This window comes from Elephas maximus, chromosome 10 (assembly GCF_024166365.1).
Source record: "Elephas maximus indicus isolate mEleMax1 chromosome 10, mEleMax1 primary haplotype, whole genome shotgun sequence".
In the NCBI taxonomy this organism is placed as follows: domain Eukaryota; kingdom Metazoa; phylum Chordata; class Mammalia; order Proboscidea; family Elephantidae; genus Elephas; species Elephas maximus.
In genome coordinates, this window is record NC_064828.1 from 7,517,384 (window position 1) to 7,661,562 (window position 144,179).

General features: G+C 40.7%; 2 protein-coding genes across 2 annotated transcripts; one reads left to right on the forward strand and one right to left on the reverse strand.

Annotated features, from left to right (window-relative positions):
* The first annotated feature begins 14,190 nt into the window (after positions 1-14,190).
* MYEF2 (myelin expression factor 2) lies at positions 14,191-62,471 on the forward strand. The gene is made up of 17 exons (XM_049897763.1): positions 14,191-14,446; positions 20,997-21,205; positions 22,443-22,495; positions 23,714-23,721; positions 23,829-23,922; positions 27,794-27,985; positions 28,647-28,800; positions 29,312-29,361; positions 29,467-29,530; positions 46,564-46,665; positions 48,084-48,194; positions 49,015-49,083; positions 49,382-49,480; positions 49,784-49,855; positions 51,564-51,772; positions 51,853-51,904; positions 58,101-62,471. Exons 1-17 carry the CDS (start codon positions 14,289-14,291, stop codon positions 58,262-58,264), a joined length of 1,860 nt encoding a protein of 619 aa, XP_049753720.1. The 5' UTR covers positions 14,191-14,288; the 3' UTR covers positions 58,265-62,471.
* On the reverse strand, positions 58,802-82,660 carry SLC24A5 (solute carrier family 24 member 5). The gene is made up of 9 exons (XM_049897761.1): positions 82,540-82,660; positions 81,489-81,668; positions 67,229-67,312; positions 67,037-67,140; positions 66,585-66,685; positions 64,357-64,640; positions 61,726-61,932; positions 59,656-59,757; positions 58,802-59,166 (listed from the first exon to the last, which is right to left on the reverse strand). Exons 1-9 carry the CDS (start codon positions 82,658-82,660, stop codon positions 58,844-58,846), a joined length of 1,506 nt encoding a protein of 501 aa, XP_049753718.1. The 3' UTR covers positions 58,802-58,843.
* Between the last annotated feature and the right edge of the window lie 61,519 nt (positions 82,661-144,179).

Here is a 144,179-nt window from a genome sequence, read left to right on the forward strand (position 1 = left end):
AAAAAGATGGAATAAACAGTGTAGTCATGAACTTCCATATGGAGAAGAAGTTAAGGCGATATCAAGAAATAATAGATTGGTTTAAACTTAGAAAAATAAAGGCAAATTTCAAGGTAATCACAAGGGAAACTAACAAACCTACCCATCTAAATAAAAAAGAAGAAAAACATACACAGCAAACACAAAATCAATAATACTGAAAACATGAAAAGAAAATACATAAACAAAAAGAACTCAGCACATCCTGAGGTTCACCCCTCAGCCAAAGATTAGACAGGCCCATAAAACAAAATGAGACTAAATGGGCACACCAGCCCAGGGGCAAGGATGAGAAGGCAGGAGAGGACATGACAGTTGATAATGGGGAACCCAAGGTCAAGAAGAGAAGAGTGTTGACATGTCATGGGGTTGGCAACCAATGTCACAAAACAATATGTGTATTAATTGTTTAATGAGAAACTAGTTTGGTCTGTAAACCTTCATCTAAAGTACAATAAAAAAAATTTAGAAAAAGAACTCAGCACAGAAAAATAAGCAGAACAAAAAAATTGTCAACACACACATACAAAATCAAAATGACAGCAGTAAACTCATACTGATCAATAATTACACTGAGTGTAAATGACCTAAATGCGCAGAGAGTGGCAGAATGGATTAAAAAAACACAATCGATCTATATGCTGTCTACAAGAGACCCACCTTAGACACAAAGACGTAAACAAACTAAAACTCAAAGGATGAAAAAAAAATCAGGCAAAGAACAAACAAATAGAACAGGAGTGGCAATATTAATATCTGACAAAACAGACTTGAAAGTAAAATCCACCAAAAAAGATAAGAAAGGACGCTATATAATGATTAAAGGGTCAATACACCAGGAGGACATAGCCATAATAAATATACATGCACCCAGTGACAGGGCTCCCAAATACGTAAACAAACTAACAACGTTGGAAAGAGAAATAACTTCACAATAATAGTAGGAGACTTCAACATACCACTTTAGGTGAAGGACGGAATATCTATAAAGAAACTCAAAAAAGATACAGAAGAGCAATCAACTTGACCTCATAGACATATACAGAACACTCCACCCAACAGCAGTCAAGTATACATTCTTTTCCAATGCACATAGAACATTCTCCAGAATAGACCACATTTTAGGCCACAAAGCAAACTTAACAGAATCCAAGGCATCGAAATAATACAAACCATCTTTTCTGATCATAATGCCATAAAAGTAGAAATTAATAACAGAAATAGCAAGGAAAAAAACTGCAAGGAAACTGAACAACGCCTTGCTTAAAAACCACTGGGTTATAGAAGAAATCAAGAATGGGATAAAGAAATTCATAGAATCAAATGAGAATGAAAACACATCTTACCAAAACCTTTGGGACACAGCAAAAGCAGTGCTTAGAGGTCAATTTATAGCAATAAACACACACATCAAAAAAGAAGCAAGGGCCAAAATCAAAGAATTAACCCTACAACTTGAACAAATAGAGAGCAGCAAAAGAATCTCTCAGGCACTACTAGAAAGGAAATAATAAACGTTAGAGCAGAAATAAATGAAATAGAGTTGGTTCTTTGAAAAGATCAACAAAATCAACAAACCACTGGGCAAAGTGACAAAAGAAAAACAGAACAGGAAGCAAATAACCTGAATAAAAAATAAAATGGGTGATATCACAACAGACCGAACTGAAATAAAAAGGATCATAACAGAATACGATGAAAAATTGTATTCCAACAAATTTGAAAACCTAGATGACAAATTTCTAGAAACACACTACCTATCTAAACTAATACACACACACACACACACTCAACCAAGCCCCTTGCCATCAAGTCAATTCCAACTCATTGCCACCCTATAGGACAGAGTAGAACTGCCCCCATAGGATTTCCAAGGCATGGCTGGTAAATTTGAACTGCCGACCTTTTGGTTAGCAGCCAAACTTTTAACCACTGTGCCATCAATGTGGGAAGACTAAATAAACATATCAAAATAAGAGATTGAGGAAATCATGCAAAAAACTCCCAACAACAACAACAAAAAGCTCTGACCTGATGACTTCACTGGAGAATTCTACCAAACTTTCAGAAAAGAGTTAACACCAGTACTACTAAATCTATTTGAGAGCATAGAAAAAGAAGGAATATTCCTGAACTCATTCTATGAAGCCAGCATAACCCTGACACCAAAGGTAGGTAAAGACATCACAAAAAAGGAATATTACAGACCAATATCCCTCATGAACATAGACATGAAAACCCTCAACAAAATTCTAGCCAGTAGAGAAAACACCAAAAAAAAAAAAAATTATGACCAAGTGGGATTCATACCAGGAATGCAAGATGGTTCAACATTAGAAAATCAATTAACGTAATACACCACATAAATAAAACAAAAGAAAAGAATTGCATGATCTTATCAATTGACACAGAAAAGACACTTGGCAAAGCCCAACACCCATTCCTGATAAAACTCGCAGCAAAATAGGAACAGAAGGGAAATTCCTTGACATAATAAAGTCCATTTACACAAAGCTAACATCATTCTAAACTTCTAAAAGGAGAGAGAATGAAAGCATTGCCCTTGAGAACGGGTACCAAGTGAGGATGCCCTTTATCACCACTCTTATTCAACATCATGCTGGAGGTCCTAGCCAAAGCAATAATGCAAGAAAAAGAAATAAAGGGCACCCAAATTGGTAAGGAAGAGGTAAAACTATCTGTATTTGCAGATGATATGGTCTTATATGCAGAAAATCTCAAAGAATCCACAAGAAAGCTACTGGAACTTATAGAAGATTTCAGGAAAGTGGCAGGAAACAAGATTAACATACAAAAATCGGTAGGCTTCCTCTACACCTGCAAAGAGAACTTCAAAAAGGAAGTCACCAAATCAATACCATTTACAATAGCCTCCAAGAAGATAAAGTACTGTCTTAGTTATCTAGTGCTGCTATGATAGAAGTCCCACCAGTGGATGGCTTTAACAAAGAGAAATGTATTCTCTCACAGTCTAGGAGGCTAGAAGTCTGAATTCAGGGCACCAGCTCCAGGGGACGGCTTTCCCTTTCTGTTGGCTCTGGAGAAAGGTCCTTGTCATCAATCTTCCCTGGTCAAGGAGCTTCTCAGCACAGGGACCCTGGGTCCAAAGCACTTGCTGCTTCTTTCTTGGTGGTATGAGGTCCGCATATCTATCCACTTGGTTCTCTCTTTTATATCTTAAAAGTGATTGGCTTAAGACAAAATTTAGTGCTGTAAAATTGAGCACTAAATTAACATTAACTCATTAACATAACTGCCACTAATCCCACCTCATTCACATCACAGAGGTAGGATTTACAACACATAGGAAAATCACATCAGAAAACAAAACAGTAGACAATCACACAATACTGAGAATCATGACCTAGGCAAATTGATACACATCTGAGGGGACACAGTTCAATTCATAACAAGTACTTAGGAATAAATCTGACCAGGGACATAAAAGACCTATACAAAGAAAACTGCAAAACACTCCTGCAAGAAACCAAAAGAGACCTGCATAAGTGGAAAAACATACCATGCTCATAGATAGGAAGATTCAACATTGTGAAAATGTTGATTCTACCCAAAGCGATCTACAGATACGATGCAGCCCCAATCCAAATTCCAACAGCATTTTTTAACACGATGGAGGAACAAATGGCCAACTTTATATGAGCAGAGAAGAGACTTCGGGTAAGTAAAGTAATACTGAAGAAGAAGAAGAGCAAAGTGGGAGGCCTCACACTACCTAATTTTAGAACCTGTTATACTGCCATAGTAGTCAAAATAGCCTGGTATTAGCACAACAGCAGACACTTAGACCAGTGGTATATAATTGAGAACCCAGGCGTAAATCTATCTAGCTATGGGCAGCTGATATTGAACAAAGGCCAAGGGTCTATTAAATGGGGAAAGGGTAGTCTCTTTATCAAATGGTGTTGGCATAACTGGATATCCATCTGTAAAAAATGGGACAGGACCCACAACTCACACCATACACAAAAACTAACTCAAAATGTATCAAAGACCTAAATATAGAATCTAAAATGATAAAGATCATGGAAGAAAAAATAGGGACAATGCTAGGGGCCCTAAAACACGGATCCACGGCGTAAATAGCATACAAACCATACATAACAATGCACAAACACCAGAAGAGAAACTAGATAACTGGGAGTTCCTAAAAATCAAACACTTGTGCTCATCAAAAGACTTCACCAAAAGAGTAAAAAGAGAACCCACGGACTGGGAAAAAATTTTTGGCTATGACATATCTGCTAAGGGTCTAACCTCTTAAATCCACAAGATACAGCAACACCTCAAAAACAAAAATACAAACGATCCAATTTAAAAAATAGGCAAAGGATATGAACAGACACTTCACTAAAGATGACATTCGGGCTGCTAATAAACACATGAGGAAATGTTAACAGTAATTAGCTATTAAAACCAAAACCAAACCCAGTGCCGTCGAACCGATTCTGACTCATAGCTAACCTATAGGACAGAGTAGAACTGCCCCATAGAGTTGCCAAGGAGTGCTTGGTGGATTTGAACTGCCGACCCTTTGGTTAGCAGCCATAGCACTTAACCACTATGCCACCAGCGTTTCCCATTAGCCATTAGAGAAGTGCAAATCAAAGCTACAATTAGATACCATCTTACCCCAACAATATTGGCACTAATGCAAAAAACAAAATAACAAATATTGGAGAGGTTGTGGGGAGATTGGAACTCTTATGCACTGCTGGTGGGAAAGTAAAATGGTACAACCAATTTGGAAAAGGATATGGCACTTCCTTAAAAATCTACAAATAGAAATACCATATACCCTAGAGAAAAAGGCCATCACATGAATAGACATATGCACACCCATGTTCATTGCAGCACTATTCACAAAAGCGAAAAGATAGAAGCAACCTAAATGTCTATCAACAGATGAATGGATAAACAAATTATGGTACATACACACAATGGAATATGCAATGATAAAGAACGATGATAAATCCTCAGAACATCTTACGACATGGACTAATCTGGAGGGCATTATGCTAAGTGAAATAAGTCAAACACAAAAGGACATTGGATGAGTTCACTATTATAAGAATTCAAGAAAAGATTTATACAGAGAAAAAAGCGTTCTTTGATGGTTATGAAGGTGGGGGGGGTGTTGTTGTTGTTGTCCGTTGAGTTGGTTCCGACTCATAGCGACCCTATGCACAACAGAACGAAACACTGCCCGGTCCTGCGCCATCCTTACAATTGTTGTTATACTTGAGCTCATTGTTGCAGCCACTGTGTCAATCCACCTCATTGAGGGTCTTCCTCTTTTCCGCTGACCCTGTACTCTGCCAAGCATGATGTCCTTCTCTAGGGACTGATCCCTCCTGACAACATGTCCAAAGTATGTAAGACGCAGTCTTGCTATCCTTGCCTCTAAGGAGCACTCTGGCCACCCTTCTTCTGAGACAGATTGTTCATTCTTTTGGCAGTCCATGGTATATTCAATATTCTTCGCCAACACCACAGTTCAAAGGCATCAACTCTTCTTCGGTCTTCCTTATTCATTGTCCAGCTTTCACATGCATATGATGTGATTGAAAATACCATGGCTTGGGTCAGGTGCACCTTAGTCTTCAGGGTGACATCTTTGCTCTTCAACACTTTGAAGAGGTCCTTTGCAGCAGATTTGCCCAATGCAACGCGTCTTTTGATTTCTTGACTGCTGCTTCCATGGCTGTTGATTGTGGATCCAAGTAAAATGAAATCCTTGACAACTTCAATCTTTTCTCCGTTTATCATGATGTTGCTCATTGGTCTAGTTGTGAGGATTTTTGTTTTCTTTATGTTGAGGTGCAATCCATACTGAAGGCTGTGGTTTTTGATCTTCTTTAGCAAGTGCTCCAAGTCCTCTTCACTTTGAGGAAGCAAGGTTGTGTCATCTGCATAACACAGGTTGTTAATGAGTCTTCCTCCAATCCTGATGCCCCGTTCTTCTTCATATAGTCCAGCTTCTCATATTATTTGTTCAGCATACAGATTAAATACGTGTGATGGAAGAATACAACTCTGATGCACACCTTTCCTGACTTTAAGCCAATCAGTATCCCCTTGTTCTGTCCGAACAACTGCCTCTTGATCTATGTAAAGGTTCCTCATGAGCACAATTAGTTGTTCTGGAATTTCCATTCTTCGCAGTGTTATCCATAGTTTGTTAGGTGGGGAGGAGGGAAGGGGAAATCACTAACTAGATAGTAGACAAGTATCAACTTTGGTGAAGGGAAGGACAACACACAATACAGGGGGAGGCAGCACAATGGGACCAAAGAAAAAGCATTGAAGTTTGCTAGACACATTCAAAAGCTTAGAGGGACCGAGTAGCTGGGGCTGGGGCCTGAGGACCATAATCTCTAGGGACATCTAGGTCAATTGGCATAACATAGTTTATAAAGAAAATGTTTTACATCCCACTTTGATGAGTAGCACCTGGGGCCTTAAAAGCGCATGAGCAGCCATCTAAGCTACGTCCTGCCTGGAGCAAAGAATGAAGAAAACCAAAGATACAAGGAAAATACTAGCCCAAAGGACTAAAAGATCACATGAACTAAAGATTGTACCAGCCTGAGACCAGAAGAACTAGTGTCCAGCTACCACCAATGACCACCCTGACAGGAAACACAACAGAAAGCCCCAGACAGAGTAAGAGAAAAATGCAGAACAGAATTCAAATTCACAGACTTAATGGTTAGACAGAGACTAGAGGAACCCCCGAAACTATGGTTCCCGGATGCTCAGCTAACCCAGAACTGAAACCATTCCCAAAGTCCATTTTTCAGACAAAGATTAAACAGGTGCATCTTGGTTCGATCAGGTATGGTAGACCCCCAAAGGCAGGGTGAGAAGGCAGGAAGGGACAGGAACTGGAGGAATGGACACAGGGAAACCAAGGTAGAAAGGGGGAATGTGCTGTCATATTTGGGGATTGCAGCCAATGTCACCAAACATTGTGTGTATGACCTTTTGAATGAGAGGTTAACTGAAGCTGTGAACTTTCACCTAAAGCACACACACACAAAAGTTATGCTGCAGCTGAGGGGAGAAAAACCACATCTGGAGTGGCTGGCAGCAAGTGCCAGGCTAGTTAAAGGGATGATGGATAGGGGCCAGCGTCTACTAGTTCTACCCAGCCAGAGACCGGTGGCCATATGCATAGGAATGGGAAGGTAGTCAAGGGGTGAAGAAGATAAAACTGCAATAATTCTAAAAAGGGTTATGTGTTTAGCTGAATATACTATGGATTTTGAATGTTTCTCCTACCTAGTGCTGTAAAGCAGACCTACACGTATGATAGAAATGAATATTGGATATTATAAATTACAGAGAGCATGGCACAATGTCATCAGCCAATACTTGATTGGCTATGCTGAAAAGAGAACTAGGATTTGGCCTGAAAAAACACAGGCCTTTTATTTCAAGCCAGTAGCCCCTTGTATATAGTGGGGGCTTAGGTAGAAAATCTGAGCCCCACCCACCCAGAATTGCTGGGAGAGGAAAAGGTCTGCATCTGAAGGGAGGACCTGCAGAAAAAAAAAAGAAAAAGATTGTTTTGCTTTTTGAATTTCCAGCAAGTGGTTTGCTTTTGGGTGCCTTGAGGCAGGAAAAGTCAGTGCCCATCAGAATACCCTTCCAGGAGAGGGAGTTAAAGGGAGCCAGTAAGTAGACATCTTGGTCTGCTCACTTATGGTGACCACTTGGGTCCATTCATGAGTGGAAGTGGGGCAAGTGCAGCAATAAAGACATGGGCTGAGTTAGGACACGTTCCATTGATATCCATTGACCTTGCCCACCGAGGCTAGGAATGAGAGAGAGAGAAAAGGAGACAGAGAGGAAGGGCTGGCTGGTCTGAAGTGCTGGGAGGGGTGTGTGGACTCCTAAGCCTACAGCTGATACTCACTGTGACCTAGCTTGGATAGGTAGGGACGAATGGACCAAAACCTGACCAAATAAAGTGAAAGATGTTTGACATTGTGAACTGGTGTAGATTGCTGCAATATGATGGCTTGCTCTGGACTGGACTTTGCTTATGGATGCAGATGCTCAAAGTTCCAACCAGAAAAGGAGATTCTTCAAGACCAAAGAATATGCTTGTCTCCTCAGGGTACTGGCTTGACAGGGATGGGCAATTTAAAACACTGGCTATCTAAAACAAGGGGAGATAAAGGCATGAAGTTGCTGGCTTACATGATTTTGTGGGTGTGTTATGCTCAAAATGAAGGGGACAAGGGAGATCCCCCACTGAACATATTCCTCTTTTCCTGATAGGCCTGGGGAATAGAGGGTGGGGAAAGATGGTGATAGGATTATATGAGTCATCTGTGAGTAATGATTGTTAACAGGGTTAATTGTGATAGTAAAAACTGTAATTGTAGAAGCTGTAAGCATAAAAGAGTGGATTTAGGGGGAGGCACTGCTGGAGCGGAGTACAGTGACCAAACTTAAAGTCCCTTAAAGGTTCTGACCTCAAAAGTGTCACAGCAAGGGAACAGTCTTCTCTCAGTTAAATTTTATCAGAGACCAGAAAGGGTAAAGAAGAGATAACTTTCGGAGAACTTGACTAGAGCAGATGGACACCTGCAGCAGACCTGAATGGCTGGTACCAGAGTAACCTCACCCTTAAGACTCTTTTGCCCTACTGAAGGACTAATTGTTACAACTGCTTTGGACTGGTAAAACTATTTGTAGGGGGAAGTTAATCCTCCAAGTATGAAAGGGCCAATGGCTAGAAGAGCCGGGGGTGGCCTTCGGTGCAGTGAATTATTTAATACGGCCCTTCTAGTCATAGACTCACACACAATGGTTGAGTGGGACTATGCAAAGAAGGCATATGGAACCTTAACGAAGGAATTGGACAGTTTTGCCATTCCACTGGGTTTAAACTGAGCCATTGAAGAGGTTGGAAAAGAGGATCTCACCACCACTAGGGAAGAAGAAACAGGAGTGGAGCGGATCTTTTGGACCTGGGATCCCTGTGCTAAGAAGCTCCTGGAACCAGGTCATGGAGAGACAGAGAGACAGAGAGAGCTGTAACACTGAAGACTGTGAGAAGCAATGGCAGAGAAACTGCAGCAGCGAACTTGGAGACCAGCAGGAGACGGCTCAGCAAACGGAATGAAAGAGCTGAGTGCTTGCAGGCAGGATGCTTGTTGCTGGAGTAGGGTGGCTCTGGGTACTTGGTGGAGCTAGGTTGCTGACCCATGGAGCTAGAGCTGAGTGCCTTCTGGCCCAGGCTGACTGGCAGAGAGGGGTGCCTCAGGACACTTATCAATAGATCTAAAAGAACTTTATAACAATTGCCTGAGCAGGGCAGAAGCCGAGGGCCAGAGAAAGGTGTGCCTGCAGGCACAGCTCAGAAGAGGCTACCCTAAGTGTTCCTGTATCCTGAGTGTTCCTGAACCTGAACTGTAACCTGTTATTTCCCTAATAAACCCCATAATCATGAGTATTGTCTGTGAGTTCTACGTGCCCACTGCAATGAACTATTGAACTTAGCAGGAAAGTAGAGAGCGCTGTGGTGGGGATGGCTGGTGTCAGAATTGGTAAAGATGACGGAGAGAAGAGGCATGTCTGACCTCTCCCTTATAGGAATCAGCCTTAGTCTGCTGATCTTGATTCTCCTTCCTCCTTGTGAAGTTAGAGGAGGTCAGACAACGCCTCCACCATGCCATCTTTACAGATACCAAATTGAGGATAGTTAAAAGTATTACCATATGGTACCTGTCATGAATTGAATTATATTCCCCCAAAACCGTGTGTATCAATTTGGCTAGGCCATGATTCCCCAATATCGTGTGGTTCGCCTTCATTTTGTGACTGTGGGTTTATGTTAAAGAGGATTAGGATGGGATTGTAACACCCTTACTAAGGTCACATCCCTGATCCAATGTAAAGGGAGTTTCCCTGGGGTGTGGCCTTCACCACCTTTTATCTCTCAACGGATAAAAAGGAAAGGGAACCAAGCAGAGAGTTGGGGACCACATACCACCAAGAAAACAGTGCCAGGAGCAGAGTGCATCCTTTGGACCTGGGATCCCTGTGTGGAGAAGTTCCTAATCTGGGGGAAGACTGATGAGAAGGCCGACAGAGGCGTCTTCCCCTAGAGCTGATGACTTGAATTTGGAACCTTCTAGCCTACTCTAAAAAAAAAAAAAAAAAAAAAATTTTAGCCTACTCTACTGTGAAGAAATACATCTTTCTTTGTTAAAGCATCTGCTTGTGGTATTTCTGCTGTAGCAGCACTAGATGACTAAGACAGTGCCTTTGACCTTAGACAGAGTTGGCCCAATTCATGGAGCTTGTTATAGACCGGGAGGAATAGCTATGCCTATAGGAAGGGCAGAAATCTAGGAAATCTGTTTTTCTGATCAGCCTTTTAATGCAATTACTGGGGTGAGATTGAAGAAAAAGAAAGGTGATTTATGTTAAGAAATTAGAATGTGGATAGAAAATTGAGACTGAAATAAAAATTTGGGAATTATAGAAGTTTTTTTTATATTAAACTAGTTTCTCATCAGTTAGTATGCACATTGTTCTATGGCATTGGTTAGAAACCCCATGACATGTCAACCCTTCTCAACCCTGGGTACCCTATTGCCAGCTTTCCTCATCCCTCCTGCCTTCCAGTCCCTACCCCAGGGCCGGTGTGTCCCTTTAGTCTTTTTTTTGTTCCATGGGCCTGTTCAATCTTTGGGCGAATGGTGAACCTCAGGATTGACCTCGTTACTGAGCTGAGAGGGTGTCCAGCGGCTGTACTGTCAGGATTTTTTTAGTCTCTGTCAGGCCAGCAAGGCTGGTCTTTCTTTTTGAGTTAGAATTTTGTTGTACATTTTTCTCCAGCTTTGACCGGGACCCTGTATTGTGATCTCTGTCTGAGCAGTCAGTGGTGGTAGCCAGGCAGAAGTCTTTATTTTACAAAGGAAAAAAAATTCTGTCCTGAAGATGGCTTACAAAAAAAAAAAAATCTGTTATTGGGCAAAAACATTTTTAAGGTTGAAAGATGAAACAATTATGTAAGGAATTCAAGCAAAACCCATGGTATTATCTGAATTATTTGAACAATTGAGGTGAAAGTGGTGTTTTTGCCTGAAATTTTCAGATAATTGCATTAATTCTAAACTTCGTTTTGCTGGTGGAGATCTTTCTACAGGATGTATTTTTGGAAAGCTAAAAAAATGGACTCCTGAATTGAGCAGAGCAATAGGAAAGGGTGAGGGAAAGAGAGAGAGAGACATGGAGAGACAGACAGAAAGGAAGACTGAAAATACTAAGTGCTTGGCATTAGTTGATTGTCGGAATAAGATTATACTTTTCTTTCTAGTGACAATAACCAACATCCATTTTTTCATCATAGAATGAATTTCTCAGGAAAAAAAGAGAAAAATACATATGGATTTCAAATATAACCTATGGTATTTTTAAAAGTTTGAAACTCATTTTTAAGCCTCAACTATCAAAAGTTTGGAAAGTTGGTGTCACCAAAGCTAGGTGTTTAATTTAAATAAAGTTAAACAAATTGAAAAAAATCAAACTATACTTTTTATTTCATAGTGTTGGCCTTCGCCTTTTAATTCTTAAAGATGAAGCAAAAGGATGATCACATCCTAGTTGCCACTCAACATCCATTCTCTTCTTATCAGATGACAGAACCCTTTTGATGCATCCAGCTGAAAAACTATTTGCCAATCTCCCCTACAGCTGGGTGTGTCATGTGACTCAGTTCAGGCCCATGAGTGGAATTGTTTCATGAGACTTCTGGGTAAGATCCTCTTTTCTTACTTCTTCTGGCCTATGATGGAGACACGATGGCTAGATCTCCAGCAGCCAAACTGGGCCATAGCTTGACCTTGAGGATGGCAGCTCACATTAAGATGCCAAAAGATCGACAGGAGGAATCTGAATCCATGCTGACTGTGGAGGTACTACACCTGAATCCACGGTGACTGTGGAAGTACTACACCTGCTCTGGGCTCCCTCTCTCCCCACATCAGGGCTAGAACAGGGTAAGAGGAGAGAGGCATTGGTCTCAGGCATAAAATTGAAAGGAGTGCCAAAATCTCAGCAACCAAGATAAGTAATATTTTAATGCAAGATTAAAAAAAATTAAATCGGCACACTATGGTATGTGGGCCCATCTCCTGTTTTTATAAATATGGTTTTAATTATACTTGGCTTTTATCTCTGTTATAGCACTCAATAGTGCTTTTTATAAAAAGCCCTGTCCCATCAGGACCGTACTCCTTTTTGTATTCCTCATGCACTTGTTTTAAGCATAAAGGCCTCTTACAAAATATTGATCTGTTGAAGGATTTTGCAAAGTATAATGTACTACGGGCTGTGGGTTAAGTTTTCATCGTTAAATTCAAGTATAGTAGAAGAATAACAGAGCGATGAATGTTTTTAAAGTACTTATAATTCAGTACTATGGGCAGATCACCTTCCTTCTCTTTGACTAAAACGCTGCCCAGCTTGGACAGCTAGGGAATTGTAATATTATTTTACATTCCTGTAGCACTTTGCCCTACATAAAGTGCTTTCATTTAATCCTCACCTTAATGCTTCGCAGTGATTAAGAGCAATGGCTGTTACTCAAAAAGTTGGCAGTTTGAATCCACCAGCAGCTCCTTGGAAACCCTATGAGGCAGTTCTGCTCTGTCTAAAGGTTCACTAGGAATTGGAATCAAATCCATGGCAACAGGTTCCGTTTGGTATTTGGTTTTAATCCTTCAAAGTAGGTATTGTTACCTTTATTTATTGTGGAGGAATGAGAAGTTAAGTGACCTCTCAGAGGAGTTACAGGCAGAAAGTGACATAGCTGGGGTTCTAATGGAGGTTTTCAGTTTCAAAATCAAATAACCTTTGTTACTCCCAGGACTGAATGAGGTGGAACGATTCATGCAGCAACTACGAAAACATCTGTTGTATCTATGACGGAATGTAGGCAGCATTCTAACAGCAGCATTTTACCGTACAGTCTCTTCATGACTGAAATTGCGCTGCTGTGTGTTTGATGGCTGCTTTATGTATTTTATGGTAGAGAGCAGGAGTCTGTACAAAATGCCGAAGATCAGGGGGAAATTGAGGAAATGGTGTATTTATTACTTGAGTATTCGTTTCTAACTAAAATTTTGCCACTGATGTGTGCGATACTCAGCAAAGCACATAAACCATGCATGTGTGCTTCCTTGTGAAAGGAAACATTTGAGGTCTTTGAACTCTAGCTGAAAAAGGTTATTTCGGTGTGAGATATTATTACAGTACTCAAGAGTTAGGAGTTGATTAATGGGTTTCTTTCTCATACTTAGGGTAAAAATCTATGGCTATTATTTTAAAACTCCGTAATTAGAGATCCTTTAACTGTTTCTAATATAATTTCCGCCAGCATCTAATAAACACGTAATCAAAACCCAAAACGTCCGTTATTAGCCAAACTAGAAGATTTCTTATGAAAATTATAGATTTCCGCCATTGATGGCTGCCCAGAGAATTAAAAAACTTCACTCTTCTTACAGCTAAGTTCTGACAGCAAAGTTCAATGGAAAGCTTCACCCTTGTGAACAACCTGGTCTCAAAGAAATTGAAAGCCATTCACTGGTAAATCCGACCAGTCACCAATATCTATTTATTGAATGTCTACAGGGTGCCTACGCGTTTGAATCAGAAGTAGCGAGTGATTTATTTGCACAATTGTCTGGATTTCAAAGGGAAGTCTGAAGATTTGCAGACGTCCTAAAGAGGCAGAGCGGTGCACTTCCCGAACTTCACTGCCCCTGCCTGGAATGCGTTGAACGGTCTGGGTTTCGGAGCTCCGAAGGCTCTAACCCTAGAACAGACATCTGCAGGCGAAGGCCCCCTCGGATGCCCAGCGGCAGGCAGTCCGGCTGGTGGTCGGACGCGGCCCCACGGGGGATCCCGCGCAGGACAACCCCCCGGGATTAGAGCCGCGCGGCGCGCACCAACGGCGGCCCTCACCGGCAGCCCTCCCCGCCCCTCCCCCACGCCTCTTCCCGCCCTCGCACCGCTCGCCCCATCTGCCGGTCGCCCAGGCCTGACTGGTTCTCGCGAGATCCGGGCGCCTGAGCGCTCGGGGCCTTTTCAAATCGGGATCCGTTACCGCTTCCCTGGCCGCCGCCATTGTCGCGCTCGGAGCCTTCAGCGCAGGCGGTGGAGGCGGACGCGGCGGCGGTGGGATGGCGGACGCCGACAAGGCCGAGGTGCCAGGGGCTGCTGGCGACGACAGCCCGCAGCAGCAGGCCGCGGAGACGGCGGGCGAGGCGCGGCGAGAACTGCACCCGCCGGAGCCGGAGAAACAGCAGCCCCACAGCAGCAGCTCCAATGGCGTTAAAATGTACTGTCCTTTTCCCGGGGGACCGGGCGGGGGCGGCGGGGAGTCGGCCCAGGGGCCCGGGGCCGGGCTGGGCCTGGAGGGGGGACTCGCGCCTGGGTCCCTGCGGGCGGCGGGCGGCGGGCTGCGGGCGGCGGGCGGCGGGCCCGGGCGGAGCAGGTGCAGCCGGCCGCTCCCAGGCCGTTCCCCGCGCCCCGGCCCGGCTGCGGGCGGCCTGCGCTCGGCGGGCCGGCCTCCCGGATTTCCCGCCCGGGGCCGCGGCTCGCCCTCTTCCCCTCAGCCGCGGAACCTTTGCGCACAGCCCGGCGGCGGTCGCTGTTTGCAGGCAGGCGGCCCCCTTTAAGGCCAGGAGCTGGTGTTCATCACCAGGGAGTGTCCGGGGTGACCTCATCGCACGTTCCCTCTTACCGCCGGGAAGATCCCCGTCTCCCCGGCCGCCTTCTGGCTTTATAAGTTCAGTGTTTTGTTGTCGTCTCTAAGATCTCTTTTCATCGCGGAGTCGGCATATATGAAAGGAAGTTTAATAATGCGCTGTTACATTGAATCCGTTGAGTTACCCTTGAGTTGGCTAAAGGTGTTTTTAAAAGGAAAATGTGCATTGTGAGTTGTTCTGTCGTCCCCACCTGCCTGTAATGTTTGCCAGCTGTGCAGGCTGTTTTCAGAAGCTCAGCGTGTGACGGTGTGTTCTTAATCTTGGTATAATGGTAAAATAAAATCCCTTTTCAGATTGGGAAAAAAAAAAAAAACTACTTTTAAGGTTGCAGCTGTCATCAGTACCTATAAAGAATTTAGTTGACTCGAATCCATAGTAATTTCTTGTTAGAAGGAAGTGTTATGAAAATTGCTTTCCTTTGTTCTTGTCATGTGGAGGAATATGGAGTCAAGCATTTATTTTCATATACGGAGCCCTTTTAACCCAAAGTTGAGGGTACACTAGTAATTTAGTGGAACCTTTTTTTTTTTCTCTCAGTTATGTCTCAGAGTAGAAAGAGTAAACTTAAACGCTCACACTTAAAATAGAGAAGGAAAGTGGTGTTCTAACTTGTTTGAAATACTGTCGTAATACCTGTACCAGGGTAGTTGATCACAGATGAGGTGGTAGCTGTAAGGGTAGTTGATCACAGATGAGGTGGTAGTTGTAAGGGTAGTTGATCACAGATGAGGTGGTAGTTGTAAGGGTAGTTGATCACAGATGAGGTGGTAGTTGTAAGGGTAGTTGGTCACAGATGAGGTGGTAGTTGTAAGGGTAGTTGATCATAGATGGGGTGGTAGTTGTAAGGGTAGTTGATCACAGATGGGGTGGTAGTTGTAAAGGTAGTTGGTCACAGATGAGGTGTTAGCTGTAAGGGTAGTCGATCACAGATGGGTTGGTAGTTGATCACAGATGAGGTGGTGGTTGATCACAGATGAGGTGGTAGCTGTAAGGGTAGTTGATCACAGATGAGGTGGTAGTTGATCACAGATGAGGTGGTAGTTGATCACAGATGAGGTGGTAGCAGTAAGGGTAGTTGGTCACAGATGAGGTGGTAGTTGTAAGGGTAGTTGGTCACAGATGAGGTGGTAGCAGTAAGGGTAGTTGGTCACAGATGAGGTGGTAGCAGTAAGGGTAGTTGGTCACAGATGAGGTGGTAGCAGTAAGGGTAGTTGGTCACAGATGAGGTGGTAGTTGTTAGGGTAGTTGGTCACAGATGAGGTGGTAGCAGTAAGGGTAGTTGGTCACATGAGGCGGTAGTTGTTAGGGTAGTCGGTCACAGATGAGGTGGTAGCAGTAAGGGTAGTTGGTCACAGATGAGGTGGTAGTTAGGGTAGTTGGTCACAGATGAGGTGGTAGTTGTAAGGGTAGTTGGTCACAGATGAGGTGGTAGCAGTAAGGGTAGTTGATCACAGATGAGGTGGTAGTTGTTAGAGTAGTTGGTCACAGATGAGGTGGTAGTTGTTAGGGTAGTTGATCACAGATGAGGTGGTAGGTGTAGGGGTGGTTGGTTACAGATGAGGCGGTTATGACCCTCTTACTCTCAAGTGAGTTTTTATAGGACAGGCAGCATTTAGTCAGAATGGTGGTACAGGTATGAGAGATAGGATCTCAGTGGAGTTTGTTCCAAAACGAAAGGTAGCGCACCTCATCAACTGCGGAAATGGAAAGTGAGTGAAGTGCTTTCTACCATGCCTGCCAAAGGATTTCAGGGATTTTGCCTCATGAATAGGAATGAAAATGGTGGAACAATAGACTTTAAAATATGTGCTTTTAGTTTGTATCTAAACATAAGCATGTCACCCCCTTCCTCCTGATAAAACATTAGCTACTTGTAGTAGATCAAACTGTACCTGGATATGATTAGTGTAATAGTATCAGTACAGGTGAAACTAGTATCTAACTCTCTATCGGATCTAAAGTCTATCAGTCCCTTTCGAAGACCCACGTGGTATAGTAAGATGGGAGAGGGGGGAGAGAGGGGAAAAGAACCATCTTCACTTCTAGTTGAGGAAGAGGAAACTATAAAGTGAAGAAAACAAGAAATGTTATGAATAAATACTAATGCAGATTCTTTCCGTATTTGCTTATAATGCATTTCTCTTCCATCCTCCTTCCCCGCAAGCTGAATAAACAGACCTGTTTACCGTTAAAGGTTCCTTGTACCGTCTATTCCGTAAAACACTAGTGACATTACGTATGTTATCCTAAACAACCTTTTTTTTGGACTGTGACTAAATAGGAATAGTTACAACCTAGCACATAAACCTTAGGTTGATTACCATATGTTTTTAATGATAAAAATTTGTAGTTGATAATAAAAATAACCAGAGTTTGTCTTAATATATATATTGCTTGCAAGGGAACAGAATGCTGCTTGTCATCAAGATTGAAATGACTTCTGTTGACTTATTCCGTAGTCATTGAGGATAGAGACCATTATGTCTTATTTATCTTTGTACTGCAAGGTCTGACACAAACACCTCGTAAGTATGTATTGAAGAAATGCGGAAGTGAACTTTTACGGTCTTCAAACTCATATACGGAGGATTTAGTTGTCATGTTCACATTTTTAGATAAATTAAAGGTCTGTTTTCTTAGGCCTAGTCTTTTCCTTTATGCCAAAAAAACTATACTGGCTCTCTTTTTCTTAGGAATGAATAGGAGAAAAAGCAGAATTGTTATATGTCTTCATTATTCATGTGTAATTAAGCAACATCTTGGAGTATATGGAGATTGAGAATTACACTGAGTACTTGTGTAAAATATTAAGCGTTGGAGAAGGTGAAGTGTTCACTAGCAGAGGGATAATTTTATCATATTAGGAGTAAAGGAATGAAATGATTTAATTTTGGATCTCATATTTTATTTTTTAAATCACACATTAAAACTGTTTCTTCACTTGATGTTGAATTTTGATTTCTTTTACCAGAAATTTGTTATACTTTTGATAGGCATAATTCAGCCTTAAATGTAGATAAAATTTTTGTGACTATTATAGAGTATTTAACATTGTAGGGGGGAAATTTCCCTAATGAATGGTTGGAGAATTCGGGGTATGAGGCTGTGTTTTGGAATTATGCAACATCATTTCCCCAAGGGTTTTCACATATTTTAAAAAATTCTCTTTCATAGTGTAGTTGTGAAATAGATTCAGAAATTGAGTAGTTAGAGCTTAGTTTCTTTATAATCAGACCAAAACTCTAGCCACTGAACTGTTGTGCTTTCCACAGGTAATCTGAATTTATGCCCTGAAGGCGAACAGTATTTTTAAGATGGCTCCAATTGGGGAAAACGTGAAGAAGTTGCTGTCCTCTCATCCTTTCAGTAAATATTTTAAAGAGGGTACCCTGCGTAATATATTGCTGGTTTTAATGGAATTGTCAGACTGTTGGACGCAAATGCTTACAACTTCCTTGTGACACCCACCCAGATCGAGAGTAAAAGAACATTGCTAGTATCAGAACTTTGTGTAATTTTCACAATTGTTTTCTTCCAGGAAGAAAATAGGCAGGGAAGAGGTGTTTAGCTAGAGACTGTATAGGTGTCTGTCAACCTGAATAGAGGTTTAATTATTTTGTTCAGTAGGCCGAATTCGTGGAATGTTTGTTAAGTAACAGAAAAAATTGTTTTTTTTACAAACATCCAGCCTACTTTAAGAGATTGAAAAGAAGGGTTTGTGCTTGTAGATGTTGTATCCGAAGCCCAGAGGAAAGGCCTCGGGACAGTTTGGCCACTTGCTGCCATTTTCAGGAAGTGCCGCTCTGGTCACACAGTTGGATGGTGGGAAGATCTCTTCCAGGCGTTGTCGTTTCTGCTGACGGAATGTGTTTGGCAATGAAAAACAGTTGCAAAGCAAGTTTGACCCTAATGTCTTCTCTTTGATTTTAGCAGTGTTTCTGGCAGACAGCAGTACCATCTGTGCTGAGATGACTATAAGTTCCTAATTGACTGTTAGGTTTCTTAAAAAAATTAATATCGAACTCATTCTGTGGGCCATCACCATGCTAGGTATTGCTGATACCAAAACAGATGAGTATTTGTTCTCTCAGCTGTGCTGTTTCCTGCTCGGAAGAGTAGTATCTAGGAAGTTCAGTCTGTAACAGGTGGCTGCAATAGAAGATCCGTGTGGAACACTGAAATGTGTAGAGTCCCAGAATGCTTGGCTTGGAAGATAGTTTAGAGCCTGGGTTACTAAATCTGGTTGGTTGATAGAATAATCTCAGAAGTTTTAAGAAATTTTGAGTTCCCAGAGATTTACATTTGGTTCTGAAAATTTGCTTTAAAATTGAATTTTTTAATTATTTAAAATTCACTAGTATGATAAGTGATTTAAAAGAAACTTGTTAAACCTAATTAAAAAAAAAAGATTCCATTTGAAAAGTAAATTACGTTTTTCTTGATAAATCCAGATTTTTATCTATAGGATTTGATATATCTTATGGATGGTTAGTGGATAACATCATACAGTTGCGTTGTGATTATAGCCTTATGAACTAATTTCTTTCCTAGTTAGGACCTCATTAAATATTAGATTCATAAAATTCTGATTGGTGTTGCATTTTAAGCACTGCTTCTCATCTCCACCAGGTATAGGTAATACTGCTAATAAAAGTGACCTACTAGATTATAGAAAATGTCGAACATGAAAGCTTTATATTGATCAAAATTGGGGTAGAAAGAATGTGAGAGTCTTATGTGAGTGTGTGTGTATGTCTATATGTATGTGTATTGGAGCCCTGGTAGTGCAATGGTTCAGCGTTTGGCTGCTAACCAAAAGATCAGCAGTTTGAATCCGCCAGGTGCCCCTTGGAAACTCTATGGGGGAGGTTCTGCTCTGTCCTGTAGGGTCACTATGAGTCGGACTGGACTCAACAGCAGTGGGTTTGGTTTTGGGTTTATATATGGAGCTCTGGTAGTGCAGTGGTTAAAGTGCTCAGCTGCTAACCAAAAGGTTGACAATTTGAGCCCACCAGTGGCTCTGTGGGAGAAAGATGTGGCAGTGTGCTTCCATAAAGATTTATAGCCTTGAAAACCATATGAGGCAGTTCTGCTCTACCCTATGAAAATCAAAAAGAAACCCATTGCTGTTGAGTCAGTTCTGACTCATAGTGACCCTATAAGACAGAGTAGAACTGCGCCATAGGGTTTCCAAGGAGCAACTGGTAGGTTCAAACTGCCGACCTTTTGGTTGGCAGCCAGCCTCTTAACCACAGTGCCACCAGGGCTCCACTCTGCCCTCTGTTTACACACACACATATATATAAAAACCAAAAAACCAAACCCACTGCCCTCCAGTCGATTTCAACTCATAGCGACCCTATAGGACAGAGTAGAACTGCCCCATAACTATATATATTTATGAGTGAAAGTATATAGATATGCCTGTATGTTTTAATTAGCTTTCTAAGCAGGGGAAGAGAAAGTAATTTAAGTTCTGGAAAGAAGCTATTGACTATTAGTTGTTAAGAGATAAAGGAACTTTTTCAGGGTATGCTTTTTATAAGTTAGATTTTTCATAGAGTTCTGAATGAGGTCCAGAAGATTAATTCTGCATTAAAGCTGCATTATATCCATAGGAATAAAATCACTTGTTTTCCCCCCTTGTTAGAGTCTAATAATATTTATTAAAAAGTATGATGGGAGAAACTGTGTGATTGTTTGAATGCTGTAACTATTTGCAACATAGGAAAAATGAGGATTATTAATAAGAAGTTTGCTAATATGCACAAACTCTTGCCTTGAAACAGCCTGGGGTAATTTCAAGGCCAGGAGGCTGAGTCTCCAGGTGCTCTGCTGAGGTCTGTATTAGCAGAAAGGTTGGCCGTTCGACCCTACCCAGAGGTACTTCTGAAGACAGGCCTGGTTATCTGCTTCTAAGAGGTCACAGCCTTGAAAACCCTGTGGAGCAAGCAGTTCTACTCTGCACACATTGAGTCGCCATGAGTTGGAATCGATTCGACAGTAACTAACAACAACAGCAAACCTTAGTGGAGTGTTTTGTAAAGTGATAAATATAAAATGTTTAATGTAGACAACCATTCTTAGAAACACAACTGAATTTTTCTTTTTAATTTGTAGGGAGAATGATGAATCAGTAAAAGAAGAGAAATCTGACTTAAAAGAAAAGTCTACAGGAAATAAGAAGGCAAATAGATTCCATCCTTATTCAAAAGACAAGAATTCAGGCACCGGAGAAAAGAAGGGTCCAAATCGTAACAGAGTTTTCATTAGCAACATCCCATATGACATGAAATGGCAAGCTATTAAAGATTTAATGAGAGAAAAAGGTAACTGTCTCTGAAATAACCCACCGTTGGACTGTCTTCATGTAGAAGGGGTAGGAAACTGAATGGACTTTTTTATTCTTCTGAGCCGCAGAGTCAAAGAAATTTTATTTTTCTTTATTTCTTGACACCTGAATTAATCTTTTCCTCCTCTTTCACTTGACACAATCTCATTACAAGGTACTATGGACAAATGAAGTATTTTTCTTTTTGCCATTCTAGTGGAATAGTAGTGAGCCAGTCTACGCATGCCACCAAGAATTTTGCTAAAGAGATTGCTTTGTCTTGTTGAAGTTTTTATAGATTTTTAAAGGACTATTGCATTAGTTAAGCAATACATTTAGCGTGTTACAGTATGATTAATAAGGTCTGATTTTTTTTTTTTTTCCCCAAAAGCTGTTTTGTTATTACCTTGGTGGAGTCTGGAATCTGGCGGTGGAATTCATTTTGTTTGCATTGTCATGACTGCCATGATGCTGTCTTTGCAGTTCGATATTAAATTTGCTTTACTGCTGTTGCAGTTTTGTTTTCAGAATAAACTGAAAACCTTCATCTTATATATATGGTTGGTTCTGGGGAAAAATAATTTTAATACTTGATCTTGTAAAAGTTAGTTTCGTTATCTCTTGAAAAATTGAGTTTCAATATTCCTGCAAACTATGTACTTGGCTTTGAGGCTGTTTTCTTCTAATAAATAAAAAATATGTGCATTGGCGTATCTGTTGTAAGGTGACAACTATTTGATTGGTTTTATTCATTGACTTTATTTAGAAAGTGTGTGGCTTGCTGTGAAGCATGACTTGTAAATTTAGTTTATTGATGGCAAACATGATTGAAGACATTCAGGTAGAAAGTCACCTTAAAACAGCTGTTGTGTGTAGGCTGACCAAAGTTATTTGAAAAGTGCTAATGTTGATGTTTTTAATATGATAGGCTAAGGGACCACTTGTATGTACATGTGCATTTGTTCACCAACTATATCATGCTGGCCAAAATATGATCTGTAGTATGAACTAGGTTAATACAGTTGTTAGCTTTTTTAGAGAATGTGGATGATGTACATTTCTGAAAATTAGTTAAATTTACACAGCCATCGATAGGAGGTATGCTGGTCTGGTTTTGATTGTTGGTGAATAATAGGTGCTTTTCTGTAGAGTTGTGCACAGGTGTGCAGTAAAGCAAGATACTGGTGTTTAAATGTATTGTTTCTTGGTATTTTCCTTTTGTATGTCTTATGTAGTTGGTGAGGTTACATACGTGGAGCTCTTTAAGGATGCGGAAGGAAAATCCAGGGTAAGTGCTGTGGGCCATGATCTGCTAGAGGTTTAAAAGTTCCTCAGCAGTTTACTTTTTCTATAATACTTGTACCAGTTTTTGGAAACTTAAGTTTCATTTTGTTTTAATTTATTATGCAAGATTTGAGGCTTTATACTAGCAAGTCTGACGTTTATGCAAACCAAACTAGCTGCCTGGAAGGGATGGGTTTTCTAAATGCCCATAAAGGGCATTCCACTCTTTCCTAATGCTCTCAGGTAATGCTTCTTTTTAGCCAATAGATTTTAACATAAGATTTTTTTTTTTGTTGTGTTTTGATGTCTTTAAGGACATTTTAGAGTCACTGAGTTGATAATGTCATCTAAGATGAAGTTCTCTGAGAGGCCTGTAGCTTAGAGGTGGTAATTCGGAATGTGTGCTCGAACCTGTTACTGAAGAGCTTAATTTGGTAGCCTGCAGAGTCACACAAGAGGCAGTGCTCTGACCAACTGGTATGAACGATACCGATAATTAAATCGACAGGGAAGGAGTTGGCTGACAGCAGATTTTGATTTTTTAGCAAAAAGAAAGCTCTCAAAGATGTTTAATTATAATAGCTAAAACCAGTTGGGTGGATAATAAATAAAAAAACTTTGTCATCACATTCAAACGGCACTTTGAACAGTAATAATCACAAATTATTTTAAAAAAAGATTCTACAAATTTGTTTCTTTAGCATAGGTGATCTTCTTACGTACTTTTACAACTGGATGCTGTTAAATTGTACGCACCCAGTTTTCTCTAGCAGAGAACTTTGTCAAAAGTGAGATTAATATCTATTTCCTACTTTGATTTTAATAGAATTGAAGAATATATAATCAAAACTGTGCACAAACATACATCTTTTGAAAATATTTGTGGCTTTGTAAATATGATTATATTGGAGTCTTCAACTATTCCGATTGAATTTGAGCAAGGACATTACTTTGGTTTTAACTCAAAGAAAAGTCACCCAAAAATAAAATGTGCTCCAAGCTTGTTAAATGCTAGGGTCTGAAGTAGATAGATTTTTTGGGGTAAATTTACAGAAAATTTATAGTCACTTGCCTGTTAGGTTCTGGAGGTATAAAACATTAAAAATGATCTCATTATTGATGGCCTTTTAATGACTTAAATGTTAGACTCTACCATTACCTTCATCTACTGATCTAAAACTTTTTTTCTTTTGCATATATTGACAAACCTACCTGGATATAGGGTTGTGGGTAAGAATTTTTTTTTTTTTAAGTGTCTTCAGTCAAATTTAAACTTCCAGTTGGGAAGAAAAGATCTTAGTACTTAAGCATTTCCTATCAATTTTTCCCTCATTCAGTGTGGTTGAATTCAAAGATGAAGAATTTGTGAAGAAAGCACTAGAAACTATGAACAAATATGATCTTAGTGGAAGACCACTCAATATTAAGGAGGTATGATTTCTTATATTTGAAATAATTTAAACATCTGACTATTAGAACATGTTTCCTTTGGGCTTTCATTCTCGGTAATATAATTGTGTGACTACAAATAGTTTTCTCTTTGCCCTTAAGCAGTTATCCTGTATGTTTGGTTTACTCTAAGTTGTTACAGGCAGAGATGCGTAATTTAAAGGACCCAGAAATTGAAAACTTTAGGTACTGATTTTATTTAGGATGGATGTTTTTAATTTTTAGATTATGGTCTTTAAGAAATACAGTAAATAATCTAGTAGTTGATAATTAAATGTTGCTTCATTAATTAATAATGCAAATATCTGATAGATCTGAAGAAAATTGGTGATCACTTTTCATAAAATGAAGCTAGAAATTGTGTCAGATTAAATTAAAAAAAAATCTATTAGCGAAATTTATAACTGGAGCTTGGAAACTCCTAAATTGCAAATGCTCCTTGTGTGTGAAATTATAGCAGTATAAATATGTGGACCAGAATTATCAGAAGATACATGAAATATTTATAATTAGATGTAATTTACCTTGGATAGCAGTCATTTTCATGGGCTCCATTAATTTGTATTATTAAGCATCTCACGGACTGGTTCTCACATATCCTTGCTGAAATCACTGTTAAAAGGTATAGAGGACCCTATGAGTGTCCACCGACACAGATGCTGATCGTTGGTTGTACAGTGTACTGTCAGCCTTGGTATTTGACTCCGTAGAGCCCTGATTTGAGTCCCAGCTCCCTCACTTTCTAGCTGTGTTACTTTTCTGAGTTTTGGTAATTGTAATAGTACTACTGATGGTACTTACCTAATATGGTTTTTATGAAGATTAGATAAGATACATGTTAAAGAACCCACACTCTGGCATCTGAGAACCTTTGTGACCTGGGCAAGTTACTTAACAAGTTTCTTTGTTTCCTTATCGGTAAAATGGGAATAGTAGTAGAACCTACCTGGTAGTGTTGTTACAAGGATTCAAAGAGATAAAATATGTATAGACCACTTAATAAATGTTAGCTAGTTGTTGTAATATTATAGAAAGCACTTTACACATTGCTTAAAATATTGTAACTACATAATGTTAGCTAACAGTGATGATTATGTTTGTTGCTATTTTTGTCCAAGGTGGGAACGTTGGTGGCTGTTAGTCTTTTGTTCCTGAGTGTAAGGTGCTCATGGCGTAGTGGTTAAGTGCCGTGGCTGCTAACCAAAGGGTCTGCAGTTTGAATCCACCAGGTGCTTTTTGGAAACTCAGTGGGGCAGTTCTACTCTGTACTATAGGGTCTCTATGAGTTGGAATTGACTCGATGGCAGCAGGTTTGTTTTTTTTGGCGGGGGGGTAAGGTGCTAATACTTAAAATATGCTACTAACAAATAAAAGCATCCAAAATCCCTTTATTGGAGTTACCTCAAACATTTTTCTAACGCTATTTGAACCTGGATGCTTATTTGGGCTTTATTTATTTATTCTGTTGAAATTTTTTGACAGGAAAGTAGAGAACTGGTAAGGAAATAGTTCACATTCATGTTGTCTGTACTGGCCCATTTACTTGGTGGTTCTTATACATAAGCCAGAACCAGTGTTTTAGAAATGTGTTGGTATAGTAATTACTCATAAGGGTGGTGTTTGTAGAACAGCCACCCTTCTGGGAAATTATTTCGAGACTTAAAATTTGCTGTTTATCATGTCTCCTGTTCCTCTTCGGAGAACGAGTACTATAGATCCTCAGTATCTTTTTTTTTTTTTTTTTATTATTGGAAAAAATGTTAATTGGATGATAAAAGCAGAGGCCATGTTGTTTGTGTTCTTTTAGCACATTATGGGTCCTCGGTAATATTTCAGAGACCTTAGGATAGAACTGGAGCCCTGGTGGCCCGTTGGTTAAATGCTCTGCTGCTACCTGAAAGGTTGCTGGTTTGGACCTACTACTCGGCGGGAGGAAAGACCTGCTGATTCACTCCTTAAAGGTTACAGCCTAGGAAACCCTATGGAGCAGCTCTACCCTGTGTCCTATAGTAGGGTCGCCATGAGTTGGAATTGGCTTGATGGCACACAGCAGCAGGATAGAGTTATACCGGAAGACCCTCAGTGAGGTGGATTGGCACAGTGGTTGCAGTGATGAGCTCAAGCAGAGTAATGATTGTGAGTGTGGTGTGGGACCAAGCAGTGTTTAATTCTGTTGTACATAGGGCTGCTGTGAGTCAGCACCAACTTGGTGGCACCTAGTAACAAAAATATAAGTTGATATAGCATACTTCCATTTTTAACTTTTTTTTTTTTTTAGTAGTAAAAGTGGTTACGTTTGGCCTAGCTAAATGATGAGGCATTCTTTATTCAGTTAGCGTTTTTGGATTAACATCACTAAAGGCTTTTCTAGGGGTATCTGATGGGTGGCTAGGGTCAGTGCTTAGAACTACTAGTTAAATGAAAGTCTAAAGAAAAGTATATTTTCAATGTTTCTTAACAAATCTTAGAATTACATTTTTTGATTTAATAATTAAGTGGACATGAGCAATGGTTATAAAATTATTGTAGGGCCTGTACTAGCAATAGCAGGCAGCAACTGGCAGGCTGTGGCAAGGGGGAAAAGAAGAGTAGGTGATGTGTTTTATGTAATATATACATAAAAATAAAATGAATCAGCACATAGCAGTATGCATTATTAACGGTAAGGACAGACAGCTCTAAGGATCATAGTAGTTCAAGAAGCATCTCCTCTGCTGTGTCCTCCTCCATCCCCTGTCGGTAACCACTAACCTGAATTTTGTATTTTTACAAATTTTTTGAAACCTCAGACCTGAAGCATTTATACTTATTAACCTAAAAGTTTCATAATACTTTTTGAAACATTTCTTTCTTTTTTTAATATATTTCTTTATGTTTCTTCAGGTGAAGAAATACACTGGAAGCCAGAGTACCTTTATTCTTAGGTTCACTTTTCCTCCTCCTGTTTTCCCAGCTCTTGGAGAATTTATTAAAGTCACCCAGCTTTCCTTTCATTAGTATTCCCAAACTGAGGCCAGCAGAGTAGGATTGGTGTTCAGATGATAGTCTGTCAATATGTTTATGTGTTTTATGTTTCTTTTTCAATGGGGAGTTTTTTGTTTTGTTTTGTTTTGTTTTTGCATTTCACCTCGTGGAATCAGTGAAAAACATTTAAAATTGCGGTTTTTTGCATAAAGCGTAATTCGTTTATAAAACTAATGTTCTTTTTTTTTTTTTCTATAATGTTTAGTAGTAGTCTTCACTTTTGAACATTTAGCCTTCCATTATTTTTTCCTCCCACGTCAGATCATGATCATTGTTGAGGAAGGAAAGAGGTTAGTAGGTGGATAATTGGGTTTTGTTCAGGCATGAAATTTATAGATTAGGATTAGAGTAGTTCCCCTTTACCACAGTATACCCCAGTCTTACAGCAGTCTGCTCCAGAGTTGAAAAGCTTTGAATTAGTTTGAGTTTGGCATTGCATTGGGGGCATCCAGCGGTGAGAATTCACCATTGCTGAATTTTGGAAAGGAAAGAATCACAGTAAGCAGTTTGCTTCTCTTTGAGTTATATTTATGTCCAATATACTTACATACTAGTGTGAGGGCAAAATTAAACTGATTTCCAGGTCTTAAGTGGCTTTAGTGATTGGAAAGAAGTACTTACCCAACACCTCTGGAGACCGAAATTCTTTATCCATCCACAGGTTTTTACGGGACTCAATTTTCTGGGTGAGAAAAAAAGCTCACTGAATCTTCAGGAGGGTCAGTGATTTGAGCCAGCCGGGACCAGAGGGGATAGCTGCTGTAGATTTGATTATGTACATGATGGCCTGATGTATCCCGTAGCAGTTAACACTCACTGTGTGTTATAGGATCCTGATGGCGAAAATGCTCGGAGGGCACTGCAGCGAACAGGAGGCTCCTTCCCAGGAGGCCACGTGCCCGACATGGGGTCGGGGCTGCTGAATTTACCGCCGTCCATTCTCAATAACCCAAACATTCCTCCTGAGGTTATCAGCAATTTGCAGGCTGGTAGACTTGGTTCCACAATTTTTGTTGCTAATGTAAGTTTATGCATTAGTCTAAAATTTTGCCATTTGGGATATTTAGTACTAATCATTAGTTTATTTCATTAGATGAGTGGATTATAGGTTTATAGAACAATTTGCCCGTTTTTAACTAAAACAGTTGAAGCAATTTAAGTCTCTTCATAAGATTAGAGCGTAAATATTTAGGGTTTTTTTTTTTTTAGAAGAGAACTGTGGAATTTATAAACTTATTTAAGCCGTTCTTAAAATTATTTTTATGAATTTTTGGTGATATTGGTAAATGGATTTCTTTATTTTGGTTTGATATTTGTGAAGGTGTGTGTTATAGTTGGTTTGTCATTTGTTCTAAGCTTTTGAAACTCTTCAAAATTTAAGTTCTGTCAGTAAAAGTAGCTATATAATTTTCAGGTGTACAAAACAGGATTGAGCAGTTGAGAGACTATTTTGGGAATTAAAAAAAAATTTAAGGATAAAGCATCAACATAGATGTAGCTTAACTGATTTTAAACAACTTAAAATGTTTTTTATTTGAACATCATTGATATACTGTGTAACAAGAATTATATATAGTTCTTTGCAGCAGTTTCGAGAGTTTAGAAAAGATTCTTTTGTATTCCTTATAAATGGGGAAGGGAGGGATTTATTAGGTATGTAACTTTATAAAATTTATGTTAAGCTTGACTTCAAAGTTGGTTGGAAGAAGCTAAAGGAAGTGTTCAGCATAGCTGGAACTGTAAAGCGGGCAGATATTAAAGAAGACAAAGATGGCAAGAGCAGAGGAATGGGTACGGTCACTTTTGAACAAGCAATTGAAGCCGTTCAAGCTATTTGTATCCTGATTGGTATTTTACTATTATATAATGAGGTTGAAGAAGCTTGATGCCATTTTGGGGTGGTTTCGGAATTTAAGGTTGCCTGACTAGAAATATATGTTAGACTTTAGTCTCCAGCACTCTTAGAACTTGAATTAACTATAATGTACAGGCCTGGTAAGAACTTTTTTCACTTTGCCTGCCTACCTTAACTAATTGAATGTATACATAGTTTTAACAATGATGTAATCCATTGTACATTAATGCAATTAATTTAAATGCAGCAGTGCGAATTTTCCTTTTTTTTTTCAGTAGTTGGACTAAGAGATTATATTTCATTTATAAAATTATAAAGCAAAGAATTGAAGATTTTCTTCTGAGTATATGGAAGAGGCTAATACTAATAAGTAAAATATTAAAGATGTTAAGATATTAGAGTCTGGCACTAAATAAAATGATGAAACATTAGTTTGTGTTCAAGTATAATTTTACAGTCACCGTAACTGGCTTTCCTTGACTGAACCCACAGCTATGTTCAATGGGCAGTTTTTATTTGACAGACCGATGCATGTGAAAATGGTGAGTGCTGCCTCCATGTTTCTTCAACTCTCTTACCTGCTCTCCTGCACATTATAGTTCTTTTCTGTTACATATTAACTATAAAATAAACTTTTTTGTAATTAGGATGACAAGTCTGTCCCTCATGAAGACTACCGTTCACACGATAGTAAGGCACCACAATTACCACGTAAGTAGAAGCTATTTTTAGAAATTACGTAGACTGTCCTTTTTCATTGTTACTGTATGCTGAGCAAACTATTTGTTTTTGTGCCTGCGTCTCAAGTTGTTCACCGTTTGGGGTTCGTTTGAAGTTAGGAGGGTAGTTTGGCATGATTGATTAGGGAGACAGAGAAAATAAATGTTATGCATCATTTTTTTCTTTTTGGTATTTTTTTTCTGATCATAAAAGTGATACATACCAAAAAATTTCCTAAGTTCGTATACAAGAAGGAAAAGTTCCCTTGTAACTTTTCCACCTATTGGTAACCACCATTATAAAACATTTTTGTGTATTTTCTTCCATTCTTTCCACCATGTGTATTTTTCTTATGAAGTTGTGGACTACCATGTAAATAATTTTGTATTCTTTTTTAACATTAGTGTATAAGCTAATTGTCATGTTGCAAATTCTTTCCAAATAGTTTCATTGGCTGTATAATACTCCATTTTATGGATGTTCCATAATTGTTGAACTATTTCACTGTTAATGTATATTCAGATGTTTTAACTTTTTTTTTCCTCTAGTAACCAAGAGAGTAATGCATCTCTTTTTGTATACAAAGCTTTGGTGTTTTTGGTTACTCCCTTCTGAGGTGCCGGTTGTTAGGTTCAAACTACTAACCTTTGGCTAGTAGTCGAGCACCTAACCACTTGTGCCACCCACAGACTTTTTAAAAGCAGATATCCTGAAGTAGATTTACAGGTTTTCAAGGTATGCCCGTTGATTAGTATTATCAGATTGTTTCTCAGAGAGTTATAAAACAACAGGGTAAGGTATTTTACGTTTCAGTGCCTCATCTGCAATGTGGGGATAATAATGGTGCCTGCTTCTTGGAGTTGGCATGAATGTTACTTTGTGTTAGAACAGCTGTGGCATGATGTAATCACTCAATAAATATTATCTGTTGTTCTTACTAGAAACCCTGGTGGCATAGTGGTTAAGTACCACAGCTGCTAACCAAGAGGTAGCAGTTTGAATCCACCAAGTGCTCCTTGGAAATCCTGTGGGGCAGTTCTTCTCTGTCCTGTAGGGTCACTGTGAGTCGGAATCGACTTGACGGCAATGGGTTTGGTTTTTTTCGTATTGTTCTTACCACTTTATTGTGCCTTCTGTAGTTTATTATTATAAAATACTTTGAATGTACAGATGAAAAAATAATGACCACTCACGTATCTATCATATGCCATGTTTGTTTTGGATTTTTTTTCTTTAAAAGAAACAATTTTACAGATAGAGTTGAGATTCCCTCTTCCGCCTACTGCCACCTCTTACCAGATAGCTTATCCAGAGGAAACAACTTCTGTATCATTTAGCTTTTTATAATTTGAGTGCACATTTATACATGCATAAATATTATGTGGGATTATTTTGCTGGCTTTAAAACTTGGTGTGAATGATATTGTACATATTCTTCATCGTGCTGTTTTTAGTTTAATATTTTTAAGGTTCATTTGTGTTGATAGATGTAGCTGTAGTTCCTTTATTTTAACGGCAAATAACACATTTTACCGTTTTCCTGTTTTTTTTTAGGTTTTTTTTTCTGTTATTATAAACAATACTAGGATGAACGTTCTTGTTTGTCTTGTTTACATCTCCTTGTGCATATGTTCAAGTGTTTATTGTATATGTATATCTAGACGTGGAATTCTTGATTTATAGGTTTTGAACATCTAAACTTTGTAAGATACTGCCGGAGTGCTCCCAGAAGTGGTTGTACCAATTTATAGTGCATCCACTGATGGATGAGATTTTTGTTTACGTTCTTAAGGACTCTTGAATAAAATGCTGTCATTCCATTTTAAGTTCTATTTTGATTTTCCTGGTTACTGGTGAGATTGAACAGCTTTTCATATGATTATTAGCCATTTATGTTACTTTTCCTGTAAATTACCTGTTCACTTCCTTTGCTCTAGCGGTTTGTTTTTTATTATCTTGCTCATTCGTTTTTACGTGTTCCCTGTATATTTGGAATGCTAGCGTGCTTTCAGTTGTGTTCTACTAATCTTTTGTATGCAGAAGTGTTAAATTTTAATGTTAAATTTATTAGTCTTTTCCTTTTGTGTTAGGCTTTTTGTACCTGTTTTCCTTTATTTACTTTTAAAGTAGCAACGTTAGATCTTTAATCCATTTTAATTTGATTTGTGTATAAGGTTTAAGGCAGAGATCTACTTTTATTTTTCCTCATGAATAATAAATTGTTTCAGCCCTATTTGTAGAACATTCTCCTCCAAGGATCTGTCTTACAAATTCTGATACTTCTATGAACCTGTACGTATTAACACGCTGTCTTAATTACTGGCTTTATACCCACTAAAGGTGGGTTCTGACCTCTCCCTCTTATTGCTTCTGCTGCCACCACTCCTCCATCTGTGTTTTTTTCCTTCAAAATTGTTTGGCTATATTTGGCTGTTTGGTCTTTTCTATGACCTTTAGGAGATAAGCTTGTTATGTTCCGTTATAAGGCTTACTCTGCTTTTGATTGGAATTGATATTGTTAAAATTTGGACTTGTATTATGACCTATTATGTGGCATATTTTTATAAATATTCTGGGTGTGCTTAGTGAGTGCAGTATCCTATGTATGTTCATTAAATTAAGTTTGTTAATCATTTAAATTATTTTGTATTCCTAATAATTATTTTGTCTGCTTGTGGTATTAGTTACTGAGAGAGTTATATGATGAAATCTCCCAGTAGAAGGGTGATTTGTCTGTTTTTTTCCTTGTTTTTATTTTAAATATCTTGAAGCTAAGTTAGTGAGTACGTGCAAGTTTAGAATTGATATATTTTCTTAACAAAGAAAAAAAAAAAAAAAACCCGTTGATTCTGACTCATAGTGACCCTGTAGGACAGAGTAGAACTACCCATAGAGTTTCCAAGGAGCAGCTGGTGAATTCGAGCTGCCAACCTTTTGTTTAGTTAGCAGCTGTAGTTTTTAACCACTATGCCATCAGGGTGTCTGTAGTGAGCCCCACATTTTATTATTATAGAGTGAATTTGTACGTATCTAGTAAATACTCAGCATTTAAGTCTTTTGTATAACATTAAATAGATACAACAGCTTTGTTTAGAATTTGCTTGATAAATTTTTCTTCTATATTTTTACGGTTTCATATGTGCCACTTTTAAGTAGCATTATAGCTGGCATTAGATTAAAAAAAAATTAATCATACAGTCTTTTCCATGAAAGTGAGTGAGTTTATTCACATTAATTTTTTTATTTGGCTTAATTCTGTTATTTTGTATTCAGTTTTTCTACTTTTTACAAATGTTTTTCTCCTCTCTCACTTTCTCTGTTAGTGATTATCCTGAATATATTAATACTTCTGTTAAAGTCTGACATGAATATAACTGTATTGCTGAATAGTAAAGTGACCTTTGAATAGTTTAATTTCAATTACCTGACTGAATCATATGCTATTATTTCTGTGCTCTAGTTCTGTATCGTTGCTTTTATTCAGTTGCACAAATTAGACATTATTTATCATTTTCTTGTCTCATTTCCCAGCCTTCACAGACTAGCATTATTTTTTTCTCCCCTGAAGCATATCTTTTACAAGCTCCTTTAATGGGGCTCTGTTGTTAGTAAATTCAACTTTGTCTGTAAACATCTTGCCAAGGTAGTTTCACTAGTTATATAAAGATCTGATAGTTATTATTTCTCAGCACTTTGAAAATATTCCACAACCTTCAGGCTTCCATCATTGCTGTTACGTCAGCTGTCAGTCAGACTGTCATTTCTAGGTAATCTCTAGGAAGGAGTTCTGGCGGTGCAGTGGTTAAGCGCTCGACTGCTAACCGAAAAGTCGGCAGTTTGGATCTACCAGCCCCTCTGTGGGAGAAGAGCCCTGGCAGTGTGCGCCTGTGAAGATGAGAGCCTAGGGGGCGGTTCTGCTCTGTCTCGTAGGGTCACTATGAGTCAGCATCTACTTCATGGCACGCAGCCACAACATGTTTTCCAGGTAGCTGATTTTAAGATCTTGTCTTTGGTATGCAGTTTTACTAAATATTCTGGGTGTAGGTTACTATTACTTGGACTTTCACAATCTGAGAATTCAGTTTTTTTTTTAATTTTCTACCTTCTTTTTTAACATTTTTTATTGTGCATTGGGTGAAAGCTTAACATAGCAAATTAGATTCTCATACGATAGTTTGTACACAAAGTGTTCCATGACTTTGGTTTCTTTCCCCACAATGTGCCTGCCTTCCTCTGTTTCTGTCGTAGGTTCCCTGTTTCTGTTCATTATGAATTGCTACCACTTCCTGCCTTTTCATCTTTGTTTTTGGGCAGATGTTGCCCTTTCGATCTCATTTAACACATTGTTCTAAGGAATATGTTCCTCTTGGGTTGTGGTGGTGATTTTATGGGCCTGTCATTGATTTGACTGATGTGTGATCTCTAGTAATGGCTTCAGTTTCAGTTCAGAAGAGTGTCTTAGAGCCATAGTCTCGGGGGTTCCACCAGTCTCTAGCAGACCGGTAAGTCTAGTCTATTTTGTGAATTTTGATTTTTTTGTTCCACAGTTTTTCTCCCCTTTGTCCGGTTCCCTCTGTTGTGATCCTTTGGACTAATTCCTTCTTTGGGTCTTTGGTTTTCTTAATTCTCTTTTGCTCTGGATGGTTAGATACTGATAGTTGTATCTTAGATGGCTGCTTGCAAGCTTTTGAGACCTCACATACTACTCACCAAAGTAGGATGCAGAACTTTGTCTTAGGAACTGTGTTGTGCCAGTTGACACAGATATCCCCTAAGTCTGTGGTACTTTGCCTTTGAGCCTAGGAACTTCGTCCTGCAAGGTGTTTGGTTATGTCTAATAAGTTGCCCTGACTGTGGCCCTTGTGTACTCTGTTGTCCTTATTGATATATAAGCATCAGTTACAGTCATGTATGTAGAAACACCCACCACCAGAGATACATCCGCAGATGGGTATGCTCCTTATACCCTCCCACACCTTTTGTCATATCTGTCTAGCCCTGTATCCATTTGTAAATTAGTGTTTGTTAATTTATTGTTGCAGGATTGTCTATGCTATTATAATTACTGTTGCTGCCCTTTGCTCTTGTGTTCCTCTCAGTGTCTTCCCATGCCTTGGTCATGTTTTGCTGACTTTCCCCATATTGTGTATTGTCTTCCCTTCACCAAAAGTAGTACATGCCTTCTATCTATTTGAAAATTTTCCCTCTCTCCCCCCATCACTCCACCCCCATCCCAGATAACCTTTTTTTTTAAGGTTCTTTTTTCCTTTGTATAGAAATTTTCTTGTTTCTTTATAATAGTGGTCTCATACAATATTTGTATCCTTTTGTGATTTATTTCACTCTGCATAATGTCTTCCAAATTCATCCATGTTGTGAGATGTTTTGCAGATTTGTCTTTACTGTTTATTGTTGCATAGTATCTCATTGCGTGTATGTTCCGCAGTTTGTTAATCCATTCGTCTGTTGATGGGCACTTAGGTTGTTCCCATCTTTTGCTATTGTAAATAATGCTGCAGTGAACATGGGTATGCGTATGTCTATTCGTGTCACAGATTGTATTTCTTTAGGGTATATAGCTAGGAGTGGGATTGCTGGGTCATAATGGTATTTGTTTCTAGCTTTTTGAGGAAGCACCATACTGTTTTCCAAAGTAGTTGTACCAGTTTACATTCCCACCAGCAGTATATAAGAGTTCCTGTTTGTACACAACCTCTCCAACATTTGTTATTTTCTGTTTTTTGGATTAGTGCCAGTAATGTTGGGGTGAGAGGGTATCTCATTGTATTTTGGATTTGCATTTCTCTAATGATTAATGATTGTGAGTGTTTCTTCATGTTGTCCGGATGTCTTCTCTGGTGAAGTGTCTGTTCATATCCTTTGCTTATTTTTTAATTGGGTTGTTTGTCCTTTTGTTGTTGAAGTGTTGAAGTTTTGTATAGATTTTAGAGATTAGACCCTTGTTGGATATGTTGTCGCCAAAAATTTTTTCCCAGTCTATAGATTCTCATTTTACTCTTTGGAGGAGTCTTTTGATGAACATAAGTGTTGTATTTTTAGAAGGTCCCATTCATCTAGTTCATTTGCTGTTTATGTATTTTTAGTTATGTTTGGTATTCTATTTATACCATATATTAGGGCCCCTAGAGTTGTTCCTATTTTTTCTTCCATGAACTTTATCGTTTTAGGTTTTATGTTTAGGTCTTTGACCCCATTTTGAGTTAGTTTTGGTGTATGGTGTGAGGTATAGGTTCAGTTTCATTTTTTTACAGATGAACATCCAACTTTGCCAGCACCTACTAGGCTGTTTTGACTACTGTGGCTGTGTAGTAGATTCTAAGATCTAGTAGTGCGAGGTCTCCTCCTTTGTTCTCCTTCAGTAATGCTTTACTTATCAGGGGCCTCTTCTTCGCATGTAAAGTTGGTGATTGGTTTTTCCATCTCGTTAAGGAATGCTTTTGAAATTTGGGATATCGCTTTGGGTAGTATTGACATTTTCACAATGTTGAGCCTTCCTATCCATTAACATGGTATGTTTTTCCATTTATGCAGGTTTCTTGGTTTCTTGCAGTAGTGTTTTGTAGTTTTCTTTGTATAGGCCTTTTACATCCCTGGTTAGATTTATTCCTAAGTTTTTTATCTTTTTGAGGGCTATTTTAATTGTTATTGTTTTCCTGATTTCCTTTTTGAATTTTTCTTAATGGGTATAGAGGAGTCCAGCTGAATTTTGTGTGTTGAACTTGTATCCTGCTATGGTACTGAATCCTTCTATTAGTTCCAATAGCTTTCTTGTAGAATTTTCAGGGTTTTCTATGTATAGGATCATTATTATCTGCAAATAGAGAAAGTTTTACTTCTTCCTTGCCAATGTAGATGCCCTTTATTTCTTTTTCTTTTCTTATTGCTAGGATTTGCAGCACAGTGTTGAATAAGACTGGTGATAAAGGGCATCCTTGTCTGGTTCCCATTCTGAAGAGGAATGCTTTCAGTCTTTCTCTGTTGAGAGTACTGTTAGCTTTTGGTTTTGTATAAATAGCTTTTTTTATGTTGAGGAATTTCCCTTTTCCTACTTCGCTGAGTTTTTTTTTTTTTTTTTTAAATTGTGCTTTAAGTGAAAGTTTACAAATCAAGTCAGTCTGTGATGCAAAAACTTATACACACATTGCTGTGTACCCCTAGTTGCTCTCCCCTTAATGTGACAGCACACTCCTACTCTCCACCCTGTATTCCCTGTGTCCGTTCAGCTAGCTCCTGTCCCTCTCTGCCTTCTCATCTCCCTTCTAGACAGGAGCTGCCCACATAGTCTCATGTGTCTACTTGAGCCAAGAAGCTCACGCCTCACCAGTATCATTTTCTTATAGTCTAGTCTAATCCCTGTCTGAAGAGTTGGCTTCAGGAATGGTTCCAGTCTTGGGCTAACAGAGGGTCTGGGAGTCATGACCTCTGGGGTCCCTCCAGTCTCAGTGAGACCATTCAGTCTGGTTTTTTTATGAGAATTTGAAGTTTGCATCTTACTGTTCTCCTGCTCCATCAGGGATTCTCTATTGTTTCCTGTAAGGGCAGTCATTGGTGGTACCCGGGCACCATCTAGTTCTGGTTTTTGGCTGAAGGAGTCTCTGGTTTATGTGGCCCTTTCTGCCTCTTGGGCTCATATTTATCTTGTATCTTTTGCTCCAGGTGGGTTGAGACCAATTGGTGCATCTTAGATGGCTGCTTGTTAGCGTTAAGACCCCGTGCTCAGAGTTTTTATCAGGAGTGGGTGTTGGACTTTATCAAATGCCTTTTCTGCATTGATTGAGATGATCATGTGATTCTTTACTTTTGCTTTTATTTATGTGGTGGTTTACATTGATTGATTTTCTAAAATTGAACCATCCTTGCATACCAGGTGTGAATTCCACTTGATCATGAATGTATTTTTTTTTAATATGCTGTTGAATTTTGTTGAAAATTTTTGCGTTTTTTATTCATGAAGGGTGCTGGCCTGTGATGTTCTTTATTTGTGTTGTCCTTGCCTGGCTTTGGTATCAGGGTTAGCCTGGATTCATAGAACTATCCCTTCCTTTTCTATGCTCTGAAATAGTTTGGTGTGAGCTCTTCTCTGAATGTTTGGAAGAATTGTCAAGTGAAGCCATCTGGCCAGGGCTTTTTTTCAAATAATTTTTATTGTGCTTTGAGTGAAAGTTTACAAATCAAGCCAGTCTCTCACATAAAAACGTATATATACCTTACTACATAGTCCCAATTACTCTACCCCCAGTGAGACAGCCTGCTCCCTCCTTTTACTCTCTTTTCGTGCCCATTTTGCCAGCTGCTAACTCCCTCTACCCTCTCATCTCCCCTCCAGGCAGGAGATGCCAGCATAGTCTCAAGTGTCCACCTGATCCAAGTAGCTCACTCCTCATCAGCATCCCTGTCTAACCCATTGTCCAGTCCAGTCCATGTCTGATGAGTTGGCTTCTGTCCTGGGCCAACAGAAGGTTTGGGGGCCATGACCACCGGGGTCCTTCTAGCCTCAGTCAGACCATTAAGTCTGGTCTTTTCATGAGAATTTGGGGTCTGCATCCCACTGCTGTCCTGCTCCCTCAGGGATTCTCTGTTGTGTTCCCTGTCAGGGCAGTCATTGGTTGTGCCTGGGCACCATCCAGCTCTTCTGGTCTCAGGATGAAGTAGTTGCTGGTTCATGTGGCCCTTTCTGTCTCTTGGGCTTGTAATTACCTTGTGTTCTTGGTATTCTTGATTTTCCTTTGATCCAGGTGGGTTGAGACTCATTGATGCATATTAGATGGCTGCTGCTAGTGTTTAAAACCCCAGAAGGCACTCTTCAAAGCAGGATGCGGAATGTTTTCTTAAGAGATTTTATTATGCCAATTGACTTAGATTACCCTGAAACCATGGTCCCCAAACCCCTGCCCCTGCTTCGCTGACCTTCGAAGCATTCAGTTTATTCAGGAAACTTCTTTGCTTTCGGTTTAGTCCAGTTGTGCTGACCTCCCGTGTATTGAGTGTTGTCCTTCCTTTCACCTAAAGTAGTTCTTACCTACTATCTAATTAGTGAATACTCCTCTCCTACCCTCCCTCCCTCCCCCGCCTCGTAACCACAAAAGAATGTGTTCTTCTCAGTTTAAACTATTTCTCAAGTTCTTATAATAGTGGTCTTAGACAATATTTGTCCTTTTGCAACTGACTAATTTCACTTAGCGTAATGCCTTCCAGATTCCTCCATGTTACGAAATGTTTCACAGATTCCTCACTGTTCTTTATCGATGCATAGTATTCCATTGTGTGAATATACCATAATTTATTTAGCCATTCATCCGTTGATGGACACCTTGGTTGCTTCCATCTTTTTGCTGTTGTAAACAGTGCTGCAATAAACATGGGTGTGCATATATCTGTTCGTGTAAAGGCTCTTATTTCTCTAGGGTATATTCCAAGGAGTGGGATTTCTGGGTTGTATGGTAGTTCTATTTCTAACTTTTTAAGAAAACGCCAGGTAGATTTCCAAAGTGGTTGTACCATTTGACATTCCCACCAGCAGTGTATAAGAGTTCCAATCTCTCTGCAGCCTCTCCAACATTTATTATTTTGTGTTTTTTGGATTAATGCCAGACTTGTTGGAGTGAGATGGAATCTCATTGTAGTTTTGATTTGCATTTCTTTTTTTTAATGGCTAATGATCAAGAGCATTTCCTCATGTATCTGTTAGCTACCTGAATGTCGTCTTTAGTGAAGTGCCTGTTCATATCCTTTGCCCATTTTTTAATTGGGCTGTTTGTTTTTTTGTGGTTGAGTTTTAGCAGAATCATGTACATCTTAGAGATCAGGTGCTGGTTGGAGATGTCGTAGCTGAAAATTTTTTCCCAGTCTGTAAGTGGTCTTCTTACTCTTTTGGTGAAGTCTTTAGATGAGCATAGTTGTTTGATTTTTAGGAGCTCCCAGTTATCTGGTTTCTCTTCATCATTTTTAGTAATGTTTTGAATTCTGTTTATGCCTTGTTTTAGGGCTCCTAACGTTGTCCCTGTTTTTTCTTCCATGGTCTTTATCATTTTAGACTTTATGTTTAGGTCTTTGATCCATTTGGAGTTAGTTTTTGTGCATAGTGTGAGATATGGGTCCTGTTTCATTTTTTTGCAGATGGATATCCAGTTGTGCCAGCACCATTTGTTAAAAAGACTCTCTTTTCCCCAATTAATTGACAGTGGGCCTTTTTCAAATATCAGCTGCTCATATGTGGATGGATTTATATCTGGATTCTCAATTCTGTTCCATTGGTCTATGTGCCTGTTGTTGTACCAGTACCAGGCTATTTTGACTACTGTGGCTGTAAAATATGTTCTAAAATCAGGTAGAGTCAGGCCTCCCACTTTGTTGTTTTTCAGTAATGCTTTACTTATCTGGGGCTTCTTTCCCTTCCCTATGAAGTTGGTGATTTGTTACTCAATCTCATTAAAGAATGTCATTGGAATTTGGATCGGAAATGCATTGTATATATAGATGACTTTTGGTAGAATATTTTTACAATGTTAAGTCTTCCTATCCATGAGCACGGTGTGTTTTTCCACTTGTGTAGGTCCCTTTTGGTTTCTTGCAGTAGTACCTTGTAGTTTTCTTTGTATAGGTCTTTTACATCTTTGGTAAGATTTATTCCTAAGTATTTTATCTTCTTGGGGGCTACTGTGAATGGTATTGATTTGGCGATTTCCTCTTCGATGTTCTTTTTGTTGTGATGATAAAGGGCATCCTTGTCTGGTTCCCGTTCTCAAGGGAAATGCTTTCAGGCTCTCTCTGTTTAGGATGATGGTGGCTGTTGGCTTTGTATAAATGCCCTTTATTATGTTGAGGAATTTTCTTTCTATTCCTATTTTGCTGAGAGTTTTTATCATGAATGCGTGTTGGACTTTGTCAAATGCCTTTTCTGCATTAATTGATAAGATCATGTGGTTTTTGTCTTTTGTTTTATTTATGTGGTGGATTACATTAATTGTTCTTCTAATATTGAACTATCCTTGCATATTGTTGTTGTTGTTAGGTGCCATTGAGTCGGTTCCGGCTAATAGCGACCCTATGCACAACAGAACGAAACACTGCCAGTTCCTGAGCCGTTCTTACAGTCGTTGTTAACTCCTGAGCTCATTGTTGCAGCCACTGTGTCAGTCCACCTTGTTGAGGGTGTTCGTCTTTTCCGCAGACCCTGTACTCGGCCAAGCATTATTTCCTTCTCCAGGGACGGATCCCTCCTGACAACATGTCCAAAGTATGTAAGACGTAGTCTTACCATCCTTGCCGCTAAGGAGCATCCTGGCTGTACTTCTTCTCAGACGGATTGTTCGCTCTTCGGGCAGTCCACGGTATATTCAGTATTCCTCGCCAGCACCACAATTCAAAGGCCTCAGCTCTTCTTCGGTCTTCTTATTCCTTGTCCAGCTTTCACATGCATAGGATGCGATTGAAAATAGCACGGCTTGGGTCAGGTGCACCTTAGTCTTCAAGGTGACATCTTTGCTCTTCAACACTTTAAAGAGGTCCTTTGTAGCAGATTTCCCCTGTGCAGTGCATCTTTTGATTTCTTGACTGCTGCTTCCATGGCTATTGACTGTGGATCCAAGTAAAATGAAATCCTGACAAGTTCAATCCTTTCTCCATTTATCATGATGGTGCTCATTGGTCCAGTTGTGAGGATTTTTGTTTTCTTTATGTTGAGGTGCAATCCATACTGAAGGCTGTGGTCTTTGATCAAGTCCTCTTCACTTTCAGCAAGCAAGGTTGTGTCATCTGCATAATGGAGGTTGTTAATGAGTCTTCAGGTATTCTTGCATACCTGGTATAAATCCCACTCGGTCATGGTGGATTATTTTTTTGATGTGTTGTTGAATTCTATTGATTAGAATTTTGTTGAGGATTTTTGCATCTATGTTCATGAGGGATATAGATCTGTAATTTCCTTTGTTTGTGCTGTCTTTAGCTGGTATTGGTATCAGGGATATGCTGGCTTCATAGAATGCGTTTGGGAGTATTCCGTCCTTTTCTATGCTTTGAAATACCTCTAGTAGTAGTGGTGTTAACTCTTCTCTGAAAGTTTGGTAGATCTTTGCAGTGAAGCCATCTGTGCTAGGGCTTTTTTTTTGTTGTTGGGTGTTTTTTGATTACCTTCTCAATCTCTTTTTTTTGTTATGGGTCTATTTAATTGTTCTACTTCTGTTTGTGTTAGTTTAGGTAGGTAGTGTGTTTCTAGGAATTCATTCATTTCTTCTGGGTTTTCAGATTTGTTACATTTTTCATAGTAATCTGATGATTCTTTTAATTTCAGTTGGGTCTGTTGTGACGTGGCCCATCTCATTTCTTATTCGAGTTATTTTGTTGCCTGTATTTCTTTAGTCAGTCTGGCCAGTGGTTTATCAATTTTGTTAATTTTTTCAAAGAACCAGCTTTTGGCTTTGTTAATTCTTTCAGTTGTTTTTCTGTTCTCTAATTCATTTAATTCTGCTCTAATTTTTATTATTTGTTTTTTTCTGGTGCCTAACGGATTCTTTTGTTGCTCTCTATTTGTTCAAGTTGTAGGGACAGTTCTCTGATTTTGGCTTTCTTCTTTATGTATGTGTGAATTTATTCAGATAAATTGACCTCTGAGCACTGCTTTCGCTGTATCCCAAAGGTTTTGATAGGAAGTGTTTTCAGTCATGTTGCATTCTATGAATTTCTTTATTCACTCCTTAATGTCTTCTATAACACAGCCTTTTTTGAGCAGGGTGTTCTTTAGTTTCCAAGTATTTGATTTCTTTTCCGTGGTTTTTATGTTGTTGATTTCTACTTTTATGGCTGTATGGTCTGTGAAGATGCTTTGTAATATTTCAATGTTTTGGATTCTGCAAAGGTTTGTTTTATGACCTAATATGTGATCTATTCTGGAGAATGTTCCATGTGCACTAGAAAAAAAAGTATACCTTGCAGCTGTTGGGTGGAGTGTTCTGTATAAGTCTGTGAGGTCGAGTTGGTTGATTGTAGCAGTTAGGTCTTTGGTGTCTCTATTGAGCTTCTTTCTGGAAGTCCTATCCTTCACTGAAAGTGGTGTGTTGAAGTCTCCTGCTATAATTGTGGAGGTGTCTATCTCACTTTGCAGGTCTGTTAAAGTTTGTTTTATGTATCTTGCAGCCCTGTCATTGGGTGCATAAATATTTAATGTGGTTATATCTTCCTGATCAATTGTCCCTTTAATCATTATGTAGTGTTTTTCTTTATCCTTTGTGGTGGATTTAACTTTAAATTCTATTTTGTCAGAAATTAATATTGCCACTCCTGCTCTTTTTTGATTGTTGTTTGCTTGATATATTTTTTTCCATCCTTTGAGTTTTAGTTTATTTGTGTCTCTAAGTCTAAGGTGTGTCTCCTGTAGGCAACATATAGCTGGATCATGCTTTTTTATCCAGTCTGCTACTCTCTGTCTCTTTATTGGTGCATTTAGTCCATGTACATTCAGCATATAGATACAAGTTTAGTGCTGTCATTTTGGTGGCTTTTTTTGTGTGTTGTTGACAGTTTCATTTTTCCACTTACGTTTTTTGTGATGAGTTTTCGTAAGTTGTGTGTTCCTTATTTTCATAGTAGTTGAATTCATTTTTGCTGAGTCGTTATGTTTATCTTTGTTTTTATTTTGAAGTATGGATTTGTTTGACCTCTTTGTGGCTACCTTAACATTTACCCCTACTTTTCTAAGTAAAAACCTAACTTGTACGGTCCATATTGCCGTGGTTTCCTCTCCATATGGAAGGTCTGTGCCTCCTGTATTTAGTCCCTCTTTTTTGATTATTGTAATCTTTTACATAATGACATTAATGATCCCGTTTTGTGCATTTTTTTTTTTAATTAATCTTATTTTGTTTTTGTGATTTCCCTATCTGAGTTGATATCAGGGTGTTCTGTTCTTTGACCTTGTGTTTTGGTATCTGATATTGATTTTCTGACCAAAGAATTTTCTTTAGTAATTCTTATAGCTTTGGCTTGGTTTTTCCAAATTCTCTAAGCTTGTGTTTATCTGTAAATGTGTTAATTTCACCTTCATATTTGAGAGTTTTGCTGGATATATGATTTTTGGCTGGCAGTTTTTCTCCTTCAGTGCTCTATATATGTCATCCCATTGCCTTCTCGCCTGCATGGTTTCTGTTGAGTAGTCTGGACTTATTTTTATTGATTTACCTTTGTAGGTGACTTTTTGTTTATCCCTGGTTGCTTTTAAAATTTTCTCTTTATCTTTGGTTTTGGCAAGTTTGATGATAATATGTCTTGGTGATTTTCTTTTGGGATCGATCTTGTATGGGGTTCGATGAGCATCTTGGATAGATGTCCTTTCATCTTTCACGATGCCAGGGAAGTTTTCTGCCAACAGATCTTCAACTATTCTCTCTGTATTTTCTGTTTTCCCTCCCTGTTCTGGAACTCCAATCGCATGCAATTTATTCTTCTTGATAGAGTCCCACATGATTCTAAGGGTTTCTTCACTTTTTTAAATTCTTTTATCTGATTTTGCTTCAACTGTGTTGGTATCAATTGCCTTACCCTCCATCTCCCCCACTCTGCGTTCCAGTTCCTCGAATCTGCTCCTCTGACTTCCTATTGAGTTGTCTAATTGTGTGATTTTATTGTTAATCTTTTGGATTTCTGAACGCTGTCTCTCTGTGGATTCTTGCAGCTTATTAATTTTTCCACTATGTTCTTGAATAACCTTTTTGATTTCTTCAACTGCTTTGTCAGTGTGTTCCTTGGCTTTTTCTGTAGATTGCCTTATTTCATTTCTGAGGTCATCCCTGATGTCGTGAAGCATTCTTTATATTAGTTTTTTATATTCTACATTTGGCAATTCCAGGAATGTATCTTCATCTGGGAAACATTTTGAATTCTTTGTTTTGGGGCTTCGTAGAAGCAATCATGGTCTTCTTTATGTGATTGATATTGACTGCTGTCTCCGAGCCATCTATAAGATTTATAATGATTTATTTTTTATTTGCTCACTGAGTCTTGTTTTGTTTCAGTACACCTAGATGGGCTACTAAATTGCACTGTCTCGATTGTTTGTAGCCTTTGAGTCACTTACGTGCTGTTACCAGATATACGAGCCTATGAGTCCCTTCACTATTTTTTAATAGAATCAGCTTAGGTGTCCTGATAGTGGGTCACCCAGTGTGTGGTGTAGGCTGTCACCTATTAACTTAGAGTAGTGGTGATGGTTGTGTGCACCAGATTCTAGTAGCGGCAAGGGGTCACACTCTGAGGAGGGCAGGATCCTGACAGCCTTCCCCCACATTCCAGTGAGGTAGGAGTGTCTCTATTTTCTAGAGCACTCTGGTGGGTGGGCTCTGCAGCTGCACCTTAGGCATCCAGTGCTTGTCCCTCTAAAGACTGGCAGGTGTCACTATCCTCAGACCCCTTTAGCAGGTGGCTAGGTGGTGTGGGCGGAGCTTCAGTCCTCAGTTCCCTGCTGTGGATCAGTGAGGGCTATGTTTAATAGGTAGAGAGGTATCAGACCCCCGAAACTTGACTTGCCTTTCCACTGCTCAGGTAAAATAGTTATAGTCAGCTCTCTATCAGAATTGCCTCTGCATTATAATAGCCACCTGGTTCCCTGTAGGGATGAAAGCCAAAGACTGTGGATCTCTTATGCCTGGCTCCAGCTGGTTCTGTATTATTATTCCAGTTTAGGGAAGTTAGGGAAGGATTTCTCCCCCTGATGGTTAATTGCTGCTTTTCTGGGGCCAGGAGAATGGGTTAGAAAAGAACCCCCCCACCCAAGCAGACCACTTCACTCCCTGGCCCACGGAATTCCAATGTTAATGAAGCCCGCTTGGGCCGGGAGGGGAGTGATCAGATAGATGGGAGAGAGTAGCGAGGCAAGGTAGACAAAGTTACTTATCTTGTTTGGTGAGGACTCTTCTATCTGAGATTCCAGAGTGAGGTGTAGCCTGTGTGCGCCGGCTAGGTTGAGATCACCCCAGTGCTTGCGCCGTCTCAGGAAGCCGTGATCAGCCCCTCCGTGCTGAGTCCAAAGCCTAGCGCCAAGGTCTCCTGGCTGGGGCGCTGTGCTCCAGGCTCTGAAACCAGTTGCTGCTTCCCCTGGTTTCTCGTTCTCCTGCCAGCCACGTTGGTGTGCAGGCTGCGTGCGCTGGCTGGGTCCCGCCGAGGTTATTCCAGTGTGTTAGGGCTGCGCCCCGTGCTCGCTGCATCTCCGTGAGCTGCGCTCAGCCCCACCACTCTGGCTCCAGGGAACCTGAGGGCTCAGGGCTGTGGCGCCGCACAGCGGCTCCGGAAGTGGCTGCTGCTTCAGTGCACGGCTCTTCGCTCCCCTGTCACTCAGGTCACCTCCTTAGTTCTGTGTTTGATGGTCAGGGTTCATAGATTGTCATGTCTGCAATCGACTCACTTGTTTTTTTCGAGTCTTTGTTGCAAGGGGGATCAGCGGAAGCTTCTACCTAGTCAGTCATCTTGGTCCCGCCCAGGGCTTTTTTTTTGTTCTTGAGAGTTTTTTTTAATTACCTCTTCAATTTCTTTTGTTACGGATCTGTTTAGTATTTTGACCTCGGTTTGTGTTAGTTTAGTTAAGTTGTGTGTTTCTAGAAATTTGTCTGTTTCATCTAGGTTTTCACACTTGTTGGAGTAGTTTTTTATAGTTTTATGGGTTCAAATCAACCTTTCGGCCAGTAGTCGAGTGCTGTTTGCTCCACCCAGGGACTCCTGTGCCATCTATAAGGTGATACAATATTGTTAACATCCCTTTTGGTATTAGCCCTGTTCATTATGCCTTTAAGTGGGATATGAGGTGAACTTGCTTTATAAAACACTTCTCATTAATAAGTGGTATTACAGTGAGGCTTTACTGTGCTGATGTCTCAATGAAAATGAGAATCAGTGCTCTTACTTGTAAATTTGCCAAATTTTGAAGATACTGCCTGCAACATATATAGCTTTTTTTATTTTAGCTCCAGGTAGTTAGTTACATATGGGTCTTGATAATATTGTTGTTACTTTTGTTTTAGGTGGTCTTGGAGGCATTGGAATGGGACTTGGTCCAGGCGGACAGCCTATTAGTGCCAGCCAGTTGAACTTAGGTGGTGTCATGGGAAATTTAGGTCCAAGTGGTGAGTACTCTGGCTTTCTTGTTTCTTTTTAAATGGTACATTTGCTAGATAATAAAGCTTACATTTACTGGTCTGTAATACTTTTTTAAAAACCCACCCATTGCCATTGAGTTGATTCCAACTTGCAACCCTATAGAACAGAGTAGATCTGCTCCGTAGAATTTCCAAGGCTCTGATGTTTACAGAAACAAACTGTCACATCTTTGTCCTGCAGAGCTGCTGGTGGGTTCAAACTGGTGACCTTTTGGTTAGCAGCCAAGCTCTTACCCACTGCGCAGCCAAAAACTCGTTGCTGTTGAGTTGATGACCGTAGCGACCCTGTAGGAAGGACATAGAAGTGCCCCATAGGGTTTCCAAGCATTGACTGGTGAATTTGAACTGCTGACCTTATGGTTAGCAGTTGTAGCATTTAACTACTGCACCACCAGGGCTCCCTAATACTTTTTAAAAGACTGTATTTTATAGTTAGATATTTAGGATGCCGCTTGAATCTGAAAAAAGAATGAGTAGCTGATGGGAAAGAGTGTGAGTGAAGGTCATGCCATGTCGTAAGTGGCTTTCTTAGCGTTAGCACCATGGGTTTTGAAATGTCCTTTACAGCAAAGGGAGAGTGCCCCGCATAGTGCCTTATCCATCATGGGTGAACACTATTAGGAAGTGAATAAAATGTTCCCCTGTCATAAGCAATTGGAATTTGTGTTTCTAGTTAGGAAGCTAGGTTTAAGGTAGCCGTTGGGCTGCTCATCTGGATTAGCTTAGTATTTGTCTTTGGTTTTCAAACTTTTTGCTCTCAGTACACTTTTATGCTTCTAAAAATTGTTGAGGGTCCTAAAGTGCTTTTGTTTATGTGGGAATATTTATCAGTATTTACTGAAAATTAAAAATGCGTTATTTATAACTATTAAAAAGAATAAGAAGTGCATTACATGTTAATGTAAATAATCATTTTTAAGAAAAAAAATTAGTGAAAAGAGTGGCATTGTTTTACCATTTTGTACATCTCCTTAAATGTTTGGCTTAATGCAAGGCAGGTGTGTATCATAGCTGCTTCTGTGTTCAGGTTGTAGTATCACACATCACATAATCTGAAAAATCCCCCGTATGCCTGGAGAAGGAGAGTGAACAGTCAGTGTCTTTGTAGTACTGTGAAAATGGCTTTGACCTACTGAACCCTTCAGAGTCCTGAGACCATACTTTGAGAACCCCTGTGTAAATTAATGAACTAATAAACACTGTCAGATTCCTACTTTTGTTGAGATGCTTTAGTGACACTTTAAATTATGAGGGTAAATGCAGTAATCATTCGGATCCAAAACAGATGGACGGTTTTTCTTTTACCCTTAGGCTGTGATGCCCTCCATCCTAAATACATGCTATTTGTGTTCTTTACTTTTTTACTGCTCCCTTGGCTTCCACAGGAGGCCTGGTGGGACAGTGGCTAAAGTGCTCAGCTGCTAACCGAGAGGTCATCAGTTTGAACCCACCAGCCGCTTTACGGGAGAAAGATGTGGCAGCCTGCTTCCGTAAAGGTAACAGCCTTGGAAGCCTGAGCTGGGGGCCAGTTCTCTTCCATCCTACAGGGTCGCTGTGAGTAGGGATTGACTCAGTGGCAGTGGGTTTGGTTTGGGTTTTTTAGCTTCCCTTTTCAGAGGAGTCCTTACTTTCTTCTGCTGAAGTGACATTTCTGTGTCTGTACTTGAAAAAAAAACAGTAATTACCGAGGCCTAGATATTCTTTAACTGAATGCCGTAGGAGTGACCAGCGAATTTTGCTTTCTTGACTAATAAGAGTTCAAGGAGGCCTTTTTGAAGACTCATGACTAGACTGCTACCATGGCATAGCACTTTAAACCATCCCTCCCGCACCTCACTTCTTGTCTAGTATGCCATTATGGCTAGATTTACGGTATCTATTGATATCTACTTTGCTATACTGCATTATGTCATTATTTAGTTACAAAAATAGAATTTACTGAAAGTACATCCTATGTATTTTATTTGAGGTATGGGGATGGGTGGTCCAGGTTTTGGAGGAATAAATAGAATTGGAGGAGGTATGTGTAAGCATTTGTTTTTTGTGTGTACCCATTGCAGTTTTTTAGTAAACTAGAAATCGTATGGAGAATTGCAAGGGGGAAAAAAAAAGTCATGGTTTATTGTTGGTTCACTTCCTAAAGACTGCTGGCAGAAATTGAGCCTGGTATACACTTAAGGGAATATGGAAGATGACAACAAGTAACTGTGCAAGGTAGGGTGGATGGAAAGCTTACTGGTGAGACAGCACTCGGAACATGTACCTTTCTGCTGTACACCTGACAGTCGGATCTCAAAGCTGGTCTTTACTCCATAGGAATTGGGTTTGGTGGCCTGGAAGCAATGAATAGCATGGGAGGATTTGGAGGAGTTGGCCGGATGGGAGGTAAGTAAATGTATGCAGTGGCATGTGTCTGCTTCGTTGAGTTTTCCCTATTATTAAGATCCCCTCAACCCCATTTAGGAGTGGGCACTGTAGATACCTTCAGAGGGCATATGAGCACTTGAGAGTTAGGGACTGGCATGGCAGGAATGGGGTAATATATATGGTGTGTGAGGTTAAGTTTACCTTTTTTATAGGTGTGACTTTTGCTGCTTTTCAGTTCAGTTTAGATATATCCGTAAATGGATTACTGTGTATCGACGTAGTGGAAAAGGTTTGATTTGTTTTATAATCTTTTCAGAGCTATACCGTGGTGCAGTGACCAGCAGCATGGAGAGAGATTTTGGACGTGGTGATATTGGAATCAGTCGGGGCTTTGGAGATTCCTTTGGTAGACTTGGTAGGGCTGCGTGCCTCTTTTCTTTTTGCAGATTCTGTTTATTCAAATTATTCAAAATTTGCTTTTCTCTTTTTTTTGTAAAAAATTGGAAATTTATAATGTTTCACACAGTTACTTAAAGAACACATTTTGGGATTTTAATGTACGAGCTCTCTTTTTCAGTAGCTTACATATTTGAACCCTATTTCCAGAAGACTTTATACTTTCCAGTTACTCTACATCTTCTGAAAGCATAGTATCTTGGGGATTTTAAAGAATGATTGTTTAAATTAATTAGTATATTATCTTTCCATCCTTGTTTAGGCAGTGCAATGATTGGAGGGTTTGCAGGAAGAATAGGATCTTCTAACATGAGTCCAGTAGGATCTGGAATAAGTAGGTTTAAATTTTACTAGAGTTTATTCAGTAATAATTTGAGTGTTTGCAAAAAGACTTTGCAAGGGTAGTTACTGTAGTGTAGCAATACTTTGTTCTCATATGTTAATGTCTTGTCACAATTTAGACATGCTGTGATAATTCTTGAACTAAGCCTTTGTGTTTGATCACTGAGTTTTCTAAACTAATTGTTGGACTTTTTCTTCTTTGACATTTATAAGCTAACACCTGAGTATGTATTAACCATCGACCAATCCAAGAGCCTCCTTTCGAACTAAGCAGTTTGAGGATTTCTCTGATCGTGTGTCAGGAACAGCTTTTGCTCTAGCACCATTTTTGTTTCCTACTGCTATTTGTAACTGGCTTATTTGTTTATTTTTTTTATCTCTGAACATTTGTGTCTGTCGGTAGACACAGTGAATTGCTCCAGATACCACACTTTTAGAGACCTCCTAAGTTGGAGGGCTAAGGTTGGAAGAGGTGCTTATTTCCTCTTAAACCTTTCTCATAAAAGAATCGAGAGTAGTTGCAACACTGGCGAATGCCAGTTTCTCCCCAGTTTTCCACTACCACATTTTAGGACTTATATCCCCCGAACCTTAACACATAGTTTAGTTTTTTTTAACATGGTTTTGTTTTTGACTGCTGTTGTTTACTGAACCACGTTGCTGTGAGTTCTCACTGTTTTATTGACTTTTTTTAATTGATGAAACCTCACATAGAGGAAATAACAGCCTGCTTGAGCTAAGAGTGAATTCTAAAATCCTGTTGGCTGAAGACCTCTACGTCTGTTGTACCTTGACTCCTCATTTTATTCCTCCACCCATCATCATCTCAGCCTTGACCATTTTCCTGTTAAGCCTACCTTTTCTACCTTCATCTTTCACCTTAGTGTTTATACTTCTGTTCCCTCATTTTATATTACTCATAGAAAGCCATTTGAAGGGTGATGTTAATTTTTAGAAGTTTTATATATGAGATTTAAGTTTTGAGACTAAATAGGATTGGTGTAGTTAAAGGGGACAGGAAATAGAGTCAAATCATAAGAATGAAAGATATGAGCTAGGAGCTCTGTGGTTAAAGGGGGGTGATGACATTTGTTCTATAAGTTCTATATAATATTGAGCTTAAAAGTTATGTTTTTATATGGTTCTTGAATATTAATGTGAGAAGAGAAATTGTATGCGAAACAGAAGTGAAGATACTAAGGTGAAAGGTAAGCTAGGAAGGGAATACTGTGTTGGAGAGTATGAGATCAGCATTTGATGTGTTGGAGTTGTCGTCAATTGAATTTGTCCCCATATTTCTTTTTTCTAGCAAGTATTAAGTTTGGTATTATGGAGAAATAAAAATAAAGATTAAAAAATAAGGATAAAAAAGTGATTGGTAGAGGATTTATATAATTTACATGATGTGTTTATTAATCAAAATATAATTTTATAGAGGCCTATATTTATAAAGTGCATACACTAGTGACTAGAATTAAGATTTCTCAACTAGTCAGATATATATCAGGTTAAATTCTGTTCCTTGGAAAATTATTGAGTTGTCTGAATGAAAATAATTTTATGTTTATGTATTTTCTATGACATGAATGAAGAATTTTTTTGCCTTCTTTCTCAAAAATGATTCTATCCCTCCTCTCCTTTTGTTTTTGAAATGAAATGCCAAATTCCCAAACTCTCCCTCCCGTCTCTGAAAATGGCAGGTGGTGGAATGGGTGGCATGAACAGTGTGACTGGAGGAATAGGGATGGGCCTGGACCGGATGAGCTCCAGCTTTGACAGAGTGGGGCCCGGAATAGGAGCCGTCCTGGAAAGGAGCATCGACATGGAGCGAGGATTTTTATCAGGCCCAGTGGGAAGCGGAATGAGAGACAGGATAGGCTCCAAAGGCAACCAGATATTTGTCAGAAATGTAAGCAAAGATATGTAAAGGATACTTAAAATTATTTTTTTACCTTGTCTATCTGTTACTGATACCTCTTTTCATTCTAGCTGCCTTTTGACTTGACTTGGCAGAAACTAAAAGAGAAGTTCAGTCAGTGTGGTAAGTATACCCGTGACTATAGATACGTTGATATTGATTATGGAGGAAAAACTGGCTTTAAGATTTTTAAACACTGTTTAGACCTTCACTGGTCCAGATGGTCATTTTTGGATAGTGTGCCAGGTCGAATTTCACTTGAGATCATTGAATATTTTGCTATCATCTGACTTAGAGCTGTGTACACTTCTACCAAATAACAAGGCCTAGAGGAGAGCCTGTGGTTGTCCCCTGTGGATAAAGAAGGGGCTTATTTTATTACCTGATTTTTAAAAAGTTAATATGCCATCTTTGCATTTAAAAAGGGTTTTTCTCATGGTTAATATTAGTGAATGGCATATTTATTTTCTTGTTTATAGTGTAGTGCAGTGCAGTGTCAGCATGATCCACTGAGATGCAGACATCCACGTGATGCACAGGTTAATAGGCAGACCCATCCTGTACCCCCTGTATTGCCTGCACACCACGGGAAACCCAGCTGGTGGCACAGAACCCACTGCAGGAATACCTTAGACAGCTTCATTCTGCTAGACCTTCTAACTCGTACCTACTTTGCCTGGCTAATGATACAGCCTCTGCAACCTTAATATGTTCATTAGATCTGCAAATGATTGGGTGGTTTATTACTTTTAAAAGAGCCTTTTATGTACTCGGATTATTTTTGCTATAAAATGCTATAAAAATCTTAATTGGTAAAGTTCTCACCTTTTTTTTTTTTTTTTTTTTCGTTTTTGTGATAATGGGAGAAATAGTGAATGTGGGTGACACACAAAAAAAATAATAGATTTCCTGCTGGGGTTTTTCTGCTATTGCATTGGATCCCAGAGACTATCATCACAATAGTAAGCTATATGGGTAGCGTACAGTAATAATGAAAAAGTTAATGGAAAGAGGTTTTGAAATATGTCTTTAATTTTTTGAGTTCAGGAGATGAGTTTAGTGTTCTCCTACAAAAATAGCCTTTGTGGCTATGCTCAGAGATATTATTAGTACAGTTGCTGTGTTCTCTTAGTACTTTTTGCTAATTCTTGTAGCTTTTATTATATTGTAATTATTTGCTCATGATTTCTTAATTCCTAGACTGAGATACTTGAGGACAAGAACTGTCATCTTTTTATGCGGGCACCTTTCATTGTCTCTGTACATGTTCTGAGAGTGTGTATGAGTGTGTTTGGCATTCTGACACTTCATTCATTTATTCAGTTATAGATATTCCTTCATTACATCTACAAATACTATGTATTTGGCAGTCTCCTAAGCACTATAATTACGAAGATGAGCAAAGTCCATATTGTCCCTGCCCTCAAAGAACTTAAGACTGTGACTCCATCTAGGATGTTCTACTGGCTCCTTTTGTTGAACACCCTTTTATTTTGCAGTAATCTAAAACGTAATTTTTTTTCAGATAAAAACGTTGTTGAGAGCTAGTCAACTAGTAAATAGTCACTACTAGGAGAAAGTAAGTGGTTAAGAGTTCAGCTGCTAACCAAAAAGGTTGGCAGTTCACGTTCACCAGCCACCACTCCTTAGAAGACTGTTTGGGGCACTTGTACTCTGTCCTGTAGGGTCGCTATTAGTCAGAACCAACTAAACAGCAACAGGTTCGGTAAGAGAACAGTTTTTTGGGGCATTGGTAGTCTTCGAAGGAGTAAGAAGATAACGGAATGAGTAGCCAGCATCTGACCACGAGTCCCATAGACTATAGAGGAATGAACATACTAGGGCCTTAGTGAAACACATCAGACGAGCAGCAGTGGCTAGAGGTATGATAATCTTTATTGTAATTTCAGTGAAAAATAAATCTTAAAAAAGATGTCAAAAAGTCGAAATGAAACTTTAAGAAAAGATAAAGAGCAAAGCGGGGCCAGTAAGTGACATTAATGAAAATAAGAACCATGTTGAGTTGACTGTTACTTAACCTATGTCTGCTGATTTTCTTTTGCGATCAGGCTTGTAGCAAAGTTGAGGGTTAGAGGCCTTTCAGTGGGCCTTTGGTTGGAGTGGCATTGCTTTGATAGACACACCTCAGAAGTTGAGAGACATTTTCTGAAAGGAAAAAGAACAGTATCCAAATCTACATTTTAAAAATTTGTGCAGTATTTTAGACATATAAAAAAAATTGGTTATATTATCATTATTTTAGCTGTATTCTCATACCCTTTTTGATCAGTCTGTAGTTAAATCTTGATGATAATTTTTTAAAATTCTCTTAAACCTTTGTACTTTTAGATTTGTATTAATACCGCACTTTTGTGATTCCCTGTCATGCCCCTCCCCCCAATTTTTATCCTTGAACTGAATATATGTATATATGTATTTGAGGAGCCCTGGTGGCACAGTGGTTAAAGTGCTTGGCTGCTAACCAAAAGGTCAGCAGTTGAAACCCACAGGCAGCTCCATGGGAGAAAGATGAGTCAGACTCGAGGGCAACGGGTAGTATAGAATTAAGTGTTCAGCTGTTAGCGACCATGGAAATTATTTGGTTTTCACCACAGCACTTTATTTATCTATGTATTTGTTTTAAATCTTAGAGTTTTTGTTAGTATTGAAGTTCCTTTTTAGCCTGCCCAAACCAGTATTAGACCTTTTGCCAGTAAAAGGCAGTATTTTTTTCATTTTTCTGAGCCCAAACTATATTCTCTTTCTTGCATCTTAGTAACCGTTTAGTGGTACTCCATTCATCTCTCCCAAGTGGTATCTGCCAGTAAATGGTTCTACCAGCAAGCTCCCTGCTTATAAAATGTCTCTAGTGGTTGACCATCCTTACAAGGGGCAATTACAAAAGCTGAGAAAATGTTGTACTGAGAATTACATTATGCAGGGAAAAATGTTTTCAGATTTCCCCAAATGTAACAAGAAAAGAAATAAGTGAGTATAACTGCCATTTTCTAATTTGTCTTCTAATTCTAATAAGTCTGAAAGGTAATAGTTTTGACCCCAGGCTGGTAAGGTTCATATCTTTCCGATAGCAAAATGGATCTGTCTTTTGTATCCTGCCTTATGTAATTCTTCAGGGACATGCATTTTCAAGAAAGCTGGTGATTTGGCTAAAGTAGCCAGATTATAAATAAATTAACTGACCCATTCATTTGGGCTCTACGTTAGTTCAGCTCGTAGTCATGAGGCCAACTAGGCATAGTCTTACAAACTTGCTCCCATATTGTCTATGTGCTTTAGCTGTATTGTGGCCCCTCGTTCAGTACGATGATGTGCAGAGAAATCCCAGTCTCAGCTATTCCTGCTATAAGCCATGTAAACAAATATAATTTTGTTCCACCGATTTCTATTTTGTGATATTTCTGTATCAGTATCCTTGTTAAGTGTGTAGAAAACAGAGACTTGTGGTAGATTTTATTTATTAAAGCACTCGCTGCTTCAAGCGTCACTAGTGGAGTTTAACTCGAGAATAACTTAACAGTAAGAATAATGTAATAGTAAATACATGAGAAGCATTTATTCGTAATGTCACTTTCTTTGTCCCTTATATCGGAATCCTGCTTTCTCCTGGTAAATGCCTGATTTTACTTTCCTCTCCTCGGGGTATGTTACAGTTTCACTTAGGCAATAGAATTTAGCGAACTATTCATTTATAAATGCTTTGTTATACATTTACATCAGCATTTCCCAAAGATTTTAGTGAACTATTCATTTATAAATGCTTTGTTATACATTTACATCAGCATTTCCCAAAGTATACCCCACAAGGCTTTAATAAAGGCTGGGTTAAATAAAGTGGAAAAGTGACTTTTACTGCAGGACAAGTCATTTTTATTACTAGTACATGTAACATCAGTACATTGATTTTTCTGTGATACTTTCTCATGGCATATAATTTTATTCTGTACTGTTGCTAAAATAGCAGTCTTATTTTTGATTTTCTTGGCATCATATGAGGTAAACAGATACTTAAGTCATTTGAGGAAATCCTCAGAGCATGCAAAAAGGTAGGTCTCATTTTAATAAATTATTTGAAATTCACATTTCCCCTTAAATTATTTATTGTTAGAAAAGAAATTATCTCATTTGTTATTTTCACTGGATTTGGAAGAAACACAGTCTGACAGCTCCTCTTGCTTCCATCCCACCGGGTCACTTTTTGGGCAGTCTAACCATGAAATGCGTATCCATGGCTTCACTCTAGTCTGAGTGTCCAAACGATTATAAAAAGGCCCGGTTATCATAGCTCAGGGCCTTGTGAGCTGGAAAAGCCTCAGGATCATTGTGAGGTCAGGAATCTATCTGGGGATCTGAGTGCTGAGTCCTAAACGGAGGAAGACTGAAGAAAAACTTGTCCTGAAAGACTAGGGGAGATAGATTATGCAAGAGATGATACATTTCGCTTTCAAGGTTTGAAGACATTTTCTTGGCCTGAGTGAACCTTACTATTGCTAATAAGCCTACGATGGGATACTTATGCTCAGAAAAACTGTGTTTAGGTAAAATTTGAGTAAGGAGAAATCTTTAACCCCTTTTAAGGTTAGAGAATTCTCCCTAGTCCCCTTCAGAATCTCTGTAGAGTAGCCCTTTACCAAGGTATGCTTTTTTAATGAAACTTTTTTTCCAGATACCAGCATTCAAGATAAGGAAATTAGGTACATCTGTCTTTAAAGTTTTTGTTTTAAATTTCCAGTTCCATTTTAGCGTGTTCATTAGAAAATATGATTCCTGTGGGGTGTTTTTTTTTTTTTCCTAGCTGTGGATTAAACATTGTTTTGTTTGGATCTACTTTAACCATTATCATATGATTTCTCTGGGAATTAGTCTGTTTATAACTCCTAGACCACGATTGAAGACTGCCTGGCCTGGGTTACAAGGTGATGGTTTTGCTCAGTGTTACATTTCTTATCTTAGATCATTTGATAGTATTGAGTAGGTGAGGCACTGACTACCAGTTGGTTTTTAAAAAATGCAGCATTAGGGGTTGGATGAAAAAACAAAAGTAGAAAAGTATTTCAGGATGTTGTAGACAAGAGGTCATTCTAAAGGCTTAACCAGAAAAAAAATCTTATACATTGAGATTCAAAGTGACCCTGTTTTCCAGAAAAGGCTTATACTATTTTTTGACAGGCCCTTACTGTTTCCCCTCCCCCTCTTTATTTCTCTCCCTCCATAGAGCTAAATATATGTGGTTCTCTGATTTGTTTGCCAGACTAAAATTAGTCCATAGTGACCTGGCAAGTGTAGTGTTTGAAATTCTCTAGCTTGGTTTGTTTTGATATGTATATCTAGCTGGGAGAGAACGATTATGGTGGTAGCCACGTAACCTAAAGCTGTGACCGTAACCTAAAGCTGTGACCGGCTTGGATTGGGTGATCATACATCCTAGTTTGCCTGGGATTTAAAGCTCCCCTTTTACTCTCAGAGGTGTTGTGGTTTGGATGATAGCTTTGATAAATGACAGTGACTTACTTCAGATACCAGCCTCTAGAGTCAGTAATGAGTTTAACTGTATAAAGAAAAATTGTCTGATTTTCCTCCTCCTTCTGTAAGATTCTCTGAAGTTCTCTTTTATGTTACTACCATCACTGTTTTTACCTTGGTTGATTTAAATTGATGATTTTGCTTCCATGACTTTTTTCCATAGCATATTTGGTATCACTGTAAGACTTTGAGTTAAAATTGTGATATTGACTAAATGGCTTTGGCACTGTGATTGACACGCAGAAATAGTAGGGCCTTTTGGGGCCTGGTAGAAATTTGATTTTTGCGAAGTTGCTGCTGTTTGCAGGCACGAAGGAGTGAAGTGGGGGAAGAAAGAGATTGGGGAGGCAGACAGCAACAGCTTATTCTAAAAATACTTTAATATTGTTTATATTTGTAAGTTGATTTTCTGGCATGGTGACTTGGTGGCATTTTGTGCTAGTTTGTCGTAATTGGCAATAAAATTTACTTCAAAAATTAAGAATTTAACATAAAAACTAATGTATATTAAATTCTAAGCAAATGCACACTGATTTGAATTTTGCATATTCTAACATATTTTAACATTCTAACATTCTTTACTTGGTATGAATTACATTATGTTCAGAATATAAAATGATGAGGATAATGCTTATATGATGTGTTATTCTTAAATCATTAATGTTAAAGTCATTTACCGTATTACTTAACACTTCAGTTGGCTATGAGAAATTTCAGATCCGTATAGTGAAACTGAACCTGTTTAAATCAAGAGTAATTCTGTAATTTTTCTTTTCAGGCCATGTCATGTTTGCAGAAATAAAAATGGAGAATGGGAAGTCAAAAGGCTGTGGGACAGTCAGATTTGACTCCCCGGAATCAGCGGAAAAAGCCTGCAGAATAATGAATGGCATAAAAATCAGTGGCAGAGAGATCGATGTCCGCTTAGATCGCAATGCATAATTTCAGACCACGCTTAGAACATTCCTACATCTGTTTTGCTGAATCTCCTAGTAAAAGTCATTTTTTAGTATACTGTATGCTTACAAAAGCTGTAAAAATGAACTTTTAAAATTCCCACCAGCTTTTAACAGTATAATGTTGAAAATATACTGTGATTTTTGTTAATCTCGAGTTTGGGTTTTTAAAGACAGAGAGTCTGGTCATTCAGTTTAAATGAATGGTTATACTGTTTTTAATCAAATAAGCCATTTCCTTGTTGTTATTGTCAGTACTGCTTAGTGGAATTTATTTGTTCAAGTTTCCCCTGCTTTCATCAACTTACTGTAAGGTAAAACATAGATGGTTTTTTCAAAACTTCTGTTTTATATATATGTAGGTGTCCTTAAAAAGAAAGGGCTCAGGCAGGTTAGGTTGTGGTTTTGGTTGGTCTTAAGTTGCATTTCTTTGGTGATATAAAAGAAAAAAATTACTGTAAGTTTTAGATCCTGAAGTTCAGGATTTTTTTATTGGACTTAAATGAAGAAATGGATTCCCCCCCCACCACCAATTATTCACATTTTCCACATACTATTAATCATATCAACCTCCGCAGCCCCTTATTTTCTTATTTCCAATAATTCCAAGTTCATACAAAACTGATAATGTAGCCAGCCCCAAGTATAATAATAGGCAGACTACTCCCAGCTTTCTGTCTAGTTTCCAGCCATTGAAGTGAACTGCTAAAAAAAGAAAGATGATTGAAATGTTCAGAGAGATGGTTATGTAAGTGAGTCCTCTGCTGTTCACTTCGACAGGAGCTGATGCATTTACAAACGCGGTGTTAATAAACCATGGGACACCTAGGCATAACATATCAAACACGTTGGATCCCACGATGTTAGACATTGCCATATCGCCTTTACCTGCAGAAGGAAAGCACGCTGTGAAAAATAGGCATCCTAATGCTGTGTTTTATTCAGAATCGTCATAGGAAGATACACTGGATACGGTTTTTGTTTGTTGGTTTTGGAAAATCGTTGTATTAGTGCAAAAGTCTTACTGAATTTGTATTTTTAAAATTTTTTTTTTGGTTAGTATTTAAAGTCTTAACATTTATTTATCTGAGAATTATTTTTATTTATTAAACCTTTTTTCAATAAGGTATGTAGATTATTGCTTTTCATTTTAATTCAACGTGATTAATTTAGATTTATTGCACGTTTCAGGTGAGTATTACTTGGGGATCAGATTTAGTGAAATTAATCTTCTATTAAATAGTAAACCCTTCCTCTCGAGTTTTTTTTTCTTCAAAGTATGTTACTGAGGAAGTAGTTTTAAAGTTACCCTTGCTCATTGCATTTTAGCCAGGCTTTACGAATCTCCACTGTGGCTTGAGGGACCTAACGTCTTACCTTTTCTTGCAACTAACACACTTGCAATGGTGTCTGGTATGCTTGTCCCTGCTGCTAATAAAGTGAGGCCCATTACCGTGTCTGGAATTTCTAGTGCTTCCCCTGCAATAAACACAGATGTTCCCAGTTACCAGTACTGTACATTCACTAGCCATCCTCTGGAGACAGTTCAGGTGTTCCTCCCCAGGCACATTGAGATCACAGAACCGGCTGTGCTTAGTTTTTAGCTAGCGAAATTTCTGAAGAAGGGTGGTCAGTGGTGTAGCCCAGCTGGCAGAGGTTTTTAGTGACAGATGTCTCAGGATATGAAACAGCTGGAATGCTATCAGTGAGTAACTCCCCTGTCTGATACGGCTGGAGTTGACTCAGAGGCATACACACTTACAGGAGTTGTGATGTCCACTGTGGCCTCATCACAACTGTTGTTTCTTATGTTCTAATGAAATTGACCGTTGTTCTCTTTTTAAAAAATTTTCCTTAAGGTGATCAGAGATAAATTATTTACAGCTGTCTTTAAGCTATAAATGTGTAAGCATGGTATACCATGCTAACATTTTTTTAAAGTCTTAGGTGGTGTCTCAGTGTTGTTTGGAAAAGCATTGTCTCTGAGGGTTCTCCTTGAGTCTTTCTAACATATAGTCCCAATTTATTAATACTTGTGTTAAAGTTGGTGTCAGTTCAGCATTTTTCAGAAATGCATTCATTCTGGGAAACAGACTGAGGAAGTTAAAAGAGTACATGTAACCACTCTTTTAATATTAAATTAGAAACTTGCTTTAGAAACTTTTAATCTTTTTTTTTTTTTTTTTGCTTAAAATGACAATTTAAAAGACCTGATTAAGAAAGTAGCTTATTTATTTCATGCTTCTGTATTGATATTAGAAGTATAATGGTTGTTGATTTTTGTTACTGGCATTGCCCAAGTGCACATGTACATAAATAACACTCATTTATTTATCATCTTGGGGAGTGGGAGGGGGCTGTTCCATCATCTATTACTTGATTTTGTTCTCTCCCTGTTTTCCTAATATCAAATGTGTTTATGGCTGAGAAAGTCTTAGAGGTTTAATATGTAAGCTAATTGGACTTTTCTTTAATCTTCCTCATTAAAAAAAGAAAAAAGAACATTCCATTTTCTGCTACCAGACTATTCTAAGTCTTATATTAATCTGGGGAAAGCTTTATATAAAGGGTCAGCAGATTTTTTTGTAAAGGGCCAAATAGTAATTATTTTAGGCTTTGCAGGCCATGTAGTCTCCGTTGCAAGTACTCAGCTCTAGCTCCGGAAATGTAGCATAAAAGCAGCCCTAGGTACTATGTGAATGAATGGGTGTGAGTGTATTCAGTAAAGTTGTCTTAGCACAAACAGGAGGTGGGTGATTTTGGCACGCCCTTGGCAGTTTGCTGACCCCTGATGTAAGTCAGTTAATTCAGGTTAAGCTTTTTGGTAGAAATTCTTTGTTTTTTTGTTCTATATTCATATCCAGTTTTTCCTCCTGGGACTAGGAGTTCTTGAGACTAGAGCTGATAATTAAATCTTAATCATGAAGATAGTAGAAAACTAAAGGAAACTGTATTTTTATACCTTTTTCATTATTTCACAGTATGCTTATATTGCCATTTTAAAAAGCAAAAAAATACATAATCCAGTTAAACAGCGAGCACCTCTCATTTTCCAAAAACACTGGCTCTTTGCTGTGATTTTCATTACGGAGCGTAACCCAGTGTATTAGAGTTTATCGTGGACCTCGGCTAACGTGACTCAGTCATTAGCGTGATGGGGAGACACCCTGCGAGTTAGGGTTCATTTATAAGATGGCTTGTACCCCTGGACCATATGATAGTGTGACTGTAGTTGACCTGTGATACACAACTCACAAAACCTGAAGGAGGTTGCTGTTACAGAACTTAACATTACTGATCAGTCTTTGTGTAAACGGTACTTAAATTCAGTCTGGCAGAAAAAGAAACTTGCTCCCTCTCTAGATTACTTGTAGTGAACATATGCGACTTGTTCTTACATGAGACCATTTTCTCTTTAAATTGTGCAGTTGTATTTACGATACGTACCAGTTATTGTGACCATCCAAACCAGAATGTATGTAAATGCAGATATCCATAACGCAGACATGAAAAACGTTATCACAAAATAGTTTTTCCAAACCTTTCTTCTACAGTCTGGTGTGGTTAGAAAAAGTAATGTAATAATGGGAAGGGATAATACCCAAAAAATTCTTTTTAAGTCTGCTTCAGGCATGTTGAAAACACTTGGTGGATCTGTTGAAAAATTAAACAATTTTGAGTTTCCTTAATTTCCAGTTAAGTTGGAAATGTCCATTTAGAAAGCTATATTGAAATAAATTAGCTGTATCAGTTTTTAAAAAGCTGTTTAAAACATTTGAATACTTCATTACTGATACTGCTGGCAGAAAGACGCTAATAGAGATTTTAGAGCAGAAAATGTAAAATGTGATACTCAGCGTTTCTTAGTTTGGGGCCTTAAATCCATCAGAATGTTTTGGGCCATTCACTAAACATGTTAGAGATAATGTTTATGAAGTGCCAGTTGAACGTCTCTTGGTTTTCTACAGTGTGGAATGTCTGCAGTACCTTTTTGCTTATGTGAATGACCTGGCTTCCACCCCCATTGCCGTCGAGTTGATTCCTACTCATGGTGACCTTATAGAACAGAGTAGAAATGCCCCATAGGGTTTTCAAGGAGCAGCTGGTGGATTTGAACTGCCTCCACTACCCAGGAATGATGATACCTCTGAGCTGCCCTGAGCTGATACATGCTTCAAAAAAAAAAAAAAGAACAGAGAGTACAGCTGCCCCATAGGGTTTCCAAGGAGCGAGACTGGTGGATTTGAACTGCCAGCCTTTTGGTTAGCAGTCAGTCTCTTTAACCACTGTACCACCAGGGCTTCAAGTGCATGCTTAGGGAATGTAAAAGCATTACAGCATGATCTTTTTATGAAGTTACATATCCCATATCCCATTCTAATTTCATTCTAAGTGTTTTTTGGGGGGGGGGGCTGTTTCATTATTTCATTAATTCACTTAATTCAGAATTCACGTAATTCTTAGACACTTAAGAAAATAGGAACTAGTAGATAATCTGCACTGTAACTTATAAAAATTAAGTATGTTCCTATATTCAACTTGCTTTATTAAGTTAGAAGATAGTGATGATGATAATATATTGGATAAAAATGGGAATTCACTTTAAAATTGTTTAGCATTTATAAAATAATGTATCCATATGATGATAATCACATTATACAACTAACAACCAAACCCAGTGCTGTTGAGTCGATTCTGCCTCATAGCGACCCTATAGGACAGAGTCGAACTGCCCCATAGAGTTCCCAAGGAGCGCCTGGCCGGTTCAAACTGCCGACCCTTCGGTTAGCAGTCGTAGCACTTAACCACTACGCCCCCAGGATTTCCATTTTACAACTAGGGTTAGTAAGATAACTCATGTAAAAGTTTTCCAAGCCTCACCCAATGGCCCATTAAGTAATATTAGATATAACTTTATTGTAATATAAGCATTTGGACTGGCTCTTTTGAGTTTCTTGTTATAAAATTTAACTCAGAGAAGCATACCTCTTATACCCAAAGACTGTTATAAACTATCATTTTTTTTGTGAAGAGGGAGAAAAGTCATGTTAAATTTCTTAAAAATAGTAGATGAAGGTCCCTTTTTAATACACTTAATTAAAATTAGGAGCTGTTTTGTTCAACCACTTTATGAAAAGTAATCTTGAAGTTTGTTTCCATCTATAGCTGAAATTGACTTTGTACTGAACATTGTAAACTAAATGCTGCTGCTTCGAGCAACATGTTCAAAAACCAAACTGTTTCTTCTCCTCCAAACCAGCCTCTTTTCCAGAATTCCACGTTTTTACATGTGGTATCACCATTTTCTCAGTCAGTCATGACTGAGTTACCTGTCACTGCTCCCTCTTCTGTTCCCAGCTAGTCCCTCAGTTGCCAAGTCACTCTCTAGGCATCTACTAACACATCAGCTGTTGTAATAGCCTTTTGCAGGCTTCCATGGCTCTTATCTCTTATTTCAGCTCTTCTCTAAGCATCGTTTCACGGTAATAGTCCTAAAGTTCGGTTCTAATCATTTCCCTGCTCACAAGCCTTCAGCTCTTCCAGCAGCATTGGCGCCTCTTTCTATCCTATCCCTTTCTGCCCACCCTCCTGTACTTCTTTCCTGTGCACATGCTGTGCTCCAGCTACGCTGGCATCTGAACACACCTTTTGCTCCTGTTCCCTTGGCCTCAATCCATAGACTATTCTTTACCCTTGTCTCTGTCATTTACACAGTAAAGACTTCAGTAGCTGTTAACTTACCTAGTCATAACATCACATCATCCATTAGAATATTACCTATTCACAGGTTCAGTTTGAATGTTCCCTTTCCCATGATAATCTTCTGTTCTAACCATCCTTACCAAGTTGTGTGTACAGTCTTCTCCGTTTATGAATCACAGGTAACACTTTTAGCTATATTTCCTGTTCTATATTGTGAGCTCGTTAAGGGTAAAGGCTGCCTCTTCATCTCTTCACGGTGCCTTTTACTAAGTAAGTATGCGATTAATACTTGGAGAATTGAAACAAGATTAAGTTTTTCTGGTGATTAGAGTTAATCATTCTGCCAGTGAATAGTAGGCAGGATGTAGTTATTACCTTCAGAAACCTCACTAAGACCATGTAAACTTAAAGAAAGCTGGGAGTAGCCAGAATCTTCCTGAAATATTCCACTGTCAGTTCTTGACTGCGGACGGATGAATGGTTGGCCCTCATCCTCCCATCCCATCAGTGGCTGTTGTTCGGCTCCTTCCTCCATAGCTTTGGCAAGACAGGTGCAGCAAGGACTGCATTTCTTTATGATATATCGGTTGATTTTAATGTCAAAACACAGCACCAAAACATATAACCCATATAGCAGAAGCAGTAAAGTTCCTTCATACCTATAAATTAAAGAAGAGAGATTTGTGTTTTTAATTTAAAACAAAAATCATTTTAGAGTTATAGCTTTTGGACGTTAATAATTTTTTAACAAAGGCATCATGAATGTTAAAGATTTCTAGATATTTTTCATTTTGCAGATTTGCCCATACTTGTTTAAAACGTATTTATTGATAAAAGCTTAACCCTATTCTTCTATATTGCAAAGAAAGACTTGGGATTATAAACTTACTGTCATCATCTGTAGATTCCTTCCAAATTGGGAGAAACATAGAAGAATGCCTTGAAAATAATATAGATGAGGATTTTCAACACCGTAAACTAATGACTTGTTAGTTGCCATGGAATCGGCTCTGACTTCTGGGGACCTTATATATAACAGGCGGAAACATTGCCTGGGTCCTGTGTCCAGACTAATGAGCAGTGATGGGCATTGTCCACGTCAGTTCACTGGCAGACTACACTGCCAAAAGTATGTAATAACAGAACTAAAAAAAAAAACCTGGCCATCAAGTTGATTCCAACTGGTAGTGACCCTGTAGGACGGGGTAGAACTGCCCCCATTGGGTTTCCAAGGAAGTTGGATTCGAATTGCCGACGTTTTGGTTAGCAGCTGAGCCCTAATTCTGTGCCGCCAGGGCTCCTACCTGTTAATTCCTTTTAACTGTCTATATATGCACATGGTCCTGTTGGAATTCTCTGGTACAGGAATTTTGTAAAAAACAACAACAAAAAAAAAAACAAAACCCAGAAGGGTTAGGCTTTGGCTGGGGCTTTTCAGTTTGCTCTAGAGTTTTTTTTAATTTACTATAAAATTGGCTTCTGTTTATAAGAAAAGGATTTTCTCACAAATAAAATTAGATGTTAGATACCAAAACTTGCTGGCTTATACTCTGCTTTCCTGCTTAAAGAACTGTGATAGGCTTACACCATCACCGTGGGACCTTACATCCCCCTCTTCTTTTACACTGTGGAAAGAACGCAGCTCTCCGTTTTCCTGATGGGGGGAGTGTAGCTTGGGTACAATGACAGCCGCTGTTCCTTGTGGACAATTATTGCATCCCAGGAGGAGCCCTACTATTTCAAGCCAATTTTTTTTTTTTTGGTGCGGTGGACAGACTGGATTTCAGGATGATTCACTTTTAAGTTTCTTGAAGACAGGTGTTATGTAGTTTTGCAGCGTTGTCCTCCAGAGTCACGTTATTTACATTGTGTTCTGTTTGATGCTGTCTGGAGTTGTGCAGTGTACAGCTTACGTGGCTCTGTGATCTGTGTTTTCTCCCTTATGATGCCTGGCACAGGGATGCATACCTAGTGAAAGCCTGGTGCTTAGTAGTTGAAAACGTGAATATCTGCCCACTGACTCGCCCTTTTATTCATTTTCTTGTACCAGTTAGACACAGGGAAATTGCAGGCAGTGAATGGTTTTTAATATTGAAACCCTAACCTTGTTACTTCTTAGAGGAAGAGCTCTAGTTCTCCCTGTAAATGAACCAGAGGAACTTCGGAGAAGCCTAAGGGAGTTCTGTACTTCCTCCACCATCTTCTCTCTCCAGTCGTCTGTGGCCATTGCCATTTCTCACTGAAAAGAGGAAGCAGTAACCAATAGAAGGAAAAGCTGCTGCTGGGGCTTTAACTGGCCACAAAAATTGGGAAACTTTCTCAGCCAGCAGCCACTAGGAGAGGGAAGAGTGGTGGTCTCCAGGGATTAGTAAGGGGGAAACGGAGACTGCAAAGAAAAGGTAAAGTAGGAAGAAAAACAACCAGGAATTGTGATGAGGATGTTAACTCAGAGACCCACTGGAAAATGGGGCAGAAGTGGCAGATAACCGAGAAAGTGACTGAAGTGCCATTTGCGAAAAACAGAAGCTAATGAACCATCAGAATTCTCATAAGACCCTCTGTAACTGCGTTTTACATAATAGTAACAATCACTTGAAGCTTACCAGTAAACTTGATTGTCAAATATCACGCCAAGGACTGCTGCTGTGCTAACCGTATATGCCGCACAGTCTCTGAACAGGGGCCAGCAAGACAGCGTGGAAACCTGTAAAACCGTGGGTAATTTACTGTCTCCAGGGCACCTTTTTTCAAGTACACTGCTTAGTTTAATACCAAAATTATTTGTATATTTGTAGCTAAATATTGTTATCTTTTGCATATTGCTTAGAGAAAAGTAAAGGAATTTTGAAGAAAAGTTGTGTTTCTAAACCTACATTGACTTTCATAAATTTGACCAAGAGCTGTTTGTGGGTTAACTTTAAATTGAATACATTGTCATTTTCCTACTGATTAATAAATTTGATTGAACACATTATTGGTGCCTAGTTTTTTTCTTCCAGACTATAAATAATCTGTCATGACGGTAAATTCTGCTGAATAAAGTTTTCTCACATACCATGTTAGATAGCAAGCCACAGGCTGCACAGATGCCAAGGAGATTATAAATTGCAGATCCGAGAATGGTGCTAATGCCAATATCTCCCTTGGTGACAAATACACCTGTGGGTAGTATAGTAGCTATTAGTGTTGACTTGAGGAAGATGAAATTACATCAAGTAAGCAAAAAAATACAAGGAGCAATATTTACCTAGGAAAGCAGTAACTAATTCAGGAGCTGAACTGCCTGCTGCCATAAAGGTTGCTCCTGCAACATCCTGAGACAATCCAAGGGCTGGAGAAAAATGCAATCATTGTTATGCCTGGTAAAGTGGTAAAGAGTATGTCTTTATAACTAAATGCAACATAAAAACGTACTCATACTGATTAAGCTGGAAAAAAAAAGTGCAGGTTAAAATTATAAAGGAATCCAGTGTGTCTGAATTCATTACTTAATGCTTCCATAAAAAAGGCGAAAAAGCCAGGAAACCTGGGAGAAGTTAGGCTACTCCCTTGTGTTGTAACCTTAGTGGAATGATAGATTATATGGCACCCAGAAATGGTTTCTTTCTAGTCGTAAGGCTTGTAGGTGAGTATCAGTCGTATGATTTCTTCTGAACTGCACTGCTGAAGCGTTCCAATAGGATCTGAGAAGGTAAAGGTAATTTGGGAATCAACCCAAGTGAAAAGAGGAAAAGAAATGAATAATAGTAGTCTTTTAATAATAAATGAAGCTGAATTAAGCAGCTTGTTCACGAAGCATTTGAAATTCCAACCTTGTCAATACAAATTAATAAATTACCTAGTTAAAAACCAAATAAGATTTCATATTGTGTAAGTAGAGTGCATTGATTTAAAACGTGGAGCCCTTAAAACATTAGAGCAGGAAATGTAAGAACCACTGTACCACTATGAGAGTAGCATACAGCCCCTGGAATTAGGAGCATGTAAATCCGTTAATACGTTGGTGATGGCCTGGATGACAGCCTTAACATTTTTGGCTCTTTTCAGTTTTAGAGTTAGGGGGCCTACTATGGGAATGCAAAGAGAAGGACATTTCAATAGAGTCAGTTTTGGGAAGGCTGAGTCTAGGTGGCGTCAGAACTCTCCATCCAGGGTTTATTGGTAGACTAAAAACTAGCTGATACAGGTAGCATACTAGATAGAGATAAGTTTTTTCTACCACAGGTCACAAAGTGTCAAAGTCAACTAGAATTCAGATTTTCAATCTCTTGATGCCAATCCTTTGTTGATGTTTTTTGCTATCTCTTCTACCCTATTGATTCCTGACAATTGGTCTTCCCAGACCTCGAGCTCCGGTGCACTTGGCTGAGTCCCTGTAACTTGTCGTTATTTCCTTATTTTTACTTCTTGCTTGTGGGAACCAAAACCTCTTGTCTGCTCTCAGGTTTACCTCATTCTCTACTTATTTGCTGGGACATCTGCCTTTGACCTTATCCTATGTCTTGGTGTGGCAGATTGTATTTTATAAAAATGGCTACAACAGTATTTCTACCCCGCATGCTATTGCAGAACCTAACTGCTCCCAATTTAAAAAGGAAGTGGAGTCTATCTCCTGTTCATAAGCCTGGGTGAGCCTTTGTGACTGCCATAATAAGTATGGCAGAAGTGACGCTGATTTCTGAGGCTGAGACATAAAAGGGAGAAAACTTGCCTGCATGCTTCTCTTGGAACATTTGCTTTAGACCCCTAAGGCCACTGCATAAAAAGTCCAACTACCCTAAAACCCCCATACTTGGAGAGACCTCATGAAGAGATGATAAAGAAAGATGTCTGAGAATCCCCCTTTGTTGTTTCAGACCCCAAATTTTGAGTCTCCCCAGCCCAGGTGCCAGACATGTGAGTGACTGAGCCTTCAGATGGCTCCAGTGCAGTCCTCTGACTAACTGCACGAGACTCTGAGCAGAACCCTCTGAGCTGAGTGAGCCCGGGCAACTAAGGCTGTGAAGACAACAAAGTGATTGTTGCTTTAAGCCACTCACTACATTCGGGGGTGATTTGTGAAGCAGCAACAGACTTGAACTGGCCTTTTATTACGTTAACTGGGTACGTATACCTTCCATGCTAGACACTTTTGCTGGGAATACGGTGTGGGGTTAGGGGAAACAGACAAAGAAGATAAACAAAATAAGTACTGGAGATAAGTAGCAAGGAGGAAAAGCAGAGAGGAGAGAGTTAAAAAATCATGGAGGAAGGATTGAAATTTTAGATTGAGTGACCAGAAATGACTTCTCTAAGAAAGCACCTTGACTAAAGGCCTTGAAGTGAGGGAAGGGCAGGAGTGTTGCAGGTGCAGTGAGTGAGAAGCTAGCCTGTGTTCTAGAAATGAGGTGGACAGCAGGTCTGGAATAAGGTGTGCCGAGAGAGAGCTGGAGGCCAAGAGATCAAACAGAACAGGCAGCCAGCTCATGTCAAACTTGTGCACCCTAGGAAGGACCTCGACTCTCCTTCTGAAGATGTGGGAGCCACCAGGAAAGTGATCAACAGTAGTGCTCGCTGATGATATGGCCCCAGACATCTGTTTTATCTCTGGAACCATTGATTCTCAGAGGCCCAGCCAGCTCTGGTCTGAGCAGTTTTGCCACCTGCTGTCTCCATTGTGAAGAACTCTCTCAGGCTAGTTGGGATGTCTATTCCTCAGCGTCCACCTTTGGTCATGCCCCTTGATGGACATCCACCTCAGTGACTAAGGAAGGGAGAGAAGTGAGGACTTGGTAGCTCGCATTGCCGAGCATCTCTACCGTTCAGAGCTATTTATACTTCTTATGTTACTACCACTCTGTGATGAGTAGTGAGACCAACTGACCATGAAATGTGAAAATAGAACAAGATAAGGCAGACTGTGATTAATTTTGCTTTTTTTTCATTTTAGGCATGAAGTAAATATCCTACATTCGTGGTATATGATTCACTTCCATATACACAGTTTAATAATCTCAAACAGATAAGAGTGATAATATTCCCATATTACAGATGAAGAAACAAGTTCAGGAGGTTAAGTAACTCAGAGTCACATGGATAGTTGAGTGCCATCAGGTCGATTCCGACTCACAGGGACCTCAGGTGACAGAGTAGAAATGCCCCAGGGGGTTTCCTGGGCTGTAATCTTTACGGAAGCAGATTGCTAGGTTTTTTCTCCTGTGGAGTGGCCGGTGGGTTTGAACTGCCGACCTTTCAGTCAGCAGCTGAGTGCTTAACCATTGTGCCACCAGGGCTACTTACCTGGATAGGAAGAATGTTAAATGTCAGGATTTAGGGGTTAAGTCCCGAGTCTATTGATTCTAAGTCCAATGCTATTTCTATTTCACCACAGAAACTCAAAGTAAGAATGGCGCTTAGGCAGGCCAGTTATGACCCTGGTGGGGTTATTTTCCTCCCTGCCTGGGCACTGACGCACACCACCCAGATTCTAGTCCTTCCTAGGGTAGAAATAGTCACTGGGAGTCAGGAGTATTTTGGAAGTCTTCCAACATATTCCAAAGAATTCATAAATGTAATGATACTGGATGTTATAATGAATTCTCTTCCCAAATCAAATCAGGGCTAGATAACACGGGGAGGAAATGGAAGTCACTGTCCAAACTTAGTGCAGCTGAAGACTGAATGACCAGTCTTCATTAGACTTTTCTTCATTAGAAAAATCCAGTTTCAAGAGGGAGCTAAGTTGATGTATTGGGCTGTTGCAAGGCACGAAAATGGGTCTTCCTGTGCAACACTTTCACCCTCTAAAGGCAGTAAGAATAAAACTTGTTGCTGCTTACTGGGCTCTAACTGAGTGTGAAAGCAGAGACTCCGTACAGGTGGATGTGTAAAGCTTCAGAGAGAGTTTAACGAGTTATATCTTAAAGTTCTGAGCATATTTTGTAAAATGGTTTATACCTTTGAACTTTAGATTAGATTGGCTTTGCCTTCCCTTGACCCTTGAGTCGCATTTCTTTCTGTTGCAGTTTATTATTAAAGATAAATTGTTCTGGGTTTTCCCCTAGCTATTACTCTATTACTCTTTCTGCCTCCACTATTGCTCTAAACGAATAATCGTGTTTTTCAGCATATGGTAGAAACGTTCAAGGTGTTTTCTTTATAGGTTTAAATGTGATCACATTGTTTATATGAAGTGCCACTTCATGGTAATGAGCCGATTATTAAAATTCATCTGACTGTTTCTTAAACTTGTGCTCTTCTGCAATGCCATGTTGGGAAGTTTATAACAGTTTGTGAAAGCCCCCCTTCTGGAGATACAATATAGTAGGAAGAATATTAAACTAAGACTGAAGCCTGGATTCTGTCCTCACCAGTAACTTGATAGGAGATTTTAAGTGAGTCATGGCCTTAAGCCTCGTATTTTGCCCTCTGCAAAGTGAAGGGTTGGACAGTACTATCTCTAAGGTACATTGTAATTTTATGAATCCTACTTGACGGCACTGGGTACTCAAAACATAGAATTTGAATTCTATGCCTTAACACTCAACGCCATAAATTGTTAACAATAAATATATTCCATTTATAATTAAAAAAAAACATACCTTATTGAAAATTTAGAAAATGGAGGGGGAAAATAGAGAGGGAAAGCCGCTCAAACTTGTACCATTGAATTTTAACCACTGCTCTCATTGTAATGTAGTTCCAGCCCTTTTTCCAATGCACATTTAATATAGTTACAACCACACTTTGATGTCCTCTGACACAGTTTTAAAAAACCCTCAACAGTGGCAAATTTTTCATGCCTTGTGAATGGATTAGAATTTTGGAAAGAATCAAAAAAGTCACTCAGACTCAACTCTAGTGACTGGGGTATGTAGTCATACTAAAAAAAAAGCGTGATATGTGACCTTCTGTTTCCTATGATTTGCAAAACTGGCTCTGAAATTAATTTTAAATGTGTTTCTAGAACTATTTTGAGTAAAGTCAGCATCACTGGAATGCATAGGCTCCCAGCAACACACAGCTACGTGCATAGACTCTGTGTAGACTCTAGGGCGTTTAAAACAGTAAATACAAACAGTTTGATTACCTTATAGTTGACACCTCATGTTTTGTCTGAGCAAATAATCCGAGAAGCTGGACTATATGAAGAAGAACGGGGCATCAGGATTGGAGGAAGACTCATTAACAACCTGCGTTATGCAGATGACACAGCCTTGCTTCCTGAAAGTGAAGAGGACTTGAAGCACTTACTAATGAAGATCAAAGACCACAGCCTTCAGTATGGATTACACCTCAACATAAAGAAAACAAAAATCCTCACAACTGGACCAACGAGCAACACCACGATAAATGCAGAAAAGACCGAAGTTGTCAAGGATTTCATTTTATTTGGATCCACAATCAACAGCCATGGAAGCAGCAGGCAAGAAATCAAACGCATTGCATTGGGTAAATCTGCTGCAAAAGACCTCTTTAAAGTGTTGAAAAGTAAAGATGTCACCTTGAGGACTAAGGTGTGCCTGCCCTAAGCCATGGTATTTTCAATCGCATCATATGCATGTGAAAGCTGGACAATGAATAAGGAAGATGGAAGAAGAACTGACGCCTTTGAATTGTGGTGTTGGCGAAGAACATTGAATATACCATGGACTGCCGAAAGAATGAACAAATCTGTCTTGGAAGAAGTACAACCAGAATGCTCCTTAGAAGCAAAGATAACGAGACTGCACCTTACATACTTTGGACAGGTTGTCAGGGAGGGATCAGTCCCTGGAGAAGGACATCATGCTTGGCAGAGTACAGGGTGGGTGGAAAAGAGGAAGACCCTCAACGAGGTGGATTGACACAGTGGCTGCAACAATGGGCTCAAGCATAACAACGATTGTAAGGATGGCGCAGGACCGGGCAGTGTTTCGTTCTGTAGTGCATAGGGTCGCTATGAGTCGGAATAGACTCGACGGCACCTAACAACAACAACGTGAAGAAGTGAATTCTGAAACCCTGCATAATGCGTTTAAAGCCCTGAGTCCACTGAAAAATAAGTATCACCCTCAATGTAACAGCTACAATATCACAACGGACATCCGCTTGCCCTCCGCCTGCCCTATGAAATACATGTAAGGTACTTTATCTTCAAACCTCGCTATACCTGGGTTTTCTCCATAACTTGCCCAAGGCTACAAAGGTATTGCCCAGGTGTGATTGCAACCTATATATTTTTGGCACCAAAACTGTTCTTTCAGTTATCCATGTGGGTAATATAAAGTGAAAAGATAGCATAGCTTTTTTATTATTACTGTTTTTTTTTTTTTGCTTCTTTGTGCAAAAGCATGTTAGTAATACCCAGACTGTTTAGCCCGTATTCCCACCCATGTGCCTGCTGTGGACTTCGTGCAGTACAGAGGCCGCAGCTTCAGTCAGAGATAAAAGTAAAGGAAAGAAAGAAAAAGAGTGCTTTCAGGAGAGCCGGAGGGCCCTGTGGCCGGGAACAAGCACTCTTCTCAGGTTCTTCTTTGGAAAGGCTTTGGCCTCCGTCAATTTCAGGAGGATTAACAACCAAACAATCCCCCGAAAGTGTAGGCTCCCCACATGTCGTACAGAACTATCGGGTTCCCTTCCAATTTTATCAGTTTAGAAGCAGAGATACCTGGAATTAAAACTTGCATTTCTTTTTTATTGTCTATTTCTGAAACGCAAAGTAGTTCAACACAGAGTGAGTGAAGATAATTTTTTAAATAAAAAAGTCAATATTTTATTTAAATGTGTTTTACCGACCTTATTAAGACCGTTTTCACTTAGGACACGTTATAACTGCAAGGTCTCAGCGTTGCGGAGGGATTCGAACTTCCAGTGAACAGTGTGCAAGTGGAACATTAAAACAGGTTCCTGGCAGGCCTCTGTGGGCTTTGGGGCTGCATCAAGCAGCAAATCTTAAGTGTTTCTTGGGGTTTCTGTATAGACAGCTTGGAAAAATGTAAAGTAAGCTTCTCTATACAGTGGCTCACTAACTCTCAGAGAACCTCATTGTGTATCAAAAGGATACCTTGTTTTGGTTTTTTACTGAACTTTTGTGTTTCTAAAAATGAACTTCTTATTGAGATTTAAAAAAAAAAAAGCAGTCCTATTTGAACTATAACATGTAAAGAGTTAAGCTCCTGTCTTTAAAAGCATCATTTTTTAAACTAATAAAATATTGATGAAGATAGAATAAAAAGTCTGGATATTAGTGTAAAAGAAATAAAATAAACTTTAAACAGAATATTCCAGAGATATTTAAGGTATTGTTTAAAACTGCCTCATGGATTATTTGATCAAATGAAAGGATGGACTTCTAAGCTTATTTGTGAAGTAGTACTTGCTTTTATTTGTCTTGAACTTGGTTTTCAAGCTCTAGCAGATACGCCCTAGATTTGGTATTTGCCCCAAACTTACTTCTATTGACTTTACTCATTCGCCTCCTTTACTTTCATCTTTCCAGAGTAAAGGGCTCTCATCTTTTTAATGTGTCTTTATGTGATAACAGAGCCCCGGTGGTGCAGTGGTTAAGCTTTCAACTGCAAACCAAAAGGTAGGCAGTTCTAATCCACCAGCTGCTCCTTGGAAACCCTATGGGGGAGTTCTACTCTGTCCTGTAGGGTGGCTATGAGTCAGATGCAACTCGACGGCAACGTTGTTTGTTTTAATATGATAAAAAATATTTAGTAAATGTTTATTATGTGCTAGGTACTTGTGTAAGCTGTTCATTTGTCTTTCCTCAGGTAATTGGCGCAGCAGCTCTATGAACTAAAATCTGTTGTTGTTATCCTTGTTTCACAGCTGAGGTAACTGAGTCATAGAGAAGTCAAGCAATTTACCAAGGTCACAGAGCTGCTAAATGGCAGAGCCCAGATTGGAACCTAGGCTATGTCTGGCTCCAGGCTGGCACTCCTGCCATCTCCCTAGAGAAGTGCGGCCCTATAGCATAGGACAGCAGTGTTCCCCAGCCCTCAACCCACCAAGGCTTCTCAGCTCTTTGTAGACTATTCAGCAAGTGTAGCAACACAGAGAGACAGAACAAGGTGAAAAAAGCCCCAAGAAACATTGCCAAATAAGAGTACAAGTTAACGTGACACTTCATAAACCAAGTGTGGGAATTTTAGACAAATATTCATAAGTCAGGCTGGCGTGAATGACCTGAGACCACAGAGGCTCCACATTCTTCCTTGTCATTGGGAATCCCCTCTCTCTCCTCCGCCATTTTCTCTCTCTCCCACCCACCCACGCACCCCTCAGAGGATTCATCCAAGTAAGGCTCTAGAGTAGGAAGACCCCTTAGATTTATCTTTACCTGTTACCTCTAACTTCCTCAGCTGCATCTTGATCTCAGACAGTGCTCCCACCCTGATCACATCTTTTAACCCTTCCCCAGAATTCCCATACTGTTTCTCTCCAGGAAGCCATGTGTCATATCTCAAGGAAAAATAGACGGCTACAGTATGATTTTTTTCTCCACAATATGGATTAATTTCACTCCAGTTCTGTTTTCAGAGAACCATCATTGGCCTCTTTTCCTACAGAACCTAAATGGTAGAAAAAGAAGGTAGGACTGGAGGAAGAGGGTAGAGCAGCAGCATCTTCTTCTGATTTTACATAGCTAAGATGATAGTTCCCTTGGGGAGCGTAATAGAGGTATGTGCTTTCTGCTGCCATCTGGAAAGGTGGAGGAGGGGCTGTGTGACTGTACAGTAATTAGTAGGGCACAGAGAAGGGAAAAACCCTTTCTGGAAACCTCAGGTGGTGGCAGCTCTAGGGGACTGATCTATATACCTGCAGAAAGAAAGAGAAAAGGCACTGGTTTGACTGAGAGCTGATCTGGGGCCCAGCTAGGGCCCAGCAAGAGGCCTGACCCTCCACCACCTCCAGTGAATTTCCTCTGGTCTTCATCTTGCCAAAAACCTTACTGCTGATCACATAAACCATTGCTGGTGATTTGAGGAGGGGGCGAAGGTGTAGAGTGGACAGGGCATGTTGTTGATTCTGACTCAGAGAAACCCTGTAGGACAAAGCAGAACTGCCCCATAGTGCTTTCTAGTCTGTAATATTTGTGGGGGCAGATCACCAGGTCTTTTCTCCCATGGAGCCACTAGTGGGTTTGAACCACTAACCTTTTGGTTAGCAGCTGAGTGGCTAATCATTGTGCCACCAGAATTTCTTTGGATAGGACATAACCAAAAAACTAAACCTGTTGCCATCGAGTTGATTCCAACTCATACTGACTCTACAGGACAGAGTAAAACTGCCCCGTAGGTTTCCAAGGAGGGCCTCGTAGATTCAAACTGCTGACCTTTTGGTCAGTAACCGAGCTCTTAGCCACCATGCCACCAGGGTTTCCAGGATAGGACATAGGCCTGCCAGTTGTACCACGATATCCTAGGACATGTGCCCCACAGAACGTCGTTGTGTCCATACGTTTTGATTGAGTTCCACAGTACTGCACTATAATCTCATGTACATCTCAGACATTATGTTTAGATGTCAGACTCTGATCATTGAGGGTGAATATTTATAACATGAATTTGAAACCCCTTACAGGTTGCCAACAGTCTAAACTGATTTTTTCTAAGTAACTTGGTAGATTCTCTTTATTTTGTAGTATATATACTCCATAGTTACAATGGGTGTGATGTATTTTTCTGGTCAAAATTTTTAGGGTCTTTGGGGAGAAAATACCTTCTAAGATTGTATAAATAGGGCAGTTTTTCTGAAACAACCATACTAATGCCACTAATCTCAAACAAGAATGTGTAAAATTATGTAGCAGTTAAGAATATGCTTCGATGCTGGCATTAGAGAGCCTGGGCTCTGCCATGTATTGGCTGTGTGGTCCTGGGAAATTACCTACCCTCTCAGCCTCAGTTTCCTTATCAATATAGCAACTCTAGTAGTCCCTTACTCCACTGGTCCTACCCAGTCTGGTGCAAGGGAGAATGGAAAAACAAAAGACATATGGGAAAGATTAGTCCAGAGGACTAATGGACCACAACTACCACAGCCTCCACTAGACTGAGTCCTGTACAGCTAGATGGTGCTGGGCTATCACCACCAACTGCTCTGACGGGGATCACGATAGAGGGTCCTGGACAGAGCTGGAGAAAAATGTAGAACAAAATTCTAACTCACAAAAAAAGACCAGACTTACTGGCCTGACACAGACTGGAGAAACCCCGAGAGTATGGCCCCGGACACCCTTTTAACTCAGTACTGAAGTCACTCCCGAGGTTCACCCTGCAGCTAAAGATTAGACAGGCCCCTAAAACAAAACTGGACTAAATGGGCACACCAGCCCTGGGGCAAGGACTAGAAGGCAGGAGGGGACAGGAAATGGGGAACATAAGTTCAAGAAGTGGAGAGTGTTGACGTGTCTTGGGGTTGGCAACCAATGTTACAAAACTGTATGCATATTATTTAATGAGAAACTAATTTGGAAACCCTGGTAGCGCAGTGGTTAAGAGGTACGGCTGCTAACCAAAAGGCAACGGGTTTATTTGTTTGCTTTTTTTTTTTTTTTTGGTTTGGTTAATTTGCTCTGTAAACCATCCAAAGCACAATTAAAAAAAAAAAAAAATCTAGGAGTCCCCTTTGGTAGGGTTTTTGTGAAGGCTAAATGGACCGCTATTTATAAATAACATTAACCACTATGCCTGGTGTCCTGATTGATAATAAAATAACTGATGCATCCATATAACACTCCATCATACCATTGAATGCTCAAATAAACTGTTTTGAGGGTTGCATTAATAATTAATTGACAAGATGGGCAAACTATTACAGCTCAGTGTTCATCAAAGAACCGTGGGGAAATGCAAAGCACCGACAGACTCTTCTGAAGCCCAGTTGCTGTGGATGTAAACAAATTGCAGGGGGATTGTCTTTTACTGCTGATATCTTAGTTCGGATGAGACCACGCTAGACTTTGATAAGGGAAATTACAGAGTTAATGTATAGGCATTTAAAAATGAATTGAGCTAGCACGAATTCTATCTCACTTTTTTTGCCAGTATTTTCAATATTCAAGATCAGGGTCAGCTCTTAATGGCTGAGGAAGATTTGGCAGTGGTCACACACCTGTAATAGCTACTGTTCATGGCAAAGAGGGATACATTTAAAAAACGCACGTTTGCTGATTATGTTTCCAAGTAATTCCACAAGTGGAATGGAGGCAGTCATTGTCATAGACATATAAAGTGATGTAATGAAGATTATTACAAAATTGTAATCTAAATTTTAAGGCAGTATTTTCTTCTGTAGGGCAACAAGTTTTTTTTTTTAACCTCCCCCAAACACATTTTTTTTTTAGTAAACAAATCCTTGATGGATTTATTCTTTCAGTCTAGTCATTGTTCTGTTGACTCATTGTTTAGAAATGTGAAAGCAAAAACTAAGTGATATTTGTATTTTATAGGAAGAGAAAGATGCTGGGGGGATATAATACCTTAAATTTTAAATTTCTTAGTTTTATATGATAAGCATAATTTATGTAGCTTTAATTTTCCTGACTAAAAGTGTGATATTGACACAAGAATGAACAAATAGATGATTAGAACAGAGTTGAGAGTAAATGCGTATACATACACGCATACGTATATGCATATTAAAAAAAAAAGGCATTGCTGTCAAGTCGATTCCGACTCATAGCATTCCTCTCGGACAGAGCAGAACTACTCCACTGGGTTTCCAAGGAGCGGCTAGTGAATTTGAACTGCAAGCTTTTGGTTAGTAGCCAAGCTCTTAGCCATTGTGCCACCAGGGGTCCATATGTGTGTGTGTGTATATATATATATAATTTTGGAAAAGATAAAATTCTGTCTTATAACAAACAAATTCTAGGTGGAAGAAATAGTTAAATATAAAACAAGCAAAAAAAAGAAAGTGTAATATAAATGGAAGAAAATATGACAATTTCCTATATGACAATTCATATGGGAAAAGATTTATAACTTTACTTTAAAAAAGTAAGCTTCGATGTGATAAACATGCACACACAATACAAAAGCAAACAAGCCACCATGAAAAAACATATGATATAGAAATTATATCAGAAAAAAGTTAATATCCTTATATTTTAAATAAATCTTGAAAATCACCAAGAAAAAGACAAATATCCCAAATAGAATATGGACAAAAGCACAAATAGATAGTACACAGAAGAAAAACCACAAATGCCAATGAACATATAAAATGTTCAACTTTACTAGTAACAAAATAAATACGAATTTAAAAAAATGAAGTAGCATTTTAAAACAACAAAGATATTTGAAGTGATATTATCTGTGGTCTTCTGCAACGGGTGTGCCGTACTCTGTGGAAATTTGCTCTTTGCCAACATAGGTCATAACCCTCCAAAGATGCACACTTCTGCATCTTTACCAGAAAATGATCAGAGAAGTGCTCAAGGATTTCTTCAAGTATGGTCATAACATTATTTGTAACCAAAAACTACAAATAAAAAAGAAACATAGAATGTCCAATAAGATGAATAGTTTTTTTAAAATCCTGGTCAGTTTTTATTGGCTGCCTAGTATGTGTTAGAAATCCCTGGGTGGTGAAAATAGTTAGAGTGCTCAGCTGCTAAACAAAAAGTTGGAGGTTCCAGTCCACCCAGAGGTGCCTCGGAGGAAAGGCCTGGCAGTCTACTTCTGGAAAACTCAGCCACTGAAAACCCTGTGGAGCAGAGCTCTACTCTGACACACGGGGTCACCAGGAGTCAATTGACTTGATGGCAACTGGCATGATTTTTGTTCTTTACTGTGTGTCGGGTGCTGGAATCATATGTAGAATCATGAGTTGTCACGCTACCTTTAAAAATCAGGCTTTTGAAGTGTATTTAATAACATGGAAAAAAGTGCACAATAAAACATTACATGAATAAAAGGAAAGACCCTCAAAATGTGTGTGTGTGTGTGTGTGTGTGTGTGTGTAGCAAGATCTAAAAGACCAAAAGGAAATACATCAGAATGGTAACTGGGGGTTCTCTGGACAATGGAAATATAGAGAATATCTTAATTTTTCTTCTTTTGCATTTTTTATTTATTTTTAGAAATAGCATATTACTAGTTTAATCAGAAAAAGATGCAATTTGTTTCAATAACATATTTTTCTAATCTAAGTAAAAATATGTTAATTTACTCCAAGAAAAATGCCAATATCAGAGTAAAATGTTAAGTGCAATTTAAAAAAGTAAATATTTGCATTTACTTAAGGGAAATAATAGTGACTGTAATAAGCTTACGCTGATTTTAACTTTTTGATTAATCACGTATGTGCTGAGTGCCCCCTCCTCTCTGCGGGGCTGTTTGAGAGCCTGAGGGCACTGCTCTGCAGCAGGCAATGGGAGCAGAATGCCTGGTGTTTCAGTGAGGGTGGGGGCTGGCCAGTGGGAAAAGGGAACGTTACACTCGTGCTGTTTCTCTGTGAAGAAGTGCTAGTGTGTGCGTGTGCGTGTGTGTGTGTGCGTGTGCGTGTGTGTGTGTGTGTTGGGGCAGCGGGTGCTGTTTCTGGGAAGTCCCCTGAGCATGCCATAGGAAACCTAGCCGTAATTATTGGCTCTGAAATGAGCATGCTCAACTAATTAACCAAGCAGGAGACAAGGACCAGGAATGCTGGCACCTTTGCTTCCCTGTCATAAAGCATCACCGTTATCTGAATGGAAACCCCGGTGGCATAGTGGTTAAGAGCTATGGCTGCTAATCAAAAGGTTGGCAGTTTGAATCCACCCGGCACTCCTTGGAAATCTTATGGAGCAGTTCTACTCTTTTCTACAGGGTCGCTATGAGTTGGAACGGACTTGACGACAATGGGTTTGGTTTTTTGGTTTATTATCTGATTTGGGGGACCAGTCCACCAATGAAAGGTCTATGCTCAGGGTCCTGGGCAGTGTACATGGCTGAAGGGGTTGAACCGGGGGGATTGGACAATTGATCGTATTTTCATAAATCAGAGACTAAGCTTAATTTTTAATAACTGAGTTTGCAGTTATTTGATGCCTGAGGTCATTTATGTAGGATGCAGGACTTGTTTATTTTTGATGTTTGGTTCATAAACATGAATTAGTCTCATTTAATGGGAAGGCACTGGGAAAGGGACAGTAGGAGGGTGGCCCTTAATCACCTTTGTTTATTACCTCGAAAAAATTATAGTGACTTTAGAGCAAAAATGAAATAATTGTTTTAAAGTATAAAATGGCCAGTACTAGGGATTCCGCCAGGTACATACATGTGAAGCTTTGGAAAGCTCTTACAACAAGCTGTCAGGAGAATAGTAGAGAAATGGGGAGTTTCTTGTGATTGACCTCGCGGTGCTCATGTAAAAATGCTCTGCTCCATGTTAACTACCAAGAGACACTGCACTCAGGCCAGTGCACACAGCACAGAAGGCAGTGCTCTGTGACCACTTGAGACTGGCAGAACTGTTGCTGAGCTCTTTCAAAGAAACCACGGTGTGTGCTGCAACTATGGCAGAGGGCGTGGGGAAGATTTCCGGTCACTTACTTTCACTGATGATTTCCAGGGAAGGTAGGAAGTAGTCGTCACAGACAATAGACACAGCCATGAACATGTAGAGGATAATTAGAAAGTAGATGACAAGGCCGCCCTCTGCTTGTTCCTGCTTTGTGAAAAAACCTTCAGGGAACTCCGAGGATGGAGAAATAACACATTGGGTAGTATTTCCTGGGAAGGAAAAGTAGGTGAAGTTTGAAGGATGCCGGTTCACACATTCCAAGCCCACGAAGAAAGATTCCTTAGAAATCTGGAAGGGTGGGCTGGAAGTTTAAGAACCCCAGGGAAATTTACAGAGCATGTCCGAATATGATGTAGTTGTAGTCTTAAAAAATGTCTTTGGAACAGGAAAGAGGTGCTTTAATGAAACAAGCTGATGATGGAGACAAAACTAAAATGAAGAAATCATGAAATCACGACTTCTTGCCTGCTTTGGGGTCCCTGGATAGCGCAACGGTTGGCATTTTGAACCCACCCAGAGAAATCTTGGGAGAAATGCCCAATGATCTGCTTCCAATAGGTCCCAGCCTTGAAAACACCACGGGGCCCAGTTCTGCTCTGCAACACAGGGGATTGCCCTGAGTCGGAATGGGCTGGATGGCAGCTAGGTTCTGTTTTTGTTTGTGTGCGCTTTCCTTCTCAATGGTTATTCGAAGCCCCCTCCTCTCCCCAAGTAGAAACTATGTCTCTGATGAGTAAAGCTTTCTAATGCCTATACAATTTCATTTTCCCATTTCAGAGCCCAAGGTGTCCACAAGCCTGCAAGAAGCAGTCACTATTGTAGAAGGAATTCCTAGGATAAAGATTTTTTTTCCCCTGGTGAAATCTCCAGCAATAAGAACAGGACACTCGCTGGCTTCATGATCTCTGTGAATTACTTTGGAGCTATCTTGGAGAACCTATTTGAGGTATCAAAAGTGTCTGATAGCCTTCCAAAGCTAGAAACCAGAGCAGAGCAGATGCAGCAGGAAGCAAAGCAAAGAGTCAGGTGAGAATTTCCCTCTTTGTTCTTCAGCACAGGCAGCACCCAGTGCCCACCTACCTGTGGCCCGTGGGGGTCGCCGGGGCAGGGAGGCACCTGGGGCAGGCAGCAGTGCGGTGGCCCAGAGGGCGGTGAGCAGCAGAGCCCTTCTTGCGCACCTCAGACCCCCGCGCGTCTGCATTTCGGCTGTGCTCGTGCTGCAGCTCGCCCTTCGGGAAAGGAGAAGGAGGATTAAGCTGGATCATGTGAGAAGCCTCCTTCCCTCCCAGTTCCCTGCCCAGGGCACATCTCAGCAAGGCCAGCAGGGAAGGAGGGTGACGGGAGCCAGCCAAGCTTCTCTGATCAGGAGACCAAGCACCAGGAGGCTGGAAGGGGCAGGGTGGAGAGCAGGGTGCCCTCATCATCTGCTGTTCCCGTGGTCCACAGTCTCTGAGGGCAGGCTCACACAGTTCCCGTGGCCCACGGTCTCTGAGGGCAGGCTCACACAGTTCCCGTGGCCCACGGTCTCTGAGGGCAGGCTCACGCAGCTTGCACGTTAGTAAAGTGAGGGCCGTCATGTCATGTCTGCTTTGACTTTCTGTAGATCTGTGAGAACCCGGGTTTGCAGCTGCTTGCATCTTTCTCTCTCCAGCCCTTGCTGGAGAGTTAAGGGCTCAACCACTAACAGAAAGGATGACAGTTCGAATCCAGCCAGAAGCACCGCAGAAGAAAGACCTGGTGATCTGTTTCTAGAAGGTCACAGTCTAGAAAACCATGTGGAGCGCAGTTCTACCTTGCAACGTGTGGGGCTGCCGTGAGACAGGGTCTACTAACAGCAACTGATTGGGCTGTTGTGCGTGCGTGTGTGTGTGTGTGTGTGTGTGCGCACATTCTTTAGCTAGCTTGGCACCTTTCTGTATTTCTCTTTTTGCCTTTCGCCTCCACCGCCAGGTATGATGAAGGGCAGGAAGATCGGTCAGGGGGCTACTTCAGTAACCTAGAGGAGAGGTGATGGTGGCTGGAGCCACGCAGTGGCAACGGCATGGAGAAGCCTACAGCTTCAGGAACTGTTAGGTAGGTAGAGTAGGTGCTGTTCGGTGGGTGGTTGGCTCTGTGCTCCGCCACAGTGAGCTAAGTAGGTAGAGTAGGTGCTGTTTGGTGGGTGATTGGCTCTGTGCTCCGCCACAGTGAGCTGTCTAAAACACAATTTGACAAGCCAAGGAGTGTTGGAATATAGACGGTTGTTTGCCCCACTGCAGCGTTTACTGGACTTGCCCGGATGTTAAGACTTACGGCGGCAGAGCGTGGTGGCTAACAGCACAGCTCCTGGAGCTAGACCGCCTGCTTTGAATCCTAGAGGACTCAAACTACTTACTAGCTACTTGACCTTGGGCCGGTTATTTAATCTCTCTGTGTCTCCTCTCCACTAGCTGTAAAGTGGGGATATTAGGGTGCCATCTGTATATAGGGTTGTAATGAGAATTACAACCAGAATGCTCCTTAGAAGCAAGGTTGGTGAAACTTCATCTCATATACTTTGAACGTGTTACCAGGAGGGATCAGTCCCTGGAGAAGGACATAATACTTGGTAAAGTACAGCGTCAGTGAAAAGGAGGGAGACCCTCAATGAGATGGACTGACATAGTGGCTGCAACAATGGGCTCGAACATAGGAACAGTTGGGAGGGTGGGCAGGCCTGGGCAGAGTTTTGTTCTGTTGTACATAGGGTTGTACATAGGAGCAAGGGCTGGAGAGAGAAAGATGCAACAACGAGAATTACTTAAATGACTGCATGTAATTTGCTTAGAATAGCACGTGCCACATGCTCGATGTTAGATATCTATGATTATTGTTATTGTCTCGGCCAAGTACAAGTATCTGGACAAGTCCACCTTGATTGAGATAGAAGCTTCTTGGTCACAAAGCAATTGTATGGTTCTCCCGCAACTCTTATGCTTTCTTTGCTTTGAGGAAAGAGCATGGAAATTGATGTGCTTCCTAAATTTTAGGTTTAGAAATTAGGCTTTCTCTGGTGGGAAGGAGTAAGTTGCTTCCGGATGTTTGTGATCTTGGGTTGGTAAAAATTCTCAAACACTCTTGTTTTGCTGGGAATTGCTGCCCATTATAAACCTCTCTGAAGTTGTCATTTCTAGGAACTGGATATCCAGATGTGTGGTGTGGTTGTGGTTGTGAGGTTGGGATGATGAATCAGCACAGTGTTGCCCAGTAGCTGACTAGATTCTCAACAGGCAGACTTCCAGCTGCCGGCACCCACAGTAGGAGGCAACCTGAACCTCTGGGCTGTGGCTTCGGCACCACCGGTGGCTGAGACTAGGGCAAGAGGCCACTCAGTTTTGTGCAGAATGAAAGTGTCTCATGAGTCTGTCCTCCTCAAAATGTAGTAGTTCAGTCAACCAGAAAGCTAAAAATCATAAACAACGAAGATACCAACAATAGCATAAAAACACAAACCCACAGTGAATAATTCCAATCCATGATATTCACTAATTCAAGAAATTGAGCAAGTATCTGAAGATAGAAGCCAGTTCCAACGGATCCGGAGAGCCTCACATGGTAGGCTACTCAATCAACATTTGCTGCTTGATTACATCCCCAAAACATGCACGTGCTTGGTCTAAACTATTGAATAAAATTCGGATTTATTGGGAAAAAAGAATTTAGAAGACTAATTAGATTTGCTTTATACATTTATTCTTCATCTTACAAAAGAATTTAAATAAAAATTGTTTTGTTATAAAATAAAACACAGATACAGAAAGCCACACAAAATAAACGTATAACTTATTTGTTATTATATTGCACTGCCTATTAATGTTATTATTTTTAGAGGCTGAAAACCTCGTAGCCATCCCCAAGTCAAGAATTAGAATGTTGTCAGCCAGTCTATGAGCCCCTTCATGTGGCTCAGTGCCAATGCTTCCCTTTCCCCTGAAAGTAGTCGCTTTTCAGACTTCCACAGTAATCACTTGTGTGCCTTTAATAATTTATGCACCATTCCTAATCGAGTGCATCCCTAGACACTACAGTTTAGTCTTACCTTAAAAATAACGTCTTTTCGGTTCTTTTCATCCACAGGTTGTCCCTCCTTCCTTTTCCTTTCCTTATAATTTATCTGTTTGAAGACCCCACTGCATTTGGGTCAGTAGAGTTTTTCCCTTACTTTGTCGTTGTGTCCTTGCAGTGTAATTCAGCAAAAAAAACAAAAACAAAAAAAACAAGCACCTCGTTTTCTATAGTTTTGCAGACCAGCAGCTGGATGCAGAGGCTTGATCACATTCACATTCTGTCCCTTGGGCAAGACTATAGGTGGTAGTGTGATCCTTCATCAGGAAGGCTGCTTGTCTCTCACTTTGTGACGTTAGCTGCTATTTATCCTCATTGCCTAGATCCATTATTAATTCACCGGGGATTGCAAAAGAGTGATATTTTAATTCTCTCATTTTTTTTCTTTATTAGTTGAAATGATTATAATTAGTTCATAAAGAAATTATTTCTCAGCTACTCTTTGGTTTCCTAGTAGTACAATTTATATAGAAAAGACAAGATACATGCTTGAACTTTTCCTTGTATTTACAAGCTCTCAAGACAACAAACTGGTTCCCTATCATCCTTCAAAAATAACTAATTATATTTTTTAAAAATTATTAAGAGCAGATGGATTTAAATATATATGGTGGGTTCCAATCAATTGCAATCATTATCCTTTTTGAAGGTCAGGTTTTCTGATGTATCACCAGTGAAACCTCTTCAGGTTGGCTTCTGACACTCTTTGACATGACTTTAAAAATCTTTTGATAGCTTTCTCTCTCCCTGGTAAAAACGATGTCCTAAGCCCATCTTACACATGAAATCAGCCATTTCTTCGAAAGTTCACTGACCAACACCAGGTTAACAGGCTTCTGTCACACACTTGTGGCGGTGCTGAGTTAGATAGACCCCATTGTGCTTGGAAACTGAAGCTGACGGTCTGTGTATATTATGCAGTACAATTCTCCACCAACCCTAAGGGATAGGGGCGTACATCTCACCTGGCTGCTCAAGAAAAGTAGCTAGGGGCTTTTAAAATTACTGATGATTTGGCCCCTCCCTAGACCAATTGAATCAAAATATGTGGGGGCAGTTCAGGAATGGGTAGTCTAAAGAAGTTCCCGTCTGATCTTAAGAGGGTTGAGGACTTCTGGACTGGAGTTTGCAATTCCTGCTTTTCAAGAGCTAGATTGAGTTAATTGCCTAAAATCTAAGATTACGTAGCCCCTTAGTGGCAGGGTCAGGATGTGGACAAGTTCTGTCTAATGTCACAGTGCACATCCTTAACTGCTAAGTTGATTCCTTAGACTAGCTAAGTTCCACGAGGACAAAAACCATGTCTAATTTTTCACTGCACTTCCAGCGTTCGACACAGTGCCAGGGATGTGGTGGGTGTCTAATAAATATTGAATGAATATACAAATGAATGAATGAAATAGATAAGGAATTCCACAATGAATTTCCCTTGGCAATGTCCATTAGGGCCCCGTAAAAATACACAGGATCTTTTGTCATCCAAAATATCATCTGCCTGATTCTCCAAGGGCTTGTCTAAGGTGTCCTCCAACCCAGAGGCTCATTTTGCTTCCCAGTCCCCCTGCTGATGCCTTAAAGGCATCTTTGGCTTCCCCAAACTCCTGTTGGAGCAAACACAGGAAATGCTATTATTAGGAGCCCTGTGAAATCTGCCACTTGCAGAGATACTTTGGTCTTCCTCCATGGAACGAGAGCTAGGAATGTTGGCCATCCACAGCCCTTTGTTGTCTGTATACGCAAGCCTGAAATCAAGGTTTTTGTAGCTGCCTTGAGTGCTGTGAAGATTGAGGGAGGGACTTCTCCCTTTCTCAGTCTTCACAGCAATTGGTGTAGCCTAGTGCTGTTCCTGTTGCAGTTAATTTTTAACTTTGTATTGAAATATAATATACATATGGAAAAGTGCACGTATTTTGCCGTTGTCTTTTGCAATTTAAACGTGCAGAGTCAAGCCATGTGGGTAACCCTTGATAAGGTGAGTGTTTAATTGCCTCAAGGTAAGAACAACATGAGAGGGCTGGGGTACAGTGAGTGTTATAGAGCCTTCAGTGTCTCAGTTGCTACTGTCCCACCAGTGGCCCTCCTTCAGTTTGCTGGAGTAAGAGAGCAGTCTGAGAATCACCATGACAAGGAACTTCCAGCTCAGTCTACTAGCTTCTTCATTTTTTGTCTCTGGCCATCAGATGGGCTGCTAGCTTGAACCACAGCCAGGGCTCAATAGCATTTAACACATCCACGCTTCCTACAAACTCGTCCTGCCTGAGTTTATCAGCAAAAATCTGGGTCGAGCACCGGCTTAGAGCATGGGTGATCATTCCCAATTTTCACCCTAGTTCAGACTGGCCTCCTTCCACTGTGTGGGTCCGACTTGGTGAAAATGATTTAAAATCTTTTCAGTTCTTGGAAGGCCTTCACGTCTTCTCAAAGTTTGTGCTTTTTTTTTTTTTTTCCTTTTACTGGAGGGCGTATTCCATTTCTCTGAATGCTAAAGGGAAGTTCAAATTATTTGGTAGTATGCAAGTTTCCCAGACCAAATATTATTTAAAATTAGTAACATTTTCAAAGTGGAAATAATTTTAGGATTAGCCAATTCTGGGTTAAATATACCCTTCCACCATTCTCTGTGAAACTCAGTGAATGGGAATACCACCACATACTAAAAAACTGTCTCGTTAAAGGCCCAGACCATAAATCTCAGTCCCCCTTTCCTCTGTACTGTAGCTCCGTGCAAGTGAGTCTCGTATTACCAGAACGTGGAGAGTGCTTAGCTCTCAATGAAATTGAATGCATTGGGCAAAGCCGTCAGCTGGAGAAAATTTCATAGAGAAGGGGTTTTTCGTTAACTGTATTTATGAAAGATGGAATTGGACTTTTTCCTGCTTTTTGATGCTTGTTACTGTCTTCATTGTGCCGGCCTTACTCAGTCCTCATTCTCAGAGTTTAAATAGATGTCGTCCCTGAGCGTTTCAGTACCACTTGTCAGTTGCCGGGGAGTCGACTCTCACTAATGGCGATCCCATACGTGTCAGAGTAGAACTGTGCTCCATGAGGATTTCTTGGGCTCATTTTTTTGGAAGTAGATTGACAAGCATTTCCTCTGAGGTTCCTCTGGGTGGACTTGAACCTCCAACCTTTTGGTTAGCAGCCAAGTGCATTCATACCACCCAGGCAACCCAAAACCAGTTGCCGTTGAGTCAATTTTGACCCATGGTGACTCCATGTGTGTCAGAGTAGAACTGTGTTTTGTAGGGTTTTCGGTGGCTGATTTTTTGGAAGTAGATCATCACGCTTTTACTGGGCGGTGTAATGAGTGGGCTAGAAAAAGCCCCGCCTCCAGCCGGGCTTTGTTCCAGCTCTACCTCGCTGTGTGCTGAGAGGGGCCCCGCCTCCAGCCGGGCTTTGTTCCAGCTCTACCTCGCTGTGTGCTGAGAGGGGCCCTGCCCAGCCGGGCTTTGTTCCAGCTCTACCTCGCTGTGTGCTGAGAGGGGCTGGCAAGTGAGAACAAGGAGCGGAAGGGCCCGGACTCCAACACTCTAGAGTATGCAGATGTATTTTCATGACTTACTATAATAACTCCGCCCATGCTCTGCTTCAGCATCATCATCTTTCCTTAGTCTGCTGTGTGAGGGCTGATAGCCCTATGTGAGGAGATTGATGCCTCCATTACTCTAAATAATAGGGATGAAAACACTCATCAGGGATTCTTCAAAATTTGCTGTGCTTAAAAGTTCTCCCCTGAGTTTGGAACTCAAGAACCATTAGCTCATAAGGATGGAGCATATGAGAATGTGGCCTTACAGAAAGTCAGCAAGTGCCTTGTAATTCTTCTCCATGCTGGGGTAGGTACCCACTCCTCACTTATTGACTATTCATTATCCAACATTTCACATTTATGACAATAGTAAAAAATCTACTATCTGGACTATTTTGCACATTAGCGACCAATGTCAGGCAGTAACGAATGCCAAGGTGCCAGGTGTGAGTAAATGCTGGCTGTGATGGTTAAGTTTCTGTGCCAACTTGGCTGGACCTTGATACTTAGGGGTTTAGCACTTATGTAATGAAGTAACCTGGCAGTTATGTAATGATGTAGTCATTCTCTGTTTTGTGATCTGACGTGGTCATCCTTCTTTTTCGCATAATGCTGATTTTTACATAACGACCTGGTCTTTGGACCCATGTTGATAAGTGAGAAGTGGGTATACAAATAATACAATATGCCTTGAAGTCCTTCCTCATCAATCAGGCCGTATCTCTGTTGTTGTGTGGGGTGTGGAGCTGGAGGAGAAGTAAGAGAATTGACAAAAGGATTGACTATTGGAAGATGACTAACTTAATGCACCATGACTAGGTGCTCCAGGACTGCACCTGGTTACTAAGTGTCTTAGTCATCTAGTGCTGTTATAACAGAAATACAAGTGGATAGCTTAAGCAAAGAGAAGTTTATTCTTTCATAGTCCAGTAGGCTAGGAGTCCGAATTCAGGGCACCAGCTCCAGGGAAAGGTTTTCTTTCTCTGTTGGCTCTGGAGGAAGGTCCTTGTCATCAACCTTCCCTCGGTCTGGGAGTATCTCAGCGCAAGAACCTTAGGTCCAAAGGACACACTCTGCTTCCGGCACTTCTTTCTTGGTGGTATGAGGTTCCCATGTCTCTCTGTTTGCTTCTTTCTTTTATATCTCAAAAGAGATTGGCTTAAGACACTACCTAATCTTGTACACCTTATCAGTATAATTGGCTCTAATCCATCCTATTACATCATAGTGATAGGATTTACAACATATAGGGAAATAACATCAGAAGATAAAATGGTAGACAATCATAAAAGGGAATCATGACCTAGCCAAGTTGACAAATATCTCTGGGGGACACAGTTCAATCCATGACACTAAGTAAGGCAGGGACACAAAAGTCCAGCCATTTCAACCAACGCAGACAACTCTGGTGTGTATTACTGTTTTCAGAGCTCTCCAATGGTATGACCAAGGTTTTGTTGGACCTGCAGTGCAGTTCAACTTTTCTTACTTCCCAATCCTGCTTCTTCTCCCTTCCCTTCACAGATGCTGAACACTGATAAATATCAAGTACCCCAAACTCCATCTTAGTGTTAGCTGCTGAAGAACCTTACCTCTGGCAGGCTCTGGCCTTCCTGGGAGCTTGATAGGCTCCTATGCTCAGACCTCCAAAATTTACTCTTGATATGTAAACATTGAATTTTGGATTTTAGAAGAAACTTTTCTGCCTCAACAAATCTTGACTTTCAGAGCTGTTGTCCTTTGTGCATAGAAAAAGAAAATTGAATTCGAAACTCAAAGTTGTGGAATGACTCTTTTGTTCTAGGCTGAGTCTGCCCTTTACATGAAGCAAATGAACACCATTGATTCAATGGGTGGGTAGCTATAGGGCCAGAGGAAATGGAAAAAAAACTTGGAAAATAATTCAAGAACACTATCCCCATTATATATCTATATTAAAGGGCTTTGCAAACTTTAGTGCTCCATGCAAACACTGGTTGTTATTCTTTTGATGGAAAGGCACTTTCTCTTTGGTCATGTTGCAGTCCCCTGAGGGCTGGCCTGGCCTAAGTCTCTTCCTCAGTAGACTCTACTGATCAGGAAATTTGGGTGACTGTGTGCATCATAAAATAGAAGGGATAAAATAGAAGCCATGGCAAGTTTGGCTTTAATCTGTTGTTGTTATTGTTAGGTGTCATCAAGTAGGTCCTGACTCATAGTGACCCTATCTGCAACAGAACGAAACACTACCTAGTACTATGCCATCCTCATAATCATAATGCTATGTTTGAGCCCATTGTTCCAGCCACTGTTTCAATCCATCTTGCAGAGGGTCTTACTCTTTTCGTCGACCCTCTATCTTACCAAGCATGAGGTCCTTCTCTTCTCCAGATACTGGCCCCTCCTGGTAACATGTCCAAAGAAAGTACGTGAGACCAAGTCTCACCATCCTCCCTGCCAAGGAGCACTGTGGCTTTAATTCTTCCAAGACAGACTTGTTCATTCTTCTAGCAATCCATGGCATAGTCAGTATTCTTTGTCAATGCCATAATTCAAATCCATCAATTCTTCGGTCTTCCTTATTCATTGCCCAGCTTTCACATGCATATGAGGTGGTTGAAAATATCATGCTTGGGTCAGGCGCATCTTAGTCCTCAATGTGACGTCTTCGGTTTTCAACACTTTAAAGAGGTCTTTTGCAGCAGATTTTCTTGACTGCTGCTTTCAAGGACATTGACTGTGGATCCAAGTAAAATGAAACCCTCGATAACTTCAATTTTTCTCTGTTTATTATGACATTGTTTATTTGTCCAGTTATGAGGATATTTGTTCTCTTTATATTAAGATGTAAGCCACACTGAAAGCTGTAGACTTTGATCTTCAACAGTAAGTGCTTCAAGTCCTCTTCGCTTTCAACAAGCAAGGTTGTGTCATCTGCATATCGCAGGTTGTAAATGAGTCTCCAAACCTGATTCTGTGTTCTTCTTCACATAGTCCATCTTCTCAGATTATTTTCTTAGCATACAGATTGAATAAGTATAGTAAAAGGATACAGCCCTGACACACACTTTTCCTGATTTTAAGCCACACAATATCCCCTTGTTCTGTTTCAACAACTGCCTCTTGATTTATGTATAGGTTCCACATGAGCACAATTAAGTGTTCTGGGATTCCCATTCTTCCCAATGCTATCCATAATTTGTTATGATCCACACAGTCGAATGCCTTTGCAGAGTTAATAAAACACAGGTAAATAGCTTTCTGGTTTCTGTGCTTTCGGCCAAGATCCATCTGACATCAGCAATGATATGCCTCGATCCATGTCCTCTTCTGAATCTGCCTTGAATGTCTGGTAGTTCCCTGTCAATGTACTGCTGCAACGATTTTTTTCCTTTTTATTTTAATTAATTTTTTTGTACTTTAGATGAAGGTTTACAGAACTAGTTTCTCATTAAACAGTTAGTAAACATATTGTTTTATGACATTGGTTAACAACCTCATGACATGTCAACACTCTCCCTTTTCAACCTTAGGTTCCCTATTACCAGCTTTCTTGTCCCCTCCTGCCTTCTAGTCCTTGTGCCAGAGCTGGCGTACCCCTTTAGTCTCGTTTTGTTTTATGGGCCTGTCCAATCTTTGGCTGAAGTGTGAACCTCGGGAGTGAATTCATTACTGAGCTGATAAAGTGCTTGGGGGCCATACTCTCAGGGTTTCTCCAGTCTCTGTCAGGCCATTTCTTTTTGAGTTAGAATTTTGTTCTACATTTTTCTCTAGTTCTGTCTGGGACCTTCCATTGTGATTCCTGTCAGGGCATTCAGTGGTGGTAGCCAGGCACCATCTAGCTGTACTGGACTCAGTCTGGTGGAGGCTGTGGTAGATGTGGTACATTAGTCCTCTGGAAAAATCTTTCCCTTGTATCTTTAGTTTTCTTCATTCTTCCTTGCTCCCGAAGGGGTGAGACCAATGGAGTATCCTAGATGGCCACTCACAGTCTTTTAAGACCCCAGACACTACTCACAACAGTAGAACGTAGAACATTTTCTTTATAAACTATGTTATGCCAATTAAGCTAGATGTTCCCTGAGACCATGGTCCCCACAGCCCTCAGCCCAGCAATTCCACCCCTCAGGGAGTTTGGGTGTATCTATGGAGCTTGCATGACCTTGCCTTCTACAAGTTGTGCTGGCTTCCCCAGTATTGTGACTGTCTTACCCTTCACCAAAGTTACCACTTATCTATTGTCTATTTAGTGTTTTTCCAACCCCATCCCACCCCTCCTCTCTCTCATCACCATCAAAGTTTGTTTCTTTTTGTGTGTAAACCTTTTCATAAGTTTTTACAGTAGTGACCTCATACAATGTTTGTGTTTTTGTGATTGACTTATTTTACTCAACATTCATCCATGTTATGAGAGCTGCAACCATTTTTGAGTTATCTTCAGCACAATCTTACTTGCGTGATATTGTTTGATAATTCTGCATTCTGTTGGATCACCTTTCTTTGGAATGGGCACAAATATGGATATCTTCCTTTTGGTTGGCAGAGTGGCTGTCTTCCAAATTTCTTGGCATAGGTGAATGAGCACCTCCAGTGCTGCATATGCTTATTGAAATATCTCAATAGGTATTCCATCAATTCCTGTAGCCTTGTTTTTTGCCAATGCCTTCAGTGAAGCTGGACTTCTTTTCTTCAGTACCATTGATTCTTTTTGGTACAATGACTCTATATTCCCTCCATCTTCTTTTGATGCTCCTTGCGTTGTTCAATATTTTGCCCATAGAATTCTTTAATATTGTAACTCGAGGCTTGAATTTTTTCTTCAGTTCTTTCAGCTTGAGAAATTCTGGGCATGTTCTTACCTTTTGGTTTTCTAACTCCAGGTCTTTGCACATCTCATTATAATACTTCGTCTCCTTGAGCTGCCCTTTGAAATCTTCTGTTCAGCTCTTTTACTTCATTATTTCTTCCATTTGTTTTAGCTACTCTGTGTTCAAGAGCAAGTTTCTGACTCTCTTCTAACATCTATTTTGGTCTTTTGTTTCTTTTCTGTCTTTTAAATGACCTTTTGGTTTCCTGATGTATGATGTCCCTGATGTCACTTGACAACTGGTCTGGTCTTCGGACATTAGTGTTAAATGCATCAAATCTATTCTTGATATGGTCTCTAAATTCAGGTGGGATATACTCAGTTTGGCACTTTGGTTCTCATGGATTTATTTTACTTTCCTTCAGCTTCAACTTGAACTTGCGTATGAGCAATTGATGGTCTGTTCTGCAGTCTATCCCTGGCCTTGTTTTGACTGATGATATCGAGGTTCTTCATTATCTCTTTCCACAGATGCAGTCAATTCGATCCCTGTGTTTTCCATCTGGCTAGGTCTATGTGTTTAGTTACAGCTTATGTTGTTGAAAAAAGGTATTTGTAATGAATAGGTCATTGCTCTTGCAAAATCCTATCATGAGATCTCTGTTGTTGTTTCTATGACCAAGGCCATATTTTTCAACTACCAATTTTTCTTCTTTCTTTCCAACTTTTGCATTCCAATCACCAGTAATTATCAATCAGTCTTGATTGCATGTTTGTTCAATATCAGACTGCAGAAGTTGGTAAAAGTCTTCAAATTCCTCATCTTTGGTATTAGTGTTTTGTGCATAAATATGAATAATAGTTGTATTAACTGGTCTTCCTTGTAGGCATATAGATGTTGTCCTATCACTGATAACATTGTACTTCAGGATAGATCTTGAAATGTTCTTTTTGAGATGAATACATTCCTCTTCAATTTGTCATTTCTGGCATAGAGGACCACACGATTGATTGAAAGCAGCCAATTCAGCTCACTAATGCTTAGGATATGGATCTATATGTGTTCCCTTTCATTTATGATGACTCCCAATTTTTCTAGATTCATATTTCCTACATTCCACATTCCGATTATTAATGGATATTTGCAGGTATTTCTTATCATTTTGAGTCTTGCAACATCAGCAAATGAAGGTCCCGAAAGCTTTACTCTATCCATGTCATTAAGGTCAACTCTACTTTGAGGAGGTAGCTCTTCCACAGTCGTGTTTTAAGTGCTTTCCAATCTGAGGGACTTATCTTCCGGCACTATTTCAGAAAATGTTCCACTGCTATTCATAAGGTTTTCATTGGCCAATTTTTTCCAGAAGTAGACTGCCAGGCCCTTCTTCCTAGTCTGTCTTAGTCTGGAAAATCCACTGAAATCTGTTCATCATGAGTGATTCTGCTGGTATTTGAAATACTGGTGGTGTAGCTTCCAGCATCACAGCAACACACAAGCCACCTCAGTACGACAAACTGACAGATGGGCAGTGGGCTTTAATCTAGTTATCATATTTTAATTTCAGCCCTTTTCTCTATTGTATATTGTGATTTCTTCCCTCATTTTACTCATGTGCTTATTTTCAAGGCTCTGGAGAATCCCTCTAATTTGAGATTTTCTGATTTAGCAACTAGAAACACAGGGAATAAGAGCTTCAGTTTCAAAGAGCAGCCTCTCTTTTTGTGTCTCCTGTGCTTACCTCTTGACTGTTACTGTGCAGTCATTACTTTCTCATGTATAGGATCAACATTCATGTCACTGCAAGCTGTGGCCTCTGGAGAGCTACCAAATGACCAGCAGCCTTGGATTCCCTTCTGAAAGAATATGGCTGAACTGCAACATTAACATTTACCCAGGACCATCTTAGCCGACTTGGCTTCCTCTGAGGAATGGTAGTGAAGAGAAACAGAAATGGGGCTGCCAAGTGGGTAGAGTCTCTCGGCTGACTGTGCTTCATCCAGTCCAGGTCTTTATGTGCCTGGGATGCTGAAGTGGAGCTCAGAAGTTCTAGCCAAGTCTCAGGAGCCTTACTATCTTAAGAGCCCCGATATTCCTTTTAAATAAGAATATCATAAAAGTCATTTGACCCTTCCACATGGAAGAATAGAGGTGGCCCCCTCCCAGAAATAAATAAAAATAACTTTTTTGAATATCTACTATCAGCCTTGCATTTTTCCAAACTTTTATGTCTATTATTGTATTTAATTCTCACAATAAGCCTAAGAGAAAGTCCCTACTATTCCCACTGGTTCTGAATCAGTCCCTAATTGTTCATGAGAAGTTGCTAGTTAAGCTTCTTTTCAGTTACTCAGTAATTATTCATTAAGCATCTGTTGTAGGCCACGTGCAAGACAGACATGGTCCCTGCACCGTTGGAAATGAAAGATGGTCCGAGAACATGGTTCTTGATGGGCAATACCTTCGTATCAGGTTTCTTACTGGGGAAGCTCTCTCCTTCCTAGTTCTTTATAAGGGCTCAGTTGGAAGAAACCAGGTTTGTGGGAAACTTCTAAAGAATGTATTATATGCAGCCCATTCTCCTTCCAGGTCCCAATCCCAGTGATTGGTACACCGTAGTTGCTGTCCATGAATCCTCCTTCTCCCTGCCCCTAACACATCTGTCAATCACTAAATCTGATAACTCTACTTTCTAAACATCTCTTGAATGAACTCACTCTTCTCCATACTCATTGCCACCACCATTTCTTGCCCAGAGGTCTGCCATAGCCTCTAACTTGTCCCTTGACATCTCTCCTGCCACTCTACAACATGCTGTCCACCCAACAACCTGTATGACAAGTGAGCAGTTGAATATAAGAGTATGGAGCTCACAGGTACAGCCTGGTAGATGAGGGTCCAGCAAATGAATCTCAAATAGGGTTACTGAAGTAGGAGAAAAATTAGAGAAATGCGCTATTACCAGAGTAGAAAGGTGGGAGGTTCTCAAGGAGGGAGTGGTCAGAAGGGTATATGGAGGTTAAGATGAAGTACAAAAACAGTCCATTATATTTGGCAGTACAGAGCATGGGAGACTTAATAGGAGCAGTCTCAATGGAGGCCTGTGGGTAGAAGTAAGATTGGAGTAAACTATTTGTAGGGTAATGCTATTCAGCTATATGCATCCCCTCCCTAATGGAATCAGCTTTGCTTTTCCCCGAAGCATGCTGAGGATGAATTTGGGAGGGACTCAGGCTAAGATATGAGGCCAGGAGTGGCATGACTGGGCCAGCAGCCAAGGCCAAAGAATGCCTTAGAAGAATGCCTTAGAAGAATGCCTTAGCAACAAGGAAAACATCTGGGCCTGGACATGAAGTCCCTGGGAACACTGACTGCCCAAGGACGTGGGAGAAAACGATGAGCCTTGGTCCCAGCTGCAATGGTACATAAGCTTGGTTCCCTTGCTAGGTGGTTGCGGAAAATACTCCAGCCGGCTACCACTGGAGAGCAGCTGCTTGCCGGTGTCAGTAAGTTTCCCTGAACATATGCATCTGGAAGGGCTATGTGTCAGTTCTTCGGATTATCTGCCAGGACGCACTTTCCTTGCTGGGGCTGTCCCCTGGCACTATTGAAAAGAAAGAAGTAGAAAATTTTTACTGCGTGTGGGAGAGAAATTGGATAGTAGCTGGAGGGGGATATCGGAGGAGGGATTTGTTTTTACCATGGAAAATTCTGTAGCATGTTTGTGCATTGATGAGAATGAGCCAATATGAGAAAGAAATTGATAATGCAGCAAACAGAGGGCAGCCCTTTAGGTGGTGCTGGGGAACCAGGGCTCCAGAGCTCCAGAGGGGAAATGGTCTTTGTTGGAGGAGCTCGGCTTCCTCCATTGAAACAGGGGAAACAGAAAAGATGGATATAGATCTAGGAGATCAACGGATTTTGTGGGCACAGAGATGAACACATTCTGGTCTGATGGTTTCTGTTTATTTAATCAGGTTTGAAGGAGGTTTGATGAGACCATTGTTATTGTTACTGTTGTGTGTTGTCGAGTTGATTCCAACTCGTGTCAACCCCGTGTGACAGAGCAGCATTGCCCCATAGGGTTTCCTAGGCTGTAACCTTTTTTGGAACAGATCACAGGTCTTTTCTCCTGTGGGGCCACTGGTGAGTTTGAACTCCCAACCTTTTGGTTAGCTACTGAGCATTTAGCCAGTGCACCACCAGGGCTCGTTTGAGGAGACTGTAAAAGTTTTAATCACTTACAAGGGCAACACGGGAGAAGTGTTGAGTGTTTTGTTCAGGTTTTTGATGGTGCTTTGAAAGTGAAGCTGGTCAGCCATGTGTGTAAGTGTGTGTGTTTCCCAGTAATACTCAGTTTTTCAAATACAAGTATGGATAAGCTGGACTCAGCCAGGCTTGGCTTTCTTTTAGGCAAGTGTGACAGAAGAGAGAGGTTAAAGCAGGAGAGGAAATATTCAAGGAGATGATTATAACATAGGCCATATAATCAAAGCAAAGGAGGAAAATCAAAGATAAGAAGGGCCTGGTGGATAATGAGAAAATGGTTGATAGTTTGGAGACATCTGTGAGGCTAAAATATTGTGTTGCAGAGCTGGAACTAGGAGAGGAGGTGTTGGTCAGAGGTTGGTTTGTCCGAAACAATTTTTTGGGTTGGTGCCAATTCCAGTAATAACTTGGTAAACACACACACGCACAAACCAGTTGTTGAGTCGACTCCAACTCATGGCGACCCATGTGTGTCAGAATAGAATTGTGCTCCATAGCGTTTTCAACAGCTGATTTTTCAGAAGTAGATCATTGGGCCTTTCTTCTGAGGCACGTCTAGCTGGACTTGAGCTTCCAACCTTTTGGTCAGCAGCCAAGCTTTTCACCTGTTTGCACTACCTGGGGTCTCCAAATAACAAGGCAGTTTCTGATAATAAGAATGGATGGTTGGAATGAAGTGGAGGAAAATTCCCGTGGGAATGAGAAGGCCAAGGAGCTGAAAATCCCGGGTTTAGGTGTCCCCCCATTGTGCACATCTCAATGTTTTGTAGCTGTTGGTCTGTATTTTCAATGAGTCTGCTAGCCTGGGAAAGAAGGGACTCCAATGCCCTGCACAGAGCCTGACTCACACGGACACTCAATAAATATTTACTGACGGAAAAAATAAATCCATTCTTCCAGAATTCTAAAAGTTACTCCTGAGTTGAGAGCTGCACCCTAGGCCCCTGCTGTCCGGACTCTGATGGGCCACCTTTGTGAACTGCCTCGTGAGTAATGACATTCCCTGCTCCTGCAGGACGCTGTAAGTAGCCTCCTGGCTAACTCTCTGTGCCATTTAACACAGGCACTTGCTGAAGAAGTAGTCCACTCTCACACAGTTCTCCTGTCATTAGTGCCCACGGAGAGCCTCCTAAGTGAACTGAGACATTTCTGTGAGCCTCGTAAGCAAACGTATTTTCCTCTTTGTTTTGCCGTGAGAGTCAGATTTGTAGCTCTGACACAACTTGAGCAATTATGCAGGAAAATGTGCTTCCTATTTCTCAGGAATAATTTCACCCTTGACTTTATTTGACTTCCTTATCCTGATTTTCTCCTCTTAGCGATTTCTTCTTCTGTTTCCTTTTTTCTTCTTGAATCTTACCCTTGATTTTTAATGGTAAAATGTTTCCTTAAGGTTCAGCTGGATTGAATTTTCTCTTGATTGTTTCCGTTGGTTCAACTGGCTGGTGATTATCTGAGGAGCAAGCCTATTGTTTTACAAACTACAGTAGTGAAGATTCAGATTGTGACTGTTTGTAAGCATCATGCATTTCTGAGAGTTAATTCAGCTACTTTTTTGAATTAAGCTTAGAATTTCAACAACGTATAATGTTCAACATAATTAATATTGAGCCCAGAAGTGCTTAGAAGTAAAAACTTTTCTGAGCATTTGTTAATTTAATCAAAGACCCTTATCTGAGCCTTTATTAATTTAATAAAAAAATTAATGAGTTTTTGTGTATTTATTTGCTTAATCAAATGATTTAAGAAGTATAAAAACAAGGAATCAAGAGTGAGAACTATGGGAACATTATAAGAAATACAAATCCTAACAAAGTAGAGATTGGGATGACATATATGGCCAGAGGCCATGGCAGAAAAAGGAGAATGGCTGGAAACGAGACTGCAAGGGGAATTCTGGTTCCTGGGTGGCACAAACGGTTAAGCCTTTGACTACTAGCTGAAAGATTGGTGGTTTGAACACACCCAGAAGCACCTCGGAAAATAGGCCTGGCAATCTGCTTCCGAAAGGTCACAGCCTTGAAAACCCTATAGAGAAGTTCTACTCTGCAGTACATGGGGTCTCCATGAGTTGGAATTGACTTGACAGCAACCAACAACAACAACCATATAAGAATACCAGACACAAACATCTACATGCTAAAAAACATAAAAAAAAAAAAAAAAGGAAAAAACAGAGGAAATGTGTTACAACTGTGAGCTCTGTAACAGGTGACTTTGGAGAGTCATTAAATATGCTGAATAAATACATGAAACAGTCTCCTGACAGAAAAGTTTATTTCAAACCACTAGTTGAGATGACTACTGTATTTTCTGAGGACTGTTTTCAGCAGACGGAAACGGGCAGCGCACAGGAGGGGAGCTGTAGGTGAGTACAGCTCAGCACCAGCACACACCTCTGCAGTGTGCTCAGGGGCACTCTCCGCCTCTGTCACCACACTGTGATCACTGGACTCACTGAGTGCTTTATATGTGAAGGGACTGAGATTGTAAATCGTGTTTGCCATGAAATACATCAATAATAAATAAAACACACATTAAAATTTTGTCAACAGCTGTAAAACTCCTCTAGAATGGTTTAAGTTACGTTGATGCAGCTAGTTTTACATATTTTTATAAGCCACCTCAAATACTTTCTTGGGGAAAGCTGGGTTATTCATTAAAGAACATAAAACAAGACTACACGGAGTCATATTTTCACTATTGGGTTTCAAAATGACTCTGGTAATGGGAATGTTTATTACTGGTATTACTGGAACCACTAGCTACTGTGTGCTTCTAACATGCTAAGAAACATACTAAACATTTTTTGTGTATCATTCATTTAAGTCTTTTAGCTATCTGATGATATTGCCATTCACTCATTTAACAAATATTTACTGAATTCCTAATACGTGCTGGCTGCTCTCTTAAGGGCCGGGGATATAGGAGTGGGTGAGACAAAGACCTCGCTTTCTTGGCACTTACCTATTAACGGGGACGATAAACAAACAACATAATAGAATATCGGCAGTGATGAAAGCTGGGAGGAAAAGTAAAGCCAGGCGAGGGGATGGGGAGTGGCAGGAAGTGCCATTTTAGACAGGGTGGTCTAGGCGTGCCTCCACAAGGAGGTGACATTTCGGAAGAAACTTGTATACAGTGAGAAGGAGAGACATTTTATAAAAGACATAACAGAAATTCAAGAAAACTTAAGCAACTAGCCAAGGATGTGAGTTGAGGTAGATGTGAGCGAGTCGCTGCAGTTTTTGGGGAAGTCCCAGAGGGACTCAAAAGAATTGCAGCCTGTTCATTTATCTACTCACTTATAAATTTATCAAGTACTTATTAAGCACCTTCGATATACATGGCACAGTTCTAACTAGGAAATTCAGAGAGCACAAAGTGTCAAGGGAGAAATAGATACGAAGGAGATCATTGCACTCAGTGCTGTAAGTGTTGTGAAAGAGGCATAACCATGGTGATGTGGCAGAAACAGAGAGTGACTCTTGGGGTAGTCAAAAAGTCTTCCCAGAGAAGGTGCTACTTTCCAAGGGAGAAAGAAAAGAATATTATCCCAAGAAGGGATTGTATATTCAAAGGCATAACCCACCACCCATTGGCATAGAATTCAGAAATGCCCTGGCTCGTGAAAAAGTACAGCTGACGTGAATATGCCCCTGACGGTAACTGGGGAAGTATGGCTGGCGAGAAGGAGCTCTGGTGGCTTAGCAGTTAAGCGCTTAGTTGCTAACCGAACGGTTGGTGATTCTAACCCACCAGCCACTCTGCCGAAGAAAGATGTGGCAGTTGGCTTCCATAAATGTTACAGCCTTAGAAGCCCTATGGGACAGTTCTATTTCATGCTACAGCATCGCTATGACTCAAAATTGACTTGATGGCAAGGGAAAAAAAATGGCTGCCGAGGAGGCTTGCCTAGACCAAGGGGCTCCAAAGCTGGTGGGCCTGGGCCTTTTCCTCTCTCTCTGTGGAGTGGAACCATAGGGTTCTGGAAGAAGGGACACAAGAGAGCCTCTAATTGATGAAGAAACTGACACTCAGATGACAATTTGATTGAACCATATTTTTTAAAAAAGTAGAACATGATTTAAGAGTTATTGCCAAATGAGAATTTCCTGAGTGTTGTTATTTATTTATTTGCTTGTCTATTGATTGACTGGTTGATTGATGGGTGGAACCCTGGGTTTATTATTTATCATTGTAAGCATTTTGTTTCATACGTTTGCTTGTCCGCAGGATGACAGACAATGTAAGGGCTTCAGAATCTTAGCAGCCATAAACAGAAAGGTCATAAGGGTCAGTCACTGCATTTACTGCCCTGTGTAAAGACGGATGCTTGGACACTCACCTCCACCAGGCAGGTGGGACTGTAAATTGAAACAGCTTTTCTGAAGGCAGCTTGGCTATGTACATCAAAAGAACCCATGAACTAGGAACAGCTCTGACCTCAAATTCCTTCTAAGAAATTTGTTCTGAAGGAATGGCCAGAAATGCATTTAGAACATATCACATCATTGTAGTGTTATTTGTTGTTGTTTCTAGGTGCCATCCACTTGGTTCTGACTCACTGCGACCCCATGTACAACACAATGAAACACTGCCCAAGCCTGCGCCATTCTCACACTCTTTCCCTATGATTGAGCCCATTGTTGCGGCCACTGTGTCAGTCCGTCTCATTGAGGGTCTTCCTCTTTTTCACTGACCCTCAACTTTACCAAGCATGATGTCCTTCTCCAGGGACTGATCCCTCCTGATAACACAGCCAAAGTATGTGAGAAGAAGTCTCGCCATTCATACTTCTAAGGAACATTCTGGCTGTACTTCTTCCAAGACAGATTTGTTTGTTCTTTTGGCAGTTCGTGGTCTATTCAATATTCTTAGCCAACACCATAATTCAAAGGCATCAATTCTTCCTTGGTCTTCCTTATTCGTTGTCCAGCTTTCAGATGCGTATGAAGTGATTGAAAACACCAAGGCTTGGGTCAGGCTCACCTTAGTCCTCAAAATGACATCTTTGGTTTTTAACCCTTTAAAGAGGTCTTTTGCAGAAGATTTGCCCAATGCAACGTGGCTATTGATTTCTTGACTGCTGCTTCTATGGGTGTTCCTTGTGGATCCAAGTAAAATGAAATCTTTGACAATTTCAGTCTTTTCTCCGTTTATCATGATGTGGCTAATTGGTCCAGTTGTGAGGATTTTTGTTTTCTTTATGTTGAGGTGTAATTCATACTAAAGGCTGTAGACTTAGGTCTTCATCAGCAAGTGCTTCAAGTCCTTTTTGCTTCCATCAAGCAAAGTTGTGTCATCTGCATACAGAAGGTTGTTAATGAGCCTTCCTTTAATCCTGATGCCTTGTTCTTTTTCATACAGCCCCAGGTTCTTAGATTGTTTGCTTACTATACAAATTGAATAAGTATGGTGAAATGATACAACACACACCTTTCCTGTTTCTAAACCACACAGTACCCCTGTCTGAACGACTGCCTCTTGGTCTATTTACATGTTCTGCATGAGCACAATCAAGTGTTCTAGAATTCCTGTTCTGTGCAGTGTTATCCATAACTTGTTATGATCCACACAGTCCAATGCCTTTACATAGTCAGTAAAACACCAGTGAACATCTTTCTGGTTTCTCTGATTTCAGCCAAGATCTATCTGACATCAGCAGTGATACCCCTGGTCCCATGTCCTCTTCTGAATCTGGCTTGAATTTTGGACAACTCCCCATCAATATACTGCTGGAATTGTTTTTGAGTTATCTTCAGCAAAATTTTACTTGTGTATAATATTGATGATATTGTTCAATAATTTCCACATTCTTATTGGATCACCTTTCTTTGGAATGGGCACAAATATGGATATCTTCCAGTCAGTTTTTCAGGTAGCTGTCTTCCAAATTCTTGGCATAGATGAGTGAGCACTTCCAGTGCTGCCTGAGTTTGTTGCAACATTTCACTTGGTATTCTTTCAATTCCTGGAGGCTTGTTTTTTGCCAATGCCTTCAGTGCACCTTGGACTCCTTCCTTCAAAACTATTGATTCTCGGTCATATGCTACCTCCTGAAATGGTTGAATATCGACTAATCCTTTTTGGTACAGTGACTCTGTGTATTCCTTCCATCTTCTTTTTTTAATTTTCTTTCTATTTCTTATTGTGCTTTAAGTGAGAGTTTACAAATCAAGTCAGTCTCTCATACAAAAATTTATATACACCTTGCTATATACTCCTAGTTGCTCTCCTCCTGCGACATCACACTCCTCTTCACCCTGTATTCCCCTGTCCATTCAGCCAGCTTCTGCCCACCTCTGCTTTCTCATCTCCCCTCTAGACAGGAGCTGCCCACACAGTCTCATGTGTCTGCTTGAGCCAAGAAGTTCATTCCTCACCAGTATCATTTTCTTTCTTATAGTCCAGTCCAATCCCTGTCTGAAGAGTTGGCTTTGGGAATGGTTCCTGTCTTGGGCTAATAGAAGGTCTGGGGACCATGAACTTCAGGGTCCTTCTAGTCTCAGTCAGACCATTAAGTACAGTCTTTTTAGGAGAATTTGAGGCCTGCATCCCACTGCTCTCCTGCTCCATTAGGGATTTTCTGTTGTGTTTCCTGTCAGGGCAGTCAACCGTTGTAGCCTGGCACCATCTAGTTCTTCTGGTCTCAGGCTGATGTAGTCTCTGATATATGTGGCCCTTTCTGCCTCTTGGGCTCATAATTATCTCGCATCTTTGGTGTTCTTCATTCTCCTTTGCTCCACGTGGGTTGAGACCAATGATGCATCTTAGATGGCTGCTTGCTAGTGTGTCACTCACCAAAGTGGGATGCAGAATGTTTTCTTCATAGATTTTATTATGCCAATTGATCTAAATGTCCCCTGAAACCATGGTCCCCCAACTCCCACCCCTGCTACTCTAGCCTTTGAAGCATTTGGGTTATTCAGGAAACTTCTTTGCTTTTGGTTTAGTCCAGTTATGCTGACCTTTCCTGTATTGTGTGTTGTCTTTCCCTTCACCTAAAATAGTTCTTTAGTGCATACCCCTCTTTCTCCTTCCCTCCCCACCCTCCTAACAATCAAACAATATTTTCTTCTCTGTTTCAACTATTTCTTGAGTTCTTATAACAGTGGTCTCACACAATATTTATCCTTTCGCAACTGACTAATTTCACTCAGCATAACGCCTTCCATGTTGTGAAATATTTCACAGATTCATCATTGTTCTTTATCGATGCTTAGTATTCCATTGTGTGAATATACCATAATTTATTTATCCATTCATCCATTGATGGGCACCTTGGTTGCTTCCATCTTTCTACTATTGTAAACAGTGCTGCAATGCACATAGGTGTGCATATATTTGTTTGTATAAAGGTTCTTATTTCACTAGGATATATCCCAAGGAGTGGGATTGCTGGATCATATGGTAGTTCTATTTCTAGCTTTTTAAGGAAGCACCAAATTGATTTCCAAAGTGGTTGTACCATTTTTCATTCCCACCAGCACTGTATGAGTGTTCAGTCTCTCCACAACCTCTCCAACATTTATTATACGGTGCTTCTTGGATTAATGCCAGCCTTGTTGGAGTGAGATGGAATCTCTTTGTAGTTTGGTTTAGTATTTCTCTAATGGCTAAATGATCGAGAGCATTTCCTCATGTATCTGTTAGCTGCCTGCATGTCTTCTTTAGTGAAGTCTCGGTTCATATCCTTTGCCCATTTTTTAATTGGGTTATTTGTCTTTTTGTAGTTGAGTTTTTGCAGTATCATGTAGATTTTAGAGATCAGATGCTGATCGGAAATGTCATAGCTAACTTTTTCCCAGTCTGTAGGTAATCTTTGTACTTTTTTGGTGAAGCCCTTGGATGAGCATAGGTGTTTGATTTTTAGGAGCTCCCAGTTATCTGGTTTCTCTTCTGGTGTCTCTGCATTGTTAGTAACGTTTTGTATACTGTTTGTATTAGGGCTTCTAGCATTGTCCCTATTTTTTCTTCCATGATCTTTATCGTTGCCAATTTTATATTTAGGTCTTTGATCCATTTTGAGTTAGTTTTTGTGCTTGGTGTGAGGTATAGGTCTGTTTCATTTTTTTTGGTTGAGGGATATCCAGTTATGTTAGCATCATTTGATAAAGAGGCTGTCTTTTCCCCATTTAACTGACTCTGGACCTTTGTCAAATATCAGCTGCTCATATGTGGATGGATTTATGTCTGGATTCTCAGTTCTGTTCTACTGGTCTATGTATCTGTTGTTGTACCAGTACCAGGTTGTTTTGACTATTGTAGCAGTATAATATGTTCTAAAATCAGGTACTGTGACATCTCCCACTTTGTTCTTGTTTTTCAGTAATGCTTTACTTATTCAGGGCCTCTTTCCTTTCCATATGAAGTTGGTGATTTGTTTCTCCACCTCATTAAAGAATGTTGTTGGAATTTGGATCAGAATTGCATTGCACCTATAGATCACTTTCGGTAGAATAGACATTTTTACAATGTTGAGTCTTCCTATCCATGAGCAAGGTAGGTTTTTCCACTTATATAGGTCTCTTTTGGTTTCTTGCAGTAGTGTCTTGTAGTTTTCTTTGTATAGGTCTTTTACATCTCTGGTAAGATTTATTCCTATTTTATCTTCTTGGGGGCTACTGTAAATGGTATTGATTTGGTGATTCCCTCTTCTGTTCTTTTTGTTGTAGAGGAATTCAACTGATTTTCGTATGTTTGTCTTGTATCAGAAACCCTGGTGGCATAGTGGTTAAGTGCTACGGCTGCTAACCGAGAGGTCAGCAGTTCGAATCCACCAGGTGCTCCTTGGAAACTCTATGGGACAGTTCTACTCTGTTCTATAGGGTCGCTATGAGTCGGAATTGACTCGACGGCAGTGAGGGTAAGGTAAGGTAAGGTGTCTTGTATCCTGGTACTCTGCTGAACTCTTTATTAGTTTCAGTAGTTTTCTTTAGGGTATTCTGCGTATAAGATCATGTCTTCTGCAAATAGGGATACTTTTACTTCTTCCTTACCAATTTGGATGCCCTTTATTTCTTTGTCTAGCCTAATTGCTCTGGCTAGGACCTCCAGCACAATGTTGAATAAGAGTGGTGATAAAGGGCATCCTTGTCTGGTTGCCATTCTCAAGGGGAATGCTTTTAGATTCTCTCCATTTAGGATGATGTTAGCTGTTGGCTTTGTATAAATGCCCTTCATTGTGTTAAGGAATTTTCTTTCTATTCCTATTTTGCTGAGAGTTTTTATCATGAATGTGTGTTGGACTTTGTCAAATGCCTTTTCTGCATCAATTGATTAGATCATGTGGTCCTTGTATTTTGTTTTATTTATATGATGGATTACATTAATTGTTTTTCTAATGTTGAACCCTCTCTGCATTCCTGGTATGAATCCCACTTGGTCATGGTGATTATTTTTTAATATGTTGTTGAATTCTGTTGGCTAGAATTTTGTTAAAGATTTTTGCATCTAAGTTCATGAGGGGTATAGGTCTGTAATTTTCTTTTTTTGTGGTATATTTACCTGGTTTTGGTATAAGGGATATGCTGGCTTCATAGAATGAGTTTGGGAGTATTCCATCCTTTTCTATTCTCTGAAATAATGTTAGTAGTATTGGTGTAGAACTCTCCAGTGAAGCTGTCTGGGCTAGGAACTTTTTTGGTTGTTGTTGTGAGTTTTTAAATTACCTTTTCCATCTCTTCTTTTGTTACAGGTTTATTTGGTTTTTCTGCCTCTGTGTTAGTTTAGGTAGGTAGTGTGTTTCTAGAAACTTGTCCATTTCCTGTAGGTTTTCAAATTTGTTAGAGTACAATTTTTCATAGTATTCTGTTATGATTCTTTTAATTTCAATTGGGTCTGTTGTGACACAACCCATCTCATTTCTTATTCAGGTTATTTGCTTTGTCTCCAGTTTTTGTTTAGTCAGTCTGGCCAATGGTTTATTGATTTTGTTAATCTTTTCAAAGAACCAGCTTTTGGTCTTGTTAACTCTTTAAATTGTTTTTCTATTCTCTATTTCATTTAATTCTGCTCTAATTTTTATTATTTGCTTTCTTCTGGTGCCTAAGGGTTTCTTCTGTTGCTCTTTTATTTGTTCAAGTTGTAGGGATAATTCTTTGATTTTGGCCCTTTCTTCTTTTTGTATGTGTGCATTTATTGATACAAATTGACCTCTGAGCACTGCTTTAGAAGTGCTATAGAAGATATCCTTAATGTCTTCTATAACCCAGTTGTTTTTGAGCAGGGTATTGTTCAGCTTCCGAGTGTTTGACTTCTTTTTCCTGCTTTTTCTGCTATTGATTTCTACTTTTATGGCCTTCTGGCCAGAAAAGATGCTTGCGATATTTTGATGTTTTGAATTCTGTTAAGTCTTGCTTTATAACCTAATACATGGTCTATTCTAGAGAATGTTCCATGTGTACTGGAAAATAAATAATTGGCTACTGTTGGATGGAGTGCTCTATATGTCTATGAGGTCAAGTTGGTTGATTGTGGCATTTGGATCTTCGGTGTCTTTATTGAGCTTCTTTCTGGATGTTCTGTCCTTCACCGAAAGTGGCGTGTTGAAGTCTCCTACTATAATTGTGGAGCTGTCTATCTCACTTTTCATTGCTGTTAGAGTTTGTTTTATGTATCTTGCAGCCCTGTCATTGGGTGCATAAATATTTAATATGGTTATATCCTCCTGGTATATTGTCCCTTTAATCATCATATAGTGTACTTCCTTATCCTTTGTGGTGGATTTGACTTTAAAGTTTATTTTGTCAGAAATTAATATTACCCCTCCTGCTCTTTTTTGATGGTTGTTTGCTTGATATATATTTTTTTCATCCTTTCAGTTTTAGTTTGTTTGTGTCTTCAAGTCTAATGTGTGTCTCTTGTAGGATTTTTTTTTTTAATCCATTCTGCCACTCTCTGTCTTTTTATTGGTGCATTTTGTCCATTTATATCCAGTGTAATTATAGATAGGTATGAATTTATTGCTGTCGTTTAGATGTCTTTTTTTGTGTGTTGTTGACAATTTCTTTTTCTCACTTAATTTTTTTTGTGCTGAGTAGCTTATCTTTATATATTGTCTTTTTGTCTTATTCGTTGTTGATTTTGTTTTCGCTGAGTTTTTTTTTTCTTGTATTTTATTTTGATGAGTAGGATTGTTAGGCTCATTTGTGGTGACCTCAATATTTACCCATTTTTCTAAGTTTCAACCTAATTTTTATTTCTTTCTATCACCTTGACTTCCTCTCCATATGAAAGATCTATGACTACATTTTTTAGTCCTTCTTTATTGTTTTAATATTGTCTTGTTTTACCTAATGACATTGCTGTTTCCCTGTTTTGAGCTTTTTTTTTTTTTTTTTTGTCTTGATTTATTTTTGTGTTTTGTCTGTTGGGGTTGACATCTGGTTGCTGTGTCCTGTGTTCTAATCTTGGGATGATATCTGATATTACTGATTTTCTAATCAGGGAACTCCCTTTAGTATTTCTTGTAGTTTTGATTCGGTTTTTACAAATTCCCTAAACTTCTGTTTATCTGGAAATGTCCTAATTTCACCTTCATATTTGAGAGACAGTTTTGCTGGATATATCATTCTTGGCTAGCAATTTTTTTCACTTCAGTGCTTTATATAAATCATCCCATGCCTTCTTGCCTGGAAGGTTTCTGCCGAGTAGTCCGAGCTTATTCCTATCGACTCTCCTTTTTAGGTGACTTTTTGTTTATCCCTAGCCACTCTTAAAATTCTCTCTTTATCTTTAGTTTTGGCTAGTTTGATTACAATATGTCTTGGTGACTTTCTTTTGAGATCTAACTTATGTGGAGTTTGATGAGCATCTTGGATCGATATCTTCTCATGTTTCACAATATCAGGGAAGTTTTCTACCAAAAAATCTTCAACAATTCTCTCTGTATTTTCTGTTCATCCCTCCCTATTCTGGTACTCCAATCACTTGTAGGTTATTTCTCTTGATAGAGTCCCACATGATTCTTAATGTTTCTTCATTTTTTAAAATTCTTTTATCTGATTTTTCTTCAGATATATTGGTGCCAAGTGTTTTATCTTCAATCTCACTATCTCTGGCTTCCACTTTCTCAATTCTACTCCTCTCTATTGAGTTGACTAATTCTGCAATTTAATGTTAATCTTCTGAATTTCTGATGGCTTTCTCTCTATGGATTCTTGCAGCCTATTAAATTTCTCATTATGCTCTTGAATGACCTTTTCAACTTCTTCAACTGCTTTATTTGTGTGTTCCTTGACTTGTTCTGCATATTGCCTAATCTCCTTCCTAATCTTGTTCCTGAGGCCTTGAAGAATTCTGTATATTGACCTTTTGTATTCTGGATCTGGTAATTCCAGGAAGATACCTTCATCTGGAAGATTCCTTGAGTCTTTTTTCTGTGAGCTTTTTGAGGTGATCATGGTCTGCTTCTTTATGTGATTTGATATTGGGTGTTTTCTCCAAGCCATCTACAATTTATTGTATTAATTTATTTTATGTTTTCTTCCTGTATCCTAGCTTCTTGCTTTGTTTTGTTTTAATATGCCCAAATAGGTTGCTTGAGTGAGCTAGCCTGATTATTTTCACCTTTGAAGCTCTAATGTCCTGTCACCAGATGCCTAGAGTTCTTACCAGGTATATGAGCCTAGGAGTCCATTTATCTTTCTTTTATGGATTCAGCTCAGGTGTCCTGATAGCTGGTCATCAAGTGTGTACTACAGGCTCTGTCCTACAGCCTTCGAGGGGCAGGGGTGATTGGAGTAAGCACAGGTATCTGGTTGCAGCAGGGGGTCATGCTCTGAACAAGGCAGGGGGCTGACAACCACCCCCCCGAGTGTCTCTGAGGAAAGCGCATCACTGTTCCCTAGAGCACACAGGTGGGTGGGTTCTGCAGCTGGATTACAGGCACCCAGTGCTTTTGGTTGTAAGGACTGGGAGGTATCATGTATTCTTGGGCCCCTGTTGTGAGTGTCTAGGTGATATGGATGGAGCCACCAGTCCTTAGGCCTCTGATGTGGGTAGGTGAAGACCCTGTTTAATAGGCAAAGCAATGTCAAACATCAAAAATCCACCTTTGCACTGCACAGCTGAAACAGTTGCAGTCTGCCAACAAGGGCCTATTCTCCCTAAATGGGCCCACACAGGTTCATGCAGGAGTGAAAGATATTCAAAGTCTGCGGCCCATTTGTGCCTGGACGGGAGCCGCTTCTCTCCTGAGCTTCCCAGGTTAGTGGAGCTAGCAGAATATCTTTTCTGCCAATTGTGAATTTATTCCTTCTCCAAGCTGGGAGAATGGCTTAGAGTGCACAGCAGGACCTATTTCAGGCCCAGGGAAACCAACAGTCACTGAAGCCCACTTGGGGGCTAGGGGCATGGTAAAATAAATGCAAGTACTTAGCTTTTTCTGAGAGTGCCATTCTTCTCTGGTTCTGGAGGGGCATGAGCAGACTGTGTGGCTCGCTGTTTCTCCCTGAGGAAACCACGTCCTGGACACTACCCCCAGCTCTGCCGCAGTCACTACAGGGAATCCTGCCTGAAGTGAACTGGTCTGCAACTCCTCGCTGCTTCTGAAATGTCTCTCCTTCCCCCTGCCTCACAGTCTGTTTTCTAACTTTGCCTTTGATGCTCAGGGCTCCTAGCTTCTCATAGATATAATCATTTCACTTGTTTTTTCCAGCCTTTGTTGTAAAAGGGATCACTGGAAGCTTCTGACTACTCCACCATCTTGGCCCCGCCTCCCTTCCATCTTTGGATGCTTCTTTCATTGTTCAATATTTTGTCCATAGAATCCTTCAGTATTGCAAGTCTAGGCTTAAATTTTTCTTTAAGTATTTCAGCTTGAGAAATGCCAAGCATGAGCTTTCCTTTTGGTTTTCTAAATCCAGGCCTTTGCTCATTTCATTATGATACTTTAGTTTGTCTTCTTGAGCCGCCCTTTGACATCTTCTGTTGAGTTCTTTTACTTCATCACTTCTTCCTTTCTCTTTAGCTACTCTGTTCAGGAGCAAGTTTTCAAGTCTCTTCTGACATCCATTTTGGTCTTTTCTCTCCTATCTTTTCAATGACCTTTTGCTTTCTTCATGTATGATGTCCTTGATGTCATCTGACAATTCGTCTGGTCTTAGTGTTGAGTCGTATCAAATCAATTCTTGATATAGTCTGTAAATTCAGGTCGGATATACTCAAGGTTGTACTTTTGCTGTCATGGACTTGTTTTTATTTTCTTCAACATCAACTTGAACTTGCATATTAGCAATTGATGGCCTATTACACAGTCAGCCCCTGGCCTTGTTCTAACTGATGATATTGAGCTTCTCCAGCATCTCTTTCCACAGATGTAGTTGATTTGATTCCTATGTTTTCCATCCAGTGAGGTTCAGGTGTACAGTCACCATTTATGTTGTTGAAAAAGGTATTTGTAATGAATAGTTCATTGGTCTTGCAAAATTCTGTCATGTGATGTCTGGCATAATTTTTATCACCAAGGCTATATTTTCCAAGTACCTATTCTTCCTTGTTTCCAGCTTTCACATTCTAATTACCAGTAATTATCAATCCATTTTGATTGCACGTTTGATCAATTTCAGACTGCAGAAGTTGGTAAAAATCTTTAATTTCCTTATCTTTGGCATTAGTGGTTGGTGTATAAGTTTGAATAATAGTCGTAATTACTGGAATTCCTTGTAGGCATATCACTGACAGCTTTGTACCTCAGGATAGATCTTGAAATGTTTCTTTTGATCATGAACGTGACACCATTCCTCTTAGCAATTTGTCATTTCCAACATAGTAGACCATGTGATTGTCTGATTCAAAACGGCCAATACTAATCCATCTCAGCTCACTATTGCGTGGGATATTGAACTGTATGTGTTCCATTTCGTTTTTGATGACTTCCAATTTTCCTAGATTCATACTTTATACATTCCATGTTCCAATTATTAATTGGTGTTTGCAGCTGTTTCTTCTCATTTTTAGTTCTGCCATATCAATGAATGAAGGTCTCATTAAGGTTGACTCTACTTTGAGGAGGTAGCTCTTTCCCAGTCATATTTTGAGTACCTTTCAACCTGAGGGACTCATCTATCAACACAATATTTGACAATGTTCCTCTACTATTCGTAAGGTTTTCATTCGCCAATTTTTTTTAGAAGTAGTTTGTGAGGCCCTTCTTCTTAGTCTGTCTTAGTCTGGAGGCACTGCTGAAACCTGTCCACCGTGAGTAACCTTGTTGGTATTTGAAATATTGGTGACTTAGCTTGCAGAATCACAGCAACATGCAAGCCACCACAGTTCTGTAAAGTGACAGACAAGTGGTGGGTAGTATTCTTTACAATGTCTCAAAACTGAAGATAACATACACTGATTAATAAAATAATTATAGTACAATGGAGGGCTGTTATTTGTTTAATGGAAATATATTCCTAAGTGAAAAAATAGGCTACAAAATAACATGTACAATGACCTCATTCTTCTGCTAGCTAGATATAGATTCTACTTATGTGTGTATATTAAAAAAGTCTGAAAAAATATATACCAAAATGTTAATAGTGGTTATTATAGGATAATAGGGTTATGGGCAATTCTTAATTTCTACTATCGCCTTATCTACAAAATTTCTAGTTTTTTTTTTAAATAATAAACATGTATTACTTGTTTACTTCGGCATATTATTATATATTATTTCACCACATGTCTACAGACTGGCTGGCTGCCTGTTTACCACACCTATTTAAGATTCTTCTGTTGTCCCATTCAGGACTGTTTAGCAAACAAGTAGCGAAAAAAGAAAAACATTGGGAACCACATATTATGTTTGGAAAACTCCTGCATTGCTGGGCCATGTCTGTGATGGGAAAGATGAGCTAGGTTTACCTTCAGTCCTTTTTGTGAAGCACAAGTCTTTAGATTAAACGTGGCTGGCCAACTTCCAGAATTTTCCTTTTCTCAGTAACAGAGCAGTATAACAAATAAATAAAAGTGTCTGTTAATTTTCAAATTTAAATCATCTATGCTGTGCAAAAGTCTCACTGGGACACCTGGGGTCCCTTTCCGAAAGCCATGTGATTATCATATTCTGCACATCTGGACGGCAGTAATTTGGGTTGGGTAAACTGGTCCTTTGAGGTGGAGAGACTTACCTGGTTTTGCCCATTATTTTGACTCTGTTGTTCAAGTAGGCCCACCCAAACCTGGCACCTATTTCTAACACTTTTTGAAAGTGTCTGTAACTTGGGTTTTATAAAGACGGTGTAAATACTGGGGAGACTGAACCAGAGCAGCAGTTACCCTTCTCTGAGTAGAACTGCAGCCAGAAAAGAAGGGCATGCGATGGGTTCTGCCATCTTCTCTTTCTCCTCCTCACCAAGGAGTTTGGAGAGAGGTCTTTTCTAGACTAGTTCTGATGGAAACTGATGTCTTTTCTGAGTGCTGTTATCAGACAAGGTTCCATTTGCCCTGGGATAAATGTATCTTGCTTATGCCTTTATTACAGAGTTTTTGTTTCCCGTAGAATAAAGGGTTGAGATATTGACCGTTGTGAATTTTCCCTTGTTTCTGATGAGGACCAAGGCTGTTTGTATTCCCTTACCTTGGGAACATTTTTTTTTTTAAATTTTTGTCGTGTTTTAAGTGAAAGTTGACAAATCAAGTCAGTCTCTCACACGAAAACTTATATACACCTTGCTACGTACTCCCAATTACTCTCCCCTTAGTGAGGCAGCCCGCCCTCTCCCTCCATTTTCTCTTTTGGTGTCCCTTTCACCAGCTTCTAACCCCCTCTACCCTCTCATCTACCCTCCAGGCAGGAGATGCCAACATAGTCTCAAGTACCCACCTGATCCAAGAAGCTCACGCCTCACCAGCATCCCTCTGCAACCCATTGTCCAGTCCAATCCATGTCTGAGGAATTGGCTTCGGGAATGGTTCCTGTCCTGGGGCAACAGAAGGTCTGGGGGCCATGACCACCGGGGTCCTTCCAGTCTCAGTCAGACCATTAAGTATGGTGTTTTTTACGAGAATTTGGGGTCTGCATCCCACTGCTCTCCTAATCTCTCAGGGGTTCTCTGCTGTGTTCCCTGTCAGGGCAGTCATCGGTTGTGCCACGCACCATCTAGTTCTTCTGGTCTCAGGATGATGTAGTCTCTGGTTTATGTTGCCCTTTCTGTCTCTTGGGCTCATAATTACCTTACATCCTTGGTGTTCTTCATTCTCCTTTGATCTAGGTGGGTTGAGACCAATTGAAGCATCTTAGATGGCTGCTTGCTAGCGTTTAACACCCCAGATGCCACTCTTCAAAGTGGGATGCAGAATGTTTTCTTAATAGACTTTATTATGCCAATTGACTTACATATCCCCTGAAACCATGGTCCCCAAACTCCTGCCCCTACTACACTGGCCTTTGAAGCATTCAGTTTATTCAGAAAACTTCTTTGCTTTTGGTTTAGTCCAGTTGTACTGACCTCGTTTGTATTTATTGTGTGTTGTCTTTCACTTCACCTAAAGTAGTCCCTATCTACCATCTAATTAGTGAATACACTTGGGAACTTTTGTAGGTCAGAGAAAGAAGCTGCTTGATAGTGAAAGTTCCTCTAGTGTTTTATAAAGCCTTGAACTCTTCTAAGAGATGGAGCTGGATGTTATGGAGAAGAGTGGTGAAGAGGGAGCACCTTTAAGGACAAGCAGAGAGTGACAGAGCAGGGGTTACCAGACATTAAGAAGGATCTGAAAGCTGGCCAGTTGAGAGAACAGCAGGGACCCATGCCCTGCTCCCTAGCAGTGCCCTTGGAGGAACAAGACTTTCAAGAGTAAAAAGATGACTGGAGAACCTGGAAAGGATGGGGTAGACTTTCTGCTTTGGGGCAGTCAGTCTTCAAGGGACCATGCGAACTTAAACCATGATGATAACAGAAGTAGCTAGTAGAGACCTGAGGGCTTGCCCTTTTTCAGGGTTCCTTGTGAACCTTCCAGATACTAGGACCTGGTATAAAATCTGAGAGATCGTATCTCTTCAGCCTGAATAATATGAGTTTTGAGGTAGATTTAAATTGAAGAAAAGAAAACTATGCCTCTGGCTTTGATGCCACTGGACCTAAGTTCATCAGATATGTTCTTAAAAAAATCACCAGGGATCTCAGGGCCTTCCTTACTCCTTGAGAAGATACCACACTGGCACTCACTATTCCGCCTGTGCGTAAGAGCAGTGTCATAGAAGTAGAGCAGAAAAGGAGGGAGTAGAAAGAACCAATGTCTCTAGGTTGTTCATACATCAATTGACAGATACCAACATGGTGAAGCCCCGAGGCAGAATGAGGCAAAGAAATGTGGGGGATGTGGAGATCAACAGAAGATTGCTCTCCACGCATGGATCATTAATGAGGCAATGGAGAAACACAGAAGGTACTTGGGTAGAGAATGTCCCTGTCATGGATTGAATTACGTCCCCCCAAAATATCTGTAAACTTAGCGGGGCCATGAGTTCCAGTACCGTGTGATTGTCCACCATTTTATGTGATTTTCCTATACGTTGTAAATTCCTATCACTATGATGTTAATGAGATGGATTGGCAGCAGTTTTATTGATGAGATCTACATGATTAGATAGTGTCTTAAGCCAATCTCTTTTGAGATATACAAGAGAGGAGCGAGCAGAGAAAGGGACCTCATACCACTGAGAAAGCAGTGCCGGGAGCAGAGTGTGTCCTTTGAACCTGAGGTTCCTATGCAGAATAGCTCCTAGATCGAGGGAAGATTGATGACATGGACCTTCCTCCAGAGCTGACAGAGAAAGCCTTCCCCTGGAGCTGATGCCCTGAATTTGGGCCTATAGCCTACTAGACTGTGAGAGAAAAAATTTCTCTTTGTTAAAGGCATCCGCTTGTGGTATTTCTGTTATAGCAGCACTAGATAACAAAGACAGTCCCAGACTGCAACAAGCCAAGCTGCTCTTATTATGATGCAATCACAATAGTATTTATTGAGCGCCCACCCATTGCTAAGGTCTCTACATGCATTATCTTTTCTACTCCACAAAACTACCTCATGAGAGAGGTGTAACTGTTATCCTTATTATACAGATGAGAACACCTAGGCAGAAGAGTTAAGAAAATTGGCCAAGGTATTAACTAGTAGTGAGTGGAGCATTGAAGTCTGACTCCAGATCCTGAAAACTTAATTCTTATGGCAAATAGACCTACTGTCTGGCTTCAGGACAAAAGCAGAGGTGTACACATGGAGTTTCTCTGTCGGTGCTCTCAGGGCCCGGGTGGGTCATGGAGACATTGATTAGTTGACTTGCATCAGGAAAGATCATTTAATGAACCATATTAAAACAAAAGCTGTGGTTGTACTCACAGAATTCATGTCTCACATTTCCCCAGATGTTTTTCCTTTTTTCCTCTGCCATCAATAGGGTGGTGGCTAGACGATGGGGCTTAAAAAAAAGCATCAATGATGAATTAAAATAGCTTTTTTCATAGAAAAACTATTGATAGTCTATAAAAGAGTAACACTCTCATGGCTCATCTGCAACTGACTGCAGACAGCAAATGAAACAAATTTGCAGCACGTTGTATTTTGCTAGTTGAGTTTCTGAAAAATAAATAAATAAGCCAATAAACTCTACTATTGCAAATTGCTGGCCGCGTGTCTTGAGTTACCAGGACTGTAATATTTATGCTGAATCAGGAAATATGAGCTTGCATTTCTAAATGTGACTTGCTTCTCTGATACTTATGGGACAATCCCCCAGCCTCCTGTGGAGGAGTGACGTTGAATACACAACCTCGTGTTTGATCGTTCTTTACCAGCTCACAGCCAATTGTAGACTCCACCTTCAAGGCTGAAAGAGAGAGCACTTCTAAGAGAGCCTTCAAATTTCCATCTCTCGTAAAGCTGTGGCCCATGAACATTGGAATTAATGGGGATTTTAACCTTGTGCCTTCCTATAATTGATGTGCAGTATTTTTTAGGACCCCAGATGCTTTCAATACAAGGGGCCTGTTAGGGCACACAGGATCTTAAAGAACTCTCAGTTATGTTCTGATGAAATGGTATTCACGAACACTAGAGAAATGAAAAGGTGTAAATCCTACACAGTGCAGTCAGCCTCCCTGCCAATCCCTCAGCCACAGCAAGGAGTGTATTCCTTTTCTGTGTCACATGACATCTTAAGTCAGGTGATCTGACAGGAGAATATTTTGACTTGACCTATATGCAAACTATTACATTTCAATTTTAAGGAAGTTATAAAAAAAATCCATGTATAAACACAGTTGCACCCCTCACCTCATCTCTTATAACCAGTTCTTTCTTTACCAAATTCTCCCCCCACTGAGGGTGAGCTAAGGGAGAAGAGGGGAGTAAGGGATGTTGTGAGCCTCAGGGATGTGACTGAAGATGGGTAGGAAGTCAGGGAAGGGCTGAGGATGGGAGACCCATAAGCCGCAGCACCACTGGGTGGGTTCAAATCGCCAAACTTTAGGTTAATAATCAAATGCAAGCCATTTGCGCCATCAAGGGATCTGGTTTTAATTAAAAACCAAAAAAAAAATTTTTTTTTTTTTTAACTCAAATTGGCTGCCTCATAATGTCCCGTTTTATGTAAACAAAGCTTTAGTAACAGCCCTCAGACTGGCTTGGAATCTGAATGAGGACATTTGGTTGCCTAAAGTAATATAAGAGTGTTCCTTAGAAGGGAGGAGACTTCATTTTACATACTTTGGATGTGTTATCAGGAGGGATTATTCCTGGAGAAGGACATCATGCTTGGTAAAGTAGAGGGTCAGCGAAAACAGGAAGACCCTTAATGAGATGGATTGACACAGTGGCTGCAACAGTGGGCTCAAGCATAGCAATGATTGTGAGGATGGTGCAGGATCCTGCAGTGTTTTGTTCTGTGGTACATAGGGTTGCTATGAGTTGGAACTGACTGGATGACACCTAACAACAACAAAAATAAACAATACTGTTGTTGTCGGTAGGTTCCAACTCGTAATAGTCCTGTGTACCACAAAACGAAACATTGCCCGGTCCTGCGCCATGCTCACGATTGTTATGCTTGAGCCCATTGTTGCAGCCACTGTGTCAATCCATCTCATTGAGGGTCTTCCTCTTTTCCACTGACTCTGTACTTTTCCAAGCATGATGTCCTTCTCCAGAGACTGATCCCTCCTGACAACGTGTCCAAAGTATGTAAGACACAGTCTCATCATCCTTGCTTCTCAGGAGCATTCTGGTTATACTTCTTCCAAGACAGATTTGTTCATTCTTTTGGCAGTCCATGGTATATTCAATATTCTTCACCAACACCACAATTCAAAGGCATCAATTCTCCTTCAGTCTTCCTTATTCATTGTCCAGATATCACATGCATATGTTGCGATTGTAAATACCATGGCCTGGGTCAGGCACACCTTAGTCTTCATGGTGACATCTTTGCTTTTCAACACTTTAAAGAGGTCCTTTGTAGCAGATTTACCCACTGCAATGTGTCCTTTGAGTTCTTGACTGCTGCTTCCATGGGTGTTGATTGTGGATCCAAATAAAATGAAATCCTTGACAACTTCAATCTTTTCTCCATTTATCGTGAGGTGGCCTTTTGGTCCAGCTGTGAGGATTTTTGTTTTCTTTATGTTGAGGTGTAATCCATACTGAAGACTGTGGTCTTTGATCCTCATCAGTAAGCGCAACAAGTCCTCTTCATTTTCAGCAAGCAAGGTTGTGTTTTCTGCATAATGCGGGGTCGTTAATGAGTCTTCCTCCAATCCTGATGCCCAATTCTTCATTAGTCCAGCTTCTCAGATTATTTGCTCAGCATACAGATTAAATATGTAGGAGAAATGATACAACCCTGATGAACACTTTTCCTGACTTTAAACCACTCAGTATACCCTTGTTCTGTCTGAACAACTGCCTCTTGATCTATGTACAGGTTCCTCATGAACACAATTAACTGTTCTGTAATTCCTATTCTTCTCAATGTTATCCATAATTTGCTGTGATCCACACAGTTGAATGCCTTTTCGTAGTCAATAAAACACAGGGAAACATCTTTCTGGTATTCTCTGCTGTCAGCCAGGATCCATCTGACATCAGCAACGATATTACTGGTTCCACGTCCTCTTCTGAATCCTGCTTGAATTTCTGTCAGTTCTCTGTCGTTATACTGCTGCAGCCACTTTTGAAAGATCCTCAACAAAATTTTGCATGTGTGTGATATTAGTAATATTGTTCAACGATTTCCACATTTTGTTGGATCACCTTTCTTGGGAACAGGCATAAAGGTGGACCTGTTCCAGTCAGTTGGCCAGGTAGCTGTCTTCCAAATTTCTTGGCATAGACTAGTGAGCACTTCCAGAGCTGCATCCGTTTGTTGAAACATCTCGACTGATATTCTGTCAATTCCTGGAGCCTTCTTCTTTGGACTTCTTCTTTCAGTATCGAAGGTTCCTGATCATATGCTACCTCCTGAAATGGTTGAACGTCGATTAATTCTTTTTGGTATAATGACTCTGTGTTCCTTCCATCTTCTTTTGATGCTTCCTGTGTTGTTTAATATTTTCCCCATAGAATCCTTCACGGTTGCAACTCGAGGCTTGAATTTTTTCTTCAGCCCTTTCAGCTTGAGAAATGCTGAGCGTGCTCTTCCCTTTTGGTTTTCTATCTCCAGCTCTTTGCACGTCATTATAGTACTTGGCTTTATCTTCTTGAGTGGCCCTTTGAAATCTTCAGTTCGGTTCTTTTACTTCATTATTTCTTCCACTTGCTTTAGCTGCTCGAAGTTCAAGATCAAGTTTCAGAGTCTCCTTTGACATCCATTTTGGTCTTTTCTTTCTTTCCTGTCTTTTCAATGACCTCTTGCTTTCTTCATGTATCATGACCTTGATGTCATTCCACAACTCATCTGGTCTTCAGTCATTAATGTTCAATGTGTCAAATCTATTCTTGAGAAGGTCTCTAAATTCAGGTGGGATATACTCAAGGTCATATTTTGGGTCTTGCGGACTTGCTCTGATTTTCTTCCGTTTCAACTTGAACTTGCATACGAGCAATTGATGGTCTGCTCCATAGTTGACCTTATTCTGACTGATGATATTGAGCTTTTCCATCATCTCTTTCTGCACATGTAGTTGATTTGATTTCTGTGTATTCTGTCTGGTAAGGCCCATGTGTATAGTTGTCATTTTTGTTGGTGAAAAAAGGTATCTGCATTGAAGAAGTCCTTGGTTGTGAAAAATCCTATCATTTGTTCTCTGGCATTATTTCTATAACTAAGGCCATATTTTCCAACTACCGATCCTTCTTCTTTGTTTCCAACTTTTGCATTCCAATCACCAGTAAATATCAATGTATCCTGATTGCATGTTTGATCAATTTCAAATGGAAGAAGATGATAAAAATTTTCGATTTCTTTTTCTCTGGCCTTAGTGGTTGGTGCATTAATTTGAATAATACTCGTATTAACTGGTCTTCCTTGTAGGCATACGGATATTATCACTGACAGCGTTGTACTTCAGGATAGATCTTGAAGTGTCCTTTTTGACAAAGAATGCAACAACATTTCTCTTCAAGTTGTCATCCCTGGCATAGTGGACTATATGATTGTCTGATTCAAAATGGCCAGTACCAGTCCATTTGAGCTCACTAACATCTAGGATATCAATGTTCATGCATTCCATTTCATTTTTGACGATTTCCAAATTTCCTAGATTCATACTTTGTACAGTCCAGGTTTTGATTATCAATGGATGTTTACAGCTGTTACTTTTCATTATGAGTCACACCACATCAGCAAATGAAGGTCCTGAAAACTTGACTCCATCCACGTCATTAAGGTCAACTCTACTGGGGGAATCATCTTCTGGCACTATATCAGACAATGTTCCGCTGCTATTCATAAGGTTGTCACCGACTAATTCTTTTCAGAAATAGACTGTGGGGTCCTTCTTCCAAGTCTGTCTTCGTCTGGAAGCTCAGCTGAAACCTGTCCTCCATGGGTGACCCTGCTGGTATCTGAATACTGGTGGCATAGATTCCAGCATCACAGCAACATGCAAGCCCCCACAGTTTGACAAGCTGACAGACACAGGGAGGGGGGATAAGCAATATGTTCTAAATACATTTCTGGCCATTCCCTCAAGACAATTCCTTAGAAGGAATTTGAGGTCAGAGCTGTTCCTATTTCATGGGTTGTTTTGATGTACATAGCCAAGCTGCCTTCAGAAGAGCTGTTCCAATTTATAGTCCCACCTGCCTGGTAGAGGTGAGTGCCCAAGCATCCGTCTTTACACAGAGCAGTAAATGCAGTGACTAACCCTTATGACCCTTCTGTTTATGGCTGGTAAGACTCTGAAGCCCTTACATTGCCCGTCATCCTGCAGACAGGCAAACTTATGAAACAAAATGCTTACACTGATAAGTAATAAATACAGGCTTTTTACCAATCAACCAATAGAAAAACAAATAACAACTCTCAGGAAATTCTCATTTGGCAATAACTCTTAAATCATATTCTACTCTTTTTTTAAATAATTCTTATTGTGCTTTAAGCGAAAGTTTACAAATCAAGTCAGTCTCTCACACAAAATCCCATATACACCTTACTACACACTCCCAATTACTCTCCCCCTAATTAATGAGGCAGCCCGCTTTCTCCCTCCACTCTCTCTTTCGGTGTCAATTTCGCCAGCTTCTAGCCCCCTCTACCCTCTCATCTTCCCTCCAGGCAGGAGATGCCAAGATAGTCTCAAGTGTCCACCTGATCCAAGAAGCTCACTCCTCACCAGCATCCCTCTCCAACCCATTGTCCAGTCCAATCCATGTCTGAAGAGTTGGCTTCAGGAATGGTTCCTGTCCTGGGCCAACAGAAGGTCTGGGGGCCATGACCACCGGGGTCCATCTAGTCTCAGTTAGACCATTAAGCCTGGTCTTATGACAATTTGGGGTCTGCATCCCACTGCTCTTCTGCTCCCTCAGGGGTTCTCTGTTGTGTTCCCTGTCAGGGCAGTCATCGGTTGTAGCCAGGTACCATCTAGTTCTTCTGGTCTCAGGATGATGTAGTCTCTGGTTCATATGGCCCTTTCTGCCTCTTCAGCTTGTAATCGCCTTGTGTCCTTGGTGTTCTTCATTCTCCTTTGATCCAGGTGGGTTGAGACCAATTGACGCATCTTAGATGTCTGCTTGCTAGTGTTTAAGACCCCAGACGTCACTCTCAAAGTGGGATGCAGAATGTTTTCTTAATAGATTTTATTATGCCAATTGACTTAGATGTCCCTTGAAACCATGGTCACCACAACCCTGCCCCTGCTACGCTGGCCTTCGAAGCATTCAGTTTATTCAGGAAACTTCTTTGCTTTTGGTTTAGTCTAGTTGTGCTGACCTCCCCTGTATTGTGTGCAGTCTTTCCCTGCACCTAAAGTAGTTCTTATCTACTATCTAATTAGTGAATGCCCCTCTCGTAACCACAAAAGAATGTTTTCTTCTCAGTTTAAACTATTTCTCAAGTTCTTATAATAGTGGTCTTATACAATATTTGTCCTTTTGCAACTGACTAATTTCACTCAGCATAATGCCTTCCAGTTTCCTCCATGTTATGAAATGTTTCACGGATTTATCACTGTTCTTTATCGATGTGTAGTATTCCATTGTGTGAATATACCATAATTTATTTATCCATTCATCTGTTGATAGGCACCTTGGTTGCCTCCATGTTTTTGCTATTGTAAACAGTGCTGCAATAAACATGGGTGTGCATATATCTGTATGTGTAGATGCTTTTATTTCTCTAGGATATATTCTGAGGAGTGGGATTGCTGGATTGTATGGTAGTTCTATTTCTAGCTTTTTAAGGAAGCACCAAATCGATTTCCAAAGTTGTACCATTTGACATTCCCACCAGCAGTGTAGAAGTGTTCCAATCTTTCCACAGCCTCTCCAACATTTATTATTTTGTGTTTTTTGGATTAATGCCAGCATTGTTGGAGTGAGATGAAATCTCATTGTAGTTTCGATCTGCATTTCTCTAATGGCTAATGATCGTGAACATTTCCTCATATATCTATTAGCTACCTGAATGTCTTCTTTAGTGAAGTGTCTATTCATATCTTTTGCCCGTTTTTGAATTGGGTTATTTGTCTTTTTGCATTTGAGTTTTTGCAGTATCATGTAGATTTTAGAGATCAGGCGCTGATCAGAAATGTCATAGCTAAAAACTTTTTCCCAGTCTGTAGGTAGTATTTTTACTCTTTTCGTGAAGTCTTTGGATGAGCATAAGTGTCTGATTTTTAGGAGCTCCCAGTTATCTAGTTTTTCTTCTACATTCTTTATAATGTTTTGTATACTGTTTATGCCATATAGTAGGGCTCCTAATGTTGTCCCTATTTTTTCTTCCATGATCTTTATCGTTTTAGATTTTATATTTAGGTCTTTGATCCATGTGGAGTTAGTTTTTGTGCATGGAGTGAAGTATGGGTCTTGTTTCATATTTTTGCAGATGGATATCCAGTTATGCCAGCGTCATCTGTTAAAAAGACTATCTTTTCCCCATTTAACTGTTTTGGGGCCTTTGTCAAATATCAGCTGCTCATATGTGGGTGGATTTATGTCTGGATTCTCAATTCTGTTCCATTGGCCTATGTATCTGTTGTTGTACCAGTACCAGGCTGTTTTGACTACTGTGGCGATATAATAGGTTCTAAAATCAGGTAAAGTAAGGCCTCCCACTTTGTTCTTCTTTTTCAGTAATGCTTTATTTATCTGGGGCCTCTTTTCCTTCCATATGAAATTGGTGATTTGTTTCTCCATCTCATTAAAGAATGCCCTTGGGATTTCGATCAGAATTGCATTAAATGTATAGATCGCTTTTGGTAGAATAGATATTTTTATAATGTTAAGTCTTCCTATCCACGAGCAAGGTATGTTCTTCCACTTACGTAAGTCTCTTTTGGTTTCTTGTAGAAGTGTACTGTAGTTTTCTTTGTATAAGTCTTTTACATCTCTGGTAAGATTTATTCCTAAGTATTTTATCTTCTTGGGGGCTAATGTAAATGGCATTGATTTGGTGATTTCTTCTTCTATGTTCTTTTTGGTGGTGTAGAGGAATCCAACTGATTTCTGTATGTTTATCTTGCATCCCGATACTCTGCTGACATGTTCTACTCTTTTAAATTATGGTTCAATCAAGTCACCATCTGAGTCTCATTTTCCTCATCAATCAGACACTCTCTTGTTTCCCTTCTTCCAGAACTCTATGGGTCCACTCCACAGAGCGAGAGGAAAAGGCCCAGGCCCACCACCTTGGAGCAGAAGGCCCTTGGTCTGGGCAAGCTGCCTCGGCAGCCATTTTTTCCCCTTGCCATCGAGTCAATTTTGAGTCATAACGACACTGTAGCAAGGAGTAGAACTGTCCCACAGAGTTTCTAAGGCTGTAACATTTATGGAAGCCGACCGCCACATCTTTCTACTATGGAGTGGCTGGTGGGTTAGAACTAAAAAAAGTCCGGAGGCTATTATAGGATGAGCTCCCAGACTTCTATGCCTGCATAGTATGAATGTTTTCAAAATACTTTCATTGTGGGTTTTTCTTACCATAGAATGAAATAATCTGCAATGGCTTCCTAGCTCTGATTCACTGCAGCAGGGAGCCATTGCAGGATCTTGAGGAAGAGAGAGTTGTGATCCAAACTGTGAAAAAAAGCCAAAACCCAAACCCACTGCCATTGAGTTGATTCCAACTCATAATGACCCTATAGGACAGAGGAGAGCTGTCCCCTGTGGTTTCCAAGGTTGTAAATCTTTATGGGAGCGGACTGCCACATCTTTCTCCCATGGAACAGCTTGTGGGTTCAAACCGCTGGCCTCTTGGTTAGCAGCCAAGCAGTTTAACCACTGAACCACCAAGTCTCCTAAAAAAGAAAAAGCAACGGGTATGCAAACCAGGAAGTCAAAGAGTGGGAGCAAGGAGGGCCAGTGAAGGGGTCCATGTCTCATTTGTTTTCTTGATAATGGTGAAAATAACTGAGGTGAATTGCATTTATTTTTAGGCACTGTTCTAGGATATTTTTCTTGTCTAACATTCATAACAAACCTTTACAGTGGGGAGAAGCAAAAGAACTAGCCCACAACCACATGGTTACAAAGGGTAGAACCAGAATTCGTACCTAGAGCATCTGGCTCCAGAAACAACACTCTTACCCTTGAGAACTCAGTGCTCAGCCTGGTAAATGTTTGCTGAATCTGTAAGCACTTGAATAACTAGAACCATCCTGGATTTAGGCATCGTAGTCAAGAAGAGTCTAACATCGAATGTAAAAATTATACCTGAGACTTACATGTTCAATCTGAAATGGCCAAATAAGGAGGACCAGAGACAGTGCCCGAACTCTAAGTTGTGCAGGTTCTGTTCTCTGAGGCCATCAAAACTGCAAACCGGGTAAGAAAAGGGAGATAGACTAGTGGGCCACTAAGATCCTGGGGCTACATCCATTATCAACAACACCGAGCAAATGCGGACAAATCTGATAGTGGCAGAGCCACATTTCCCAGCAGAAATCAAGGTCTGATGCCCCACGGGGCTTGGGTCGGTGTTATAGACTGATTTGTGTACCCCCCAAAGATATATTGAAGTCCTAACACCTGGTACCTGTGAATGTGACCTAGTGGAAATAGGGTTTTATGCAGGTGTTATCAATCAAGTTTATAGGCGATCATGCTCAGGTAGGGTGGGTCCTAACCCAACCTGAGTGGTGTCCTTCAAAAAGGAGACAGAGAGGATGGGTACCATGTGACCCGCAGGTGTGAGCCCAAGGACACTTGGAGCTGTTAAAGATTGGTAGAGAGGCAGGAAACAGATTCTCCCTCATGGCATCAGCAGGAACCACCACAGCCAACACCCTGACCTCAGAATCCCAGCCTACAGGACTGTGAGACTATAAGCTTCTGGTCTTATAAACTGCCCAGTTTATGGTATTTTGCTACGGCAGTCCTAGGAAACTAATGCAGTTGGGATGTTCACAATGCCAAGCAAAAGAGAGACCTTGGTGGGGGCACTAGGAAGGACCAGGGAAGGAAAGGAAGCCTTAGGTGTGGACTCTTCAGGGGCCACACACACAAAATTCAATGGCAAAAATACACTGGAAATAAACACCACATATATGGCAGGAAAATGGGTTCATTGCCTTGCAAGTAAAGAGCTCCTACAAAAAATCAATTAGGCAAAGATAAAAAGCCTATTGTAAAAGTAAAGTCAATATACAAATCCATACACAAATGAAGAACTACAAATGGCCAATAAATATTCACCCAGATGACCTGTGATCACTCTTCATCCTGTGTCCCTCAGACTTGCACTCAGGATCTGCTATTTCCAGTGCATCCTGAGGATCCAGCCTGTGAGGACTGGGGAGCCCTGGTGGCATAGTGGTTAAGCAATCAGCTGCTAACCAAAATTTTGGGAGTTCAAACCCACCCGCAGCTCTGCAAGGGAAAAGAGCTGGTGATCTGCTTCCGTAAAGGTTACAGCCTTGGAAACTCTCTGGGGCAGTTCTTCTCTGTCCTACAGGGTAACTATGAGTTGGAATCGACTCCACGGCAGTCGGTGAACCATTGAGGAGTGGCAATGAGGTGGCAATGAGGACCAGGAGAAGGCCCACCTTGGGCCAGCTGAGGTAAAAGTTGGGGCTGCATGGCCTGCTCCGTCAGTGGGAGATGCTGCCGCACAGAAATGGTTCCCCTAAGCCTGGACCCAGGGGGATGTGAAATATTAAAACACAATTGATTGACTGATGGAGACACAGGCTCTTGCTGAGGACGTCCTTCGCCTGCAGCAGTTCCACGTGTTGTGGGGGCACGAGCATGACATGTCCCCCATGGAGGAGAAAAGATTGAGATAGAGGAAGTAATAAAACAACTATCCAAGGTGGAATGAATTAGCCGGCCTAGATGACATCCGTGGTTTCCAGTTCTGGCTGTACATTGGAATCCCTGGGGAGCTTTTTAAAACTAAAGATGCCTACTAAGATGTTCGTAGGAGCACCATCTGTATGTGCTCCAGACAGGAAGCCCTCCGGATGCTCGTAGACAGTGGTGTGGATAAACAATCACGGATTATTCACGTAATGGAGAACCACACGGCAAAGAGGATGAAAGGCCACAACTACACACACCAATGTAGGTAAATCCCTCATCTGTAACGCAGAGCGAAAGGAGCTCTATGAAAGGAAGTCACGTGCAGCGCATCTCAGAAGAGCAAGGAGACGAGGCACAGGATGCACGCCAGCTCTCTCTACTAGCTGCAGCTTTTCTGCAAGCCTAAAATACCCTAAAATTTAAAAAGGTTGTTTAGATACAAAAAAGTCATACTCAAATACCAATTCATATATCAAATATAAAGACAGAAAAGAAGCCATCCCTGCCATTAGAAGCCAGGATAGTATTTACCCTTTGGGGTAGTGGCCAGAAGCATGCATGAGGGAGTTTCTAGGCTGTTGGTCATGCTCTATTTCTTGATCTGTGTCTTAGTCATCTAGTGCTGCTATAACAGAAATACCACAAGTGGATGGTTTTAACAAAGAGAAATTTAGTTCTTCCCAGTAAAGTAGGCTAAAAGTCCAAAATTGGGGTGTCAGCTCCAGGGGAAGGCTTTCTCTCTCCACTGGTCTTCTCATCAATCTTCCCCTGGACTAGGAGCTTCTCTGCACAGGGACCCCAGGTCCAAGGGATGCGCTGTGCTCCTGGCACTGCTTTCATGGTGGTATGAGGTCCCCTATCTCTCTGCTCACTTCTTTCTTTTATATCTCAAGAGATTACCTCAAGACAGAATCCAATCTTGTAGATTGAGTCCTGCCTCACTAACACAGCTGCTGCCCATCCTCCCTCATTAACATCATAGAGGCAGGATTTACAACACACAGGAAAATCACACACAATACCGGGAATCATGGCCCAGCCCAATTGATGCATATATTTTTGGGGAGGACATAATTCAATCCATGACAACCTGGGTGCTGGTTGCGTGGGTGCATTCCTTCTTCTGTGAAAATTCATCGAGCTGGACAATTACGTAAACTTTTATGTATGCATTAGACCCCTGGGTGGTGCAAACCCAGCCAACAGTGCCGCAGAAGGAAGGCCTGGCTATCTGGTTCAGTAAAGGTTACAGCCAAGAAAACCCTAAAGCGCAATTGTACTCTGTAACACACGGGGTTGCCAGGAGTGAAGATCAACTTGACAGCAACAGTTTTTTTTTTTTTTTGGGGGGGGGGAGTTGTTTTCTGTGTGTATATTTTATTTCAATAAAAAGTTAAAAACTATTCAGATGTTCGGTCCTACCCAGACTAACTAAATCAGAATTTCTTGGGGAGGTCTTGAGCATTAGCATTTCTTGCAGGCTCTGAAGATTATTCTCGTATGCATCTAGGATCAAGAGCCACTGCTGTTTGTCCTGCAGGCAATACAAGAAGCCAGACACCAGTGTAGGCTGGAGCTGTGGGTTCCGGCTTCAAGAGGAGGTGTGGCATGCATGTGGCCTTAAAGCCTGGGAGTGATGGATGAGCTGAGCAGGGTGCCACAATAAATGAACATTTCAAACCCAGGAGATATTCGATTTCCAATTCTCATTTTTATTTCCTGTTGGTGGAGCCCTGGTGGAGCAGTGGTTAAGTGTTCCACTGCTCACCAAAACGTCAGCAGTTGGAATTCACCTTGGAAACCTGTGAGGCAGATCTACTCTGTCCTATAAGGTTGCTGTGACTCAGAATCAACTCCACGGCAACGAGTTTCCTTTTCTTTTTTTGGTGTTGGCTGCATTTTCGCTTGGAAACTTGATTCCCCACCTTAAATAATGTTGTCAGTGTTGGCCCTTTAGGGTCATGAGCTGTGAGCAGGGCCTCACCAGACTTCTGCAAATGGAGAGAACAAAAAAGCGGTCAGTCTCATGTACCCTGAACACTGTGTTTTATCTCATTAGCACTATTTCTTGTACTTCTACCCACGCCTCAGGAAGCCCTCAAGAAAGTGTGTTTGAATGATACAGGAGAGATCAGCACAACTGGACTAAACCAAAAGTAGTTTCCTGAATAAACAGATCGCGTCAATGGCCAGTGTAGCAAGGGCAGAGGTTTGGGGACTATGGTTTCAGGGGACATCTAGGCCAATTGGCATAATAAAATCCTCACAATTGGACCAGTAAGCCACATCACGATAAATGGAGAAAAAACTGAAGATATCGAGGATTTCGTTTTACTTGGATCCACAATCTACACCCATGGAGCAGCAGTCAAGAAATCAAAAGACACAGTGCAATGGGCAAATCTGCTGCAAAAGACTTCCTTTAAGTGTTGAAAAGCAAAGATGTAATCATCTTGAAGACTAAGTTTTACTTGACCCAAGCCATGGTGTTTTCAATCACCTACTATGCATGTGAAAGCTGAACGATGAATACGGAAGACTGAAGAAGAATCGATGCCTTTGAATTGTGGTGTTAGAGAAGAATATTAAATATACCATGGACTGCCAAAAGAACAAACAAATCTGTCTTGGAATAAATACATCCAGAATGCTCCTTAGAAGCAAGGATGGTGGGACTATGTCTCACATACTTTGGACATGTTATCAGGAGAGATCAGTCCCTGGAGAGGGACATCATGCTTGGTAAAGTAGAGGGTCAGCGAAAAAGAGGAAGACTCAATGAGATGGACTGACGCATTGGTTGCAACAATGGGTTTAAGCATAACAAAGTTTGTAAGGATGGCCATCTGCTCCCATAAAGATTAAAAAGCAAAAAAACCCCAAATCTGTCTAGTCAATTATGACTTGTAGTGACCTTATAGGACAGAAAACAGCTGCCCCATACGGTTTCCAAGGATCGGCTGGTAGATTTGAACTGCCAACCTTTTGGCACCAGCCCTCTCCCCCCTCCGTAAAGATTACAGCCTAGGAAACACCATGGGGGAGTTCTACTCTGTCCCTCGGGTTGGAATCAACTCAACAGCAAACAACAACAAGTGAGCCATTTGTGAACATGTATTTAGTTAGCATTTTCATTCTGAGCACTTCTCTATATAATTCTTGCTTGGGCTCATTCTAGATAACGATAATACCACAACAATAGTAACGGTCGACCTTGACTGAGTGCTTATATCATGCAGGCACTTTGCCAAACCCTTTCCATGAATTATCTCACTTAATCCTTGCTTCAATTTTATTAATCCCCACTTGACAGAAGAGAAAACTGAGGCCTAATATCTGAAGCAAGGCCAGTTACGTGTTGTATGCAGGCACTTTGACTCACGAGACCAAGCTTCAAACCACAGCGCGACAGTGCCTAAAGCTGACCTTCAAAGGTGGGATACCGTGACCTTGTGGAATTGTGTCCTCGAAGCACTCCCCCCACCTTCCCAACCTAGTCTCTACCCATCGGACCCCTGATTCTCACTTGAAATCTCTGTCGCCTTGTCCCTTCTTCTCTCTCTGGCTTTCTCCTTCCATCTCCTGATACTCTGCTGAGTACTTGCTTCTCCTTCTTTCTGAATTCTCATCTCTTTTTAAAAGAGTAAATGATGAATTAATTTATACTAAGATGTTTGGGATTTGCTGAGTGATTTTTCTCAAGAATGATTATATTTGAAGGAAATTCCATGGAGAGGACACTGCTTACCATTCATGTGTGCTTGATGATGGTCAGCACACTATGGCCAGCTGGCCAAATTCTGCTTTTGTAAATAAAGTTTTATGAGAACACAGCCACGCCAATTTGTGTATTTACTATCCATGGCTGCTTTGGTGCTACAATGACAAAATAGTTACAACAGAGAACGTATGAGCCTAAAATATTTACTATCTGGCCCTTACAAAAAACTTTGCTGACCCCTGAGTTAACATACGCGGCATCTTGAGTGCAGAATCCGGTGCATACCCAAACCCAAACCAAACCTGTTGCCACTGAAGAGATTCCGACTCATAGTGACCCTTTAGGACAAAGTAGACCTGCCCACATAGGGCTTCCAAGAAGCGGCTGGTGGAGTGGAACTGCCAACATCTTGGTTAGCAGCTAAGCTGTTAACCACTGTGCCACCAGGGCTCTGGTGCATTCCCCCACCCACCCCGTTGCCATTGAGTCGATTCCGACTAACAGCGGCCCTGTAGGACAGAGTAGAACTGCCCCGTAGAGTTTCCAAGGAGCTCCTGGTAGATTCGAACTGCTGACCTTCTGGTTAGCAGCTGTAGCACTTAACCACTATGTCAGCAGGGTGTCCTGCTCTGGTGCATAGCTGCTCAATAGTGGTGACTTTCTCTTCGGCAGTTTCCGGGTTCTGCTCCGTGGGTGAGTCCTGGGCAGGAGGAGCACTCTGAAGTGTCTTCACATGGGTCACCACTGATCATGCCTGCTCATAGGGAGCAGGTGGCCAAGGGTGATCCCTGTCGAATATTCACCTGCAGTTTGGCAGGTGAAAGAGTGACAAGCAGGCTCACGAAAACACAGTGATGTGTTACTCATTTTCCACAATGTTTCCCAGGATGAAAGCAGCAGGGACATCCCAGCTGGGTTGGAGGCTGCCTGGGACTGAGGGCGCTACTTCCCCAGGGGTGGTGAGCTGGAAGAAAGGCAGGGACTCACGCCTCGGTGCCACAGACACAGGACAGTTTTGTGTCCTGGCATTATTTCCTTCACCAGATGTGCATTTTACAGGATGAAGGGGCTTAGTTTCCCCTTCGAAGCATGTTTAAAATATCAAAAACTGAAATGAGCCCCGAAACACTTGAAGTTAATTGCAGTATCTGGCCAGGGCCAGGGGTGGAGTGGGTGGTTGTGGACAAAACGGAATGGGAAGCTGTGGAGGCACTGCTTCTAGCCCCATTCCAGGAAGAGCTTAAAGGCAGTCCCCTGCTTTCTCCCCAGCTCCTGCCCCACTCCCACTTTCTCTGCTCTGGGGGAAGCAGTGGTCTCACCTTTGCAGACCTTCTCTTGAGGAGCTGCATCTTCCTTGCTAACCAATTGCCATCAATTAGTTTCCGACTCATGGCAACCCTAAGAGTGTCAGAGGGGAACCGTGCTCCGTAGAGTTTTCATGGCTGTGACCCTTCGGAAGCAGATTGCCAGGACTTTCTTCCCAGGTGCCTCTGGGTGGCATTAAACTGCCCCTCTTTGGGTTAGTGGTTGAGTGCTTAACCATTTGTGTTGCCTGGAGACTCCCTCCTTGCTGGGGTACCAAGCTCTGGCGTCTTGCATTTTCTTCTGGGTGACTCGGTAAGGCTTGCCTTGCTAATAGGCGCACCCTGACTTCATGGCACACATTGTTCTTCTCGCCACCCTAGTAAAAGCTCATCTCTGCAAAGTGGGTGCTGAGACAGAGGCTTGAAATTCATAAGAAGTCAACCCTATTGTCTGAGCCTGGGCTCCCTGGAAGGCAGAGCTTGAGGCCAAGGCTTGCTGGTATCACTTAATTTCAGGGAGGAGGCACCAGGCCTGGGGGCAGTAGGGTAGGAAGGGGAAGAGCGAGACAAGGGTAAGTTGACCAGCTAGCCTCCTTCAGGTGCCTCAGATTGTTTGATCTCATGAGACCAGTCTCTAAGAAGATGATCAACTGGGTCTCAGGAGAGTCCATCTCTGTGGAAGAAAAGGGGAAGAATAAAGGTTTGCTCCGTGGGTCTTAATTCTCTGGACTTCATGGCTGCACACGTGTGGGCCCTGTGTGTGGTCCTGTGATGTCTATGCTCAGAGTCATAGATGTGGCCTCCTTGCTGGGCCCTGCCTCTGTCCCCTCTGCACTCACTACTTCCGTATGTGCCTTGGCTTTCTAGTGAAAGCGTCTGTAGCCTTGAGTTTCTCCAGAAGCATGCCTGGCCCACACCAGGGAGTTTACACCCCCAGGAGATGAGAGCTGGAGCCAAACGATGAGAGCTTGCTTGGCCAGCTATGCAGGGAGTACTGTGCAGTCTCCCAGAGGCCTCTAGTGCGACTGACCTCAGTCATCCGCTATAGTGAACCTGCCCATTCACAGGCCCCCATTCCCTTATCAGTGTTCCTAGGATCATCTCCAAAATTCTTTCCCAGCATCTGCTTTTGGGAGAACTTAGACTATGGCCATATGGGGGTCCCCATGTGGGAGGCAAGAAGCACTTGGTACTGGCACACCATAAGTGCCACCAGGTTTCACCTGCATGGACTCGCTCTGAGGTCACTGCGGTGACAGCCAGGACAAAAGCCAGGTAAGGCCAAGAGGATCTGTGGTGGTGCATCTGAGCAGTCTGATACACCTGGCAAGAAGGATTACAATTCATTGATTCTGAGTAGGTCCCACATAAGCGCTTACCCTGTGCCAGTGACTGTGCTAAGCACTGTATGTGGCTTAACACATGCAATCCTCACAATCAGGACACAGATATTGTAATCATTACCCACACTTTACAAGTGAGGAAACTGAAGCTCAGAAGACAAAGTACTTGCCTAAGGTAACAGAGCAAGAAAGGGCAGAGTAAGGACTGAACCCAGAGTGGCCTGCCTCCAGAGCCTAAGTTTCTAAGTCAGTGATTATATGTCTTGACCATCACTGTTTGCAGGTTTCCCACGACCCAATTTAATTACGTGGGAAGAGTCCTTCAGGCATCCTGTTCCACTGACCTCTGCCCAGACAAGTTCCTGGTTAAGTGTGTGTGAGTGTATGTGTGAGAGTGTGCTTGCCTTGGGTGGTGGGAAGGTAGGAGTAGGGTGAAAGGTTAAAATTTAGAAACCCCTTTCCATTAGGTTTTACCCAAAGAAATAACCTTCCGCCTTTCATAATCAAAGCAGGAGCTGCTATGAGCTTTGGGGCTTGGTTTGGCTCTTTTTCCAGGACTGGACCCTTTTTCTAAATAAGATTCTAAATGGCCATCAAATAGCACAAAGCAAAACAACTTTTTGATGAGTTAAGTGTAAATGGGTCAAAGGCAGGGAGATTAAATTTTCCCTCAAATACACATGGGTTAAAAAAAATTACAGTCTCCAGAGAGGCTGGCTCCAGCAGGGCTATGTTTTTGCCAAGTCAGCACATTGGGGAAGAAGTCTGTGACTCTCTGCCAAACCCTGAACACCACTGACCTTGTCTCAGCTTCTTGCTGAACCCAGGAGGCATCCATCTTCCTAAATCCTGGCTGTCTGTCAGACCTGAGGGCCCATTTCTGTGCAAATGTCTCACTGTTATAGTTTGTGCCACCTCCTCACAGACTCAGGGACTTTTTATTTTTTCACATCAATTCCTGTGTAGTCTATCAACAAGTCTTTTTTCCTCCCATGTCTCTCTCCTGCCTGTCCTCTGTCTCTCTTCCAGCAGATTCAAACAGGAGTTAGCGACAGGGCTTCTTTCTTTGAGTTCAGCCCTGAATCTCACTCTGCTTCAGCAGGATATGCCTGACAGGGCACAGCAAGCTGGAGAAATGACCAAAAAAAAAAAAAACCAAACCCACTGCCATTGAGTCGATTCTGACTCACAGCGACCCTATAGGACAGAGTAGAATTGCCCCATAGAGTTTCCAAGGAGCACCTGGCAGATTTGAGCTGCCGACCCTTTGGTTAGCAGCCATAGCACTTAACCACTATACCACCAGGGTTTCCAGGACAGTGTCCTGCAAAAACGCAAGCATTTTGCCTGCCAGGGTCTGTTTGGGTCAGAGTGAAATCACCTTGGGGGACAGTTTCTGTTCTTTTACTCAAACAAAGGAATCCCTGTGGATATCACTCATCTCTAACTTCCCTCTCCAAGTTTGGGGTAAAAGTTGGTCCCTCGTTGTTTGGTTACCAGAACGAAAGTGTGACAGGACCCTGAAGACGTTCCTGAATATTGTCACAGGAGACAGCTGGATGGCATTTACAAGGCACACACAGGCTGACTGATCTGTGAAAACTGAGGGTACACTTGACCGGCTTGCCCCAGTTTGCTCAACTGCAGACAATTCTAGTTCCAAGGTGGATGAAATGACCAATCCTGAGCCAGAAAAATAAAGCTGTTCCCTTTGCATTTTAATACCAGTGGATACGGTTTCCAGGACTGAGCCATTGGCACGTGCCAATTCCTTTGTGTTTGGCTCCGGATTTAACAAGCACCCAGAGTGTAGCTGTCTCTCGCAGGCTTTTTACGAGCATCCAGACGACTCCTCGGGCGAGCTCCACTGTGGAATCTCTGCCTCCCCCCACCCCGCCAGCCCCCCGAGATTCCAGAGGCACTTGTCTTCACACCTTTATTCTGCAGACCCTGGAAGTCAGTTGGATTGGATAGTGGAACAGATTTCAGAGAATGTGCACATCGACCTGTCAAATGTTCTGCTGGGTTGGTGGCATACGCTGGTGCTGAATCGTGCCCATTTAGCAGCTGGCATAGAGCTCATGAAAGGATTCTGGAGTTCAGCTTGCTCTGACACTGAGCCATAGCGTGGAAGCCGCGGTAAAGTTGAACAGCAGATGGAAAACTCCGCCGAAACTTTTATTGGCCATATGTCACTTTTGAGTGTTGGCCAACAAACGAAATTTGCAGCTAATATATAATGATTTAAACAGCAAAAAGAGCAGCCGCGCTTTGATTTCTTTGATTTCCTCCAGGCTCTCCCAGCTTGCTGAGTTTCCTGAGCGCGGTTTACCCTTCTGCTGATTCCCTGATCCTGCACCAGGTGGCACCATCTTCAGAGCCGCATTGTCTTAGCTGGTGCGTGTCACTGCTGCTGCTTCCTCATGGGCTGAGCTTTTACATTTCTTTATTATTCTCATTATTTTAATTTGATGAGAAGATGCTACAAAGCACAAGACTGCAGTATTTTTTACTCCCACCTGCTTGGCTGTTTCTCTTCGATTTTTAAAATGCTTCCTGAGTACAAGGGCTCCTGCATTTAACTCCCCTTTCAGGAAACCCTGGTGGTATAATGGTTAAGACCTATGGCTTCTAACCAAAACATCAGCAGCGCTAATCCACCAGGCTCTCCTTGGAAGTTCTACCCTGTCCTTTAGGGTCACTATGAGTGGGAACCCACTTGACTGCAACGGGTTTATTTTTTTGAAGGGGGGCTGGGCCTGGGCTGGTCTTCTGCTCTGTCTCCAGCGCTGGTTCTTCAAGTGGACTGTGGGAGGGCAGCTCGTTCTGCTTTAGGAGGACATGACCTGGGATGGGGCTCCCCTGGAAAGACTCAGCACTCCTGCTATCAGAATCATTGGGAAGGAAATGATTGATGTCAAGAGTAAGGAGGCCAGAACACCTCCTGGCTCTTTGTTCTCTTCTGGCTCTTCCATCCCACGCAGATGGAGTGCCAAATCTCCACTCCCAGCTGCCTGGACTTACTAGCTGACTTTGTGCTTGAGGCCTCACGGAAGAAGAGGTTCCTTGTTGTAAAGTGAGGGTTATACAGTTGTTGCTGGGGTCAGTGCTGGAAGCAGTGAGGAAAGGAATGGAGGACCAATAGGACTGTAAACTTGCATACCATCCACTGGCCCAATAATTCAGTTCAGGAATACACGATTTCTGAGGCTGTGTGATCATAAAATGGCTCTATAGTTGTCACTCTAACAAACTCCAACTCAGGTTTCTGTATATTAATTCCTGCAAAACTCAGCTACTTCCCTAATGTTATTCCAAAGACTTTGAATAGCACTGTGAATAAAAATACAACAGAGTACATCAAACTCAGTGAAGTCTATAACATCTGGATCAAAGCATGTCAAATGGAGCGTAAAGCTCACGCTCATCATGGTGTTTGCGTTTATTTTCTATTTTTATAAAGACAGGGAATGAGAACTATTTTTCCTGTAGGAATTTTTAGTTATCTGTTCCTGTGGTAAACTGGACAGCTCATGAAAGGATTACAGCCTTTGTGTCTGTTTGTAGGAGTCGATTTTCCTTTTATGTCTGATTAAGATTTTGTTCTGTAGCAACTTCTCTTTGGGGAATTTATCCTACAGATAGAACTGCTCTGTGAAATAACGTGTGTTCAAGGTTAACCATCGCAGCATTATTTTAAAAGCAGGAGACTGGAAACAAGCCAACTGCTCAATAGAGGACAGACTAAATTATAATCACCCCCACACTGGAATGCTAGGTGACCTCATGGAAGGACGAAGGTACTTGCTTTACGTGTAGAGATGGAAGGAACTCCAAGACATTTGCAGGGGAAGTCTGGAACACAGGTAGTGTACACGCACTACCTTTTAATCCAGAAAAAAAAAAATACATATATATATTTTAATATTTGCTGGTAGACACAAAGAAACTTTGGGAAGATACACAAAAAGTAGCTGAGGAGAGAGCAAGAATAGAGGGACAGGTGGCCATAAGTCACTCACTCTTTAGCTTTTTGGAATTTGCTATTTTCTTTTTTTATCCATTATTGTAGAGAAAAATTTTCCTACTGGCTCACCTCTAATGTCCTAAATACCAAACCCTCAGTTTCCTGGACTTGTCTGCTCACTGTTGACCAACGACTCCTTCAGAATGAGCAGCTCCAGTGTAGTAGAACCAGAAGTCCTGCCTTTCACCTACTCTGTGCGCTTGGCAATGTCACTTCACCTTTATGAACCTAACAGATACAGGGAGGGAAAGAGGAGGAGGTAGTGTTTCTGAGTGTCTGCTGTCCTTGTAGAGGTATTTCATTAAAAAAAAAATATATATATATATATTTAATTTTATTGTGGTAAAATATGTGTATAACAAAACAATTGCCATTTTAACCATTTCTAAGTGTACAACTCAGTGAGATTAATGACATTCACAATGTTGTACAACATCACCACTACTACCTGCTTCCAAAAGTTTTTCCTCACCCCAAACACGCACTCAGTGCCCATCCCCTGTCTCCTTCAGAGAGGCATCCCTTTTAATTATCGTGATGGCTCTGTGAGATACGTAATATTATTATCTCCATTTTACATATAAAGAAAAACTCAGGCTCAAAGAGCTTAATTAACTTGTCCCAAGGCACACAACTTCTAAGTAATGGAGTCAAGACTTGAACCCCAGATGACTAGTCTCTAGCGCATGTTTATGAGAATACTTCACAACTGGGAAACCTAGAGTTTTCTTTTATCACTTTAGTGTTCTCTTCCCTCTGACTCTGCCCTGTCCTGATCCTCCCTCTTCTGACTCCTCCGCTCACCCGTCCTCTCTCTGCCGCAGTCCGGATCTCCTCCTCGTTCGCTTTCGCAGTTATGTTCCTCCGCTCTCCCGTCCTCTCTCTGCCCGCGGCCCGGTTCTCCTCCTCGTTCGCTTTCGCAGTTATGTGTACATATAAATAAAACAGTTGCTGTGGAGTCGATTTCAACTCATGACAACCCATGTGTCTCAGAGTAGAACTGTGCTCCGTAGGGTTTTTAGTGGCTGATTTTTTGGAAGTGTATCACCAGGCCTGTCATGGATTGAACTGTGTGCCCCCCAAAAATATGTGTATCAACTTGGTTAGGCCATGATTCCCCGTATTGTGTGGTTGCCCTTCATTTTGTGGTTGTAATTTTATGTTGCGAGGATTAGGGTGGAATTGTAACACCGCCCTTACTCAGGTTACCTCCCTGATCTGAGGTAAAGGGAGCTTCCCTGGGGTGTGGCCTGTACCACCTTTTATCTTTCAAGAGATAAAAGGAAAGGGAAGCAAACAGAGAGTTGGGGACTTCATATCACCAAGAAAGCAGCACCAGGAGCAGAGCGCATCCTTTGGACACGGGGTCCCTGCATCTGAGAAGCTCCTTGACCAGGGGAAGATTGAGGACAAGAACCTTCCTCCAGAGCCAAAAGGGAGAGAAAGCCTTCCCCTGGAGCTGATACCCTGAATTTGGACTCGTAACTTACTAGACTGGGAGAAAATAAATTTATCTTTATTAAAGCCATCCACTTGTGATATTTCTGTTATGGCAGCACTAGATGACTAAGACAAGGCCTTTCTGCCTCGGTACCGCTGCATCAACTCAAACATGCAACAGCTTAGTTAGCAGTTGAGAGTGTTAACTATTGGTAGTATCCCCAAACTCCCTACTCCTTAGGTTTAAGCCCTTGAAGAAGGCTTCAATTCTCTTTTTCTCCCTTTATTCCAATTCATAATGATTAAAAAAATTCTGCTATATTGACTTCTACCACCTTTACATAGCTGGGTTCTTCATTGTATCTTGCCTGGAGAGTGCTCTTTTAACTGGCTATCCCACCTCCAGCCTTGCTCCTCTCCTAGCTATCTGACATCCTACTGTTTGAATAACCTTCATATAGTATGGCACCCAAAACCTCTATGTGAGGAGAATTTTCAAATGCTAATGAGGGACACAAAGGAAAACTTCATAACTGTGAAGGCCAAGAGCACAAATTATAATAAAGCTGACAGTTCTCCCTAAATTATAACTTTAATAGGATCCCAATAAAAATAGCAACAGGATTTTAAACACGTTTCTGTAATCAAACAGGCTGATTTTAGAGTTCTTATAGAAAAATAAGTGTGTTAGAATATCCAGGAAAATTTTGAAAAAGAGGAATAAAAAGGGAGAATGGACCCTAATGGACACTAAAATAATTATAAAGTGATGATAATTAATATAGATTAATACCTGCTCACGAGTACACAAACAGAACAACAGACAGAACAGAATCAGAAATTGATCCCAATACTTAAAGAGTATTAAATAGTTCATAAAAGTTGCATATGATAGCAGTGAGGAATATTTTTACAATTTAATAAGTGATGTTGGAACAATTGGGTAACCATCTGGAAAATAATAAATTTTTTTTTTTTACACCAAAATAAGTGCCAGATGGACTATCACATTGAAAATTAAGCTATGAAAGTTCTATTAAAAAAAAAAAATGGAAAAAGTGGCTAATGATCTTAGAATAGAAAAGGTCTTTCTAATCATGACAAAATTCAGGAGCCATAAAAAAAGATTGATGTGTCATGGATTGAATTGTGTCCCCCCTCCCCGCCCCCAAATACATGTCAAGTTGGCTAGGCCATGGTTCCCAGTATTGTGTGGTTGTCCTTTGTTTTGTGATCTGATGTGATTATCCTATATGTTGTAAATCCTACCTCTATGATGTTAATGAGGCAGGATTAGAGGCAGTTGTCTTAATGAGGCAGAACACAATTTACAGGATTAAGTTGTGTCTTGAGTCAATGCCTTCTGAGCTATAAAAGAGAGAAGCAAGCAGAGAGGAGAGGGACTTCATTACCACCAAGAAAGAAGAGCCAGGAGTGGAGTATGTCTTTTGTACTTGGGGTCCCTGAGCTCCTAGACCCAGAGGAAGATTAATGCCAAGAAATATGGAGATTTCCAAGGAACGCTGAACCCACAGATGTTGAAAGGAGACAAGGACCTTCCCCAGAGCTGATAAAAAGAGAAATCTTTCCCTTAGAGCTGGCACCCTGAATTCAGACTTCTAGCCTCCTAAACCGGGAGAGAATAAATTTGTGTTTGCTAATGCCATCTACTTGTGGTATGTCTGTTATAACAGCACCAGGTAACTAAGGAGTCCTGGTGGCACAGTAGTTAAGAGTTTGGCTGTTAACCAAAAGGTTGGCAGTTTGAATCCATCAGTTGCTCCTTGGAAACCCTATAGGGCAGTTCTATTCTGTCTTATAGGATCCCTGTGAGTCAGGATCAACTCAATGGAAATGTGTTTGGTTTTGGCTTTTAGAAAACTAAGACAGAATTTGGTACCAGGAGTGGAGTGCTGCTCTAACAGATACTTACAATGTGGAAGTGGTTTTAGAATTCAGTAATGGGAGGCTGGAAGAGTTTTAAAGTGCCTGATATGAAAAGCCTAGATTGCCTTGAAGAGACTGTTGGTGTGATTATGGACATCAAAGACAATTCTGGCGAGGGCTCAGAAGGAAATGAAGAGAGCTGTAACACTAGAGACAGCACAGACAACGAGGAGGAGCAGCAGAGAAAAGGCAGCAGAATCAGCAGATTGGTGGAGATGGTACAGGAGCTGATCCATGCAGCAAGAGAGTTGAGTGCCTTCGGGCAGGAGGCTTTCTGGTGGAGTGTAGTACCTTAGGGTACTTAACAGCATAGTTAGGCTTGCTGACCCATGGAGTGAGAGAGCTCAGTGCCTTCTGCTGGAGGTTTACTGGCAGAACGGAGTGCCTCCAGACACTTATCTGTAGAGGTAAGGAGCCCTACATTTGCCCAAGCAGGGCAGAGGCCGGGCCGGCCCAAGAGACCGAAGGGGCTCAGAGGCCAAGGAACTAGGAAGCAGAATCTGAAGAGACAAGGAGCAAAGGAAGCAGAGCTGCCTTGGTCTCAAAAGGTAGGGCCGTGACTTCTGGGATCTCAAGGGTGGAATCACAGACTGCTGGGTCTTAAAGGGTGGGGTCATGGCCTCCTAGGTTTCAAAGAATCAGAGCTTCACCAACTCGATTATGGAGTGTGAAATAGCCTTTCATGAGTGCCAACAGCATGGGGCCAGATCCACTGCCCAAAGCTGAGGGGGCAGGGTTTCTATGTTCAAGGGGCAGAAGAATGGGTTCTGCCAGGGCTGAGGGGGTGGGATCACCTCTCAGATGGATAAGGAGAACAGGGTCACCCAAAGCCAAGAGAGTAGAGATGCTGTTCTAGTGGGCCTGGAAGGCAGAGCTGAAGCCCAAGATCAAGGGGCCTCCACCCAGAATACAGAAAGCATGACCAACACCCGGAGTCTGGAGAGCAGGGCCATTGCCCAGATGGTATCAGAGAAGAGAAGATTATTTTCAAGCCTTGAGAGCTAATGTAATTTTTTCTGCTGGGTTTTGGACTTGTTTGGTACCTGTTATCCCTGCTTTCCATCCAATTTCTTCCATTTGTAATAGAAATTTCTACCTTGTGCCTGTTCTACCATTGCACTTTGAAAGCAGATAACTTGTATTCTAGATTTCACGGATGAAGAAGAATTTTGCGGAAGATTAGATTTTGGACTTGGAGTCGATTTAAGACTTTTGGGATGATATGATAGAATGAATGTGTTTTATATGTGGAAAGGACATGAATTTTGGGGGGTCAAAGGGTGGACTGTCCTAAATTGAATTCCCCCCCCGCCCCCCGCCAAATATGTGTCAACGTGGCTAGGCCATGATTCCCAGTATTCTGTGGTTGTCCATCATTTTGTGATCTGATGTAATTATCCTATGTGTTGTAAATCCTAACCTCTGTAATGTCAGTGAGGCAGGATTAGAGGCAGTTATGTTAATGAGGCAGAACACAATCTATGAGATTAGGTTGTATCTTGAGTTAAAATCTTTTGAGATATAAAAGAGAAAAGCAAGCACAGAGGAGAGAGACTTCCTACTACAAAGAAAGAAGAACCAGGAGCAGAGGATGTCCTTTGGACCCAGGGTCCCTGTGCCGAGAAACTCCCAGACCAGGGGAAGATTGATGATGAGGACTTTCCCTCAGAGCCGACAGAGAGAGAAAGCCTTCCCCTAGAGCTGAATTTGGACTTCTAGCCTCCTAAACTGTGACAGATTAAGTTTCTGTTTTTTAAAGCCATCCACTTGCAGTATTTCTGTTATAGCAGCACTAGATAACTAAGACAATAAGTTTGATGCTAAAATCCAAACATTTCTGCATGGAAGGAAACACTGTAAATAAAGTCAAAAGACGGATCATAAACAGGGAAAAGTATTTGTAACAAACATGTCAGACAAAGTGCTAAATTTCTTAAAATCTAAGAACATCACAAATCAATAAGAATAAGGTCAACACTCTGATAGAAAAATTGGCAAATGACATGGACAAATAGCTCAAGAAAGGAAATATAAATGACATTAGATGTGTACACCACCCAAATGTAAATTAAACCTGCATTTTCACCTAATAGCCGAAGATCTATTTTAAATGCATTTTTGACAATCTATTTTTGGCAAGGGTGCTGGGAAACAGGCATTTGTATTAATCTTTTACACGTATAAATTGACAGAATCTCTAAAGAGGGCAATTTCTGAATATCTAGCAAAATTTAAAATGTAGATACCCTTTAAAACAGCAAGGAATTGTATGTTTAGAAATCTCTCTTAGAATAGCTGTATTTGCACTAGTGCCTAAAGGAATACATGATAACAATCACTGCAGCACTGGGTGTAATGCGATGTGTTACAAACTCAAAAAAGAA

Excerpts from the sequence above, each read along its gene's own strand:
- SLC24A5 (XM_049897761.1), bottom strand. The coding sequence starts at position 82,660 with ATGCAGACGCGCGGGGGTCTGAGGTGCGCAAGAAGGGCTCTGCTGCTC. Across the intron at positions 81,669-82,539 it reads GCGACCCCCACGGGCCACAG|GAAATACTACCCAATGTGTT; the intron begins GTAGGTGGGCAC and ends TTTCCTTCCCAG. Across the intron at positions 59,167-59,655 it reads TGTGTTAGTTGCAAGAAAAG|GTAAAGGCGATATGGCAATG; the intron begins GTAAGACGTTAG and ends TTCCTTCTGCAG.
- MYEF2 (XM_049897763.1), top strand. The coding sequence starts at position 14,289 with ATGGCGGACGCCGACAAGGCCGAGGTGCCAGGGGCTGCTGGCGACGAC. Across the intron at positions 14,447-20,996 it reads AGCTCCAATGGCGTTAAAAT|GGAGAATGATGAATCAGTAA; the intron begins GTACTGTCCTTT and ends TTTAATTTGTAG. Across the intron at positions 51,905-58,100 it reads AGAGAAGTTCAGTCAGTGTG|GCCATGTCATGTTTGCAGAA; the intron begins GTAAGTATACCC and ends TTTTCTTTTCAG.